This window comes from Pseudopodoces humilis, chromosome 7 (genome assembly GCF_049639895.1).
Source record: "Pseudopodoces humilis isolate 2021_Gansu_Grassland_sample_001 chromosome 7, ASM4963989v1, whole genome shotgun sequence".
Lineage (NCBI taxonomy): Eukaryota > Metazoa > Chordata > Aves > Passeriformes > Paridae > Pseudopodoces > Pseudopodoces humilis.
In genome coordinates, this window is record NC_142206.1 from 52010699 (window position 1) to 52126266 (window position 115568).

Here is a 115568-nt window from a genome sequence, read left to right on the forward strand (position 1 = left end):
TCCAAAAACCAGGACCGTTCCAGCCTTCTTTCAACAACTCCAAGAGACCTTTGACGGTGGAAACATTCTGGTTTTCTCCTGCAGATCCAAAATGCCAGCAGATTATATGCTGTTCCAGGCAAAGCTACAATGACAAAAATCAAAATTTATGTTCAGCAGACTTACTTCATGCCTGCCCTGAAAAGTTATGTCAATGTTCAGAGGTGAGAAGGAAGGCAACATGAGAAGGAAGATAAAATACAGATCACAATCTCTACAAACTGTTCCACCTCTGTAAGCAGAAGACAAAAAATCTGGGGATGTTCTTCTTGCCTCAGTCTACTTAATAGATAGAGACACTGTTATGGACACAGTCCATTTGCCATTTTACACATCTGCTCTACAATAAGTAGAGCAGGTAGGTACAGTCCCTTGACTACATTGCCTTCATATTCTCAGATTATAACAGAATGCTCAAGGACTACTATAATGGCACATTTTTGCATTTCAGATGCCTTTACGTTTAATTAGATAAAGTCCACCCTCTTTCTCTAATCACAGAGGCCAACTGCCCTTGTAGGCCTAAATGAAGAACACTCCTTCAGAAAAGAATAACTACCATCAATGAAAAATGTGGCTGTTTGTCCACGATCTTCAGCAAACACTCAGGGATGTTGGAGACAGAGAACTATTGGTCAAGAACTTGCAAGTTCCTCTGTCCCAAAAGGCAAAAAAATGTATGCAGGTCTAATACTAAAGGGATAGTTCCAACACATCTATAGCTGTTACCTTCCAAACATCTGTCCCACCTCTTTAACAGCAGTATATCTTGGGTATGCCCACAGTCCAGAAGGCCAGCAGCATCCTGGGCTGCACCCAAAGCAGTGTGGCCAGCAGGTCAAGGGAGGTGGTCCTGCTCCTCTACTCTGCTCTCATGAGACCCCACCTGGAGTTCTGCATCCAGCTCTGGGATCTCCAGCACAAGAAAGACATGAACCTGTTGGAGCAAGTCCAGAGGAAGGCCACAAAAATTATTAGAGTGCTGGAGCACCTCTCCTGTGAAGAAAGGCTGAGAGAGTTGAGAAGGGAAGGCTCTGGAAAGACCTCATTGCTGTCTTCCAGTACTTAAAGGGGGCTTATTTAAAAAAATAAGAGGGAGAATGGCATTTTAAATGGCCATATGACAGTAGCAAGGGGGAACAAGTGGTTTAGATGAAAAGAGGAGAGGTTTAGGTTAGATGTTGGAAAAGATATCTTTACTCTGAGGGTGGTGAGACACAGAACAGATTTCCCACAGAAGTTGTAGATGCCCTACAAGTGTTCAGTCCCGTGTTGGATGAGGCCCTGAGCCTTTCTATGATTCTATGATATTCCTTCCCTCTCTGCTTTTTCTGTGGAAAGACATTTTGTCTAATTGTGAATTGGCTGACAAATAACCAGGGCTCAGCCCAGATGTCTCTCACTCCTCAGGGCTAGGAAACTCCATCAAGAGGATGCAGAATATACTTCAGAAATGGGGGGAGGTATCTACTGCGTGGCATCTTCAGACTGCAGAGCCACTCTCCTAGAGCTCTCACACACTGAACAGGGTGCTTTGAAGGTTCCACCCATCTTCTTGTGTACACTTTCATTTGTTTGTAAAACAAAGCAACTTTCACAAACCAATAAAGACAGAAGGCCAGCAGAAAAAAAAAAACAAAAAAACAAAAAAACACAGATTAATGAGATATCCCGTGTATTTACTTTAGACTTCAGTGCTAGTGACGGTCTCTATGTGAATAAAATAAACTAGCACATTGACAAATTATCCAAGTTTGAAGGAATAACAAGAGTTGAATTTATTGCAATTACACAATGTTCACAGAAATGCCAAACTGAAATTCTCTGAGCTGCAAATGAGACCTGAGGGTCAGGTTCTGGCCCAGGAAACACATGAGAAATCTCAACCAAATAAGTGAAGTAGCACTAACAGTAATCCAGTGCAGGACTGTGTGGGCTGCCTCTTCCCTGGGCAAATTTTCCCACTATTTAGGCTCTGAGCATTTGACTTCAGCATTAAAAGTACTGTGTTCTTGTAAGCTCAGTCATTTCTTGCTCCTCTACTATTTACTTTCTTGAAGGAGAAGCTGACCCTCAGCCATGAGAGCACAGCATCCTAGGCAGCCTGACCTGCACCTACTGAACTCCGTGACTTCTCCAGAGACAGGTGCCTAAAACACCAAGGGATGCTCTGCTTTAAATCACCACAGTCCTTCTGAGGCCACTTCAAAGGGATACCCCTCACATATCATTCTGCAGCTTTAGGTCCACAGTTTAAACTCAGTTCTACTTTAACAGCAGACAGAGTAGGGAGGAGGAGAAGCAAAGTAGGATCTCCCTAAATCTAAGTAACACTACATTTGCCCAGCCTAAATGCACAACATATACCTTTAGACATAATTACCCATGGTTTCCACAACTCCCAATGCCATAGGGAGGCTTTTTTGGATAGCCTTCAGTCCAGGATAATCAACAGACACTTCATACATTCCTCTGCCTGCCCAGCCTGTTTGCTACACTTTGACCACTGGACTGTTTTGATTTTACATGCCTTCTGCGCATCACCACCATGACAGAGACAGAGTTGTTTCATCTGCTTCCCATTCCCATCTTATATGAACCTGGTGCAAATTATCACTACTTTAATATGTTATAAGTTGGCAGAGAACTTACCTTGTGATCTTCCAAAAAGGCTTTTATTACTGAGCTTCACATTAGGTGCTAAATTCTGATTCTTTAACACTTTTCATATAACTTACCTTCATTAGTTAAATCAATGCTGATGATACCCCATAGATTTGCAGGGGGTTGCACCTACTTACGCATGACCCTGGAAGCCTTTTTAATGGGATGTTGTGGAGCATATTTTGGCAGGACACTGAAAACAAGTTTGTTTTACTTGCAAGATCACATAATCAGCTCAGCAGTGCTGAAATGTGGCAATGAAATCCTCTCATCGCGTAGAGATGATGATCAGCAATACTACCAATAGATAGGAAAAACTAACCCAGTCGTCCTAGTCAGTGGATCTCACTTGCATTTAAGGCTGACACATACATAGCAATTTGCCTCTGTTCTACAGCAGCTGCAAACTATTAACTATGACAATGAAGTTGATTTTTAAACCAACAAATATGACGGCTATTATGAAAGTTTTACCACTGTCACATGGTGTGCAGTCTTTAAATTCATCCCTTGCTGTGTGGCTGAACTTTTATTGAATTTCTTTAAAAATTAAAAGAAGGTCATGCGAGGACAGAAAACCTCTTTGTCAATCAGACTGTGCAGTGCACAAAACTCTTCCAGAACTCTAATAAAAGCCAAGACCAGCACACTGCACTTAAAGCACAGTGTTGCAGAGATACCACAACTGCATTTGACAGATAAAAAGATACTCCCCCTCATTCCCTATTGATTCTTTCCGCCTCCAAAATGCCATCATCTTTGCTGGGTTCCCAGAAAACATAGCACTGAATGATCTATTTGCCAACTGAGCAAGTTTTCAACATAAGAAGCCTTCAAAATTATACCTGTGGTCCAAAGCACACACCTTTGCACTAATGCACTGAAACACATCAAATGAATACCAGCTTCCCATCCAAGACTTACACAGAGAAGAAAAAGAAGGGTTTTAGCTTAATTTGACTGCATGTGGTGCATTTGGAGAATGCTTACAGTCAGATATCATACAAAATGTGTCTCATCATGTACAAATAAATTGTGGCCAAATAAATTTGTAAAAATCAAGATGTAACCTTTAGATAATTTTCTGATTTTCCCTGTATATGCCCAGTGAAACAGGACAAAAATTTTTGATTTCTAGAAGCACTTATAACTATTCAGCTGAAGAAGTGGTTCCTCCTGGTTTCTATTTCCATTCATCTTCTTTCTCACCTCATCATATGAGCTACCCTTCTCCTTCAAAAGAACTGTGCAGAAACCCACAGGCAGAGCAGGGGGTGAGCCTCACTATTTTACATAACAAAATCATATGCATCAAAACACACACACACACACACACACACACACAACTTCCCAAATGTCTGAGGTTAGTTATCCTTCATGTCCTGACAAGTTACACCCACCTTTCCCAGAGGAACTAACTCACTCCATAACAAATCCCAGATTTTTGTTAAAACAGCAAATAAATTAGGACCACCTACCACCCAATCCTGCAAGCACTTACTGTTAGGCATCCCTGCATGCCTACTGCCATGCACAACCTCAGAGTTTCAGCTGGCCTGCCTATGACACAAAGTGCTGTATCTCCGGCAAATGTTTACAGAGTTATGCTCCATTGCTAGGTCAAAATCAGCTCAATTCTCTAACCCCTGTTTACAGTCAGCCTCCAGCACTGGCTTATGCTGGAATAATTCATAAGAATGAAACACAAGCCTGGACTTCAGGATAAGGCCCCCAGTCAACATGTGAGAGCATTTATGACTCTGTGAGATAGACATTAAAAAATAACTTAAAAACAGGCAGCATTTCCCTATGATTGTCCAGTTTTTCCATGTTCCAGTTTGCTCTTTCAAGAAGACTGGTAGGCTGAGATACTGGTCACTATGTGAAAATGACAACATTCAATTAAAACAATAGCAATTTTCAAGTGACGCTTTTTTTTCAATAGATGTATGACATTCCTAGACATTCTATTAATTAGCAGGCCCCAGGCAACACATTTGGAAAAACAGAACAATCTGGCCTTTGATTTTTATCCAGGCCTTACCCAAGATCACACAGAGGTAGCCAGACTGCTGATAGATCCCCCACACAGAGCACACACCCCCAGCAAACAGCTGTGCTAAGAACTGTGCATAAATCACTTTGAAGAATTCTCAATCTGCAGAGAAAGAAAGAATTATTTATTTGTTAATAAAAAACTGCTGGTGTCAGACTGGGCAATCAGAATTTGCTAAATTGACTCTACTAAAAAGTCCGAATTTTGTTTCTGTAGGGTTTTTTTTCCAGTTACCTGTTTTAACTTCATTTTAAAAGCCATCCTGAATAAAAAACATATCCTGGATATTTTCTATATTTCAGGACCAAGAATTCAAACAAGCCCATTACTTTCAAAGTATGGAGGTTATTAATATCCTGATGAACGTCTGAAATTAGCAGCATCTCATGTTCTACACCTACATGATGGTTATCTAGGAAACTGGCATCTTTGTTACACCTTTTCTGGGTGGCTATAGTTATAATCCATCAGTACACTGGATGAAAAACACCATCTCAACAGATGTAAGATGCCAGCTGAAACACTCTAGCTTTTGATACTCCCACCTGCATTAATAATTTGTGGTTGCATTGGATAAGGATCTGTGAGTTCCTTCACTTTTAGGAATTTATTAAGGTAATCAAAACTTTGGAATCTTTCTCACTGGTTGTATTATTCATTTCATCTGTAGACAATAATGGTCCTCTTACATTAAGGATAATTAGGGCCTTAGATGGGCTTTCCACATTTTTCAGTGATGGAGCCGTAATTAAAACAAAATCCAGAGGGAAAAGGGGAGGAGTATTTGATCTTGAAAGAAGCCAGACTGTCTGGAGGATATGTATTTTGAAGGTTTTATTGGTAGCCCTCAGAGAAAGGCAGCTATAACCTAAGCTTGAAGGCTAGCAAGGGCTATGTGGGTTTGTGTGGGAGGGGGTTAAGTCTAATTTGTAAATGATGAGTTATTAGCCCTGACATTTGAGAATAGACACTGCATTGTGTTGATGATGAGAGCAACCCTAGTTTTCTTGTTAATGGCAGTGATTCATTCTTTCCCACTCAACTATTGTTCCCATTTACCTGGCAAAGAGAATTACTTGTTATGTGTTTCCAATTGCTGATTTCTGAAGAGACTGTTCAGATGAGCAAAAGCACAGGAGAAGAAATGGGCAGAGTTCTGGAAACAGCACCAGTGGATCTCTGAAAAGCTCTGTGGCCTTTCCCCCCTCCTCTACTCCCCTTTGCACCTGAGAAAACCTGAGCTCTTTTCTGCCTTACTCAGATCTTTCAGACTCCTTTCCTTTCAACCCAGGATCATTCCCTTAAATTCATGCTTCCAAAATTATTTAAAATATATGAAGATTTGTAAAATGTTTGGAAGCTTTAAATTACTTTAAACCTATCATTGTAGTCATACATTTGGTAACACAAAGCAACCAGCCTTGCATTTTCCACTACAGCCTTACCCAGCTGCACAAAAGCAGCTATGCCAACAACTGGCCTCCTATACCACATGAAACCACCCAGAAATCCCAAAAGGGATCTCAGCCAATTATCCTCACAGAAGTCCATATATTAAGCTTTTTTTTAATTGTCTGAAAACCATGGAATATCAGGACAACGACCAGGAGTAAGTAAATCAAGGCTGAAGCCTCCAGAGAGAGCTGTCTCTCCAACAGCGTGTTTTGTAACATGCCTGGCTACCGCACTCAGATTCTCTGTTTGTCACTTGGCGAACTGCAAACCCAACACTTCTGAGGCTGCCTCCCCTCCTCCCCAGCAGACCGTGACACTGGTAGATGGGCCTGATCCCTTGCTAAAGTGGAAGAGCTGCATTGACGTCAGTGATGAGACTTCTCTTTCTTGCAACTACCAATCTGGCCCTCCCACTTTTACAAATGACCCTGAGGGGATGATATGAAACACAAAGCTTGGAAAAGTACAGAACTATGACTTGGGAACAGCCCATGGCACAGATTAGGGAACAGTAGCCATAAAGAGTTTGAATCCAGATGTGAAATTCCCCAAAGCCAGGACTATTCAGTCCCTGTCTCATATGTCAGGCAAACAAGCAAAATTAACTATTGGATCTACCTTGCCCATAGGACACAGCTAACTGTGAACAACTCCGCAGGATCTTTGGGAGCCGTTTATTTTTGGGACATGCAAACAACTCCATGTCTGTGAAAAGGCTGAAGCGTATTCCACCCTTGGTGCAGCCAGCCAGGACCACTGCAGCGGGCAGGGCAGGCCAGCTGACTGACACACTGGGGTTTGCTCAGTGCAAAAACCTCTTTTTTTGTGTCCAGGGAGCACAGAAACCACAGTCACAGCTCTGCCAGCGGGATGGAAGGTGTCACGTCCAGAGGCAGCACTGGGCACTCAGCTGACCTCAAGAAAACAGAGCCTAAGTGGAGTGTGGTATCCTCAATTCCATCTTGGGTTTCAAGTGACTAAGCGAAGAGATGCATGAAATTCACATTGTGTCCCCAAGCTACTACATGCATGGAATTACAGCTCTCTCTAAGCTGCCTCGGCCAGCCATAAAGGTAGCTGGGCTTTGGCCATGCAGAATTCCCACAGATTTCAATGGGAATTTCAGTGTTCCAGTCTGGACTCCAAGAATGTGGTGCTGGACCCAGAGCTCTGACGGCTGGAGCCGTATTCAATATCAGTGTCTGGCAACACCCATTTGTAAAACAGTGACTCATTCACAGGCACAACTTTAGAGGGACAGACAGGATGACTTTAATCATTTCCATTTTGTTAACAAAGCTCAGTAAAACCAGATGAGCATCCTGGATGATAATAGTTGGTATTAATCTAATGATTGCAGTGATCCACTGCCACAGTAAAGAATAGTTTTATATCCTACAGAATGCACTGTTTTCATTTGCTTCCAGAACATAGCAACTAATGGACTCCTGAGGCTAAGGACAAAATAATTTTTAAACACTCATGCATTTATTTAGGAACAGGGTTTTTTGTCTGAAAATCAGAGGCATGGAAATAAATTTCAGAAAGTAATTTGAAAGAGAACATCTTCAAAAGTACCTAAGTGGCTCAGGAGCCCGACACATCAGATAAATCAGCTGTCATTAGCACTTTCCATTCATTGTAAACAAGGGAGCAAGTGTTTTGTGTAATGGACTGTATAGGGAGGGACATTTAATTCAGGCAGCTATTACTGCAAGGTGCTCATTTGTGCACAGTCCTTTCAATGGACTTAGAATCTAAACATGGTTTAGATTCAAATATACAGTCTTTAGCACTAGCATACATCAATCCTCAGACCTGACAGAAAGCATCTGAAAACAAATTGCTAAAGCTGGAATTTGGCTCTGGATTTTTACTCAAGATTTATTTTAAAAGAATGTGCTGCCTTTAGGGCACCATTTTTCCAGATCACATCTGGCTAACCGTTCTAACATATTAAGGATGCAATTCCATGGCAGATTTGCAAAAAGATGCAATTCCATCTGCAAATCCTCCAAGATGGCCTGATAGAAGCTGCCTGTGATCCTAAAGTCTTGTAACTGCAACCCTCTAATTCTGATCCCAAATGAAAATACTCTGCTTCTCAGCAGAACTTATTAGTTCAGGCTCAGCCATATACTAATGATGGCCACACAGATTCCCATTCCCAGGCAGCTTTCATCCAGCCAGCTTGGAGCATAGACAGAGTGAGTTCATATCTGCCTGCCAAACCCTGAGTAGACATACCTTCAATGACTCAGGCAGTTAGGAGTAGAAATGCAGGATGAATCTTGAGCAATATTCTCACAGTTCAATAAAGGCTGGCTTTGCTCACTAATTTGGAAAGCCTGCCAGAACATGGTAGTTTCCTTTGTTTTCTGGATTGATATGACTGTTCCTTACTTTGAGTATCAAAACTCTTCCTGGTTTTCCTTTCCCAGCTTCAAAGTCTTGCTCCACTAAGACAGAATGTCTTCCTGCTCAAAAGCATGTGTTCCTTCAGGATTCACCTCCTGAAGAAAACATAAAATCAATATGTGGTCTACCGAACTCCTTTCACTCATTTAATTTCCCATATTCTGTAGGGTGACAGGTCCCTAGGGAATACCAGCACCTCACAAAGTATTACTGAATGGATGAGATAGACATTTAAATTCAGCACTGCAGTCTGAAAACCCTCTGGTTAAGATCATGGCAACTAGGCAACACATGAGATTTGCTACACCAGCACCCATTTTAGAAATGAGATAAACATCAGATGCTTTGATAGAATTGGACTTTTTACAATGCACACAAAGTGTGCATTGCTTTATCTTTCTACAGTAAAATGTGAAAATGATCAATAAAAACTGGATTGCTTCTGAATGTTATCCACTTTCACCTACAGCCCCAGCCTACAGTGAAGCTCCACCATGTCTCTTCCAGCCCTTTCTTGACCCCAGGATAGAGATTTTCACTCACCATTTTTATAGCAAAACACATAACAGTGAGTTTGTCCACCACCTCTACCCAATGTATATCTAGTTTAATGCAATAAATTACGTGGAAACTACATGCTTGGAGATTTCTACCTACCCTTCCAAACATGTTTTCTGCTTTCTACTCAGTTTTCTCCTCCACCATCATAACACAACTTCATCACAGTTACATTCTATGACCATAAACCAAAAAACCCATTTAATATTTTTCAACCACAATTCATCTAATTTTGTTCTTTGATGATCCCAGTATGATTCATTTTCCAAGTAATCTTAAGTAATCATTGGTTTTTAGTGGTATATTTGTCCAGACTCATTACTGTCCACACAAGTATCTGTAGTTCATTTATTATTTATATTTTTAAATCATAGGGATAATTTCTCCAGGCTTATACAACACTTCTACTTGGGCAACACCAACCTGTCAACACCTTCTTTTCCTTTTTGCAGAAATTCTTCCATCATGACTGCAGCATCCATACATATTCCAACTTTTGCATAACCTTGTCCACTGTCTCTAGTATTCACTTAAATTTGAGTTTGTTTTGCTTTTCAATTTGCTTTAAACAAAGTCAATAGCAGTCCATCCAATTCAGCAAAATCTTTCTTTAGCAATGGCGAGACATTGGTATTTTCATGCTTTGCTTAATGCATTTTCTCCTGCATCTCTTGATTTCAGTTAGTTTCTGCTAATACTTTTCTTCCAGCTTGGGCAGCAAGGTAGTGGCAGATCTTATTGCAGCAGCACAAAAATACCACTTATTCAGTCTTGTGTTGTGACAATAAACTAGCAGGTTTGAAAATTAAGGTGTGTGAACTTTTTGAGTACATTTTATACTTACAAATTCTTACAAAGCTGTCCAGGAACCCTAATCTGAAAATGTGCAAAAACTACACTGACAAAACCCCCCCAAACTGTTAATATCCTACAAATATGTGTTTATGGGTTGAATAAAAAAGAAATATCTTCTTCTTTTACTGTCCTATTTAGCTCTTTCCCATCTCTTGCCTCAGTTAATACTAAAAGACCTGTGGAGATGAAAGCATGATGTCTGTGACCCTCTGCTGTATGGCCCAGGTGCAATACACACTGATCTCCAGCATGTAAGCATGTCTTCCTCTACTGCCAGGCTGAGAAACCATCTAGACTATGTTTAGCAACAAAGGAACTTTATTTTTACTCAGCCCCTGGCTTAATAACAACAATGTCACTTAGCATTTGTGAGCACGGTTCGTTGTTTGCAGTGCCTTGTTTATGTGCAGCACTCTAAGGTGGGTAGCACACACTGCCTCATACTTATTTTCATAAGCTGAAACTAATTAATGTTTTGCATGCCAGGGATAAGAGGACAGCTGGAAACCATCAAGGGGAAATGCAAGCAGTACATGAGCTGTTTCTTCAGTCAGCTGTTTCACTGCCCAAGGCACACACAGGCAACTCACAACTTTGTCTCTCAGGTCCAGTCCTGTTTTGCTATGTCACTCAGAAGTCAATACAAGTATTCCAACTTTGCAGTGGTATAACAGAGAACAGACTTGGGCCCAAATATCCTATTGATACTTCAAACATTCTTGTTTTATCAAAACTTGATACTTAAAGCCTTCTGGTAACATGGACAATCAGGATAAATTAGCAATTAATACTACATAATTGCCTTAGACTATGCTCAGAAATCTCTTCCAACTCACAAATAGTTCACATACTCAAGCCACAAGTCTTGGGCTGCATACTCCATCAATAGACATATCTTTGTCTATCTTGACATATCTCCTGCAGGCCAAACATAGGGTTTGCCCTAACCATGAGGAATAAAAGCAGGGAGTTGAGGTTCACTGCAAATGCCATCTTAATGGTCCTCATTACTCAGGCCTGGGAACAGTTATCCAGAATGCTTCTGCTGATCTCAGTTTCTGGTTAGTTCTCCCTCACTTAACCCTGAACCTTTCACATACACATGAAGACAAACACCCAAAGTTCTACATGCTAAGACTTAAGCAAACACATTTTGTGCCAGGTGGCATAGGCCAATAACCTGCAAAGGTCCACACCCACACAGAATTACACAATGGACCACACGTAATTTGGAGAATGCCATTTGCCTATCACCAAGAATTATCAAGCACCAGTCATTTCCAGAAACTGTTTGCTGGTCTCAACAGATCAGTTACACTGCATTTATTTTTTCTCTAAGCAATACTGTCTATCCCTGTCATTCATACCAATTTGGGAGTTCACCCAGATACATCACTAACTCTTTTCCAGGTCCTCAAGCTCAATAACATTTAATTCACCAAGTGGAATTTCTCTGGTTCTTCTCTGCAATCCTAATTTCATTTTTCATCCTGATGAGCTGCCAGAGAGAGTCCACTCCACAGGGATCCCAAATGTTACAGCCCACTGCAGCCCAACACTACATGACTGCAAGTATTTTGAAAGAAAGAAAAGGCTCCATAAAACATCACTGGAGCTCTAACACTTCAAAATGTGAATTCGTGGGTCTGTTGTAACATGTTCAAGCCTCGACACTCGGCCAGTGCACAGACCTCCCCAAGGGCTGAGCATGAGGTACCTCGCTGGTGTTTTGGGTCTCAGTTTTAATCCACTGGATGGAAAATGGGTTGAGTCCAGCAAGGCCAGCACTCCAGGCAAGACAGGCACAAGAACTTTTCTCCCTGTACAGAAAACAACACACCATTTAACTGATAGCCTCAGTGATTCTTTCAGAACAAAATCAAAGAATAGAAGTGAGTTTCCAGGAAGCAGCTCCTGATCTCATCCAGAATATTAAAATGCAAGGTATTTTGTAGATTTTCAGCTGACATTGGAAGGGCCCAGCTAACAATCCAATTAATCTCAAAACAATAACAGTCCTTAATCTAACATATATCAGCAAATTCCTGTTTCTCTCTTTTCTAACAAAAATAACAACACTGTAGTTGCCAGTGCATTAATAAGATCCTATTTCTGCTCCAGAGACTGAATCGAACCTTTGTTCTTCACAGCAAAGGATTAAGAAGGTTGCTATTTTGGTAATGAGATGTGGAGAGGTACTTACTTTGCAGCTGAGATCCAGGCTGGATGCCTGAGAAAGGAATAAACTGTGTTACCTCAGATGAACTTTATTTGTATAACCAGTATATCAAACTCTGTTAGTGTGATGCATATCATTAGCAAAAAAGAGAGACTATTCATGAATAATTACAATTTGATAGAGTGTTTAAGCTCATTTACAAAATATGCCTTATGTTGTAGATAAAGTCATGAATGTAGATTTTAAGATAACAACACACACGCACATAAGAAGTTAGAAATTAGAAAAAAATGAAATTACTTACTTTCTTATTGGTCAGTTGCTTTTTTTTTTTTTTTTTATTCTCACAAAAAGTCTATTTTTTTCCAGATATTTCACCTCTTTTAACAAGCACATCATGGAGAAACACTGTCATAAAATGACACAAGAAGAAAAAAAATAGTGTCAGAAAAAACAGCACATGGACAGGGACAAATAGGAGAACACTGAAAAGAAGATCAAATCATATGACACAGATCCAAGTGCTGAGGCACCAACTCAGTGCCGAAAATGATTGAGAAAACTGTTTGTGAGGCAGGAAAAGGAAGCAGTGACCTGTGAAAATGAAACCAACTTCATGAAAACATTAGTCATATAAAAAATATGTTGTTTATAGTTATCATAACAACATTTTCATTAAACAAACATGTTTGGTATATAAAGTTGTTGCAAGTAAAACATTTCCAAAGGACTAGGGTAGGTAAGGTAGTGTGGTTAGAACCTGGCACCACTTCATAATTACATAGGGATCAACTTCTCGCACTTAGAAATGGAAATGTTTGGGGCTTACATCAGAGGAGGTCTGAATTTCTAAATGAAAAGTATTTTTGTAACAAGAGCCAGGAGCATCTTCAGATACAGCAAATACAAACAGAAGTGAAGGCAAACAGAGTCTCGACATTTCACTTGCATCCTGCCTATTGGCTGTTGACATGACAAAGTACTTTGAAAATATGACAAAAAATTAAATTATTTGCTAACTCTCATTTGCAGTCTATCAGGCCAGTGTATTTCAAACACATTTATCAAAGACCCACCATGATGCAATACAACCTCAGAAAGAGCCAGAATGTATGAAAGAAATTGTTCCATTGGTCATTGCTGATATCCTCTGGGAATGATAATTTGCATCTGATGAAACTTTTTTATCTCTCCTTCTCTAATGGATAGTAAGAATAGAATACCAAAAATCCGCAGAGGTTCAGATATGTCTAACAGCATAGGTGCCAGATCTCTAGGGAAACAAATCTTATGCAGTCAAGCTTTGTCTGCATGAGTGTTTCCATGCATATTACCCCTTCAAAAATCTTTTGGACATGATCACCAATTCCAACTACATCTGATAAAAGCAGACACCTCAGAAACAATCAAGTTCTTAACAACATGCAGAAAAATCACTGGATGGGTGAACAGAATGGTGTTAATAAAGGTTTTAACCCTAATAAATTAAAGGTTTATATCCTATTAGGCTTCAGAAAATCTACCAGTATGGAACTGTTGGGAATTTCCCAGACACTGGAGAGGCTCCATCTAGAGCTTCTGCCATGTTAGAAAACCAGAGAATCCAGTGCCATTGGATACGGCACTTTATTCATTTCAAGCTCAGAGCAAGTTTTTCAAAATCAACATCAGTACAAAAGAAATTGTGTTCACAAGTTTACATTCACAGGTAACACTTTAATCAAACATGGAAGGAATTGGGCTCAGTGCAGATGTGACAGAAGAATATTTTTTGGCCTGTAATATGCAGGCAGTCAGAATGTACAAATAAACAGTCCTCACTCTTTGAGTCTACAGAACATGTTGATTTCCTTTTAAATCCTCCAGCAGATTAACTAAACAAAATATTTATTTACAGCAGAAAAGAGGACAAAGTTCTCCAAGGACTGACATCTGAGTATCAGTGTGAAGTTATGACAGGAGGACCATCCCGTTAAAGTTTTCCACTTCTACGATATCCTGAAACACCAGTATTGAGCATAATTGCAGATTATAAAATAACTCCCTCTTTGAATACTTTAAGAATTCTCAGCATGTTTTCAGTTTCATAACATACCGGAAATGCTTTGTAACTCAAGTGTTAACTTTCAATAAAAAGTGTTAAGGACCTAGACACTGAAGATTGATACACACTAACACAACTCTGCTAGGTCTCAAAGACAGGTATTCTTAAGAGAAAAGAGAAAGGATCCCACCCATGCAAGACTGGACACTCAGATTTAATATGCAGATTTTGCACAGACATGCCTAACATCTAGCTATTCAGCCACCTAATGAAAATTCTTTGGACTCATCGCTAGGAGGAAGAGGCATTGTGGTTGAACAAGATGATTGAACATGAAATTCTGGAACTGGCAGCTTCTTTAGGGGGGAAAAAGCATATTTGAAAATTAAATTTGGCTGTCATATGGCGTGGGGAACTCAAATGGAAAAAAGTGTCTTCCTTGCTTCAGCTGAGTTCTGTGATAGCTGACTGTGCCTGCCCCATGGAGCCTGTGGGGTTGAATGGACACCCCAGGAGGAGGCAGATACACAGTGGGTGACAGCTTTAACAGCTGGCTTCCATTTCTAAATGTACAGTCTGAGTTCTGAGTGGTTGAATGGATACACAGATGCACAGATACATGTACTTACGTTTTTCTTTTACAATGCAAAGATCATCAAAAAATCACCTAAAATGCTTGCTCACTGTGCATAATACAGCTACAAACTCAGTCATTTCTATGGCAATAGCCTTCTTTGTTCAAATTTTGTATTATCTCAGATTTCAAGACTTCACAGAAGTTTAAAAAAATAAACCCTCTGTGTTTAAATGAAATGGTTTAGTGATCAGCAGTCTCTGCAGCAGAGTTAGCAGAACCCTCAAGTTTCTCTTTCCCAAATATATAAGACAATGCCAAAGACAAAATTAAAAATTATGCCTGGTACATCATTCTAGGTAGCAGGGAGAGGCCCAGGGTTCCAGACATCAGTTACAGGTTATACCAATTTAAGAGCAGAGAAAATGCAAGTTATATACAAGTTATATTTACATGTATAAATAGAATAACCATGGCTTTTCTCTGGCTTAGTGGCCCTTTATAGAAGCTGCAAAGGCAATGTGTCAGTGCATCAGGGACACAGAGGGAGAGGGACAGACCTGATACTGGGTACCCTGCACTTGTTTGGAAGTTTGGAAACACTGGCAGGAGGCAGCCTAGGTCCATCTTCACTTGAATCAACAGGTGTTTAAAATTGCCCAGACTTGCTGAAAATGAAGCCATGGTTGTCTCCACTTGGGCAACCACACTTAGAAGCACTTTTTGAAAACGTAGCCTGCAGGAAAACGAGGGTTAGAATGAAGCTGTCCTCGCTCCCAGGCCTCACACAGAGGCAGCTCTTTGACTGTAGGACTCCTTTTTCCCTCACATACCCTAGTCCTTTGCAGTGAGGTGGGGCCAGAGGGAGGCATTTTCAGCCTTCAGAGGACCTTTATACTGTATTAAAAATATGGGTTCTTTAATGTTTCCTTTCTCAAAAGTAGTAATATAAACTAACTGAGTGTGCTCTTAGGAGAGCTTTTGGCAAGGGTATGGGACAACACTGTGCCAAACCTCATCTTTGGCATGAAGAAATAAACAGACTGTGGTTCTGCATAAAGACAAAACTTTTGGAAAGCCTTTAGAATATTTCTCATAATGAAACAGTGGGGGGGTAGTTTTCTTGAAATTCTGAATACTCTCCAGAATACAAACCCAACCTTTAAATGTTTTGGTCTCTTCAATTATGAACTCAGTTTCTTCACTAAAAAAACTGAAACAATTAAATGATGAATGATGGATATGCTCTGATTTTGAACAATCCTCATTAAGGCTATTTCCATACCATTGCATATGTCTGTAGTAAATAGAAATATTGTGTCAGATAATAACAAGAATTAAATTATTCTCATCACTCTATATTACAGAAAGGGAAACTGAGATTGAAAGATCATGTACTCTGACTGTCTAAAGCTACAAATTATCCACTGCCCAGAACAGCAGTGCCAGATTATTTTGCTCCAGACTCTGGCTGTTGAACCCTATGCTTCTTGATGGATGATGTTCCTATTCACAGCAGTACCTGAACAAGAATATTGTCAAAAAAAAAAAAAAAAAAAAAAGGAAAGAGAGGGCCTGGTCTTGAATTTTGTTTCTCATTGCTCCCAATAGTGTTCCATAATAAAATGAATGGCAATGCAGATTGTATAGGGGATCCAGAAGAAAAGCAATCACAAAGTTTCAGAAATGTCTTAGTAAAAGGGTCCTGATAACGAGATTTCTCATTACATCACACACAGCTTCTGTGCTATAGAATAGATCAATCTCTCATATTTAGCAAATGAGGTTTATCACACATATATCTGAAACACACTTAGATGAAGACTGAGTATCCAAAAGGCTACTGTGGTTTGCCAATACACACACAACCCTTCTGGACTACCCAACATATCATGAGTGTTATTAAAAGAAACTAAATACTTTAAGAACAAGTTTAAGAATATTTTAATAGTGTTCCTTTTTGATTTTGGGTGGAAAGGGATGCTGTTCTCTTTCTTTTGAGGATTATTTTTTCTAAGTACATTTCTAAATCCTACTAAGTTCTGTTTAACTCCAGCCTTTGTGTGTTTCTTTTCCTCTCAAGCCTCTTTAAGTGCTTTTGTATCTCTTGTTCCAACAAGGGTTTTGCTATATTTTTCCTTCTTGTTCTCTGAGAAGTCAAGTCTCTTTGCCTACAATTAGAAGAACTTCTGCCTTACACACCCAAGTCTACTCCTGTATTAAACAGAAAACTTTCAGAATTAATAACCTTTGAAAAATGAATGAGGTAATTCTCAACTCATAAAGTTTTAAAGTTCTTTCCTTACTCCAGCAGATATATCTGTAGTGGATTCATTCATGCCAGATCATCAGCTTTTTTCTGAAATAATGGCAATAACACAAAAAATGTTTAAATATAGATACCAAAGTTCTGATGCCACCATGGGACTCTTCAAGCTGGAGCCAGGACCCTGCTGGAGGTCAATCTAGACCTTGACACCAGTCTACCACTTCCAGAAAATTGACATACCTCACCTCCACAGCCCTCCATTACAGCTACATACTTGACATTTTTTCAAGCATATCACTGCAAGAAGCAGTGGTTAAGCCCAAAGCTTCAAGAATTTCACTGAAAAATGTACCAGTATCTGGTTATGCAAAGGCCTTTGGTTAAAGAATACATAAACTCTAAATACCACTGAGGCTTGCGGGTTGGATTTTTGGGGGTTTTGAGTTTAGGAATTTAAGTTGCATCTTACTGTGAGAAAAGAGAAAGCAAAAACAACTGAGAAATGGTACTAGTCCACTAAAAACTCAGAGTCATAGCTGTGATGCCACAATAATAAAGAAAAGGTTCATGTAGGACAGAAAGACAGGCTGTGACCTCATTTCCACTAATTATCACAAAGCTGTTTGCTGCATTTTTATAAATGCTTTCCTGTCTTCACACTTAGTACACTTTGTTTCAGTGTGGCTCCCCTTCATTACTTAGACCTCAGTTTGATAGGTGACCAGTCCAAGCTCTTATGTATGCCCAAGTGCTTCCCACCAGAATTTAGCACTTCTTTTGCAAGAAGGTGAGAAACTTTCCTTAAAAATTTCCTCCTTATTTTCACCATAACTCACTGCAGGGTCTGTAGACATGATGTTAGCATATAGAATAGGGCAATATGGGGGTTTTTAAATTTAAGATGTATATAGAAACATTTTAGGCTGTGATTCAGAGGCATTACTGGAGAGGTATTTCCTGTAAGTAGCACTATAAAATGTGGTTATTTAAAAGGGATTAACAAAACAACAGAGTGGAAGTCTGACCTACTGGGAGGTGTAACATGAGGGTGGCATGAAATCAAGAGTGCAAGACAGCTGCATAGTACCTTGAGAAGCAGGACACTGAGGATCAAGCAGGATTTATACAATAAAACCAAAGAGGTTCAGTTGAGAAGGACATTTCCTGCATGAGTGAGAAAGCTCAAGGCAATATTTTCAATTGAGTAAGCACTAGCTGATGCAGGGGGATTCCAAGGCCTGATCCAAGTTAATGAAAAAGGCTTCACTGACCAGGGTCACCATCAGGTGATAAAGAGCCCAAGCCCTCCAGGGAATTCAGATCCTCACAGCCAGGTACAATATCAGCTGTATAAATCTATTCTAACAATAGAAGTGCCGCTAGTGTTCAACCACAATGCAAATATGAAAATAATATTTCTTTCACAAGTGCTTTTTAGGCAAAGCTTCATGGCTTATCATGCACAGGAACTGAAATACACAGGCAAGTACAGACTTCCATTGGGTAAACATCTTTAAGGCCATGTGCATGCACAGTAGCTCTGAGGAGTACAGCTTGTATTCACTCCACTGACCTCATTCTCATCCATCTATGTTTAATGTAGTCCACCACAGTAAATGAGTTCTTTACTTGCTAAATACACAATATGCATAAATTTTGGCTTTTTCTAAATTGCCAAAGAAGGTAAATTCACAATTTTTTTCAGGATAAAAGCGTGGGTTTTATGCAAACTTATTTTCTTAGCAGACAATTGAAAACACATTTTAAACATATTTGTCTACTATTTAACAAAAAAAATATGAGCAGATGTTTTTTGGATGAGCTACATTGTTTATTATTTTCCTAAGATGTCCAAAACATGATACTTATTTAACCCCTAGAGTAGTGACACAGAAATGACATGATGTGCATCATACATCAAATAATGGTCACTCCTGCTGTTCTTTAGACATTTAGGGCTTAATTTGCAATTATTTGCATTTATAGAGCAAAGCTATACAATAGAAATGGGAACACATCTCCTAAGTTGATACAGAATTGATTTTCAAAGGGTGACATGCACCAAAAAATCCTACTGGGTGATTAGTATAAACATGTAAACAAAAGAATGAGGAACAGCGTTGTCTGCTAATGGATTTTCAGTTATGAATTTCCATTGTTACAACATGTGATTAATTTACATGTTCAAATTAAGTCTCCATTTTTGCATGTTTAATTATGAGGTATTTAAGAGCATGGTTGGGTGTGTTTGATTATAAGCAACATCTAGGAAAAAGTTTGGCGCTTGCAATTTGCTTGTCCTCATTTAAAATGTTCTCATTACATCATGGAATGAACAAGTTAAAAAAAGGAATGTCTCTGTTCCCAGCTAACAATGCACACAAGTCAAGAGCTTTGCTCCTAATATTTCCCATAAGGATCAAAGATATCTTTCTGACAAGCGAGTGACAGAGGGAATCTGTGGAAACAACAGTGTGTCCTTGGAGAGTCCAGTAGTGCACATACTGTGGATGCCATCATTTAATCTCACTTCAGAGTTCCCCCAGTTCCAAAAATTTCAGACCCTAAATTTTATTGGGATTTCCATTTCATGCCTCTGTGCCATGCATGAACAGCTCCAGGGACTAATGCTACAATTTTCCTAGTAAAACAAGGGTACAACTGCAAAGGAGGGCTTAGGGCTGTCAAATAACTGGTTTTTCAGTTCAACTGCCAAGCCAAACAGTTGAAAAAGAATGCTGGTTCAAACTGAACCAAATTCACAATTTTTCCAGGTTTCCACACCAAAACCACTACTATCCCCACCCAGCCCACTGTACTTCGTTTAACATTAAATGTTCCATGTGTCTCAAGAGGAAGCATTTTTGAAAAATGCAAACACTTGGCAAATGTAAACATAAAAGACAAGGAAATACAATACAAGATTTACAAAATTGTTGCAAAGGGATTGTTCTCCTTGCAATTTTATATACAGTTCACTCTGTTATACTAAGACTCCGTCCTACTGTAGTGAAGCCACAGTTTCCAAAGTGAGCACCATTAACATCAAGCTGGAGAATCATTCTTAGTCTATTGCTTTTTCACTCTCAACTATCATTTAAGTAGTTTGCATGAAGTGGCTTATTGGACTGGTTCCATTTTGGAATTATACAAAAAGTAATTGCTGAGATATTCCCATGAGTAGTTAGGAATAAATTCAAAGCCCTGTCTTGATTGTACAGGGCATGGGTTTGAGCAATGATCTGATTTTGCTTGTGTGACTACTTAGTGGATGATTGTGAGGCAGGTTCTCACCCCTTGTATTGAAAATGGTTCATTTTGCATGCAGCACTTAAGTGGCCACCACCAAACTGAACATCTTTAAAGCCAGCTGATTAGCACAAGCCCCTGGCAGAGAGGGCATCAGACCCACAGACAGCTCCTCTGAAGCAAAAAAGTGTAAAGAGGAGCAAATGAGAACACATTGCAGCAGACCTCACTACTGCTAATTGTTCACATCCTGTCCTAAGAGACAGGACAGCAAGATCTAAACTTCCAGAGCACAAAGCAGAATTAAATCACAGCATCCATCATTCCAGATGAACAGCTTAACCACCAAGAGAGGAGGTAGAAGGCCTACCTGCTTCACACTCTGAGAATACTCTGCCCATATTCTCAGATTAAATTTTCTGGTAGATAAGAATCAAATTGTCCTGAATAATTCACTCAATGCTAGAAGTGACCTTTCTTGACACTACATTTTTCTCTTATTTTCCTAGAAGGTATACACACACTTTTGAGAAAGAATAGTCCTTCAAACCTGACAGGAATATCCTGCCTCTAGCAAAGCAAAAAGTTTGGTAAATATAATACCAAACTCTTCAAGATAAGACATGACATATTATGAATTTATTTGCTCACACATATACTCATGATAGTATACATATTTGGAAATGCTTGTGTACCTGAAGCATCAAGGCACTGCATGTGTCTGATTTACAGAAAAGTTCTGGAGAAAATCCAGCCTTCACACCATTCCTACTCATTTCTACAGTCTATGCTCTTTTCTGCATCTTGGCACTATCTCCACAAGGCATGGCTGGACAAGCAGCAAAATGTAGCATCAAATACCTAAATTTATGAAGGCTTTTGAAGAAATGGCCCTTCTATTTGGTAAGTTTTGTATGTCTATAGAGATGCCATAATCACAGAATAGAATGTTGAGGAGTTGGAATGGGCCTTAGACACCATCTAGTCCCAAGCTGCCGCGTGCAGGGACATCTCCCACTAGATCAAGTTGCTCAGAGCTTCCCTGTAGCCCCTCTCAGATACTGGAAGGTTGATGAGTTCCCCACACAACCTTCTCCAAACTGAACAGCCCCAACTTTCTCGATCTTTGTAGGGAAAATGCTCCAGTCTTCTTAAGCAACTTCGAGGTCCCTTCTGGACTTGCTCCAGCAGTTCCATGTCCTCCTTGTACTGGGGACACCAGAACTGTACGCAGTGCCCCAGGTGGGGGTCTCACAAGAGCAGAGGGGAAGAATCACTTCCTTCAACCTGCTGGCCACACTCCTTTTGATTCAGCCCAGGATTCTTGGCAGTGATAGCGATAGAAAAATATATTTTAAATACATTTATCAGAAGCAATGGTTTCTAATATGACAGAGAATCAAAATCAAACATTTTCACACAATACTAGTCACTCACACTTGCTGAATAATGGGATGAATCAAAGCAGACCCTGTCCCAGAAGACAGATCCTAAAAAAAGATGCTGTAACTATATACATGAGCTTGCTGAAATTTAATTCCAAGTATGCTTTTTCCAGGAAGAGACAGTTAAAACCTGTTAAAAGCCAACACCAACCACCATATATTTTGGCAACATTTTCTTTGAATGTACCGAATAACTAGGAGGTGACGCCTTTCTTTCAGCATCAGAGGTTGAAAATACAATGAATAGAAATTTTATGAAGTAGGAAAGTTCACTTCACAAAATGCCTTTTAAGAAATGTGGAGCTGTATTAAACCAAGAAATAACATTTTTACTCAAGTAGTGGGGATGAAAAGAAAATATATTTAAAAGAAAAAAAAACGAAAAAGTGAAAGTAGTGTTATTTTTTTTGTTTGACATTATTAACACATGGAAACATTGCTTTTGAAATTGCATGGAATTAAAATTATTTTGTAAATGTTACTGAATACACTTTAATTTCCTTTTCTCTCTTTTTCATGGAGGCTTAACTTCTAATCTCTAGCAGTTATCATTATAGCTGAATCCTGCTTTTATTGCTCAGGGGCAAAAAGCTATTTGCAGAAAGTTATTAGGTTTATTACTAACCAGTAGCTATGTGGAAAAAACACCATGTCTTTCAAAGAAGACCTGGCATTCAGATAACACTTGTGGACTGAGTAAATTCCACAATACTTCTCTAAGCAATTGCTTTTGCTTTCTGCCATGTTTTTGTGACGTTCTTTTGTCTTTTCACCCCACTTTAGGCATTCAAAGTGTACTGCTTAGCTGCATGACTAACGATGAATTTTAGCTTCCAAATGTTGCACATGCAGCTGCCACAGGAACCCAGCTATGGCTGAGGGCAAAGTGGGAGTGCACAGAACTCCAGCCATTGCCCAAGAGACACAAACATCTTCAATGATGGAGCTGCATTCAGAACACGCTGCATAAAGACAGACAAGATGTTCAGAAACCAGCAACAGCAGTTAGGTGAACTGAAATACCACACTGGCACAGCCAGAATATTTCTTGTTCTGTGCTACCTTGTTCAGCAACATCTGAAGAAACTGCCTCTCACTGAACTGTGGCACACTGACCTCCCCAAAAACCTAAACAGATTATGAGAATGCCTTAAAACACAGCTGGATTGCTCACAGGCAGAGTAATGCATTCAGAAAGCATTGCAAGACGTCTAGCTTACACAGCTTTACTGTGGGAGGGCTTTAGTTGGAACTTTTAAATATTAGCTAAGGAGAAGAGCTGTTTGTATCATTTCAGCACTACTCTTTCAATTAAGATTTTTAATAGTTGCTTTGCTCTTGCTCAGCTAGGGGATCATCAGTAATTTGCAGTATTCTGGACATTTTCAAATATTTCCCATATTTTTGTGTTAGAACTGCAGTGGATCACATGACATGCAGCTGTGTTAACATATTTAGGGTTTGGATACTTACAAACTCCTGCACTCTGGAGTATTATTTTTCAACTTGTTTACATTTGAGAATTACTGGAATTCTTTTGGGTTTTCTAACCACAAGGTTAGAATTTATGGAGAAAAATTAAGCAATAAATAGGTACAGTGTCTTACCTTTGTTTTTCATGTCTTGCCTGCCAGCAGAAGGATTAGAGAGATAAAGCTGGTTTTCTTCTGTGAAACTGCAGCTAGTCCAGTCATAAGCTCACAAACACTCCTTTCCATTTCAGCTATACTTTGACCACACAAGTATGGTTTACAGATTATGGGAGTTACAGAAACATAGCAAAGAGCTCTCAACAGCCTGACATGTATCAGCAGGAAGAGCTTCCAAGGGACCTCTCCATCCCTGCAGTGCTGAAAAACTTCCAGGGAAAATCTTCCTGGATACTGACGATCTCATCTAACTCAGGGAAAATTGTACTCTCAGACAGCTGCTTCATTGTGGGAAAGCACCTGTTCACAAAGAAATTATTCATAAACACAAAACTTCACTGCTAAAACACTTTTACCTGCTAAAATTCTGTTAACAAAAATAAGTCCCAGACATGCCCCATCACTTTGTTTTGTCCAGAGAAGAACAGACACCATAATTCTAAAGGTGCATGATTGCACCATAAATAATCTAAATGTACATTATCTTGTTTGAGATTATTTTTTTATTTCTTAACTCTGTAGCTTTCTGTGTTTGTTTTTTGTTTGTTTGTCTTTTTAATGCCAACAGACTCAATAGTGGAATCTGAGGCATGCCAGATACTGATACTGGATGCTAGTAATACAATTTTTATCACAGATAAACCTACAATTTGACACATAAAGAAGAAACTAACTACACTATCTCTGAGGGAAATATCTGAAACTACATAGACAACACTTCCTAAATAAAAAAATTACAATGGAATTTGTTCATAAGGATTGTTGAAAGGGATTTTATTAAAACACGATGTATCAGTCAGTTGACTACAGATGATTTAGTGACCAATTCTCCAGAATCAGCACTGTAAAGTTTGGAGAAAGAATAGCAAATTCCATGTTTGGAGACCTTGGAAGAGTATGTCACCTGCAGTCTCACAGCAAAAGTGCCCCAGCAGAGACTCAGTAAAGGAATGGATTCTACCTGTCCTTTAGCTGCTGCTACAGGTGTCTCATATTCACCAGTTTATACCTGCCACTCTCAACCTCAGACACACTTCAGCATAAAAAGTTTGCATTCAATTGTCATCCTCTATCCAATTTCAAAGAATAAAATTATAAAATTTTTTTAATGCCCGAACAAAATTTCTTACTACTACCTCAAGCCTTCTCCAAGAGTAAGGGGAATGATACAAATTATTATTCTTAAAATTGTCCTATCTGAGAATAAGAAGTGCACTTCTATTACAGAATGAATGACTCCCATTAGTTGATCTATTGCTCAGCACTTAGAACTAAGTTAGGGATCAACACAATTTAGGGCATAATTCTGATTTGACCTTGCAGATATTTCAGACAATTTGTTTCAGCTTGAGATACCATGGTAAGATTATCATTGTATGCTCATTAACTTGCCTTAGGAAGGGAAAAACTACCAAAGATTTTAAAAATTCAGTCATTTGCCAAGGAAGAGCAAGACTACAGGAGAAGCTGTGAGACTGTTTGCTTAAGTGACTTAATGATATTTTTCTCTTGCACTGGAGGTATTGATCTGGCATAAGGTCTCCATTTTCAGAGAGCACCACTGTTCTGCAACAGCTGATAAAAACTTGCACATTCTGCTCTGTAGAGAGGAACTTCCCACATTTCCAAACAAGATCTCATTCTAAACAGAAGTCAAAACATGGCACCCCCAAGTTTCCTGCAAGAAGGAAATGTCAACAACATTCTGTCTTAGGACAATAAGTGCATTTCATTGTTTAGCAACAAGCTGCTCCAGGGGAATCCCGAGATTGCCCCAAGACCTAGAATTGCTTGAGGAACACCCCTGGAGAGTAGGTTGCACTCACTCAGGGCAGATTTTCGACATACTCAGAAATAGAACTGTTTCAGCTACAAACCCATCTGGTTTCACACACAGCCAGCTTTGATGCACTACACATTCCCAACAGTTCATATATATGAAACAGAATCTGCATTTGGGCTCTATTTTCACCATTGGTACAGTCTTGCTTGCCCTTTTGTTTCCCCTTCGCCACGCTGTCTGCCTGCACAAAGAACTGGATGTTAGCATATATGATCAATAGAATTATTTTTTCTGAGACAATGAAGAGGTTTATCTAGTCTTCCTTTCAGTTTCAGTGACAATTGATGATTTAATTGAAAAAAAAAAAACCAAAACAATCTGGTACATCCACATGAACCTAGACAGAACTGGTTTCTTGCCAAATACAATGTCACTATTAGGGTCAAAGCTTTGCCATCATACACCATCTGTTTCCTTCTACTCCAGGTCAAACCGCTATTTAAATGTTTAAAAACTGTATTTAATTTTTTTTTAAAGCCTATCTAATCCAAGCCATAATGCCTCAAGATCATTTAACAGAAACTTGTAGTGTGACACACATGCACCCTTCTCATCCTGATCCAAGAAGATGCAAGCAAGGCAACACCAAGATAAACCCCTTCATTTCATATTTTCTGATCCTTTACCTAGTACTGTATCCTTATTACTAGTACAGCTACCACTCATCAAGGATCAGTTCTGACGGAATTCCCATTACACTTCAGCTATCCAGTTAGGCTGATTTTGCTTCTGTTTTTGCACTTCTGCTTAATTGCCTGATAAAGGTCCAGATGCCTACTCTGATTCTGGACAGACAAGAACAAAATACCTTATCCTAATACCAGAACCATAATGAAAACTAAAAAAGAGACAAGTTTTGTCACAGGAGCTTGAATCACGAATGGGTGCAAGGAGCCAAGATACACAGGAAGGAAGGAGCACAGGAGCGTGAGCAGGAACAGAATCATGAACTTCTTAAGTTCATCAGTTTGGCCAAATCAATTATAGCATCATCCACCATGACTAGCCCCTGTTCAGAAAGAACAAAACCCTTAGCACAGTAAAGACTGTTGGAAGACACATTAAATATTTCTGCTTCCCCTAGTAGTCCTATCCTGCATTCCCCATTGAACAGGGAAACAATGTAATTGCAAATGGACAACAGGATCACAGATGGGAAGCAATGATGTAAGCAGCTGTGAACAGAAGGGATGTGTCCAACAGGAAGCTTTTCTGTTCAGAAATGGGTCATTCTCTGAAAGTATTTGAAAACCTTGCAGCACACTGAAATGATTTAACCCATCTCAGTAATGTTTAATGGTCTGTACTAAACAGTGTCACATAATATCAGTCCTAACCACTTTGAATGAGGGCAAGTTACAGTGAAAAAAAGCCTGGACAATGCAGATGCCAGAAATATACCATCTGGATTCCAAGTGCCAAAAGAAGTGACAGGTTAAATGTCCAGACTCATCCTTTTCTGTCTTCTATTAAATCTATATTCCGCATTCTTTTCTATACTACTGGAAATAACCCAGTGTTGACATAGGTGAAAATGTTTCTAACAAGGATCTATCTAGAGATTGCGAGAATAACCATGGCTTGCACAGTCAGGGTACAATTTGCTTTGTTTTCAGGAGTACAGCCTACTGGAATCAGTTATCTGAAACAAATTTGTCTGGGTTTTGCAAGCCATTAACTTGGCTGAAGATTAAAAGTGTTTACAATGTACTCAAGTCTGCCAATCAACATGTTGCTCCGTGATTGTCCTTCACAGAATTGCACACTTCTCACCTAGATTTGCCTTCTCCTGGAAAGCAAGGATTAATTTTCACTTGGAAGGTATAGCTATTAGCGTAGCATCCACAGTGAGGGAAAAAAGGCGAGCTAAAAACCATAGAGCACTATCTCATTTTAACAGACATGCTACAGCAGTTCAGAGGCCAAGAACTGAACATTTCTATTGCATTAAACAAATCAAACATTCGCAAGTCACAACAGCTGCGGAGGAAAGCGGCCAACACGCTGGTAAACACACAAGTGGCACTGCGAGCTGTCCCAACACATCAAGCGATAGAGCAGCTCCCTGCCCTCCTGCCTGGAGCCAGTGCCTCTAGGAGGCACTATGGAACTGCAGTGTGGGGCACCTACGGCACTCAGAAAAACAGCCACAACCATAAATCCTCTTTTCACACGTTGTTGTTCATCTGCTCTCTACGAGGAGATGATTTATTTCTGTGGTAGGGAGCTACTCAAAGGGAAGCCTCAAAACATCCTAACAAGGATAAGTGTGACATATGTGTTATGTCAGCCACTACCCATTAGAAGGCCTATTTCCTAGAACTGACATAGATGCAAGTATATTCTGTAAAACAAAGTGCTGACACCCTCTCTGATATTATGGAGGTCAATGTGAACTAGAAAATGCAACTTCTACTGATCTTTTTGTTTAGTCTAATTGTTCAGAACATTCTTCATAAAACACGCCATGTCAGGATGCATCATGTTGTGTATGTGATATACATACCACACGATATCCATCCTCCACCTTGGTATTCTGGGCCAAGCTTTTCTTCACACTCTAGATCCCCATGGATAATAATTTTCTCTCCACAAAGAGTAAGCAGTGCTCATTCTGTATAAATCAGCATTCTGGTCAGGGGCAGAATGAGACCCCTTTGCTTCAGATAGTATGGGTCATAAGGTTCCATCTTTGTTCAGTTGAACTGATCTGGTACAGAACTGGAGTAGCACAGTGATGAGTCAAGCTCACTATGTTTGCCCATGGAGTATTTTATTGTGTTCTTTTTGTCTGTGGTTCATGTGCATAATCAAAAAGGTCACTCTACACTGAAAGCAGTTGTTTTGCCTTTGTTAATGGAAAAAACAATTCCCCATCTCACAATCCATAACAATAAAAATAAGAACAACAAAACTCCACCCACATGAAAGAACCAGCCAGCAAGAACATCTTATTGCACAACATCTCCCCATCTCATAGAGGCCAGCCCACCCCAATTCTCCCTAGATATCTGTTCAAGAAGCTGGGCTATAAAGCTCATCCTGAAGGTGAACAGAGCTTTTGGTCCTTTGCTCGATCCAAGCAATTACTGTGACTCATTGTTCTTATTTCATGACTGACTTTAATTTAAGGTCAATGTGGCAATGAGCTTGTCATGCTTGGACAGTAAATGATACACAGAAAACAGATGTTAACAGGTGTCTGCATATTACTCCCAGCTGCCACTGGACATATATGTTTGCTGCATGTTATGGTACAGACAAAATTGGATTCTGAGCTAATTAATTTATCTTTAAAATTCTTCATAATTGTTTTGTTGGAACTCCACTTTTATTGCAACTTGTGGCAATCCATAAAACTTTATGGCTTTTTTGTACAAAGGTCAAATATGCATAAAGCATGTGATTTAACTGAAAAATAGAAATATCTCAACTGAAAAAACAACATTTCTCGGTAGCTTTTAACAGACATTTAGGTTTGATGGTTCTCTTCTGACTTTTCTTCTATTTTGCTTTGGTTTTCAACCAGAAGTTAATCCACAATCTTTCAAAAGGTAAAACACATCACCTTAAGAGAAGGAATTAAGTAAAAGAAGTCTATTTTTATATAAACTTGGAAACAAAATTTCAGGATGTTTTCACTTCTTTCCCCAAAATTTTCCATTTATGACACTAACAGAGTTGACATACTTCACTAGTAGTAAAAGTTTCAATCTCTTCCTTGAAACACTTCAAGTCTTTATGAAAACACTGTCAAAATCAGCACTGCCTCCTGTGAAGGAGAGTGAGTCCAGGGTAAAGTCCAAACACAGCAAAAAAATGGAGATTACTCTGTACCAGAGGTCTGATTCACTGCTTGGTCACACAGAGGCCCTCCATGGCATGCCTCCCTCTTTCCTCCATCAGGAAATGTTTTGCAATGGCACAAATCAAGCTCCTGAAACTTTCATTGCAAATCAAAAATAAAGACAGCTCAAGGCATATAATTTTGGTTAGGATTTGCAATATTAGTTAAGAGAACAGCCAATTCAGGCAAAGAAAAAAATATCTTGAGCTAAAATAATGAATATAGAGTTTGTTACAGCAACAAGACTAATGGTCTCATCTGTAATGATCTAACAGTGACTGCCTTTATATGGTACCTTGTTTTGATTTTCATATCAATAATTACATTATGTGCCTCAAAACATCTGGCTGGCTGGCTGGCTTGATTCATGTTAAAATCATCCTGTTTGTGGATATGCATTGGCATAAGAGCTATTGCAGAGTCACATAACAGATTGCAGGAGCAGAAATCATTCTTCAAAATTTTGCACTACACCAGGACCGGGGAGCATTCCCCATCCTCCCTTCTGCCCTTAGAAGTTATGACTTGAATACATGAACTGAGCTTCCCAATGCCAAATGAATTCAGTAGCACAAAAATTGCTCTTTGTGCTATTCTCCAACAGCTTCCCCAAGGCACAAAGTCAACACCAGAGCTAGTACACACTGCATGATGTCACCTTGTCACTAATGAAAACTAGAATGAGAATTTCTGCTGCACATTGTCCTGACAAGTGCTGGTTACTTATGGCCATGCTGGGTTATAACTTTCAAACAAATTGCACTTTTATTTTGGCTGTAAGGGTACACATGGCTGCCCATTCACAGGCTTTTGCATTTACTACTTCATGTGTGTCCTTAAGCACCTGTGAGGTAGCCTTCAACTAGGTCATCCAGTCTAAAACACAACTGTGGATTTGTCTGGCTTCTTCACTTCTTGGAATTAAATGGATTCAAACAGTTTGAGTGACTGTTGGATATTTCCCTAATTTGTTTTAAAGTTACTTCATATGCAGAGCTACAGAATCTCATTGTGAGCTAACATACAAATGAATTTAAAGCAATCATTACAAAGCCTGTATTTCCTTCTCCCTTTCCCTGACTTCCTAGACTCTAACCCAAACTCCCAAAACGGCTTTTTCTGTTTGGGGTTTCAGTATTTACCATGTGTTTTATCTGCTAGTTATAGGACCAGTCAAAATCTGCTAGTTATAGGACAGGTTTGTGTAGCATCAACTTTCAAATATCTCCTGACCTAAGGGGAAAAATGTAAATTTGCAAAATGGGGCCAAAAGTAAATCCTTACGTTATTTGCAGTAACTTGCAATAACTGTTTCTTACAACTGTCAAAGTTGCCAGACCACCAGTTCTAATTTTATTTACATTGCAGGGGGAAACTACAAAGTGAGCGGGGAAGAAGAAAAAATGGTCTCTGCCTACTTTACAAGTTGTCTTTTAAGACATTTTTAATATTATCTTTCATATTTAGAACCAAAGTTTTTTCAAGCCACAAAGTGTCTGTTCTGACATGGCCATTAAAACAAATACAAGTAATTACACAGCTCAGCATAGTGTATACAGTAATCTGTATTTGCCCAGAGTGGTTAACACGATGACTAGTGTGAGTTTGGCATTCTACAGCATCTGAGTTTCCTTGTGAGGTCAATGCCTTCAGAGCAGGTCGTGGCTGACAGAATTCCAAGAGCTGCTTCACATGCATGGGCTGCTTCACAGCACATGGTCCAGGAGAACTCTTAAGCTTAAAATTGGTTGAGCAGTGGCTGGTTTTGTTTTGGAACCACAAAGACCTGCAGCACTGAGTTGATATTCTGGGAGAAGAGATCATTTGACTAGAATTTCCTTCATTGCTCTCTAAAGCAAGAGCAGAAGCCAGGGAGGAAAGCAGAACTCAGGATCTCTACTAGGTCCCTGTTCTGGCATCAGTGGTGCCACATAATTGGAGCACAATGCACACACATTAGTTCTAAAGGGAAGGATTCCATTTTTTCCAGGACTTGTCTGGATACACAATTATTGCAGTGGACCAACATTTAGGTATCTTTTAATATAAACTCATTACTTATTCCAAAGTTAAATCTTTGCCTGAGCTCTGTTTTCCACAGTGATTTTACAATACCAAGTTTCAAGAGTCTGTATTTTCTAAAAGGACAGATTGTAGGTCACAGATTAAGAAATCGTTATAATCATCTGAGTCAAGATTCTTTCCACTTGATTTTTTTTTTTTAAGACATACAGCTTTGTGCAAATTCACAAGCTTCTGACAGTCTCTGATCAAAATCTCTACTACAGTACATTTTCCTCTGCCTGTTCCTCACTCCTCCCTGTACCCTAAGGCCAAATTATACAAATGAATGTCTTGGGTTTTATGACATAGACACTCTTGAGAAATATTAACCCAAAGTCATATTAAGTTTTCTTGCTTCTAGTTCCCTGACAAGCTTGACAGACAGAGTAATTTTTAAAAAATCTCACTAAGATACAAGTTATCTTCCAAATAATTGCTAATGCTTAATAAGGCAAAGCCAAAACAATTCTATGATTTTGTACAGAGAATTGTGCAAGTCATGCCTTTTAATGATCATTAAGCTTTTTTTCATTATCTTTAATTCTGAAAGGGTCTGGCTGAGCATGTAGAGGCAATAAACTTTTCATTTAAACTCCCTAATAGATGAAAATTGTCAATTACGATGTATGAAGTCAGGGGTGCCTGATTCACCAGACCTTAATGTTCAAACAAAAAGAAATGTCCTAAATCCAGACAGATTAAAAGCAAAGAAAATCTTAAACCAGCACCCTACTGTGAAACTACAGAAGACCAAAGGGCTTATCAATATTTGTTGGGCTATATATATCCACCTGACTTTGTTGTGCAAATCAGTGATATAAGTTCACAAGCCCTATCAGACATATGCATGAAAATATGTGTTTGCACACACACCTACATATACAGGTATATCTATACATATACAGCTACCTAGGGAAAAATAGCAGGCTAGCAGAGGACCAGGGATTTGGGTAAGAAGTTAGAAAGAAACTAAATGTCATACAACAGTTGTAACTTTGACTAGTTCAGAGATACAGTGCTGCTGAATCGAGTGCTTGCATTATCTACCGTAGCCCTCATATTGCCATGGCTGCAAAATTTGCTTTCTTTTAAAGTTAGTTCGACTTCCTAAAAGGACTTTCCATCCCAGCCCTTACTTGTTGAGTAGCACTACTGAAATCAGTTTGATCTGTATTTGTGAAACTTAGAGCAAGGCAGTGTTTCAGTACTGAAATTAAGACATACCTGCCCAGAGATCCTGATCCTGTTTGCCTCCTGCATGAAAACAGCTTAGTTAGGAACAATGAAACCACTAACACAGTGGAGGCAAGAAGTTCTCACCTGAGAAGGATTAATAGGAAATCACAGGAAAAAAGTTTTGAAAATCCATTCCTAATGCCCAAGGTATGAAACTATTGTATAACGTAATCAAGATCTTTAAGAGTAGCAACCAAAGACATTTGATATGTTCTGATTCAATTGCAGATTACTGGTTGCAATCTGCAGTCTGTTATGTAAGTCAGGGCAAAATGCCATAAAAGTTACCTCTGACCTTAAACATAGTTGAACCCTAGTGACCTATTATGGACATTTGTTTTTCTCTCAATTTCTGTTAGAAAGAGGAAATAAATTTCAGGTTACGTGTATTTCTCCTGAGCAATTTTTTTCAATTCCTACCTGTCTACCTCATCAAAACTGCCTGTGCCTTCCACTCATCAGAACACACAAGGTATCTTCCAGGACACAGAAGGACTGCCACAGGACTGCAGTGAAAACAATACTGAAGTAAATTCAAACTGCATGTGTCACTCCTGACAATCATTATTACTTTAATATTTCATTCTGGAGTTAATATTCTGCCTGATCACTGTCAGCTGGGGATGTATATTCATCATACCAGCAGTGCTGTTAGGGTAAAGAGAAAAGATTTATCATTCTTTCAGGATGAAGGGCATGAGTCTTTGGGTTGGTGCATTTTGTTGTGGGGTTTTAATTTTTTGAGACAAACAAATTTGTCTCATCATATAAAAAAAATAAGTCAATAATAAGTAATAACCATTCTTTCTCCTCATTAGTTCTTCACTAACAACATCACTGTGATGTTTTCTCGGATACTTCACTTGCATTAGAGCAATTTTGTTGTTTTTCCAATTCCAAAGCAGAACAATAATGACAGTAGCATCCAAAAGTGTTTCTTGTAATTGCCTGAATTGTACAACACCTTACCAGGATGTTAGTAAAATAGCCAAAGAATTTCACATTATAAAACTGGGCATATCATCTGATATAGCAATTTTGAGGACATTTTCAGACTAGTCAGAGTTTATAAGCTTTCCCAACTCTAGTTTAGCCAAAAGTCTTTCATGGACCATCTGGTTCTAATGAAACACAACCAGAATATTTGCTGTTTTTTTCACTATGTAATATTAAATTAAAGCTTAAAACATCAGTAAAGCAAAATCCATTCTTTTTATATTATGTTTTTTAAATTAAACATTAAGTATTTTGGCTAAGTAAATGTGTTTATTTTAGTAAAACTGTACAGCATATACTATATGATACAGTCAGCAGAATCCTTAGTTCACTTACTCCTGGTCCATAGCCCACTGAGGCAAAAGGAAGTGTTTCCATTGACATCAATGGGCTCTAAATGAGGTTCCTGCTATGAGTGACACCACATCCTTACTCATCCCAAAACATGAATGAGGTTTCAATATTTCTCCTGAGAAAGGTTCAAATTACGCTTACAGTAGCTCTTCCTAAATTAAGTAATAAAAGGACCCAACTGTGCATCCTATACACATTTGGTAACCTAGCTGAAATTGAGTGAAATCAAAATGATGTCATGAGAGGTTTTACAGCGGAAAGGCATTGTGAACTACATAGTCTTTAGCAATGAAGTTGAACAGCAATGGGGTTTTGAGAATCCCACCCTAAATGTGGCTCATCACTTCTGAGCTCATCCACAACAGGTTACAATTCCCTGCATTTCACCATCAGTCTTAACAGTTTGTTCTGCATGTGGAAACAAAGACCAAGATTTCAGATGTGTAGGAGAAAAGTCCATTTTTAACAACAAAAGTGCCTACCTACTATAGATTCAAAGAGGTCAAATCAAGAAACCAAGGTCAACCAGCCACTGCCTGAAGAAGCTTCCACCTTCCACAACTCAGCTAAAGTCAACCAACATCAAATATAATTTCTTACTTATGAAACCAGTTTGTTTTGCTGTAGCAAGTGGCCATCATCTTTTTTCTGTATTTTGTTCTTTGCAGTTCCTATCACAATAACCCTCATAGCAGAGATTCACCCCTCTTGTAGGAAACCCAATAATAAATATCCCACACATTTCACAGAGGCTGACAAAGATGAAGATACTATCCAAAGGGGATATCACAGCCTGTTCTGCTTTATCCACTCCCTCAAATCCAATTCTGCTGATAAGATAGACTTCATTTTGTTCCTTCCTTCTGCTTTTTTCTCCTTTCTTCTTGGTAGTTTCCATGTTACTATTACAAAACAGTTAGAAGAGATAGTTCCAGCCCTGAATTCCTTACAAAGTCCCCTAAACAGGAGTTTTTCTGCATGAAGAAAGGGCTGAGAGAGGACTGCATGAACTGGCCCATACGGAGTTACATGCTAACTGTTGTTATTGTTCTCAGAGAGTGCATTTAAGGTTTTGGGAACAAACAATAAAACGAACAGCTGAACAATTTTAATCATGGCCCAGTTCCTAGTAACAATTATTTTTAAGCTGTCTCACCATTAGCTAGACTCTGATTTTTTTTTTTCCCAAGGAAAAAATACATTATGTAAAATTTAAAGAAATACTGGCTCTAAATGACAGAAAAAGTAAAAAACAGATTCTGAAATGTAGCATGCTATGACCTGTGCTACTAGCCCAACATTTGTGAATGAGTTACACATGATTTTTAAAATATTCCTTTCTCTATATATCTAATGTACAAGCCAGTCCTCTAGGAAAATATGCTTTCCTAGATAAATTGAAAGAGTGGTCTCTTAACTATAAGAATAGACAGAGAATATCAGATTTTGACCACAGAAATGTCTGAACAAAACTAGAATTCATGATCATATGAAAGGCATATTTCATGCATTCTGTATTTCAAAATGCTACAGCAGGGACACATCAAATCAGAGTAAGATGACAGCTCACACAAGCAAATGGGAACGGGAGAATAAGATGGCACAAAGATGTGAAGACATTTGGAGAGACTACTGACCAAGAATATCCTTTTAAGATCCCCTCTTCATTCATTCAAGGCCTGATTCAATTACTTCCACTGGAGTCAACAGGAAGACTTGTGGTCTTCAGTGTCTGTTATTGTGGCTTATTACTTGTGTTACAGTAGCACACTGAATATTCAATTAAGCTCAAGCACTGTAATACCAGGTGCTACACAAACACCCACAGTGGCATAATCCCTTTTTACAAGTGCTTGCATCAAGCAAGACCTTGAATCATGTATGGGAAAAATAAATACAGCAAAAAAAAAAAAAACAAAAAAACATGGGAAAGAATCCAAAGGGAGCCCAGGGGATTTAAACTGGATTACAAATAGAGTCAGTGGCAAAGCAAGGAAGACTGGTTGCCTGCCCTTCCTATTAACCCATTCTGCCTGTTGATGAATTTTGGGCCAAACCCACACCACACAATATGAATGATAATTGAGTGAATGAAGTAAAAAGCCTACCTGCTAAATAAAGTGAACTGCCACTGCATTTCTACTTCTGGAGATTTCATACGCTGTAATAAAAATACTTTGTGTGCAGAAGGCAGGAATCACAAGTGCTCCATTTGCAATTAGGTTTTTAATAAGAATTCTGCAGGAAAACGTCATTAACAGAAACAGAATCACTTCAGAGGTTACCCATTTCCCCCCACCCCACAGTACAGCAGGCTCAGTTATAACCATGTCATTCCTAACAGCTGTTTGTCTCATCTGTTGATGGATGCTCCAAGATAATAGTAAGCAACCTGTTCCAGCACTTCACCTCCCTGGGCGTTAGAACTGTTTTCTTTACTTCTAATCAGAACCTTTCTTGTTACAGTTGATGTTATTAGCTCTTCCACTATGTTCTCTCTTCAGCCTTCTCTTCTTTGGGTTAATCAACACAAACACATTCAGATCTCTCCTTAAAATTATCCTGTCAACTGACATTCAGCTTCAGGCCCACTGTTACCTTAGTGCTTTTCGACAGCTTCTACTTCGGTTGTCCATTCTGCATTTACATGGTTTATTATTCCTGGCTAGATGCAATAACTTCTACTTGTCTGTCAAACAATCTTTGAATTTAATTTATAAATGTATTTTTGAATTCTAATTATTTTATTTAGTGCATATAGAGTTAGTACCAACTGCAAATTTTATAAGCCTGTTCAATACCATCATAAAGGACACTACTTAAAACCTTGAATACTGGGAGAACTTAATAGATCCTCATTCAATACATTGAAGAACTTCTAAAAAGCACTATTTAGATGAACTTAGTAAGCCTCTTTTGCACCCACTCCACAGCAGGTTAATTGAGAATATTTGCCTTGATTCTCGTAAGAATGCTATATAAAGGAATATCAAAGATCTTACTAAAATCTGCACAGACTTGCTAATTCTTGTGTATCCAGGGTCTGCTTCTCTGTTGTGGATTGGCTTGACACAGACAACTGATGCAATTTTCTACTGACTCTTCTTCATACATTGGGTGCTGTTTTCTGTGTATTCTATGTGTTTAAATTTAGCTTGTTTGCAATTTTTCTAGAATTTGGAGGGAAATTGTATTTATATTAATCAGTATGTTCTTTCTGACTTTTCTTTCCCCTCCTTTCTAAAGCTAGTCACTACCTTTATCCTTTTTCTCACCTATCTTCAGTGAGTTATCAATTACTAATTATTCTGAACCTCACTTTCTTTAAAAATCTCTAAAGGTGTTATATAAATTCCAGACAATCTGAAACCATTAACTTAGTTAAATACCATGCAGTTAAAACCTGTAACTTAGTGGAAGTACACAGAGAAGGTTCATTTTGCAATTTCCTGAGTTTTTTAAGTGTTTGGTTTCAGAATTTTAATTGCCCCTTCAATAAAACCTTTCTCCCCTTTTTAAACAATTGGGGGAAATAGCTGGTTATTTTTAGCAGCATGTGTTACTTATTGCCTAGGAACAAAGCTGGATCATTCACATACAGATTTAGTCTTATGGCTATGAGGAATAAATATTCTGTTTGGATTCTCTGATGACTAAAAAAAAAATTATTTCACATCTTCCCTTCCCAAAAACAATTGCACTATGCAGAAATATCAGTGAAATGCTGCAGCTGAACTAATTAAACTTATTCCACTGAGCTATTTATCCGAGACACAAAATATTATCACATAATCACAGAATCAATTAGGTTGGAAAAGACTTTGGAGTTCATCAAGTCCAACCTATGACCTATCAACACCTTATCAACTACCTCATGGCACTAAGTGCCACATGCAGTCTTTAAGCATCAATGCTTTCAGATGGCAAATAAAAATCTTCAAAGACAGTTCAGAGGGTTTTTTTACACAGTGAGGCATCATTGGCTTCAGCCAGAGCCAGGTCAGAGTCAAAAATTGCAATGTTCCCCATCTACTTCCTTTCTTCTCAAGCAAATACAAAGCCAAGGTTAACCTAAGTATACTCTTAAGCAAATGAAAGTGTTGTTTACACTGTTGCATACAGTCTTGACACCAGCTCACTACTAAATTCCATGACTGTGCAATTATGCCTACCTACCTTGGCAACATAATCCACACATTGATAGTGGAAAAGGAATCAGCAGAAATAGTCATAATCATCATCAACCTCATCTAATACTCAGTTAGCACCCTGTCCATCCTACATTCAATGTGGAGAGAGTAACAAGTCATTTATTTCTCTGTGACTCTATATTTCAAAGAATTTAAAAAACAAAAAATAGTTCATTGTGAAAACTTAAATCATTTTCACACTGCATAATAAGAATACTACATGGGAATATTTAGGTGGAATTGCCTGATTTATTTTATTCTTTTTCAACTGTTGATAAACATGTGTCTAATGTTTCCAACTTCTATGAATCTCCTGCCCATTAACCACAACTTTTCAATGCAAGGTCCAAACTACTTAATATCATCCCTGTAAGTAAAGTTGTTTTCAAAATAAGAGATTATGGAATAAACTCTGGGAAGGAGGACAAACCTATAAACAATTCAGACAATTTATTATACAAAGATTGGTTGGAATATCAAACAAACTGCCAAAAGTTTTGCAGCCAGCAGTTGAAGTGGCTTGTGTACATTAATTCAAGAAAAAGTTGGATTATTCTTTGGAAAAGAAGGAAATACTACAGGGCAGCAGTCACTAGCTTCTTTTTTTTTTCTCCCTGTTTTTTTGTACAGCTGGGATTATGGTTAGACTTTTCCACATAATTAACAAATATACTACAATTAGCAAACTTTCTTTCATTTTCTGTAATCTGCAAGAAAGTTTCCCATGGTTTTACAAGGCTGACCAGTTGGTTCCTTTTGCAAGACTACATATCTCTACTTGCTGAAGTAAACATGTCTCTTTTTTTTGGCTTAAGAATGCCTAGCAGCACTTTAAAAAGAAATTTGAGCCTGAAAAAACAGATGAGAAAGACCAGATAAAGTAAAACATCTTAATGAGTAGATAATTCAATAGATACCTGGAGAACAGAAAAATTGAAACAAAGAACATCTTCATTTGTTACATGTTCTGTCATGTTCCACCATTTTGTGGTCATCAGGACTTATTACACAGCAGGAAAAACAATTAGGTACAGGATAAATAGTTCAGGGGAAAGTAAACAACATGAAAAGTCAAATGCAAATTCATTCTTCATCAGACTTTTATGTCATAATAAAACTGATAAAAATTGTTTTTGTTGGAGAAGTGATTGCAAACTTTTCCAGAAAATTAAAACACTAAGATAGATAATCACCAACCAAGGAAAGCAGAAAAAGAAAAAAGAAAGATTTCATGGAGATTCAAACTTTTCATTGGGAAAGAGAAAAATAAGAAGGCTTGAAGATTCCTGGTAACAGTAAAGTCCCGTCATTCAATCAAGCTGTCCTCCTGGTGCCACAAACAGAAGGAGTAAATACAGAAGAAGTGGTCAGAGTCCTGGAGATTGGGTGACTTGATAGCAGTGACTGTGAGATGGTGGAATTCAGGATCCTGAGGAGACAGAATCAGGCAAGAAGCAGAATCACAACATTAGACTTCAGAAGAGCAGATTTGGCCTGATTAAGAACCAGTTCAGGAAGAATCCTGTGGCAGAGTCCTGGAGTAAAGAGAGGTCTGTGACAGAGGATTAATTTTCAAAGATGATCTCATCTGTGTTCCGAAACTGTCTATCCCCATGTGCAGGAACTCAAGCAAAGGTGGCAGGAAGCCTGAATGAAAAGGGTGCTCATGAAAAAACTCATACAAAAAGAGAAAGTATACAAGATGTAGAAAGAGAGGTAGGTGGACCTAGGAAGAATGCAAAGGCAGTGTTTAATCACACAGAAATTGGATTAGGAAAGCCAAAGCAGCTGAAGGATGGGAAGAGGAACAAGAAAAGCCTCTACAAGTACAGTGGCAGCAGAAGAAAACCAATAAATGTAATTTATTTTGATTTTGGAAGGGCTTTTGACACTACCTTCAATACCATTCTTACAGAAAATTAGTAATTAAAGTTAAATAAGTGGAGAGGAAGGTAGACTGACAACTAACTGAATGGCTCAAAGGGCTGCAGTCAGTGCTAGGAATTCCAGGTGAAGAAAACAGATTCCTTGTTACTACACCCACACTAATTAGTAAATAAGCCAGAATGAGAACAGAACAATGTCTGTCATGTATCTATGATGTGACATCATCAGATGATGTTCTACATGCCGGAGGCAAAATCTATCAGGTTTAAATTAAGATACAGAGTAGATTTACTAGAAAGCTTTTGTTTTCTTGATTTAAGCATTTATCATAATTTTAGACTAACAGCTAAAGTTCATCTTTTGTAATGATAAATTATGGTTGGATGAAACTTGTTTGGGCCTGCCCTTTATTTCATTCTTAGTTGCATTCCCTTAGTCTTTGAGGAACAAGTAGTGAAATTAGGAAGTCCTCTTACAAAATGGTTTACAAGAAAGCAGGGTTATTTCTGCAAACAATGGAAAAGTCCAGTTGTTGAATATCTATTCCCAAGAGGGGAAAATAAAATGAGGTTATTTGGGAAAAAAAAAAAAAAAATCATGTGAAAAGATCTTCACAGTGATGGAGATGTCAGGGATGCTGTGATCTACCTTGGCATGAGGTAAAAAATTACACACTGAAGCTTCAGAGAGTAAAAGATTCACAGTTGCACACTCAGGATGTTACTAGAAACAAAGCTGTAGAGGAAAATAAAGATCAAATACTAAATTATGGACAAAGATCATGGAGAAAGGCAACACTTCTAAAAAAGAAAGCCTGAAATAGTATCTGTAAGCAATGCTAGTGACAAGGAAGAAAAGGAGGAGAATTGCGCCTGTGCATGTTTATTATTGCCAAATAGGCTGGAAAAAAAATCAACATCACTTCTACGGTATTTTCTTTCACTGGACCTAAAGGACAGCAGCAGCAGAATCTGCTGTTTGTGTTAAAGTGTCAGGAGGAGAAAGATCAAAGACATGGAAACATCTGCTTCTAGAAGCCACTTGAAAAATAATTATGCAATAGCCTGTGAAAAACATCTGTTGAAAATGCTGCTGTCCACCCATCAAATAGAAGAAAGACACTTCAAGAAAATATAAGAGAGACCGGAAGAAGATCAGGGCTCATTTTTCTCTTTAAACATCCATTACCTCAAATCTAAACTGAGACCCAAAGGCAAGTTTAGCAAAAGAAAAACACGACAGAAGCATCATGATAGACCACTGCCGAACAGATGGTACAACCTGTTATTACATAATCAATACAAACAGAGCCAGAAATCATGCTTGTACTCTTTCTGAAGACAAACAAATTGCTTCCTGGGAATTTTCAGCCCTCCCATTCACAGAATCTAAAGCCTTGCATTTAGTTATGGAGTTCTCTGTTCCACAAGAGCAAGCCTATTCCAGCTCAGAGCCTCCCTACCAATCACTCAGAGGAACCTGAGTTCACATCACACTCTGTCTCCACTCATTATATGTGATTGATTTAACATCCAAATCTTTCAGGAGGACTACTGAGCCCAATACAGCATTGTGTTGACATGATTCCACCTGGATTGTAAAAAATACTCTCTCCTTACCACTTTGATGTGCTGTACACACTCAACAGCTCATTCAGTACTGGAATACATGTCCTGACACAGGGGAATTTATCTAAACCATTTTAATCAGCAATTAAGATAGACAGTTCATGTGTGCTGTTATCAGGTTCCTGCTGATTAGCAGAAACTGGCTGAACAACAAGGTTTAACACTCTTCTACCCTGTGCCTGCTTTAGCCAAAGTAAAGGAGGAGTTCACATTTTAGTTCTTAAAAAGCCAAAAAAGCAACAACTGACACCTTCCAACTTCTGCATCAAATAATCAGCATAGCTAACTTCACCTACATATCAAATGGCATATTGGTGAGATTCTACATTGCATATGACAGAAAGAGGCTGGGTATGAGACCCTTGGCTCTCTTGAATCCTCAAGTTCGTGCTTAAACTCAGTCGCGTAAGAAATTCTGCCCTTCCTACCAAAAGAAATTCCCCTTGGGCCTCAGAATAGACCCCTCAAATAAACTGATGTGTTGCTGCATTTGCCTCACAAGTGCATCTTTGTCAGTAGGAAGCAAATCACTTACTGCAGATACATTATAGTACCTAGTATGCTTTAAAATCCTCAGGGGTAAGGAGCAAGACACAGTAATGTAAAATATTATTTTTATACCAGTAAAATAATGACTTCAATATATAGCCACCTTGCTGCTTATCTGTCAGAAGAAAATGGAACAAAGGGAGGAGGTGTGGTTTTTAAAATGCCCAAAATAACTTTAAAGCAGATATTTAATCCATAGTAATTCACAGGAATTGTATTCTCAAAACAATGGTTTGTAAGAAGCATCACTGCAATGTTTTCTGTGCTTATTTTCATAAGTAATTTTTATGAAAAGTTTTAGGCTCTGTTACTCCCAGTTCTTTTCTGACCTATCACCAGTGCTTAATGCAGATGGTTTAATGATTATTTTGTTTTCTCTAATTTTTTTTAAAGGAACATTTAGTGAACCCAAAATTCAACCCCAATATTCAGGGTCTGGCAAAAAACATCCATGGTTTTCTGCCTAAAAGCATTTACAGATGAGGAGTAAAATGCTCTGACAGATTTAGGTATTTGTCAAGGAGTGGGAGGGCAGGTGGGAGAAAGCTATGAGTATGTGCTGCTGTCCTCAAGTGTTTCCTTGAAATCCACAGACTCACAGCAGTGTTCAAAAACAAGATCAGTGTCAATCTCTTGCTTATAGAAGACCTCTCTTCTAATTCCCATGGAAGAATACATGTTTTGGAGATCTGGGAAGGAAATTTATGAAAGTAAAGTTGTTCTGTTCCCTAGGTTAACATGACAGAGGATGAGCCCTGCCTATCACTTCACTTTAAATCAACTGGAAAAGAGAAAAGATATTGCCTTTTGAATATTTTGCTCAATTAAGCAATGTAAATTTGGCTCAGTTAAAGCATTTTCAAGTTCCTCTCTCCTGCAGCTGGAATGCAGTGAATTGAAGAGCAACTTAAAAATTTTAAGAGAGCACGATACATTCTGGTTTTGTGCTCCAAAGTACATGGAAATCTATATTATGGAATGAGATTCCAGGATGAGAGGAGGTTTGCCTGTGGCATTTGGGAAGAGTAGCAATTGGCTTCATTCTAGAATTTCCACAGCTAAGCTAACATAGGTCAAGTGTGTCAGACCAATTTCCGTGTCAGTAGACCAGCATATGCACATAATTGCGGTATGGTTGCTCCTTGATTGTAAATGATCTAGTAACAGTTCATTACAATGCTGCCACTGACTTCTAGTGCCAGTTAATTTAACAGTCAGTGTAATTTATTCAAAACCTTGGGTACAATGTAATCTGTATTAAAAGCAGAAATTGCCATCTAGTGACAATTTCAAGTTGCCTAGGATGGCTGGGGGAGCGATAACTATGCTTACTAATACATTTCTGGTTTTTTTTAAGAATAACTAGAAAAGGAAATTCCAGCATCTTGACAGATGTGAAGACTGACCTACACCAAGAAGCTAATTTGGATTACAGTAGAGTATGAATTTAAATGCAAATCTTCCTGATTAACCCCTGAGATAGCAACTTCTGGTATGATTTGTCTTGCACAGACTTGCCTGAGAATTTGTGCAAAAAATTAATCTGAGGCAATTTATCAGAAGGAGCCTCTGTGGAGTAATTTCCTATAACAAAATCCCTGGGACTTCTTGTTCGAATTATGATAGTTTGTGCATTCAAGTCCTTTTCTACACCTGACAGGGCTGTCACCAAGACTGGGTGCTCAGCTCCACTGGACTCTGCTCTCTAGCTCTATTAGCGAAGAAGCAAAAGTGTGATGGAGGCTCCTCTGTGCAGAGGGTCACACTCACATTTTCACCCAGCAGTTCACAGCCAAACTTCATGCACATGGCCTAATACAATTCCTAGAGGACACTCAAGTAAAAGAATAACCACTTTCTCACATATGAATGAGATGTAACCAACACATCAGTGAGACAAACTGTGTAATTCCAAACATATTGGCAGGGATTGCTCCCGTCCAGCAAATGGACTTTGCCCCATGCCATAGACCACCACAAGCAGGGAAAACCCTGGCAAATCTTGGCCTCTTGGGAAGAAACAGATTTAACCTGATCTTCAGATATTTGAGTGAGAAAAATAGAATGTATAAAGCTGCTCACACTTGAACCACTTGTATCATGTTCCGAAAGCAACACCTGATAGTTAAACGTACTTGGAACACATGAAATCAGACAGGTTTGATTTCTGTCATCTGCCTTATGAATCCTCTAATCTTACCACTTGCTCATCTTATGGGTCTCAAAAAAATTATTTTAAGTTAATCAGCCTTCAATTAATATTATGCCCGTTTCCACTTAGAAATCTTGTAGGATTTTCCATCTCATTCAGGTATGCTCCAAACCATCCACTTTACAGCAGAAGGAAATTGCTTATCAGCTAAAGAACAATGATGGCACCAATTTTTCTTACATTTTTCTACCAGCTAACATACAGATTAATTTGGATTTTTTTATTTTTATTACCATAATTCAATCTACAATAAACAAAAATATGTAATTAATTGTCTGGGACACTAAAGATGTGAACATAAAGCTCCACAGCACTTAGAATTTTGTGGAAACTATTACAGGGTGGAATGAAACTCTATATATGAGTGGAGCCTGGCCAAGACAGTTTAGCTCCCCAAGTGGACAGGTAAAATTTAAACTAGCAGCATTTAGAAATCAAAGACAAAACTTGAATTTCAGTGCCATTTTTGAAACAATTTGCTATATTTTTTTAGCTCTATGTACCATTTTAAGGCATCTTACCACTGCTAATGCATAAAAAATGTATGTCCCTAGAAATTTCAGGCAACCTAATTAATGAATTTTAGTTTATTTGTGGGCTCTTGACTATGGGAAGGTAGAAAATGAAAAAAATTACTGTTTTCTTCCATCAAAATTCTCCTTCTATCACTTTTTCATTTTCACTAAGGCTGAAATAGATCTTGCACCAACAAAAGCACAAGCCTCTGCAATTTGAAATAAAGCAGTAACTGCATTCAGATGTAGCAGCACTAAATTCTTGCTCTCTGTGGACAGCACGTGTTCTCTAGCATCTCAGGTCTGTGAGAGCAAAACCATGATAAGTTTGAGCTATGATGAGACTATAAAACTATACAAAACTATGATAACATAAGCTAAGATGAGCCGGTTGTGTCAAGTCTTCTAGACCTCATTAGCTACAGCAGCTCGTTTTTTAATACCTATTGTATTGCCCCCCCTGCAGCCACTGCATCCTCTGTGCTACAGACACAACTCTGTGGAGCACGTGCATCAGAACACTGAGCTCTCAGCAACACAAGAAGCCTCAGCAGTGCAGTCTCTGGGTCTCTGCACAGAGCATTTGAATCGCTGCCTTGGATTTGGGTATCCAGATTCTGCCTAAGTTTTTCTCTATGCACCTAAGTGCTTTTTTGGATCTCACTCTAAATTCTTACATATCATAAAATCTTTTCCAAAAACTCCATTAATTTCTCCAGCAATTATCAAAAGAACAAGATATTATTTCACTAAACAACAAAATAAAGAATGCATTAAATTGTTTTTCTGGTTTGAAATGAACTATGAAAAAAACCCCACATCTGCAAAGTGAACCTAAAACATTGGTTTGTGTGCTTAAAACACTTTATAACAAAATATACATGTAGCAACTTCTGAGACTCTACTGTTGCTAGATCATAAAATCTATTGCTTAACTGCTATCAACAAATGTATAAAGACACCTAATTAACCAGTTATATGCACACACTTTGCTTGTCCACACCAAGAAACACAAACACTGCACAAAACTCTTTGCAATGTCCTCCACACTACTGAGAGATTACTCAGCATCTGCATGAAAATACACTCCTGCAAGGGAACACAGGATTAAATGAATACTGCATGATCTAGAAACAGCAGGACTTCTAGTCCAGGCAAGTATAATGACTTTGCTGTGTTTTCTTGGGAAACAAAAATACTTTATTTTGTCCTTTCAGAACCCCAAGATGGAGATAACCAGCATCATTTCTCAGGGCTGGTGTTATAAAATGAATTAAAATAGTAGGGACGGGTTGCTAATATTAAATAAACCTGTTGGAATGAGAAAGCATCCATACACATAGGGCTTAATAAGGTAATTCTCCCCTTCTCTTTACCATGTAAAATAAGAAAGCTCTAAAGGTTTCCAACTCATCACCCTTACAGGAAGTATCTTTTATTCCTTCTGGCAGAATTTTAGTATTCAAGCTGGAAGATGTGGGTTCTACTTTCATCTTCTTTTGATTTATATAATGATCCTGTTTGTTTTTATGAGCTCAGTATACTGTCAACAACAACAGCACTCTCAGCTGGGCTTTGTGAATGCCGATGCTGAGCTGAAATTGAATTTAAATGGCTCTGAAGTTTGTCTGAACCACAACCTTCAGATTCATGACCAAACTAAGGATGGAATGAGACCCATGTTCTGTCCCAGGGCCATTCTTCTTCTACATGGTTGTTTTATTCCCTTGACACTCCAAGGATAACATCCCCTGAGGAGGGATGGAGACTTTGCTTCTCTCAACTGCAGAAAAGACGTACTATTAGGAGAGACATGCCCCTTGGAGCTGCAAAGGATGGCTATATAGACATTATCAGCACGTTTCTGACCTTTTCAAGAAAGTAACAGAAGTAGGTGAGCATGCCTAACCACAAAATTAAATTTCAGAGTTAGTATTTTGGATCAGTGTTTTAACTAAAAGGATGCATAAAAGGTAAACTTGGAAGAGAAAAAAAAAAAAAAAATCAAGGTAACATACAAGATCTGTAAAAAGTGTCCCCTTAGGGGAAAATATCCATTAAGTCTTTATCTGTCATGGCTCAGTCTCACTTTCCATGAAAATTCCTGTAAATGAAGAAAATATCTGAGGAAAAAAAACCCATAAATCAGGGAAGAGCATGACACAGCTCTTGAAAACACTGAGTATTTGGTACAGACCTCCAGCACCAACTGCTAGCACAGCTAACTGCTGCTTGTACCAAAGATAACAAAAGACTTTCAAAGACCCTGCAGAACATCTATAGTCCCATGAGGAGACTATACCAACATTCTAAATAAATTACTAGTGTAATTTAACCTATTGATAAAGTCATTGCAAACTTCACTAACGTGATATTAACTGCTGTGGCTCCATTTGTTAGAGACAGACTCAAAAATGCCTTTTAATAGCAGGAGCAATATCAACAAAGAGCATTCTGTGCTCCTCAAGGTTGCATCATGTGAATACAAAAAAGTTCTTGTTTTGTTCTGCTAAAGAACATTTCAAGCACAGGTTCAAACTATTTATATCTAAGTCAGGGGTTACCTCCCACTAAATTCAATAGCACCAAGAGATGGACCTTCAAAAACTTCAATAATGAGAGGATGTTCACATCCTTATGAAATCAAAGGTTTTATTTCTATTCCACATCCAGTTCTGCCTTAGCTCTAACATGCTGTAGTTACTCTCAGCTTCTAAAATATATTATTTTTTAAGATGAAGGGTGTGGGGGAAGCAGAGAGACAGGGAAGGGCAGACTAAATTAAGATCACAAAACCACACCACATTTTCAGCAACTAGCTGATCTCCCATGAAACAGGATTTCAAACTATCTTTGGATTCCCTGCTAACAAATCCCAAGAGCTTTCTGTGTATGATGATAGCAAATTTTCCTTTTTTTTTTTTTTTTAAATGATTCTTCAGAAAGGGCACAAACTGATCCTTTGGAGAGATAATGCTTTTTATCTACAGGGACTTTGTAAACAAATTGATCCAGATGTTTTGCTTTAGAACTCTCCAGACATAGTAAATTATTCCTTACTACATCAACACTTCATTTCCTCTATTTGCAACTAACATCTCAAAACAGAACCCTTTTCAAAAGACAAATAATTGAAATGTTGTATCAGCATTAACAGGATCATTTGGACACTTTCTTTTAAAAAATCTGTCTCCTATATATGGATGCATTTGGTTACATATAATCATTTCCAGAAAGGATCAAGATCAAACAGATTAAGAATGTATTTGGATCCTTTTCATAAGCCACTGAAAATTTATCTAAGAAATCCTAAGAATTTTATTTTCCTTTTCTGTGTTACATGATTTGTCACATTTACCTTTAAAAAATACCCTAGACATGTGGAATGGTAATGGTCTCCAAAGTAAAAACTCAGACAACGACTAGTCTGTGCAATTAGAATTAAACTAAAGTGATAAGAAGTACAAAGAGACAGAATAGCTATATGGACTAGATGAAAAGATGGTATATGGACTAGGTAAAAGATATTTAAGAATATTTGACAATATAGGCACATATACATTAAAAAAATAATGGAGAAGAAAGAAACCTGCTCCCTCTGTTTCTTGGTGGCTTACCAAATAGATTGCTTCTCAGAAATGCATATATAGGGGGTTTTTAAATTATTTTTTTTTTAACCAGTAACAAAAAGAGTTAATTTACTTTAAAGATATACGGGGCTTCCAGGAATATGAAGATCAACATACTACCTGCAAAAAACAGCCCTATTAAATATATCCCAGATGAATATACTGTATCAAAACACATTTTGCTAAATGCCTTAACTATCTTTGGATGTTTCTCTCTCATTTTAAGATGTAAATGTGTGTCCATAACATTGAAACAATCTCTCCTATTTACATGCTTTCTGAAGATCTCATGCTGTCAAATACAGCAACCAGGTTTCCATCCTATGCTTCCTGAATTAGAATATTTGCTTTAAAATGAAATCATTGGTAGCTTTCCAGTTACTGTAAGGACAGAGAGATCAACTGAGTGCACAGCAACAGATTATGAAGCAGGTGGCTTGAGGCTAAATCTAAACAGTTTCCTCACATAGCTTTGTAAAGTGGGGTGCAGATAACTCCTAATGAGTGTTAAGGGCTGTCTAGTCACTTAGTTGTATACAAGGTCTTGACAGGTCAAGGTCTAAGGATCAGAGCTTCTAATTACATTCTATTAAATACTCGTTAGTTGTAAAAGACGTCACTAGAAGACCCATCAGAGATATAGTGTCTAATTATTAAATATTAGTGCCCTCATAAGACCCTCAGGACTTGAAAAACTATGATAAGATACTGAAAAAGAAAAAGAGACAGCCAAAAAGGAGGTGAATCTGAGGACACGGCTGAAAATTGAGGTCATTGTTCTATATCACATTCCCCATGTAAAAGAGGAATTTGAAACTCATCATCTATTGAATCAGTCAGTATTTGGCAGCATTGTTTCTAATGTTGAGTTAAACCATTTAGGAGACAGATTTCATAGAGTCTTTCACTGCAAAATGAGCAAATAATGAAATACATTTATTTCATAACCTGTATTTGTTACAAACACAACTCACTGAACTGTTGTTCATTCCCTAAAAGCTAATAAAAAATAGAAATAATTATGACTAAAACCACTACGCTTTCTTACTTCCTTTAAATAAAAGATATTAACTTTCATATGAAATAGCTTTCATATGGAAGCTCCTGTGATTTGGTGATAGTGTGCTGTTGCTGACTAGCGGGACAGGATTTGGCAATGCAGCCCCCCAAAGGCTGCTGCTGTGCTCTTCTTCTCCCAGCACTCACACTAGGACAGTACACCAAGTTGGACAGCTGAAAGGGAAGAGCACCCACTAGGCATTAATTCTGCAATGACATATTCTAAAACACAACAACCCAAGTGAGTAGTAAATAAACAACAGGCCCAGGCTTTGGCTAGGGGGGAAAGGTACCCACAGCCAGAAACACCAGCACTCGACAGGGTCAGAAGCAAAGGTAACTTTACCTGTACCTGTGTCTCAGGTCAGGGAGTGCAGCATGCAGTGCTAGGGACTGATCTTGTCCAGCTGGGTAGATGATCCCAGGAGACAGAAACATGGTCCCAGGGTTAGGAGACAATTTCTTGAGGTGTTCCTGTGTTCCCTTTAAGAGCAGCACAGCACAGCTGGAATAACTCCAAAGTATGTCCTTCCTTCCTTCCTTCCTTCCTTCCTTCCTTCCTTCCTTCCTTCCTTCCTTCCTTCCTTCCTTCCTTCCTTCCTTCCTTCCGCCACTTCCTTCCTTCCGCCACTTCCTTCCTTCCGCCACTTCCTTCCTTCCGCCACTTCCGCCACTTCCTTCCGCCACTTCCTTCTGCCACTTCCTTCCGCCACTTCCTTCCTTCCTTCCTTCCTTCCTTCCTTCCTTCCTCCCTCCCTCCCTCCCTTTCTTTCCTTCCTTCCTCCCTCCCTCCCTCCCTTTCCTTCCTTCCTTCCTTCCGCCACTTGCTTCTGCCACTTCCGCCACTTGCTTCTGCCACTTCCGCCACTTCCGCCACTTCCTTCCGCCACTTCCTTCCGCCACTTCCGCCACTTCCGCCACTTCCGCCCCTTCCGCCCCTTCCGCCACTTCCTTCCGCCACTTCCGCCACTTCCGACACTTCCGCCACTTCCGCCACTTCCTTCTGCCACTTCCTTCCGCCACTTCCTTCCGCCACTTCCTTCCTTCCGCCACTTCCTTCCGCCACTTCCTCCCTTCCTCCCTTCCTCCCTTCCTCCCTTCCTCCCTTCCCAAAAACATGACACTGCTCTGACCTCTTGGACCTATGAAACATTTTGGAAAAAGAGAGACTCCAGGTTTTATCATGACCTCTGGCACTTCTCAGTCTCCTGACAGCCCTCAAATTACCTGGACTGCAGCCTTGCTTGCAATATCTTGGCTCTGCTGTTCCCTTTCTGCCTGGAACCAATTAATGCATTAGCACAGAAGGGAAAAAAAAAATAAAAATTAATCATCCTTTTCTGAACCTCAAAAGATTCAAGTTTTGGACAGACGATTATGGAGGTGGGGCAAGATCTGAATTGAGTTACCCCTTCCTACTTGACAAAAAGTTTTGCTATTTATTTCCCTCCTTACCAACTGCCATCTAAGTTGTGGAACTGCATTTATCAGGCTTGCTTCCCTTCCCTCTGTCCTTTATAGCACCCTGGTAGAAACTAAAAAAGGCTACCACCTTCCACTCATACATTGTCCCCTTTTTTCTCCCAGGATTCAAACTGCCCAGGACAAGGTGGCAAGAACTTCCACTTTGCCATCTTGTCTTTTGGAGTGAATCTTTTTTAGCCTCAAACTGCAATGTACCAATGCCAACAGGAACACACAACCTTTTCTACCTCACTCATAAATGGAATAACTTCCTTCTTCCTTCTGCTGAGGTGAATCTCAGAACCTTATAAACCTCTTCAGTTTGCTGTAATCCTATCTATCCAGAAAAGCACCTTTTAGTACCATTCCCTTCTTCAAACGTAGTGCTTCATCCTCCCTGAGACTCACAACCACTCCTCCTGCCCTGACAACCCTCCACCAACCCCTCCCACAGGCTCAGGGCATCCCTAAGCACATACTAAGGCTGAAAGAGTCCTTAGACTCAAAATCTGAGGATACCCTCACTCCTGACAAGCCTCTGCCTCCTCCTCCTACTCCATTCTATTTCTGGTCCTTGATAAGAAGAAAAGGAGGCTGCAAGGAAAGCCTGTAAGAGCAACTCACATCAGCAGTGCACCAAACACTGCCTTTGCAGTACCAAATCAGTCTCTAGATGCTGCTCAGGGCTGGCACCTTTTAATAAAATCACTCTAAGCCCCCAGCAAGCCGAGAGCAGACAGGCACAGCATGATGGGGTTCAGTCACCCCTCGTGCCAGAAAGACGTAGCTGAACCTCAAGCAGCTTAGCCACTCTGCAGGTCTCCACATCCTGCAATCCCAGAGCTATCAGAAGACCCTGATCTCAGCTACAACTTCTTGTAATTTTTTGTCCCTTCACCAGATATTAATTTCTGTCCCAAAATACTCCTGTACTTCTTTACCCTTAAAAACACAAGAGCTGGTTTTTTAAAATGCCAATTAACCAAGAATAGAGGGGAAATGACACATCAGGAGTAAAATGGAGCACTCAATTCTCTGTCTTGCTAATTAGGATTTATGTACTGGAAAAATCCAATTCCTGGCACCGGTGAGTTAATAAAGAAATGAAAAAATGTCTGGAAAATTGGAAAAACTGGTATAATTGTCTAAAAAACTAGCACATCTGGTCATTTCCCCACACATTGTTATTAGCACCACAATTATTTCAGCAGGAGGCAAGCTGGGAAGAAGTAATACATGACCAATGAAGAAAAGCAGTAGCAAGAAAACCTATCATTCAGGCACTAACTCCTGAGAGAAAACAGACGTGGCCCTAAACAGAAAAGTCTATTTTAACATGCGCCTCTTTAAACACTGATTTATAATGTTTAAACTGGAGATAATTATTTCCACTAGGGGTATCACAACTGCAAAATTACCCTGTTCTTTCTGTGAAGTCATTTATAATGGTACATGAATTAGTAATATTCACTACTTACCTGCTTTTTCTAGGGAAAGGGAGGAAAATATGAGGTGCAAATGAAGATACAACAGATCTCCAGACAGCAATTCATACAGCATGTATGTGTGTGTGAAGAGGATTCACTTACATGCTCCCAAGACTATAATGCTTAGCATAAAGATTTCCCAGACCATACCACTGAATCTGGTAAGTTACTTGTCCTTCTTTCATAATTGTTTTTATGAGGAAAGCAAGAAAAAAAAATCCCAGGAATAATGCCAATAACAGTTGTGCTTTGTTGAATTCTCCTTTGAGCTTTTTGCTTTTATATATTTGCATGGTAATGTTTTGTGATATGATCATTTTGACAGTTCAATGGGGTTCTCTTGCTTATTCTGCAGCATAATCCTTCAGGAATCTTATACAGAAGAAGCCTCATGATAACATATTGATTACTAAGACCTTTTTATTTAAAAAAAATGCATAAAATTATCAGCCATGCTTCAAAAGTAAAGTATGTTAATTTACATTGTAGCTAAATTGGGTAAGATCCAGTAAGGGAGTTAGCCAATTCACTGCTAGGCACTTATAACACCTATCTTTCAGTACCTCAGATCCCACAGGAAAATTCAAAAAAAAATGAGTCTTGGGCTCTCTATTCAATTCAGAGGGTAAAGTCATGACTCAGAATTTAATCCAAAGCAGCCAACATACCACATAAGCAGCTGATGGCAACATATTCAGGAGGCAACCCCCTAGAAGTGGCCTAGCTGAGTGCTATGCTTTAAATCCTGATCATTCACAGCAGCAGTTTAATTTACAAAGTCTCTGGAGCCCAGAAGTCTCGACTCATGTTATATACCATGTTATGAAAAAAAGAAAAGAAATTTAAAAGAAAAAAAAAAAAAGAAAACTGGCAAAAAAATCCCAACAACAAACAAACAAACAAATAAACAAATCCATGGTTAATGCTTTCCTATTAAAAGCAGGTTAGGAAAGCAGGTGGGCTCCTGTCTTCATATAATCACCCAGTAATTGCCCAGGCAGTAAAGGATCTCATTTCTTCTCTTAGCTCAAGGGAGCTCAAAATCACATCTCAAAAGAAATGTTCCTACTTGCAAGTATGCACAATTCCTGAAGCAGAATTCAAGAAGCTCTGGGCCCAAAACAGGCAGCAAAACCCAAAGCACAACAGATCAGTAGCTTTACTTGTGAGGAGGTATCCCTTTTCCTCTTCTACCAGGACTTTTTCTTTACTTTATCAAGCAACAGCTCCATGGAAAACACACAGTATATCCATGGAACAGGGAGAAGAAACGCATCTCTCTGTGTAATGTGAGCCCTTCTTCCCTTGCGTGCTCAAGTGAACAGTGAAACAATGCAGAGTGTGCAGTCAACTACTGCCTACCCAATGGCAAAGATCCATGGAATAAGAAGGAGAATGCTCTGCCACACAAACCACGACTAAATGACAGCCTAGAGGCCAGGTATTACTCATTCAGTGGAAGATGTAGGATTTCATCTTATTAGATAAAAAGGAACTGGAGCATTCTCGCTCATTCTGCACAAGTATTTAAATCTTCAGGCTGGGTGAAACCCCTTGTGGTGACCTCTAGAAATAAGACAGCAGCTGCTACTCTTTTTATTTTCTTCTTTTTTGTGAAATGACTGAATGTCCCAGCATGTGAATACCCCTTACAAATTAAGCCCATCTGAAATTCACAAACCTGCCAGCTTCACCTTTCCCACACTGATATATCATCTACCTCTTCAATTTAAACTTCTTCATACATGTCTTCTGACCTTATTCAAACACAAACTAATTTATTCCAAAATATGTTGCTTCAACATGTTTGGTTTTATCTCTTGAAACTAGCAAAACATTCTTCCCTGTCCCAAAAAAAGTGGTCAACAAAACCCAAGCATATTCATCTCAACCATGTCAAGATTTCTCTGTTAAGCATACCAAAGAGACACAGAGAAAGGGGAGAAAAGCATGAACTTGGACTAATGGGCTTGCTGTGCTTCAGCTTGGAATGAAAAAGAGCATCTCAGCAAGTCCATACAAAACACATTTATTTACTGTTTATAGTTACCAGATATTATGCTCCCATCCACATACAGAACTGATCTACTTTTTTATATTCTATACTAATATGTGAAGACATAAGCAGAGGAATACTCTATTGCTAGATTCCTTCCAGGTTAGTATGTGATTTAGATACTGAGATGCTTTGTCTTGTCAACATTAAGGTGAAGATACAAAAGATAACACTCAGGCTGCTGGGAACGTGTAGACAAGACAGTCAGTGACTGTTGATCCCTGGATGATGGTGTGGTATAGCAGGATGGCAGAAATCCTCTGTTATTACTGCTCATTTCTACCCACCTTGTTTTCAAACCAATGGCTGCCCAGAGTGGCAGAGATGCTCAAATTTTCCATAAAGGAACACCTCAACTGCGGTTATCTACACCTGGAAATTTTTGACCCCTTGCTTCACCAATGACTTTTGGCTCCTCAACAGAAAATACCTATGCACTTTAGCCATTTCTAATGTCCAGATGAACAACAAATTCCATGAGAAAAGTAGAGCACAGGGGTCAGCTGGAATGTCTATAATTTCATCATTCAGTTTAATCCATCTGTGTTCATAAATCAGTGCCCATGAAATGAAGGACATTCCAGTTTCGGATGGCGGTACAAAAGAGTTCAAGATCTCTTTTGACATTTTTAATTAAAATAGATTTGATTTTTTAAATCTTAATAAAGATCATAAAACCATATAGCAGCAGTTGCCTTAATGTCTGCTGTGCTTATAATTAACCTTTGGTCTCAGACATTAGACAGTGAATTCTGGATTCCTGAGGCATTAATTATGTGGTAGTTATCCTGAAATTAGTTTGAAATCAGTCCATTTGAGACACTTGTAGTAAAGACCCATGTCATTAGAGACTATTCATGCAGTTGAATCATCACATTTTATGAGGCTTCATTTTGTTGTTTGGCCTCCACTGGTGACTGTTGCCCCATTCAATGTTTGCAGATTCTCATCAGCTCACACTGAGAAAACAGTATCATCAATAGCCAGAAATGCACTGTTCCCTGCATTACCCCTGCAACCATGCCCACTCTCATCCACAACTGATTATTAGTCAAGATTTCCAAAATCTGATCATTGATATCCTCTTCCCAAGAGGTGCAACTGAAAATGCAATTATTTTATATTCAACCCTTAGATAACCTGCAAGAATCAGATGCTTCAAAGGGACTAGATACAAGGAATCTAATTTTTTTTTCTATTTTAGTTACTACAATCAAACCAGATTATCTAATGAACATCATTTTAAATCATCAGATTTGTTTTTTTCCCATTAATATATGTAATACATTATAAATAATAACTTGTTTACCATGTATACTTCAAGTGCCAACAAGGATTAATAGTGTGTGTCACACAAAATCAGAATCAAATACCACTTCTCCAACATAAAGGAAGAATAATTTGTGAAGAATTTTACATCTTTGTATCACGGCGCACTTTAACAAAAAATAGCACAAGTGTTCTCAGCTGTCCTTCACCTAACAAGGAACTAAAGTGCAAAAGGGTCACCAGGTGTGTTCCATGCAGAGCTGGAAGCACAAAGAACAGCTCCTCTAAATATTAGCCCTCTGCATATGTTTGTCTTTCCCCTTATGTTTCTCCCTTTATATTAGAAATTCTGCTGTCAGTGACTCTCATGATTGACCACATCATTTTACAAACTCAAGGGAGTGAAAACTAAACAACTGCCGAAAAGAAATTATTAGTTTCAAAAGTGAGACTATTCTGAAGTCTTTGTTTCTACTTCTTGTTTTAAATTACTTTTTATTTTTTCAGCAACTAACACAGGCTTTGATTATGATTTTCTTTGTTAAAGAATCCACATTTTCACTCCTGCTGTTCTTTTGAGAAAGAAATGAATACCTATCCTCTGAGATATGCAGGAAATCACCGGGAAAACCATAACAGAGCAGATTTGGCATTTCTTAAATTTCTAAGTAAAAATCAAACAGCAAAAAAAATCAACACGCTTTATAGAACATAAAGCAGCAAAGAAGACTTATGCCAAAGCTTAAAATAAATTCTTTCAAATCTTCCTAAAAGAAAGGGGGGTTAGGAGAAGCATCATTAAGCTGGATTCCATGGAAAGAGAGTTGTTGTACTGTGGGGTTTTTCTGGTTTGGACTATTTTTTTAAGAGCTAAAAGAAATTCCAAGGCTTACACTTGCCTTGGAGCCTCAATGCCAATTTTTGTGGTTTTAACAACCACAGTTTCGTATTTTTCTTTGTTTTTTCTTTTCTTTCCTTTTTTTTTTTTTTTGAGAAAGAGAGAGGGAGGAGTTGTTTGTTTGTTTTTCTAAAGTATTTCTCTCTTTCCCATTGTCATGTATGATACCCACACACTAAACAAGGGAAACTAACACCAAAGGGCACACAGAGAAATTGCCTGCTTAAACCAAATGGCATTTTCCCTTCATCACCAAATTCTAAAGGCTCTAACCAGCAGGATTGTTAAAGTGGGAATGACATTTAACCTCTCTTCCCAAGCTGTTACTGAAGTCCTACAGGACGTCACCTCCTCCACCAGTTTCTTTCCTAGCGTTTTACAGAGGCGTGTTTTCCAAGATGGAATTCTACCCAAAATGCATATGAATGTACAAGACAAACAGGATGAGGGTACAAAATAGACCACTTTTTTATTCCTCCTTTCCTTTCACTTACAATTAGGTTACTGTTACAGGCACTATGTCTACTATGAAGGAGAATGTGTAAACTATCATTGTCATATTATAAGTACTTTGCCCACTATTGGTTGGCACCAAATAAAACGAAATAATCTTCTGCACGCACAAGTCTTCTCTGCATACAGCTTAAAAAGATTTATGGGGGTAGTCAAGGGAAAACCAGGCTCTGAGAGTGACACTGTGAGCTCCTTCATCCACTGTCCTTGGTAGCTTCAATATTTATGCATTTTATCTTAAAAACCTCTGTGAAAAAAGAGCAAAGGTTTGGGTCTTTCTGATTGCTGCAGGCTTCTGCTAATTTTTCATACTGTGGTTTATGTTATGGTAGGGGAAAGAGAACATCCTTTGGTGACTATGATGCTCATGATTTTGCAATCTTGTTTGAAGTTTTAAATAAATAACAGCTTCTTAACAGTAGCTTGAAATAAACAGTGACATTGTCCCTGGCCTGTGTACGGTATTTCTTGGTTTAGGTGGTGGGTTTTGGCAAGGGGAGGGAGATGAGAGCAAGATGTTTCCCTCTGACATTTTTCTTCCTGTACACTGCTAGAAAATCTAGTCTTACCTGTCCACATCCCCAAGGTTCCAGAGATTGCTCCCTTGTATTCCTAGATTATCTCAATGAACCCGTGAAGTTCTCCCCAAATAAAAGGGGAGCCAAAAAACAAAGCTTTAGCAGCACCCTGCTTCAGTCATGGGGCCTACCCAGACTCATTGACTGCAATATCTTTGGAAACAAAAGGCCTTTAAGGCATCCATCCTTCCCAAAGGCCAGTATAGGGACAGTCAACTCCATATCATGTTGTGTGGATTGCCGGTGATTCAGATTTGCTTGAGACAGTCTGCACTGTTCTCACAAGCAGCGTACCACAAGGCAAAAGCTGAGTTGTTGATGGTTCCTAGTGACTACGTTTTGACAACATTAATAAAGCATTTTACAATTTCTTGAAGTTTCTTTCCAAAGAACTCAACTATTTTCTGTTTAAATTATAACACCACCATGGAAGTCATTCAAGCAAATTCAACTGATGTTAACTACATCACAAACTGATAATCAAGAGGGGTGTTAGTTTCCCTCTGCATCCAAAAGACTGCTCACACTTTTCAAAGCTAAGTCAAGGCAGGACTCTCAGAAACACAGTTTAGAAAGAATTAGTTGGTTTAAGACTTGTTGTTTACTTCTTAAGGCCATGAAAATTTATTGCTCTAATAAAAACTGAGTAAAAATAAATAAAAGAAGCATTAAATTAAAGGAAATTAAGTTGACAAGTGTGACTAACCTGATCTTTTCTATGAAAAGGTGACCCACTTGTAGATGAGGGAAGGCTGTGGATGTTGTGTACCCAGATTTTAGTAAAGCCTTAGACATCGTTTTCCACAGGATTGTCCTGGAGAAACTGCCCACTTATGGCTTGGACTGGTATGCTCTTTAGTGGGTAATGAACTGACTGTATGGCTGAGCCCCTTTACATCCAGTGCAGCCAGTCACCGGTGGTGTTCCCCAGGGATCACTGATGGTGCCAGTACTCTTTAATATCTTAATCAATGAGGAGACCAAGGACACCCTCAGCTTGCAGATGCCACCAAGCAGGAGTGTGATCTGATGGAGGGCAGCAGGATTCCACAGAGGGATCTAGACAGGCTGAACTGATCATCCAAGGTCAATTTTATGAGGGTCAACAAGGCCAAGTTCTGGGTCCTGCACTGGGGTCACAACAGCCCTGTGCAGTGCTGCAGGCTGGGGACAGAGTGGCTGAAAAATGGCCCAGCAGAAAAGGACCTGGAGGTCCTGGTTTACAGAAGCTGAACATGAGCCAGTGTGTGCCCAGGTGGCCAAGAAGGCAAATGACATCTAGGCCTGCGTCAGCAATAGTGTGGCCAGCAGGACCAGGGCAGTAACAATATCCCCCACACCCATCACTGGTGAGGCCACATCTCAAATTCCATGCTGTTTTGGATCCCTCATTGCAAGAAAGACTTTGAGGAGCTGGAGCATGTCCAGAAAAGGGCAATGGAGAAGGAGAAGGAGCACAAGTCTAATGAGGAGAAGCTGAGGGATGTGAGGCTGTTCAGTGTGGAGAAAAGGAGGTTCAGGAGGGACCTTTTTGCTGTCTACACCTACCTGACAGGCGGATGTAGCCAGGTGCAGGATTGGTCTCTTCTCTCAGGTTACAGGAGATAGGACAAGAGGAAATAGCCTCAAGTTATACCAGTGGGGGTTGAGATTGGATATTAGGAAAAATCTCTTCACAGAAATGGTTGTCAAGCACTGATACAGGCAGCCCAGTGAAGTAGTAGAGTCACCATCCCTGGAGGTATTTAAAAGACATGTAGGTGTGCTAGTTAGGGACAACCAGCTGGCAGTGCTGGGTTAACAGCTGGGCTCAATGATCTTAAACTTTTTTTCCAACCTAAACAACTTTATGATTCTATTATAAACCAGAACAAATGCAAAGCCATTGCAAGTCCTGAGGAAAGTGGTTTTCTTTTGCATTCTACAGTATTTTTAAAGTTTCTTGAATATAAGCAATGTGTTTTACTCTGCAACATCATACCCTTTGTTCCACTGTTTGAAAAAACAAATTCTCCTTTTAGCCATTGCTTTTTTCTAGACCACGGGAAAATACCAACAGATTCATGTTCCTGAAGAAGTATACATGTTGTTATGATCTCCAGTATGCTACTGCTTGAGAGCTTGATTACACACTTTATGTCTGTTTGTGGAAACAGTGACATTTTCCTATAAAGATGAGGATTTATTATGAGTGAAAGGGGATGACTTGCAGTAGCTTACCCAAAACAGAAGTTCATTATCATGGCTATTGAAAGGCTAGAAATAGACATTTTGGAAAAGAAAAATAAGCACCATACTCTTCCCATTTCTCTCTCCCATTATCACGCATTCCCATCTTCTGTAACATCTTACCATCTGTATTCAAGTTCCTGTTTAGCCCCCTTTTTTCAGAAAACCAACTTCTCAACTTATCAGGGCTTCTGACTTCTATCTTTTCTTTCTTCCTCTCAGCATCCTTTGCCCATTGCTTCTCTTCTCAGTATCTCGCCTCCTCATTTCTTTGGTATTGCCTTTGGTTTTCAGGCTCCTGAATTTGTTTGGTTTTAGTATTAGAGAGATTTTATCCCCAGGTGAGCATTTGTCTGGGTAGCAAAAAACCACTAAACCTGGCATACAAGCATCTATTATTTATAAAAACACAAAGTTCATCTGCAGGTAACATTCCAATTGTAAAGACCTAGCATTCAGATCCACAGCAAGGAATGAGAAAACATGAAGTGAAATTTGTCATCTCTTATCTTTGAAATGGGGATACTTTTCTGAGTTCCCTGCAGCATAGTCTAATCTTGGTTAGCTTTGTTATTTTTAGAGCACATATTTTTCATCAGCTGAACACCAGTGATCCCAAACCAAGCTAAGAATTATCTAATCCTAATTTTATTCCACTTTTATTTTGAATGTGTACCTATATTTTTGCAGGATTTCGCCTCCTGAAGTTGCAAATAATCCACTAGCATTCTTTCCCCGATGTTCAGATGCCTGTCTCTCAGAGAACCCACAACTCTATTATCAGGGATTTTGTCAGTGTGCTTCCACAGTCCTTTTGAACTTCTTTTTATATTTGACCTAAAGCCCTAGTGCTGAAGATAGCCAATATAATACAAGTGCTCTGTGACATACTTATCTACCGTCCCTCCAACAGAAGCTGAGGCAGCAGATGCTCACTGGAGTTTTCTCCAGGCTGATGTCTCCTGCAGGACACATGCCCAGAATCAGTGAGGACTGGCACTTTGAAAGTTCCTAAAATGCTGTGGCTTCTCTAACCTTGCATCATGATTAGTAACGCTATTTAGGGATGAAGATTGCTTTGTGCTGGGCTCTGTGGTAACATAAGCAAAACATACGTACTTTGTCACAATGAAATTACATTATTGGCATAGAACAGTTGAGAAGCAAATACCAAAGGCAACAACTCAGCACTGGGTACTCCAACCTGTACAGAACAACTACTACATACCTAATTTTTGCCAAGGTTTCCTTTAGCCATCCGAAAAACTAAAAAGAAAAGTTTTACAGCATAAAGACTACATATTTGTTTAGTGGCTGATTACAGGAAATTCTTTTCAAGCATTAGGAGCAGTAAAAAGAAAAGCACAAAGGTAACTGCATGAAATAAAAAACTAGAAATGAAGGTTGGCATCAATTGTAAAATGGAAGGCCAGTTTGGAGATAACATCTGAAGGTGAAGCTGAAAATACAAGAAACCACAAAACCGAAGCAGAATAGCTCACATTTGTTAGGAGACATCTGGATGATTGCAGATAAAGGAGAATAGCTGATCTTAGATAATTCAATAAAGAAAGGCATGAAGATCTGAAAGTGATGGTTTAGAAGAAAGCTTCTGTTGGATATGACTTTCCAGGTCAAAAGCCTGAACAGTAGGAAAGATGGTGATTAAGTAAGGATGTAAAAGAAAAAGGCTTGGGTTAAAAATTAAAAAGCCCAAGTTTGGCCCTGGTGGACTTGTGCTGGTGGCAAATACACTCAGGAATTTCTAGATGCAGGATAATTCTAGTTTGTTATCAGCTCTAGTAGAGGAAAATAAGTATGTTAATTGTCTGGGAAAAAAAGTCAGAAGTTAAATTCACTGCTGTATAAGGAATAGGTCCTTCTAATTTCAGTCTGTTAGTTTATAAGATTATTTTTCCTGAATTTAAAGTATGCAACATCTTTTCTATGACTCTCACCATTGCTACATTCAATTCATGACAATACCAAACAGAAATAAAAAAAGATGGCATCTGCTGGAAAGGATCATCAGTAGATTCAGTAAGACAGATTTTGCAGATGAGAAGCATGGCATATATTGGTAGAGATCCATTGATTCTAAGGGAAACCTGCCAATCTGTGTCCAAGCATAAGCCTCTTCCTGTTTCCAAATAAATGAAGTATTTCTGACCCACAGGTTAACTCTGATATTTGCAGTATTCATAAAAATGCTTGATATCCTGGCTTTCTCTATATCTAGATATGTATTGCAAGTCAGAAATATCTAAGAGATGATAAATGGACAGACAGAGGGTATCTGAAAAAACTGGACAGCTGCAAAGGCTTTCAGTTGTTCTGTTGTTGTTCTCTCTTCAAAATACCTGTCAAGATGTATGGTATAAAACAGAAGATGCTCCTGGTAATGGGTAAAAATAACAAATCATCTGGAAAAATCTGGCTTGGCTTTTTTTTTCCTCTTTAACATGTACAGATTTAGAGATCAAAAAGTGCTCCACATAAACAGAAGAGAATCATTTATAGTATATATGATTCTGATGTTGTACCTCTCCAAACAGTTGCAGTTTTTCTTGCAGTATTGGCATTTTGAAGATATTGCCTTATGAATGATCAATAGAACAATGGGGAACAAAATTGAGATATTCTTTTTTAGCCATGGTATATTGAACAGAGAATATGTTTCCCTTCAATTTAAATAATAAGGTCCCCCTATTAAAATAATCCAACTAAAAAATGGAACATTAAATTTCATTTATCTCTCAAAATTAATGGCCTAATCACAAGTATATCCAATGGTGGCTTGGAAGAAACAGAGTTGAACCATGTGTTTTGAACCAAACATGAAAACTGTCAAAAGTATCTACCTAGTCAAAAGCATCTACTAAATGATAAGTGTTATAACAGGGTACTTTGCAAGACTTTATGCACCACATGAATCTGCTACTCCACAATCCTGAATGTTTTACAGCTGTCTACATCTGAGCAAAAAGATTGCAAAATGTACAGATAAGATCACTTTGCACTGATGCCAATTTACTATGCAATATGTAAAGCAGCAAAAAATCGAGCCTCATGTCTCCCAGCCACCCAACGTGGATAAGCAGTGATGTTTACTCTGTTACTGTTCTCCCTAAAACTTTAATATATTTGTAAGACTGCTATATGAAAAACACATTCCCCAATGGCATAATACTTTAAAAGATTCAACAAATAAATTCATTTAGCATGTTATGAAAGAATTAAACAATACGAACACATATTTTTACTGTTCCCTTGAGAACTACTATTTTCTTATAGTCCTGCTCTTTGCCTCTTGCCAAAAGTCAAGATGGCCCCAGAGAAAGCCAGGATAAACCTGCTAGTCATTTACGTGAATGGCAATTGCCATTTCTGAGCTTACATCTGATAGAGGTCACCTTCCTAAAAAGGACAAGACAGCTTGACATTTCTTCTGTCACCAAGTCCTCTGGGAGTCAACTACAAACACATTTACACCCTGTTTTAATACTGCTTTAACAAGCAGAAGAAAAGTATTAATATTTTTTAATATATACTTCCTTAATAAGATTAAAATTCTTCCATGATTTTTCTGGCATTTAAAATAATAATAGAAAAAAAACATTTTAAATGATTTAATGATATTTTAAATAAAATTTTTAAAGGGTTTTTTTCCACAGAATCATGCAAGATAATAAAATGTGACTGTACTACTAAACCAGTGTGGTGATGTGTCAGTTAAAAGAATTGGCATATTTAGCGATAAATTCTTAAATACTTAATCAGAATAAGATAAACCAGATAAGATGATTCATCTTCTTACTGGCATTTTCAGAAATGCCTGTTGGTTTCTATGGTCCAGAAAGGAAGTTTTTAATGAGCTGCTCTTGGCCCTTTGCAAAATCCCTCATCCCAGGTCCCAGGTCACAGTGCTACTGCAGAAGAGACCCATTTGCACATAATGCTCTGAGAAAACAGATCTTTGGACATACTGAAATAATTTTTACAAATTCTGAAGCCATCAGAGTCAATAGTAAAACCATCATTGACCTTAACAGAGCCTAGGTTTGTCTCTATAGTCTCTTCACTACACAGCAACTTTGCTGGCTGACCAGAGGTGACTTCTGTGAGATGGCCACCTTGATTACCATGGTCAGAATGGCCAACACACTGGGCAGTTCACTCACAGTCAAATGAAATTCTAACATTTTTAATTGTATGCATTGCTTGAAACAGAGGTAATTATACTTAAAACAGGCAGAAATTAGCTGGATTTGGATTTTGCAACATGTGAGGAAAGGGCCATGAGTCCATGAGGGAAGTATGCTACAACATGCTTCGTCCTCCCTTACCTACCAGCATGTATACATCAACCAAGTGGCACAGTGGCATCCCATTAGTACACAGTGAAATGTGAATTTTCTCATGGAAACACTGCTTGCAAGCACATTTGTACTTTGTTCTCTAATTCACTTCAGTTTGCATGTTGTGTTGTTGAGAAGATAGCCTTGACAGAATAGTTAAACTTTTACTCAGTGTGATTCTGGCAGATAAAAGGTCTGATACATTTTCCTATTTTTTCTTAACTGAAGACAATGTTAAAGCTACATTTGTAATACACTTTAGTACAAACTAATCACACAACCACAGGAAATGTACTGTTCATTGCTCATGGCATCCTGAAACTATGAATACTACATTTTCTTACTTTGATTAGAGACAACAGCTGTTTTTGTAGCCCAATACACAATGGTAGGAGGGAGGTAGGAAATGAAAGCATACTGAAAACATATTACTAATATACTTTGATTTGATACACATGTCCTGTAGCTGTTGTGAACAGCTTGGTAACAAATTTTAATGTGACTAATGTCTTTCTAAAGGGATTTTGGCCTTCCATTGACTGAATATACATCAGATCAGAACTAAGTGCATGAATAGGAAGAATACCATCACAGAAAGACATGAAAACCTACAATTTTTTTACAATACACTACGAGACTATGTCAGCAACAGCAGTATGTGTATTTCCTATGCCAGAAGATGTATATGATGCAGTTAGAAGCAAAACAAGAATATTTACATTTAGAACAAAAATTAAGTACTTAATCACTGAAAGACTTTTCTTTGCAAAGGTAACTCCTACCTTCACAAAAAAAAAAAAAAAAAGAAAAATTAAAACCAGCTTATTAGCTCATCTGAGCTTTTATGTTTGACTTTTTAGATCTTGCCTTTTGACTTTGCACAGATGTAAAACCTCAGGTATTATTTATAGCACTAGAGAACTCATGGAAAAAATCAGTAATCCATATATATATATATATATTTGCAAATATTAAAGAACACAGAAATGCAGGATATTTACACCAAATGGGCACAGGATAAAAAACCGAATATATTAAATACATCCGAGTGCCACTGCCTCTCCCATTACTTCACTACAGGAACACTAACAGAAGAATAGAAAAAGTGCTCTGAGTGCAGTTGGAGAAAAGGCAGAAAATTGATTATGTTTCAAAGACATGAACATTTTTCAGTGGACACAATATAATTTATGCATGCCATGTTCCTGAATGTTCACTTTTGAGGCACTGCAGGTTATTTCTTCCTCAAAGGAAGTAGAAATCATAATCAATCCAACAGTACAGTAATCCATAAATTAGTAACATCTGAGCACGAACAACTTGATAAACACAGAGCTTGTCTTGCAGAGCTAGTAAAAACTGTGCATGTGACAAAACCGTGTAAGACATGATGCTGCCCTTTAAAATAACTTGGGAAAGCTTTTCTAAACTATGTGATAGACAAAAGCTCTAATAATTTCTTAGAAAATAATCTTCTGACTGTTTTGTAGTCAGAAGCACTAGCAGCTATAAATGTGACCAGATACACAAATGCCTACCTTATGAGACTACATTCTCTACTGTTCTTTACTGTTGCAAAAATATTTCAAAGCATAGCACAAATCTCTCTGAGATAATTTTTAATAAATTTTAATAATATGAGCAATTACTTATATCTGAATATTTGGGAAATCAGGACAGCTTTGGCATTTCTGAACCACAAAAAAATAATTTCCTTTGCACCAGCCTAATCAGACAGACTTTAAGTAAGCAAAATCTAAACTGATAAAATCACAAATTAAAAAAACAAGGACATTATGGTGTTGAATTTAGTGACCTGGGCAAGTAAATCCCCATTAAAAGAAAATTTGTCACTAGATTTGACAAGATGGGGGTTACTAAGCACAGAATAAAATATTTTAGGCATTCATTGGAAGACTTCAACAGTGGCTCCATTTTTGTTATTAATTCAACAATCCAACCTCAGAAAAAGTAAACAATTTAAAGTATTCTTTTGAAAGAAGGCATCAGAGAAGAAAAATGTACTAATTACTGAACGTTTCTGCCTCATCCATATCTGTGGCTGCATGATTGAATCCAGCCCAACATAAGGAAAAATAAAGAGCGCAAATTAAATACACACAGGAGAGCTGGGCTTGGCTTCATGCCCACCGTCATCATAGTTAAACTCCATTTCCAAGATCCACCATAACACTTTCCTCTTAAGCTTCTTCTGGGTCACAATGACCTTTGTTAAACGTTGTAACAAGTGATAAAATGAAGACTGGGAGTACATTTGTTGCACAGTTAAAATTGAAAGGGGGATCTGAACCAGATTGCAGATAAATATAATATATTGCTCAGCTATATTCCTCCTTGTTCCAGATGTGTGATTTGTTACTAGCTATAACAGAATGTAAGCTGTATTTTGTGAAGACTAAAACCAACACATTACAGAATGCAGAAGTACCATCTATCAATTTTCTAAAAGGAAATTGCACCTGCCTGCAATCTTGTCCTCATTTGACTGAGCCCTCTGAGACACACAATGATTTAATGCAACAGCTCCTCACTTTTGAAGGGTGTGGTTCTGCTCTGGCTTTGCAGAAATGAGTGTAAGAGTCTAAATTTAGCAGATAGTAAAAGTTTATCCATTAAAAAAAAAAAACATGGAGAAAAACTCTCTTCACATAACCATAAACATCAGTGTTATTCACAGATTGTGCCCTGCCCCTTCCTTGGGACTGACCTACATCAGCTGTATTTTCAGTCTTGCAGTTCTCTCAGGCAAAGTGGGCAGCATACCTGCTTTGCAGCAATGCCATCCTTCTCACACTTTCAAAAACACTGACCCCTAAATTCTCAGTTAAAACTATGGGAGTTTAGCCATATAGCTATAGCCCTGACAACTGGCCATGATCAATGTAAAAGTAAGCAGTTATTTAAAGTTATTCTGTTAAAATAATTCTGTCCCAGTTTATGTTCAAGCAAAAATGTGAGGCAAAGTTTCGTTTTTATTTGCTCTTTCCAAACGACAAAGATAAAGGATGTAGTAAAAATAATCATACTGCAAGAGGAAACAAGGCCTGCCATTCACAACATCTCAATTTCGAGAAAAGGGAGACAGGTGACAGGGAAAAACTTGTTTCACTTGTTATTTCTATGGACACTGTTACGATTTTCATTCTTGTCTAGTCTCAGCTCCTGATATTTTTTGATGATTTAACACAGTCCTTACAAAAGCAAAATTTTCATGGGGTTCAGTAACATTCTTGTGAGAGCAAAAATTAAAACAAGGAAGAGCTGTGCCTGCAGATGATGATGGTCGGGCAGCAGGGTTACACTCGGAGCCATCTGCTGCTATGAATGGGGCTATTTTTGCCCCAAGAAACTATTCAAAAACCTGTGTTGGCACATTACCCTGCATCCCCAAGCAAACTTCAAACGTACACATGCTGTCTCCAAAACACAGCAGGAACTACCCACAACACCAATACAGCTTGGTTCCTATCCATCACAACTGCCCTCCTGTTCTGTGCAGGGCTCACACCAGGACAGGACCCTCTATTTTGTGTCCCAGCATGTTGCCACTCTGCAGGGAGAAGTGCTGCATGCCAAATACTTGCAGGGACTCAGCAGGAGTCACTGCCTCACGCAGAGTCAAGAGACTGGCTAACAGTGGGGCTCATGGAGGAGGGGCTTCCCAAGCTCTTTGCAGCAACCCACCTGTCCCATTCTGCAGATGCAGAGAAGCAGACTGATTCACAAGGAAATATGGAGCCAGACTTTGAATTCCCATTATTCTTCAGACACTGTCATTTTTCAAATGATTTTCTGTGGAAAGAAACACACAGCTGATCACATATTAGGGTAAGCAAGCATTGTGCTGGAAGTCTTATGCAGAGCTGCTTACTGGGGAGGCTGCAAAGAGACCTGCCAGAGGAAGAGACATGGGATTGCTTTCATCCTACATGAGGCAGATCCTTGATCAGGAGCTAGAGAATGAGACAGTAACTCCAAGAGAATGCGGAAGTCAACTGCAAGAGATCAGGTGACTGGTGGCATCATGTATTGGTATGAGGCAAAGGCAGCCAGCTCTCACCAAAAATCTCAGCAGGAACACACAGGCAGGAAACCCTACACTGAAGAACAAGACACCATATCCCATTAAGGAAGCACATGAGTAGAAGTTGCTGCATTATATAATGATGAGCTTGGCTCCTACCTCTCTGCATGGTAGGGACTCTCAGCTCCCAAGGCGTTCACAACTTGGAGGAGCTGTGAGATGTTGCCTCTGGCCGTGGGTGTGGCTTTAGCACTACCATAATTTCCTGGCTCTTCTGTCTCTGTTGTCCATGTCAAGCGTTTTGAAGTGGCACTGTTACTTATTTCTAAGTGCAGTTGCCACTGATGCTGAACAGTGATCCATTGTTCCTATTGTTGCTTCCTCACTCAGTGGTTCATAAAAACAATGCTTGAGATGCAACTTCAGCACAGGGAGTCCCAAAACGGCCGAGTGTCAGAAGCTGGAAGAATCACTCTGTACTTGTCCTGCTTCTTATGTTTCTCCCCAAGCACCTTCTGCTGCCTGCAATCAAGAAAAATGTGCTGAGACCTTTGGTCCAAGCATGTACTGCTCCTCTTATACTCTCCCACTGACATTTCCCCCATCAACACTAATAGCTAAGGTGCAGTTATTTTGACTGACAATGATAATGCTCTTCATCCTGTTGTTTAAAAACTGCTTTTGAAATGTAACACCTTGATTTTCCATGTCAATGTCCTTCCCAGATTGCACTGCATTGACTGAAGTAACTGCACCATGGGAGTGAAGCAATTCTGCTTCACAAAGAAAAGCCTGAAATAAATATTAGAACATATTGATACACTCTGGTTTGGACATAACCACCTAAAAAAATCAAACACATCCCACCCATGAATAAAAAAAAAAAAAAGAAAAAGAAAATCCAGTCTGCATTCTGTCAACTGGTCTTCATGAGGATTTACAAATTCAACAAGAGGGATTTTTGAGGAAGGGGAAAATTAGCAAAGATAAATTCTACCAGCATTTTCCAGCTTTTGATAAAATGTTAAATAGGTGTTTATTTATTTTTTTCCCCATTTTGAAATCCTAATTTCACCAGCTGTTTTCTTTCTCCCCATGGGAAAATGAGATAAATATTTCAAAAACATAAGCAAGTGGCATTATTTTCTACCAACAGAATTCCCCATTCCATTAAGAAATTCTGAATCAGAGGGTTTCTGGTTTTTTAAAAATAAAAATTTTAAAAAACCCAGAAATTTTGTATGTAAGAAACAAGTATACAAGCACTTTTCTTTGCTCATAAAAAAAGAGCATGATGTACTATAAGTGGAATAGAAAAACTAATGATCAGAGCTGCACAGCAACTCTGAATTTTAAAGATACGGCAGAAGAGTACACAGATTCCAAAGCAAAATAAAGCTTACTGAAAGGACTGGATAATTTTGAAGGCAGAGACCTAAGATAAACAAAATCAGTGCTCACAGGACCCAAACATGCACACCAGAAAATGTGAGGACTCTGGGGAAAATTCTGTATGGTTTCTGAAGGGAACCTTCCTTTAAGTTACTTAGTAAAACAATTGTTCAATAAATGCTTGCCTTTCTCTTGAGAAAGAGTTGCTCCCGAAGGAAACAAAGTTCAATATGATTCAAAATATTTGTAAACTTATACATTTTGTACAAACAGAAATGTATTTACTAAGGAATGGGTAGTTTATTTATAAGGAACGACCAATGAAATATGCTGTATCATTTGTTATCACAATAAATGTCAATACTTGAATATAAAGCATATTCAAATGCTTTGTCACAGTATTTTTAACAATGTAACTGTAAACTGCATATGCCACACCAAACTGAGTGAATAAGAAAGATACCCGTGTTATTCCTGAACTAGAAAACAAAGCTAGCTTTTAAAAATATATTAAATTAATGACAAATTAAATCTTAAATTTAAAAAAGGAATTAATAAATATTCCATATCCATTTAAGATTTTTTTAAACAGTAAGATTTGTAAGAAAGATACTTGCAAACAGATATTAAATTTGAGATTATATTAACCAAAGCTATCTCTGCATATTTAAATGCTTGCAGAGGTTTGTTTTTGGCTAACAATTCAAATCATACGTCATACCACAGTTTTGGATAAACAATGATCAAAACAGACTAGAAGAGCAATCATGAAAGGACTAAACAACAGAGAGAAACGATAATGATGAAATGTTGATTTGCCCCTGTGTGGCAGATTAAGGAACCTGTACAGAGCGGATGCCACATCTTTTTAGCAATGCATGTACCCAAATTTGCTTTTGGCAAACATTACTTAACTGCTGCTGTTTTTCATGAAGTCAGTGAAGACTGGGTTAGATAATGAGCTGGCAGGCACTTTTGAAATGTTTACTGTGTTCCTTAAAGTAGGGGGAACATGCTGGTTCTTAAACTAATTTGTTTTTTGTTGTTGGCTTCCCTCATCTCTCCCCTAGTATTCTGTTCTCCCTCCCCTAGTAATCTGTTCTCCCTGTCTTTGGAATAAACAGAAAACGACTGAATCTTTTATACTTTTTTTTTTTCCCTCTTACAATTATACAACCAAAAAATTGGTAGTTTCCAAATGACAAACAACTAAGCCATGTCAAGAGCCATGTTAATCTCATGTGTTCACTCCATTGTTAACAGTGAAGAAAGGGGGATGGGAAGGACAAAATAAAATCTGTCTATTCTGGCCTAAATGCAGGACATGAACCAGGAGACATTCCACAAACAATGCAGTCTTTTTCTTCTGGCAGGGGGAGGTGACAGGGAAGATGATGGTAGCCGGACTTTTGTGGAAGGAGAAGCTGTACCCATCTTGACAGTCAATACAGCATTCAGAAAGCCTACATGGTGGGAAGAATTTCCCACCCATTGTTAACTAGGAACCTGATCTGAAAATGCAGTTTTTAATTAAAATTGGCACTTCCAAGCTTCATGCTGGCATCCACCATCTTGCTAAACACTGAGCTCATTTGTGGTTCCAGCAGTTTGCAAACGCAGTCTTGGAGGTGACATACCATTTCCCATCCCGCCACCCTTACTCAATCCTTCATCCCCATCTTACCACGAGTACATGGGACATTTAGTCCAGTAAGACAAAGCAAGTCCTGTAGGATGTGGCCTCATTTGGCTAGAATCCACAGATCCCAGTCTTTATTACTTTTAAGGCATTATTAATGGAACAGAATTCTTCAGAAATGTTTGGAGAAAAACAGGGTCTGTTATTTTTGATGCTTCTACATGCTTCACTTCACTCAGATATCCACAAGCTTCATTATGGATAGAGATTCTATCTGCTTAGCTCACATTTCATTACCTTCCCACCCATGCTTCCAGACAGTAGAATCCAAAGACAGAAATTCCAGACTATAGCCACCAACAACAAAAATTTCTGGGTAGATAAGATGCAGAATTTATCTATCTCTTTCACATGGATGGACAAAATAGCTCATTTATTTCGCCAATTTAATGAATAGATTAGCATATGTAACGCATTCTGACTCAAGGGACCTCAAATAAAAATTACATTGACAGGACTGCTAAAGAAACTAGCAAAATATCATTATATCTTCATTAGGATATCTCATATCACCTTATATCTAGGACCTTTTTCCAAATAGTCGTCTGAGAGAAAAATATTTTTTAAAAAAAAAACACTATTTTTTATAGCTGTGCATATTTTGAGATGTTGAAGAACAGACTGGGAGGGTGATTTTTCTGGTTTTTAAATTTTATTTGGATTGATATCTTTACAATGTCTAACATTGTTAGGTTCGCTACAAAGGATTTCACTTCATCTTACAGTAAAAAAAAAATATTATGCAAATTGCATAAAGGACTTCACAAGACTATCCAGTTCATGTGAATACTAGCTAGCAAAGCAAGCTGTTGTTGGCTTTTGAAAAATCTGTCAACAATTAAGCTCATCAAAAGGAAATTCATAAGCCGATTTAGCAGAAATGTCTCACAAAGCCTGAGCCCTGTAAGGTACATTCATGTATTTACTTCAGTTAAAGTTCTATTCAAGAATTAAAGTAATTACCAAAGATTCATATATTTGTACTAAAAGCTTGCAGAATGTACAAATCCAAATATAGAAAGAACCTCAAGATTTCTAAATTACTGCAATTTGGAGTCATTTGCAGAATGATTTTCCAACAGGAATAAATCAGTGTTCCAAGCCTTCTCACATTATTCTAAGAAATATCACCTTTCAAAAAGTAGTACAAAAAAATGAAAGATATCTAACACCTATACTCAGTGTCCATTTACCAACATACATCTTATGTTCTTCTGTAAAACAAAACCGAGGTCCTCATTACTGCATTTAGAACATTCTATAGTCTTTATTTAAGACAGAGGACAAGGTTTTAAGAGGGTTCCACAGAATATGAGAGTTCCTCAATCCTGAAACCAAAGAAAGTAATCCAACAAAAGAATATTTTTGTACTGTAAACTGTCTCTCCATCTCCCAAAATCCCGTTATAGAGCACACAGAGCCTTGCAAAAAAACAGGAGTTCTTTTGTCTTGTGACTTGTCCAAACCATGCTTAGCAATCTAGAGAAGTCTCTTCAGGAAACTACAGGCTTCATTATGGAAATTCTCTCTTCACTGCATGTTAATTTGATTATTTTTATTCAGAATTTTGCACGTATACACCACTTGACCAGATCTGACTCATCACACTTGCCCTGTGTTTAAGATTTTATTCTAGCTTCTTCCAGTAATGAATTTGTGTTGATTTTGTAAGATCCTGTTCATGACCTTAAAGCTGGTTCATAGGGTCAGACCTTTCATTTTTCTGTGTTCAGCTATTACTTTCTGCCACTGCTCTTCCATTATTCAACCTCCAGTCTTACAGGAATAGGACTTGGCTGATGCTTATTTTTGCGAAATTCTTTGCCTTCTGATTTCAGGAATTTTGTAACTCTGTGCTTCAGAGTGTCTGATTAAATCTGCATTAGGATTCTGTCCTTAATCTAGAGTTCAGCAAATGTTTTAGCTTTGGTCTCAGGCAACTTGTAAGAACAAAGCTAAGAATATTTATGTTTTACTGGGAGAAATCTATTGGGGAGCAACCGCTACGCTCTCTTGCCACATTTGTAGATGACACTTATTAGTTACTGTTTGTTTCCTTTTACATATAAGCACAGTGCATATAATGCCAGAAAAAAAAATCAATGTTGAAGTGAATTCAAGGTTGCATGACTGTACTAGAAGTTTGAAAACTCACTAGTAATTGTGCCATTTCTCCCCAAATAAACAGTCCAATACTTAACTTTATTTGACTGAGTCCAAATATTAAGATAGAAATCATATAGGTGTGAAACAAGCAATTTCCATCCCATCCTGTAAAAATACTACACATGAGCTGTACAGCTATGATTAATCACAATACTGTTCATCGTTCCAAATCAGACTCAGTGATTTTTATAGACATCTGTTTTCTTTCAATTTACCACATACATGGATGTAGTGTCACTATTACAGAGATTTGACTCATCGAAAAACATCACAAGTCAACCACTAAATCAGTGAGGAATATGCACCCCATCAGAAGCCATGAATAATATAAGATCCATATGGGCTTGGATAAAATTACTGAATTTGCCAGGCCATCAGGCTTTTTGCATGCTGCCTTGCTGGAGATGAGGTGGTGCTCAGCAAGCAAGCTCTCTGAGCAGCCAGCAGCCACGAAGCTCATGGTAGCTGGTGGACATAACTATCTTCTTCTCAAGTCTAAATGAGGGAGCAAGAAAATACTCCTTTTGTTTAGCAATAAATATAACAATAGAAGCTACAGGCTAAAACACGAATCAGCATGACAAGGTTGGAGAAGGAACTGGGCGGTGCAGCCTGAGGGATCTCCTCCAGAGTCAAACGCAGAAGCAGGAGTTGGACTTTGCTTGTTATAACTACTTCTTGTCAGAAGAAAATAACATGCAGGAGAATAAGAAGACAGTCTAGAGAGGGGTTTGCAGAGGCTAATGAACACAGTAGTACAACCCTCAAAGAAAAGCAGAAAGCTTCTGGGGGAAAGTGATAGCTGCTGAAGGACTGATCACAGCTGGGGCCAGGGACAGCACAACCATGGTGCTGCTCACAACAGGGACATGCTGTGTTAGAGCCAGCACTACTATAGCCAGTGGAGCCACTGCTCCTGCTCCACAGTGCCAACCTCTTCTGCCATCACAGAGGGCCTGGGCTGCAAAGGTGGGACACCAAAGACCCAGGTAATTCACACCTGTTTCTGCCACACTTCTCCTCCCGTGACACCACCCTGTATTATACAAGAGGATGGAGGCAGGCTCTGCTTAGTGGTGGCAAGAAATAGGACAAGAGGCAATGAGCAGAAACTAGAGCACAAGGAGTTCCACCCAAACATAAGGTAGAACTTCTTTACTCTGTTGGACAGATTAACCAGAGAGGGTGTGGAATTTCCTTCTCTGGGGATATTCAAAAGCTGTCTGGACACAACCCCGAATAATGCGCTGCAGGGCACCCTTCTTGAGCAGAGAGGTAGGACTAGATGACCTCCAGTGCTCCTTTCCCACCTTACTGATTCTGTGTTAAATTTCTTGGCTCGAAAACATTCTCACACCAGGAGAAGAAGCTGGCACCAAGCATGTGCTTCCACTGGAACTGCTCATCTGGGTTCAAATCTGAATTCAAAGTGGGAATTCCACCCTTAGAGTACTCTGCTCTCAAGAGAAACAGCATGGTTATTACCAGCTCCAAGGCAACCAGCTGGCACATAGCAGCAGGGGATAACTGTGCACATCCTATTTTGGGGCACCATATCCCCCATGTCCCTCCATGGATCTAGCTGTTATTTCACAATTTGTGCTTGAAGCAATTGAAAGACTCTCACTGACTTCACTAGGTTTAAATCAGATATTTAATAGAAATTCATGATGGAGAATGGCTAAAGGCTGCAAGATTTAGCAAGTATTTTTATGAGGAAATGCACAATTGCTACTTGCTGCATACCAAAATGCATACCTGAGAAGCATAAAAGTAACAAAATAACTTCAGGCTCCAAACCCCTATTTTAACTCTGAATTCAGGTATTTTAACTGAAGAGACCAAAAACAAGCTAGAATTTCTTTTCTCTAGCTTTTCCTACTGACTTTTCTCTGAATTTTTCTACTATGCATCCTACATTGTGGTTCATCTCTCTGCCCTCAGTCAGAGTATACTGTTGGATGCCTAATTTTACGTTGTTACCTTTGTGATTCTTTACTGCCATAATTTTCTTTCCTAATTAGGTTAATGTTAGGTTAATTATTGTAGTACAACAGTATTCCATTTTTACAAAACACCTATTTGATAGTTAAGCTGTGTGCAACTTTTGGCACACATAGCAGAGAGGCCAGATTTGCAGAAAAACTGTCTCCTCCTGCAGATCTTCTAAGAACTATCTCATATTGAGCATATTAAAAAAAGTATTGAACATCTTCTGAAAGCTAAGCATTTTATGAAGGAAAGGAAAAACAGATTGGAGTAACTAAAGAACACAGAACACAGAAAAGGCAAGTAATTTGTGCTAAGGCAGTCAGGAAATCTCAAGCCTAGAAAGACCATGCAGAAAACTGTCTGTATTTTGCCAGTGCTACTGAACAATACCCTACTGCCTGGCTTTTTAAATAGTTTTTAGCATTTAGCCCTTTTTAAATGTGTAATTGTGTTATGGATACTAATTTCCTCAGAACTAAGTATAATTATTCTTCTAAATATTTGGTCCATCTCTATTGTAAGCTCTTCTTAAGACAGCTACAAAATATTGCTAATATTTTTGAGTTAATAGTGCATTTAGAAGGTCGTGTCAGGTTATTGCTGGGAGGATTAAAAGATTTTCTTTCCACCAAAGCCCTTTGTTATAAGAAACCAAGGAAATTTAAAACAGGATTTATTCCTTAGAACCACGACAAACCAACAGAGTACCGTGGCAAGAGCATGAAGTAAGAGCACTCTGGGCCAGGAAATTTACAAAGAGAGCTTTCTTCAAACTCAAAAGTTGAGTTGAAATTTTAAAGCTCTTAATGGTTCTACATTAAGGGCAGCAAAAGACAACTGGTTTCACAGTCATTCCCACTTACAAATTCTCCTTCAAAAGACTCTGGTACAATAACTGGTAAGCTAGTGGCTGTCACTTACACAGGCAGACATTCCTGGCGCATATAAGCTTCATTTGGTACTTGTCAAGGCAAGCCCTGCTGACTGCTCCCACTGCCACCGGCAGGAAGAAAGGACAGTGATGAGCATCATTTCAGTGGAGAAACAGGAAAGATAGGCAGGAAGGAAGAAAATAAAAATGAGAACCCTGGAAAGTTTGGTCTTAGATGTCAAAACAAATCCACTGACAGATATAATGGAATTTCCCAACAGATGTTACTTAGAAACAAACAAGTCTCTCAAGCCTTAGGATCATGCCTGTAGGAAGTTTTAAGTCAGGTCTGCATCTTTGTAGGAGTGCTGTCATTATATTAGTCAACTGCTAAGAGAGAGTAATGACAATATCAGGGTGACTGGTAGGTCAGTTGAAGTGGACATGCCCTCTGATTTAGTTTCAGACTGGAATGCACCAGCCCTATGAAGTGATTGTGCATGTCCCAGAATCCATTGCTCAAAAGTAATTTATTTGGAGCATGTCAAAAGCCAGCAAATCCTACTATTACCAAGTCATTAGGTATTGTGGTTGTTTCTTAATCTTTTAGAATGATCTCTCAAATAGACACAGCTTAGACATTGCTTTCCATGTGTACCTTATTCTGAAAAAAATCTACTTAGATATATTTTTCTCTGTCATTAAAGTTAACTTAGCATGACATTCACTTCTAACATTGCATCAAATTTTTGAGCAACTGAAAGTAAGAGCATTGGTCACATGCTCATGTTCTACTGGAACTGGGCCTATAAATATTCTGACCATTTCCAAATGAATGTGTCATGCCATAATGGATATCCTGAAAAAGATCTGATGCAACAGCACCAACAGAAATATTTATATACCATTTTTAAAGATTTTGTCAACAGGTGGCTTTCATCTACTACACAGTATTCCTAGCTTAGCTACTGCAACACTGTGAGCAGATGTTTTTAGGTATCATCAATAGGATTACTCTAGAATTTGCTCATCATAAGTCAGCACACTGCAATGTCCTTTGTGGTGGGCAGTTAATATATCCTGCTTCCATCGGTTCATCTATATGATAGTTCACGGGAGGATGAATGAGCTCACTTCTATTTGAGATGACAGCTTGATGCAGCATTTCAAGGCTTAGCCTAACATGCCCTTACTTGAGGTCAGCCAGCAACCAGTCCCAGAAAACATGTTTGTTAGATGTAACTGAAAACAGTTTAGCACTTGCATTAAAGTAATAATTAAACATGAACAGTGTCCCTTGATGTTGTTTAAATGAATGACACATTCCATGCCCAGAGCAGTTTTCAACCCAGTTTTGTGACAGACAAAACACAATAACTGATCCAAGAAAGAATTAATGAAAAGAGTACCAAGAGGTTAAGCAGCTATCATTCTGACTGCACCATACATTCTGGTGTCTCTCGTATAATGTACCTCAACAAAGAAGGTGGAGCTCAGTCACATCCAGCGTGCCTCCACTAAAACAGCTGGCACAAACTAACATATGGGCTTGTTTGCAGCTTCCTCTTGAGAGCTGTTACATAAGCATGGAGACCATACCCAAGAGAAAGGGAGAGAGATGGAAAATAACTAGATAAAATTTTCAAAGAAAAACATTATTTATATGCATCTACCTTTGTAATTCTAACCTGAACAGAAAAAGGAAAAATAAGTTTTTTCCTCAACTGTGTAAACTCTAATTTAAAATAGCTTTTCATAGAGATTTGTTTACACAGTTTCTATCAGCTAGACATTTCCCAGAAACCCAGAGCAATTGATACTACTGACATCTCTACCCAGAAGTTTCTCTTCTGTCTATAAATCACAATGCTAAGATGAGAACCCTAAGCCAGTTAACTCTAGACACACTGCAAAAAGCTACTAGGCAGTAAGTGAGCACTTAGAGAAATTAACTTTTATTGGGTAACTAAGAGGAACTTTGCTCTTTTCTATATGAGCTGGAGGCAGCTGCAAAAATGGGGCAGGAACAAACAGGTTGGGATGCCCCATTACTTGGCTTGAGTCATTAGGAATGCTCTGTACTGTAAAAGAGTATATTTCTCCACTTAGACTTATGAAAAGAATCTAAAAAACCAGTCCAGAAGCAAAGACATAATTAAGTAACTGAATCCCAGTCCCTGATGTCTTCCTTTCCAAGTGACATTCCTGAGGTGCCCGTTTCCAGGTATACTTCCGAACTGGCTTTCCCAGTTCTAACAATGCTTCCCAGTTTAGCATCTGCAAATGAGGCTCCTCATTATACACAGAGTTTAGGCACTTTAATTCAGATGAGCTATATTAGAACAGCTGCCTTCAGCACTATAACATTTATTTATTGTGTATCTAAGCTATATCCAAAAGGGCACCTGGGCCACAGAACTGCTTTGTACCTGGTCTGTGCCATGTGAGGGGACACTGGCTCACATGAAGAAGAAGAGATGGCTCAGCCTCAGACAGCTGGTGAGGTTACTGTGCTCAAGTGTCCCCTTCACTCCTCCTGAGCTGATATTTGAGCTCTTCACAAACCAGCTGCTGAACCACTGGAGTTATTTAGCTCTTTAAGGGCGGGGTAAACAGCTAGAGGTGATAACCACATTAGCTGTCTCAAACTGGCAGCAACACATAAATCAATCAGAGGCCTCTAGGCACATTGAAATGGAATACACAGACACCAGCAAACTAAGCAGGAAGCTAATTAAACCAACCATTAGGAAACACAAAGACAAGTGCAGTATAAGATTGTGCACACACACTCACACACAGACACACACTCACAAATGGCTCCATCTCAGCCTTGGTTTTCTGTTCTTCCTCTGCTGAGAGACTTTTAACCTATATCTGCCAGCAGAAAGTCAGCCACCAAGATGCCAGAGCAAGTTCCCACTGTCCTGCTCACCATCCACACACACACACACACTTTTTATTTCCTTCCTTTTTAAAAAATACTATTTCACTTTCTAGATGCCTATTAGTCTTAATGAATAGATCTACCTCTCCTTTCTCTGTAGTAAATATTCTAAGACAGATTTTCTATAAATCATTTTTTTTCTTACCCCTCCAGAAACTGCATAGGGAAAATTCAGCAGGAATATATGTAGCAGGGCATCAAGTAGCCCTGGACAGTGTTACATAATTGAAAAGATGGTGAAAATATGTTTTAATTCACCAAAACATGCAAAAAATCTCAATATCTACGGATTGAAAGGTAAGACCCCTAAGGAATGCTTGATTCAACACCACAAAACAGGCCTTTTTCTGATGAAATTATACATATTGTCAACACACTTTTTTTTCTGTAACCACAAGCAAGACAGAAGAGAAAGAGGATGAGAACACATTTCCCTCAGCTTTAAGATGTGGGCTGAACCCCACAGGGATTGATGTGGTCAGGACACAGCCAGGTGGCACAAACTCAGAAACAGACTGATAGGTTCTATGGGTATTTCACTAGCAAAAACTAGCCCAGAAAAGATTGGCATAGAGGGAGAAAAAGTAGGTGGAAAGGCAGGTAAATGCCAGTGACACCTAAAGATATCCTAAGCTAAAGAGACATTTAAATATAATTCCTTACATTAATAAATATAATTCCTCACATTAATCTAGCCCACTATTTCTGGTGATTCAGTTGTCTGCACAAAGAATTGTTCTATTCTGCCAAAAAGCTGCATATCTATGGCAACATGTGGAGAATTTCAGCCATCGCCTTATCTGCACCGATCATTTATTTTCTTTGGATAAAAGCAGAAGCTGCAATGGCAAGAAAGTAAAAATATTATGCTTCTTCATACATTCTTTTCGTACAGTTTGGAGAGCACTTCCCCTCTTCTTTATGCTCAGCACTGGCAGATAACGTGACTTCCCTTCTAGAACCACACACACTGTGTGTACGGGTTGTGTCCAACACCAACCTACAGAACCGTTCTAAGTAAAAACACATAAAAGAGAAGTGTACTTAAAAATAGAGTCACAATCATGTACTGTACTCAGCGTGCTTAAACAGTGCACGTAATACAGTTCAGTGTAATAACCACTCGCTACTCAGGTTTCTAACATGAAGGAAAATACAGAATGGAACCATAGTTCAGCCTGGAACTAATTCTGGAGTACAGCCAGACTCATGCAATCCATAAAAATTCCAGTGTCAAAATGATGTGTCCCATTGTCTTGATGCCTTGATCAAGGTTTCTAAGTTTCTCATTTTTCTGACATCTTCCACACTAACAAACTTAGAGTGAACATATGTTAAACTAACTGCACCACCACTGAAGTTCTGCTAAAGAATCTACTCCTTTCAAATTTTTTTAATCAGCATATGTAGCAATGAATGCTGTCCTTGTGTAGCTAGTTCTCTTCTGTACGAAGTAAAGAATCCCTTGAAAGTGTAATGAAAATGCAAACATTATTGCAAAAATTCCCTTTACCTGCAACACCTTACCAAATAACATTCTTTACTTATCAGCCGCTGATGAACAAGAAAAAACAGTAACACTTAGCCGTCCTGTCAAAAATCCTAAATCACAGAGCTCCCAATAATCACAGATGTCTTCAGAAAATAAATCAGCATCCCTTTGTTATATAATTAATATTTCCACATTTTTACTCAGGTTTCTCATCAGAACAAAAATTAGGAAATCAATTTTATTAAAAGGACTTTTTTAAAGTTTATTTTTCCATTTCCTTCAGTTATTTGCATGGGAGAATCAGAATGCCAATTTACCAGACCATATGGAATAGAGGTAGAATGCACAAGTACTCTGTATTTTCATAAAGACTCTCCTGATCTCCTGAAAATCCACTGAAAGAATAAGAAAAAGCAATTCATATTATAACACTGCAAGCTTTCTTAAGATTGTTAAGCAACCTCTGCACTCCTGGTGGGATATGGGTTCCTCTTTCCCCCAGCTGTAAGCTCCAGCCAGCAGATCACAGATGCTCCCAACCAAAGCAGCCACATGCACCTGGCAAGGGAGGAGTCTTGCCAGGGGATGTGAGCAATGCCACACCTGCCTCCCCCAGTGGTGCACCAGCCAGTGGGGGATTGGATCCAACAAGACAGGAATGCATGGTTAGAGACCTCCAGTTCTCAGAGACTGAATACATATGAAGGCTATGATTTTTTTAAGCCAAATTCTTATTAAAAACAATAGAAATTCGGGTGTACAAATCCCTTAGTCTCTGTCCAGCCAAAGCAATTCCTCTCCCCCCAGCCTCTAGCTGCTACCCATTGGTTAGCACTGCTGGTACCATTTTTTAGAAGGATTTGTTGCACAAAGAGAGAGACTTATTAAAAACAGAAAATAATGTGTTGTGCCTCTGTAGCCAGAATCATAGTTTAAAAATCTGTGTGCCGTATTTTCCTGAATGCTCAAAAGATACAAAAGAGTTATAAACCCATAGGAACCACCTAAGCTCAATTATATGGCTGGTTTTCATCTCCAGTTATTCAAAGGAGGTATGTTTACTACTGCACCTGGCACAGCACATTTCCAGAAGAAACACTAAAAAATCATGTTTTCATTAGTAACGTTTTTTTCTTTTTTAAAACTTCTCTCCACTATTTATTGATTCAGATTGGTGGTTCGTTTTAGGGTAACAGTCTAAAACGAAAATATTTTCATCTTACTTTATGATTATTCTCTTTTGCTATAAAAAACCACTGAGCTATCAGGTCAACACTCTTTAGATTCCTCTTTTGTCTTTCCACTTCACTCTGTAGCTGGATTGACTAAAACACAAGAAGGATAGTTACCTATTTTGAGCTAACAAGTTGTAATTGTTTTCTGTGTTCAAGGTGAAATTCACCCAGGAGAACTAGCAGCTTAGTGCATATTTGTCAGCAGACCCTGTACTACTTGTACAACCATCTCTTCTATTAGTTTCCATTTAAGTAATGTGAGTTCAGTCAGATATTTGTGATTTTGCCAGGAATGAAGGGGAGGAAATAAAACAACCCTTTAAAAACTCTCAAAGCCACTGGAGGGCAAGTCAGCTGATGAGTATGTTTATTGCTCTTAAATAATTTGGGAAGAAAAGAGGAACCATTTCAGTGTTGAGAAACCTGTTAGTGAATAGACCAGACTCTAGGTAAAGTGCTATGTTTTCTTTTTATTTTTTTTCTGCTCTGGAGATGACTATCACAGCAAGATTATTTTTTTTTCTGTTACAATTATTTCTGAGATGAACAGAGACGTCCATTGTCAAAGCAGTGTCCCTGGGTGTCAGCTGCCTGCATGCATGCCAGAAGCCCAAATCTGTGATATTACAGACATACTGCCAAGTTTCAGCCAGTGATCCAGCCATTGCCCAATGCTGTTCATGAGCACTAATAAAACTGTCAGGTGTGACTCAGACCAGACCAACCAGAAGTGACTACTGGCTCTAGGGAAGGGCTGTGGAAACAGGGACGCAGGAAGTATTCTGGACAACCTTCCTAATGGAGATGAAAAATAAATCAACTCAGACCATTCTATTTTTTTCCATATTTATGGCCCACAGATTAAGGAAAAAAAAGAAAATAGGATCTCAAGTTCAGAAAGATTGTGACATAAACTGAACATGCCCTCAGCATTTTCATCAGGAAACCAGTAAAAGAAAGTTCTTTAAAATACATTACCATAAGATTCCTGGATGAAAACTGTATTATTTTCACTTTGTTTTGAAGATTGACTAAAGCCCAGCTAGAAACAGAATGGTGGAATATTAAGATACACTTCAAATTTGCAGAGCATCTGGCTGTGAAAAGCAGAAAAACCTTCCCAGGACAGGTTGAAAGAGTTGTCAATTAACCATTGGCTGTGAAACTGATGGGATTAAGTAAAAAAGACAAGTTCTGCACTTCAGCACGAAAATCAAATGAACAACCACAAAGAAGAAAAAAGCAAGTTAGCTGCAGAGCTGTAGATTAATCTTTAATACAACCATGTGAAAGTATGTTGGAAGTATAATTCTCTTGCAGAGATGGTGTTCTATGAGAGGTAACTAATCCACACCTTTTGGCACTTCTGGTACCTCAAATCAAAAATAAATTTATGCAGACCTAGTCGAGAGAAGAAGAAGAACAAAAAAAAAAAAGTTTGGAATAATCAATCTAGGAAGAAAAGCTGCAAGATTTGGGTTTGTTTAGTCTAGAAAAGAGACTGAGGAAAGACATAAGTCTTCAAATATGCAAGATGCTGTAATAAATATGACAGTGATCAACTGTTCTTCAGGTTCAGCAAGGTTAGAAGAATAGTTCCGCTTACCATGTGGTAAAAGAAGATTTGTTGGCTATTAGGACAAAATAACTAACAAAAACAGCCATACACTGGAACAGCTCACTAAGGCTGGTCATGGAATCCTCATCACTGGAGTCCATTATGGAAAAGTTAGACACATCACTGTCAAAAATAGTCCTTGGCTCAGCCACAAAACAGAGAGATGGACTGGTTGCCTGAGCTCCCTCCCATTCCTACACTTCTATGATTTACTAGGGAATATGCCGTTTCTTGCACAAGCCACTCTTTTTAGGGGTTTAGTAAGTCACATTGACTGATATATTGCATGCAAAAACCTCTATCCTGATGCCAAGTATTTCAAATTCTATTTAAAACTTTACCACTGTAAAAACTGTTATGTTCTAGCAGGAAAATCCAGGAAGTAGTACTCTGCAATATTATCGTACCAAGGGAGAAGCCAAGTAATTTCAAAAGACCTTTCAAAGTCTCATGTGTGACAACAAGGCAAGGTCAGAAAAGGCCAATGACATTTGTCTCAGAAGGTTAGAAAACCCCAACACAGTTGGGGTTGTCACACAAAAGCTAACACACAGCAGTGGCTGAAGGCTACATGGAAATTGATTCAACACACTGCTACAGCAGGATCTCTCTGGTGCCCAGGATATCTTGAGCATAAAAACTGACATCTAACTAGCTGACACATTTCAGAAGCTTTCATCCTAAAGGTACCTGGGGATAAACCTGGTGAATTTATTAAGTATGTCAGACACTTAATAAGGAACCCCTGAATATTTAGAGCATTGCATTAGAAAAGGTAATAGCATTCTCTGCATCAAACTATAATCAGTTCTTTGCAGAGGGGCATAGAAAGCACTTGCAGATTGTAAGACCCAGCAATGAGTCCATTACAGACCCACTGACAAGGGCATTGCTTCATACATGTGTGACACATCTACTACAAAGAACCAAATTCCTGTCTCAGACCTTACATGCCACTGAGTAAAACCAAGAAAAAGAAAAGGAAGTCTACTCCTTTGCCAAGAATGAAAAGAAATGTTAAAGACAGCCATACTACTGGTTCTGGCAGGAGATACTCTTGGAAGAAGTGTGGTGACTCCACTTTAACAACTAATAAAAACATTAGCAAAGGCCAATGAAGGCACAATAGCATACTGTTGAATTCTAGGACAAAAATCAATTAAAGCTAAAATCTTCAACACTTGAGAGATGTTATCAGCTCCACAAAATGTCCACTGGAATATCCATAATGATTTGGCAAGGCATAATTCAGAAAAGTACTTCTGAAATCTCACAAACTTCAGTGGTATCCAGGAAATTGGTGTATGCTGTCTTGGTCAGAAAGAGTCTCCTGAATTGTTTTCCTTCAGAAGCATTTCACAAAAGTATCTGATGACAGCACTGAAGAATGCAAGCTACCTGCAAGGATAATTCATAAAAACAATAGCCAAGGGCTTGAAGGAGCCCAGTTTTCTTGCTAACATGTTTCAGGCAAGCTTCTGCAAAACATCTTTCTGTTTTAGAACATTTCTACCATTTCTCTTCTGTTTTTCAGAGATCCCATTCCTGCATTCCTTGCAAACCCAAAAACACCCACTGACATCATTGGGCAATGCATTGGGCATTGCATCAGGAATACAGGATTAAGCCAACAGAGATTGTGGGTAGCCAAAACTGCGCTGGAAACAGTTCATCCTGGTTTGGTCAAACCAACTTTTGAAATCACAGCTGGTTCAAAGATTGTGACCTTCCTAGGGTCCTAGCAGACCCCACTCCCTGCCACGCTCAACACAGATGACAACACTGCTCACCTCCTCAACCCTCACAAGCTTGAACCCAGAAATCCCTTTTCCTACACTTAGGGAAGCAGTTATTCCTGATTCCCCAGCCCAGCCCCATTCCCTTAGTCCCTGGCCCCACTCCCGGAACCAATTCATATGCAATGGGCTATGCATCCTGCTGGTGAAGAAGGGCTAAGAGAGACTGTCTCAAAAAAGATTTAAAATCTTATTAATGAATACAATATGAACTTCAAAGTCCTACTGGGGAGCACTATTTGTGTAATGGCAAGAAAGAAAAACAAATGTATCTTGAATCCTGACACTACTAAAGGCAGTTGAGAGAAACACCCAGGGAACCAAGATTTCAATCAACAATTGATTTGAGACTTATTCTTGTAGTGGATGGAAGGAATCTGCCTGAGAGAAGCATAGAAAAGGAAACTGGATGGAAAGAAAACAGAGATCACAAAGGCAAAGTGCAAGGGTTGAGAAAAAGCTAGAGTGAATTACAACAAAAGCAGCTAAAACAAACAAAACCATGTTAGTTAAAATGGGGAAAAAAGCTTTGTTGGTATTAACTCAATAGGCTTCCTGTAAAGAGTCAATGAGTCCTTAATTTTCTGTTATTAGTACTGTGCTTAAAGAACTTTAATCATCTTTTTACAACCCAGACATACAACCACCATATAACCCCAGGCACATAAAGAGCAGGGATGCTGCAGATTCAGACTTACTCTGCTATCAAACTGGCAAGCTACTTTTGGCCACTAGCTTGCAGGGGAGGGAGCAAATCCAGCCCTCAGCAGGAAGATGTCTTATTCACATATCAGTTGCTCCCATGCAGCTGCCAAAATCTTGGGATGGTTAACCACCTCTCTTGTCCTGAGCATGTTATGATCGACTACGTTTACGAAAAAAAACCCAGTTCTTGGATTTAACAAGTCTCATCCAGCTATTTACTGCTGAAGGTTGTTAATGTGTGACCCCTGTCCCAAACCCTGAGGAAAACATAGAACCTCAAACACAACTCTGCTGAGAAAATTTCTTTCATGTAGGGGGATCGCTCTAAAGCAAAAATCCTTTTTTCTATATTAGAAATATTTTTTATATTAGAAAAGAGCTGGCAAATCAATATTATATTGTACACTTGGTTTCTCCCTACCCTGCACAGCACTGCACCAGTCTTTCAACTATAACTCCTACCCAGTGAAGCAGGAAGATAAAAACATGATTATTGTTTTCTTTACTTTTCAGGCAATGATAGTATACAGAGAGAAAAGAAGTCAGGACAATGTCAGTATGACTAAGACATTTAAATAGATTGGTTACAGTTCTGAGTATTCCTTCTGCAAAACTGCCACCAAAATACAAGGACCAATTTTCGGTAATACTTCTTGTTTTCCCAGACAGCCTATCACTGGTACAAACTCTCTCAGACTTCCTGCCAGTCTCCTTAGATTTTGGATGATGTTCAGAGATTGAACCCTCTGGATTACAAATATCCACAGGAAGAAATCCCATTTTGCAGTTTTCCTCCTATTTACCTTCTCTGCAGTTAAACATCTTCTGCTACTTAGTCTCTTCTCTACCTCCAGCAGAACATTAGTTTCCCTGCTTCAGTAGAGCCAGTGTTCAGGTGTTCCAAAGAAAGAAGAGCTCTAAAATCTCTCCAAGTTTCTCTATTGTACTTTTTGACAGACAAGGAAAACAACTTTTGACACTTAGGGTGTTTTTAATTATGATGGGGAGAAAGGACCTGAAACTACATTTCCCAACAGGCATGACAAATTGATTTTTTATGATGCAGAAGACTGTCATTAGCTGGCCACTACATTATTGTACTCACGCCATAATAATCATTATAACAAGTGGATCAAAGGTAAATCACCTGAAAACTAAATAAATAAATAACATTCACACCTCAAAAGCCAAATCAAAATTAGCACAAGTATACCTATATTTCAGCAGCCTTGCTTTCTATGAATACATTTCATGCTTAATATTCCATTTCCAGAATTATTTTTCACTTAGTTGCTATATTCACTTGCAACTGAAGAATGGGAAAGCCTTCTTTCAAACCTTCTTAAAGTCTAAATCCTTTTGTGCAGCTTTGCTTTTATATTTGGCTTTGAAGGAAAAAAAAAAATTTAAATTCCACAGTGTTTTCTTCAATCTTTTCATTAATTTCACAGAATTTCTAAAAACATGCAAGCCACATATCAAAACTTTAAACTACAAAGTTCCATCTTGGGATCTGAAAGATTTTGCAGTTAATATTCACTGCAATTAGAATTCTTTATTGGGCAGTGGAATCTGCGTTCAATGGCATCTGAACATTGTTCAGTTATAAAGCACTTTTACAAAGACTGAGGCAAAATTTTCATGAAGTATTTGATAGTCAAAGGAAAACGTTTTTTGAATTAAGCAACACATATAAAATTTCACAACCTTCTTTGACAGCAGATGAAATTCACCTTGTACATCCTTGTCCAAATCTGAAGGAAATTGGTTGATACCAGTGGAATGAAACTGTTGTCAAAACACTTAGGGCAGTCCTAACTCTCCTGGAATTAGTTGTAAAACTCTCAATGACTTCAGATCCCATACATGTAGCTCACAGGCACAGTGCTGCTCCTGGCTGGCCTACTAACCTTTGTGACTTTACACATGCTACACTTCCCCTTCCAGTCTCTGAGGAAAACCCTCTGTGCTGTTGAAGGTTCCTGGCCTAAGGTATCTTTTTCTTTGTTTACTGTCTGGCTGCATAGATGTCTGGCACAGATTTCAAAGTACAGTAGCTCAAAAAAATGCTCTGTGCATATGTGCATAAACCCTGTAGTGGATTGCATCACACATCCTGCATCTGAAACTAAAAACCTTTACCTGGTTCTCTTTGCTATTTGTGGTTTATGAAGCAGGAAATAAAATGCAGCTGTATCAGTAACACACCTCAGTAGTTTAACATCATTGATTAAAGTGGATTTACTCCAGAATGACCTCAAGTAAATGAGTTCATTATATTTTTCTTTATGTGTGGAAGAAAAAAATCCAAAATACTCTGAGTTCAGCACTGTTCACCTAATCCAGTTTCCATCTGTGCCAACATTCACAGTACATACAAGAAATTCTATACTGTACAGTTACTGAATTACATTTCTTATAGTTTTGCAAGGCTTGGCACAGTCAAATGCTCCAGATAAATTCAAAAGCACATCAAAAAGTACCAACTTAGTATCAAGAAAACAAGTCCCTCAGATCAATAAGAAAACTGTTCTATGAGCTTCCAAGGAGGTTGCTTAATGTATTGGAGTGGATTGCACTGAACTTGCCGAGGTCAAGCATTTAAGCAATACCTAGTTTACATAACCTAGTGATACAGAATCAGAATTGAACTGCCCAAATGAATGAAGGCAGAAATAGGAAAACAGCAAGTTAGATTCCAGCCCACCCTTTATATATATGACATAAATATATAATTTTTTTATCTATGTCCTGCTTCAGTGAAACACTGTAACCACTCCTGCCACTACTGTCCTGGATTCAGCTGGGATAGAGTTAATTTTCTTCCTGGTAGCTGGTGCAGTGCTGTTTAGGTCCAGTATGAGAGTTATGTTGGTAACACAGATGTTTAAGCTGTTGCTGAGCAATGTCCACCTCAAGTCAAGGACTTTTCAGTTTCCCATGCTCTGCCAGTGAGGAGGTGCACAAGAAGCTGGTAGGGGCATAGCCAGGACAGATGAAGCAAACTGGTCAAAGGGATATTCCACAGCATACTATGCCCTGTATATAAACCAGGAGAGCTGGCCAGGAAGGGCTGGGCACTGCTTCAGGATGGGCTGGGCATGGGTCAACAGGGGGTGAGCAACTGCATTATAACTGTGAAATCCAATTCTTTTGGATTTTATTCCCCCCTCACATTTTTATTTTTAATTATTATTCTTATATTTTACTTATTTTTTTTCAGTTATTAAAGTGTTCTTTTCTAAACCCATGGCTTTTACCTTTATCCAATTTCTCCATCCCACCAGAGTGAGGGGGAAGTTAACAAGGGGAAATAAGTGAGGGGAAGGTCAGGTCCATGATACTTAGTTGCCAGATGGGATTAAACCACAACAACCACAAAAAGGGGTTTTTTTCCCTTTTCATATTTAATAGTTGATTTTGTACTCCAGTCTACCATTGCTTACCTACCAGCCTTTCTAGAAAGGCTGGTGCAGCCATGGCACAACATCAGTACTGGAGTCACAGTGAATCCTAAGTTGTGATAGATTCTTGGTACAGGTGTCTCTTCTCAGACCTTGAATTTCTCACACATCATGGATCTTGTCAATTTAGACACAGTGAGAGGTGAGTTCTAGCCTTTTTATTCCAGGAAAAACAGGACAAATAGAGAATGTACAAGGTCCTGAAGGATTAATCAACTCCTCCTTTACTCTGGACAGTATGTGCTGGCCTAACAGGAAAAATCTGACCAACAAGACTGAAATCTGGCTTTTGCCCACTCCTAGTGAAAGCAAAACTAATATGCAGTCTAAATAGATGAATAAATTTCTTTCAAATTAATGTTAAGATCCTTGATCTTAAAGCATTGCCACATCATAGGTTATTATTACTGTTATTCAAAGAAAGGCAAAAATATTCTTACAGAATATTTGGGGTTGGGAGGGACCTCTAGAGATCATCTAGTCCATTCCCCTGCTAAAGCACCTATGGTAGGTTGCACAGAACTATGTCCAGGCAAATTTTCAATAACTCCAAAGAAAGAGATTCCACAACCACTCTGGGAAGCCTGTTTCAGTGGTGTGTCACCCACACAGCAAAGAAGCTTTCCTCATATTCAGATGGAATTCCCTGGGTTTCAGTTTTTGCCAATAGTCTCTTGTCCTGCCACTGGGCACCAGTAAAAAGTCTGGCCCCATCCTCTTGGCATCCACACTTAAGATATCTGCACTAAGATCCCCTCTTCTCTTCTCTTCTCAAGCCTGAACAAGCCCAGCTCCCTCAGCCTTTCCTCACAGAGATGCTCCAGAGTCCCCTCATCTTTATTGTCCCCTGTTGGACCCATGCCAGTAATTCCTTTTCTTTCTTGAACAGAGGAGCCCAGAACTGAACACAGAACTCACCTGGACCAAGCAGAGGGCAGGATCACCTCCCTTGACCTGCTTACAATGCTCTCCCTAATGCACCCCAGGATACCATCAGCCTTCTTGTCCCCCAGGGCACACTGCTGGCTCATGGACACATTGTTGTCCACCAGGACCCCCAGGTCCTTCTCCTTAGAGCTGCTTCCCAGCAGGTCAGTCCCCAGCATGTGCTGGTACAGCAGTTTATTCCTCTCCAGCTGCAAACCCTGCATTTGCCTTTGTTGAACTTCACCTGGTTCCCCTCCACACAACTCTCCAGCCTGTCCAGGTTTTGCTGGATGGCAGCACAGCTCTCTGGGGTACCAGGCACTCCCCCCAGCTTTGTAGTACAGCAAACTTGCTGTGGCTGCACTCTGGCCCTTCACCCAGGGCACTGATGAATAAGAGGAACGAGACAGGACTCGGTGCTGACCCCTGGGTGACACCACAGGCTACAGGCCTCCAACTGGACTCTGCTGCTGATCACAAACCTCTGAGCTCTGACACACATTCAGTTCTCAGTCTACCCAACTGCCCACTCATTCAACCCATACTTCCTGAGCTTGTCCATGAAGATGTCAGGCAAAACAGTTTTAAAAGCTTTGCTGAAGTCAAGGCACACAATATCTACCACTTTCCTCTGATCTACCCAGCCAGTTAGTCCATCCTAGAAGCCTGTCAGATTGGTCAAGCATGATTTCCCCTTGGTGAATTCATGCTGACTGAACCTGGTAACTTTCTTTACTCACACATGCTTAGAGATAACATCTAGAATGAGTTGTTCTATCATCTCTCCAGACAGAGGTGAGGGTGACTGGCCTTTAGTTTCCTGAATCCTTTCTTGCCATTTTTGAAGACTGGAGTGAAATTTGCTTTCTTCCAATCCTCACATGTTTCTCCTGTGCTCCATGACCTTTGAGAGTGGCCTGATCTCAGGCACCTCTATTCTCCATCACCATGGAGAGTATCTTAGCAATAACCTCTGCAGTTCCCTCAGCACTGGTGGGTGCATCCCATTGGGATCCCTGCGTTTGCAGGTGTCACGTTTGCCCGATCTCTAACCCAATCCTGCTCAACCAAGGAAAAGCACTCCTTGCTCCAGACTTTCTCTCCTGCCTCCATGGTCTGGGATTCCTGAGAGCTGGCCTCAGCAGCAAAGACTGAAGCAAACAAGGCATTCAGTAACTCCACACGCTCTATTCTTCATCACCACAGCACCCACCCCATTCAGCAGCAGGCTCACAATTCCCCTAGAGCTCCTTTTGTTACTGATGTACTTGAAGAAACCCTACTTGTTGTCCTTGACATCTCTTGCCACATTTGATTCCAAATGGACCTTACCATAATTTCTACTACACATCTGAAGCGGAACACAGATCTGGACATCTGGACAGAAACAGTACAAGTTTGTGAGTGGACAAGCATGGATTTGTACAGGTAAAAGGGTTAAGTATGTTCAGTTTCCCATATTTCTTGATCAGCTGATCCTAGAGAGGAGCTCTAAAGCCTGCAGTCCAATTCTGGCTTCAAAACATTGCCAGTTTGCCCTCGCTGCTTGGCAAGAAACAGCAAAATTGTGTTAACAGTTTCTTTCAAGAATACATGTTAGTAAGTGCCAAATGACAGTTGTAATGACCCTGATGCATTTCTCTCCTTAGGGCTTTTTTGTTTAGAAGCTGGTTGCCGCCCACGAAGAAAAAGATCATTCTTTGTCATGAACTCTCCCACCACCCTGAGCTTTCTCCACTGCCACCAGCACTACACCTAGTAAGAGTAAAGTAAGAAACCACCTCCTGTTTTACAAAGAGCTACTCCTACCTGGGATTATAAACACCAGAGCATGCATTAAAGGCTTGCTAAAATGCAAGGAGTCTTTCCATCAATTTTAACAGGCTCTTGGTCAGGTCTTTTTTTATGTGTCTATTTTTATGAAATCACTCATTTCTTCCCCTGTTGATGTCAAGAACCCTTTTAAATCCATGAAGAAAGACTCTATTTGGACTTCTGTCAGGGCAATGGTTTAATCATAAGTTAAATTAAGAAGTGTCACTGCAGCCAAAAGAAGCTAAGTCTGACACGGCACCTGTGCGCTGCTTCTCTGGCTCAGCATTGACCTTGGTTGACAGGAACATGTGCCTGAAAAATGCACCCAAGGGGAAACTCATCACAACATGAACAATCACAGTAGAATGATAAACACCCACACTGCACAAGAAAGCTGCCAAACCCTCACAGCAGCCAGGACTCAAGTGCATCTGGAAGGAAGTGTACCAAAAGAACATGTGTGTATGCACAAGTATGTACATATGTGTTTGCACACACTCTCTTGCCCCACTTTGTGCCTAGAGCACCATGTTTCATTATGTAATAAAATACATGTATAAAAATACTTTTCTGCTCGCTTATGACAGAGACAACTCAAATTATCAGGTTCCCTACATTCAATCATTATGGGAGGTTATGATGTCTTGCAGTGATTTAATCCTACTGATCCATTCACATACATTTTTCTCCTTAACAAGATAACTGATGTGTTTAGCGTTGAGCAGCTTAGCTTTCCTTTTAATAATTTATGATTACATGCTCCCACAAGATCATCAAAGCTGTGAGAAGGCCATAAAAACACATTCAGTAAGAAATTAGTCTGTGTTTCCTCTTAACTAATGGAAGAAACAATGGGTTTTAAATGTTGCATGGATGATTTTCTTGCACATGTGGTCTTATGCAAGATTCATGCTGTAAAAGTCTAAGGTTGGCAAACATCTTCAAGGATGAACTGAAGAGCCAAAACAGTCTTTATGGGCTCAGATTTGTTCACCAATACAGGTACTTGCACAAGCAGAACTCAATGTATTCATGCAAAGATCACTTGAACCATGAAAGATCAGGTGCATTCAGTGTTCAGAATTGTCAGAATAAGCCTTTCTGAAAGTGAAATGCAGAAATGACCTGCTGTGCCAATAAAGACTGAAAACAATTCCTGCTTTTTCCTATCATCTTTCATCTAAAATATTTGCTGTCTCCTGCCACATCCAGCTATCCACAGACCAAGAGTAATGAGGGCAATAAAAGAAGTTGAAGATGCTTAGTTCTTCAGCATGAGAAGTATATTTGTAGCAACACAAGCAAGATTGCACGAAATCCATTTTTTCTGTACCTGCATGTCAATCACAGGAGATCTGTATCACTCTTGTAAGAAGGAGACTTGGAAAAGAGTTTCAACTCTGGTGAAATGTATGGATATTCAGGGCTTAAGCAAAGGTGTAATTGCAATCTGCCTGTAAGAATGTCTGATAAACTTCAATTTGGAATGCCAAATCTGACACCTTTTAGGTAGCTTTCACATTGCAAGTGCCAACTCTGCTTAAGATGTGTGAAATCCTTGATGTGGCTAGAAAAAGCTGTGGATCAGCTCAAACAGCTGATCCTGCAGGGTGCTGAGCCGCTCAAGTCCCTTCACAATCACTGGTGGAGTGCATTCTTCCTGTTCTTGCCCACATGTGTGCATTGCAGCGTTTAGTCATGTAAATATGGGAAGAAACAGTGCATGGTTTTGTTTTTGTTTCAAAGACGGTCTGTGCCTGCAGCCTTGCCAGAGCCAGATGCTGTAACTCTGCATAGTGCTATTCTGCAAGATGGGCCAGAATCTTCCAGTCGCTGGGTGTGGTGGGTGCGAGGTCGCCTCATTAGCATTGTTTGAAGCTGCGTGGGTAGTTTCCATTGTGGTCTAGCAGCCATACAGGACACACCCAAAGAAGCTGGGTAAACTGCATGCAGGAATTAGCCCACGCTAAATTCCACACTTCCACAGCAGGATTGCTACCCCTACTCCAGCAAGTCAGCTGAAAGCCGGGTAGGTAGATCCCCAGAGAGAAGAGAGATGGGTGAAATACTCAAACAGGTGGCCCTTCCTTCTGCATCCAACAGCACAGGACATCACCTTGGTGCTGAAGAAAAAGGTATGAAGTGGCTCACTTGAAATAAAGGTGAAATTAGTAGGTGAAATAAAGGTGAAACTCTGCTCAAGAGAGTGTCCCAAAGAGAGAAAACACCAAGCTTTCATGGCTTCAGCCACCTAAGCTGGAAATTCTGGAAACCCTGAGCGTAAAAGGAGTAACTTCCTACTAAGGGTACAGAAAACATGGAAATCCCAGTATTTTCCAGATTTTCTGATTGCTGAACAGTAAAAACAGATTGCCAGCTGGGAGCTTGGAAGCCCTACAACAGACTTCCAGTCAGCCCACAAAGCAGGGCTGCCAGAGCACCACTGATAGCATGTAGCTCTGCAACAGCTCTGCAGAGCTGATAGTCAGAGTCACCTGTCAAATGCCATTTTAAATGAGAAGCTGCAGGAACCAGAGAGCACATTTATTTAAGAAATAAAATGTTTGTTGTTTCCAGCAGGAAATTATCACAAAAAATTCTGGTTGGCAGAAAAATTTCTTTTCATTTCCCAGATCAATTTTGACCAAAAACCTCTCCCTTCGACCCCCCAAAAAATTAAGAAAACAAGATTTCTCATGAACCAGAATTTCTCTTCTTCAGCCAATTTAAATCAGTGAGAAGTGAAAGGGAAAAAAGGAGGGAGGAGTACTGTTAACCAGTATAAAACCTCTCAAGACCCTTTATATTGCCAGACTAGTTTTCCTGTAGTCATAGATGTTGATACCAGAAGCAGCAACAGCAATTTCTTATCTCCACCTTTACATGAGCCAAACTTACCGAGGCTTAACAAGTTACCACATGTCAGCTGAATCAAGCAGTCTTTCTACATCCATAGCCCTTAAGCAGCACAAGACAATGTGGTTTAACACAGACATTTTTGTTACTGGCTAAACCAAGTTTCATTGCCTTAAATATGCCTCAGTCTAAATGTATAAACACTTCTGTTTTACCTATATTCTATTTTACTTATAGAATATCTCAAATTGGAAGGGACTGACCTCTCATTAACCGAGTTAATTAACTAATAATTAATTAATTACTGGTTCTATTTACCCAACTGTTTCAGATCAAACTTACGTCTGAGTCTTATGAGAAATCCCTCCCAGTCACAAAATGTGCTACAGATCACTATTTGAGTACATCACTCTTTTTTGTATAAGGATGTGCTGCTATGCCCAGTTTACAGATTCTAAGGGGAACCACATTAAGTAATCTAAGAGTCATGCAGGAAATCTGCGGTGCAGCAAAGCCTCAAACTCAACATCTACATTCTACATCACTTTTAAACACTGGTATCTCCTCAATGATTTCTCCTTTGAGACTACAGTCTGTCTCAGTTTCCCAGGTTAGTTGTCAGGAGTGCTATATTATGATCGTTGAAAATAATGAGATTTCTCCTATTGCTAGCAACTGGAACTTTGCAACTAATTTTAACAGGAACAGGCTCACTGAATTCAAAAATCTAAAAATACTACAATGCTTCTCTTATATTGCAAATAGAGCAGTATATTAGTTAACAGTTAGAGTGACTATGTATATATGTATGAAATAATAGAAATATGGTCATTTAGAATATGCATGCTGTTGTGACAACAGACTTAAGTTTTACTTCTGTAACCAGAAGCAACCTGCATACCCATGAAACATCCCACATCTGACTTCTGCCTTGTTTACTTTCTCAAGGCCCCTGTTAACTTATCTCTCAGTCCCTAAGATTCCAAGTCTGATAGAGATTTCAAACAGCTACCATTTAAAGGTAACTGCAACAACTGAAAAGGAAAAATAGCCTTCATCTATGGGAAGTATTCCATTATTTTACCTTAAAATAGAGATGGGGGAAAAGGCATGTTTCAACGCTGAGGTCAATATACAAGAGTATTAGCTGACCCTCCAACAGGACTGTCAAATGTAAGGATCAAATATCCCATGGTTTGCTGTGATTAAGGACATACTCACTTCCCAGCATTTGCTGCAGTTCTGGCAAGTCGTGAGACAGCAGACTTTAAATCTGTAACATGACTGATAGAAGTGTTGTTTTTAAAGGTTGAAAATGTTTTAGCACTAAATATTAAGTCACTCAGAGATTAGAATATGTATGGGATCAATTTTTCACCACATTTCATCAGACTTCTATGCTGTGAAAAACAGTGGGGTTACTCTGGCATAAAACCAACGCAATGGAATGGAGACTCATACCTGTGGTCACTAACATGGCCCAGTTGTATATACAAAAGGATACGGGGAAAAAATATTAAGAAAGGGTGTCAAAGTCCAAACATGTTCTAAAATGACTTTCCAGTGTGATATTAAGTTGACACTGTTTTTTGATAAATACTTTAGTAGCATTTTTTGGAGATAGTCTGTGAGTCTCACTTTTCACTCATCATTGGGACTACAGAATTTATGTCCATATCAATTACATAAAGTTTCACCATCTTGCCACCAAGATGCAGGTGAGCCTTTGCAGTAGGACAAACTGAGTGACACAAAAGTCACATGCCATGCAAAGTCACAGATGGAAGCAGATTCCAGCAAAAAGCCTGACATCATTCTAGCTGTTGGGCTGTGCTGTCTCCATTTCAATTCTTTCTCAGACAGTTGGGCTGTGCTCTCTTTAATTCTCTCTCAGACAGTTTCTTACTGAATCCAAGACTACCTTTTGAGTTTTGCCCTTGGTTTATGTTCTCATAATAATTACACTCATTTAATGTCAGAGGAGATTCATGAAGGCCACGAGAAGATAGGCCAAGCAGTATGGAAGAAATTTCTATGTTAGACAAAGCTGTGAGACACAAATCATGGAAGATGGTACTCTGGAGAAAAATGGCTTGGCAGGTTGAAATGAAGGCCATAAAGTCATACAATTATAGAATCATTTGGGTTGGAAGGACCTTAAAGCTCATAGCATTCAGTTAGAAAATTCATTTAAATCAACCAAAAATGAGAAGGTCCACATTGCTCTTTGCTCTTTTGGGTTTGTTTTCTTCAGTTTAGATCAGCTCTGCCTTTGAGCTCCTTCTGCCAAACTCTTGACAAGTTTAATTTTGAAAACTGACAACAACAAGGAAGCTTTTAACTGTTTTTATATTAATCTACTTCAACTCATTTTTATCTAGCTAGAGGCAGGGTTTAATCAATTACAGGTTCTTTTTCTAAAGAAGGCCTCAGCTCAACTTAACCACAGTTTACACTGTGGCCTACATTACTAAATTCCAACGGCATTTAACTTTTCAAGGTCTTTCTTTACAGTGGTAACACTGAGTTTTACATGATACACAGACAAGGGTTTAGGAAATGCCAGATGGTTACTCCTGAAAGGATTTACTGATGGACTACGCCACCACTAATGGAAAACTGAAGAGCACACTTAGCCAGAACATTGTCAGACATTAGGATTTCTCACTACTCATCACACACACACAAACAGAAAAAAAAAATCCTCTTTCATGCTTACTGGGAAGCTCCTGGAAGAGCCCAAATCTGCATTCCCTGCAAACCCCCAAATTCCCTTGGATTTCGCTAACAATTTTGAGTTGCACAAGCATAATTCCCTCTCCAACTAGTAACTACTGCCAGAGCCACAAAAGGCATGACTCTCCTACAACTGTTAGCCAGAAGATTTAGCCTTTTTGAGTTCAAGTTGTCAAGCTATTCTCTAGCTCTGGTAGTTCCAGGTTCAATTCCTGGTAATGATTAGGAGAACATTTACTTCACAGGGAACACAGAATCCATCTCTAAGTACTTAAAAAATTCTTAATATAGAGGAGCACCTTTAGTTTTATTTTAGTAGGCATAAATGTATACCCACATGCTCTCTCAATATATGATTGGGGGGAAAAAAGCATTGAAAACTGATTTGTAAGAGGAGATGCAGATTAATAATAAATGGTTATATAACACAAAATGGCACATAATATTAGGAATCATTAAATGCAATAAAAACCAGATGTCGCTGTGTCTGTAACAACCCCAAAAAATTCTGTCTGTTACCTCTGGGGTTTTTCTTTTACATATACACTTACATGTTAAAACTTGCAATTTCCATGGCAAAGACAAGGCAGGGAGCTTTTATGTCTGAGCTTATGAGGTTTGATAATTTTCTAAATTTGCCTGGCATAAAACACATAACAACTTCAAGCAGATGACTCAAAAAATCACATAATATTATCTGTGTATGTATTTACAGCTTATGTTTAGGAGGAAAAATGCATTCAGTGAGAGAATGACATCTTTTCAGGGATTTAAACAAAACACACCAAAAAAATCAGAGTGGAATTAAGGCTTACAAGCAGGAAGATATACAGCAATAATTGCATAACAACCTCCCTGATTTTTTTGCATTGGCTCAAGGAGGCTCACTGTATGAGCACACACTCTTTGGTACACTGCAGCTAAACACAGAAACTGCTTAAAATCCCAACTCTGGAAAAACTTCTGAAAAAACTTAATTTGAAATTCTGCTGCAGTCAGTGGGACATGCTTATCCATATTTATATGCTTGGCAGCTGAGGACCCAAAAGATCTACAGCAGGTTCCTCTTTCCCCTTGCACATTGAGGTGCTTTCAAATTCTACCAACCATTTACAGAGCTCCAGCTCTCAGCTGAATAAAAGCTTACAATAATCTGGAGAGCACAGTCTAGACAACCCTCATCCTGAGAACATATTTGCTACCACAGGGCACCAAAAGTCTTCAAAAAATTGTAAAGTAGACAATTTCCTTCCCTTTGGAAAGAGTGAAGTCCGCTGAATGTGTTAACTTGGACTCACCATAACAATTGCTTTTTTCTCCACAAAATGTATTAACGGCCTAATATCATACTCCATTCCTACAGTGATCAAATTCTACAAACACATAAATTATCAAATATCAGCATGTAAACTGTTACAATCCTTGTTGTCAGGAGCAGTAAAAGTATATGTTTACATGTTTAATCAAAATGAAAATTATTGTCTAAAGCAATAAGATGACTTGGCATCTGTCTTCACAGAGAACAAAGTGCAAGCTCTTTTTCTCTTTGCAGAAAAAATAACATTTGTTGATGATATACAAATGTTAAGAAAGAAAAGTATGAACAAACAAAAGCTATTTCATCAAATTCTCTAAGAGGGACACAAAAGGGAAATGCCAAGATGCCTTACATTAATAAGATGCAGTTTATGACAGGTAGTTAACCCTTTCAAAATCATAGAATCATAGAACGGGTTAGGTTGGAAAGAACCATAAAGAATATACAGTTCCAACCCCCCTGCCATGGGTAGGGACACCTACCACTACACCAGGGTGCTCAGGACCCTATCCAGCCTGGCCTTGAACACTTCCAGGGATGAGGCACCCACAGCTCCCTTGAGCAACCAGTGTGTCACTACCCTCATGGTGAAGAAATTGTTCCCAATATCTAATCTAAACCTGTGCTCTATAAGTTTGAAGCAATTACCCCTTGTTCTATCACTCCATGCCCTTGTAAAAAGTCCCTCTCCAGGTCCCTTTTCAGCCCCTTTAGGTACTGAAGGTATCTAAAAGTCCTCCCAGATCCTTCTTTTTTCAAGGCATGAGTGATGCTGAAAACCATGAGACTGACTTACCTCATTTCCCTGCATAGTACAATCAGTTTGTTCTACAATGGGAAAATCCCCCTTTTTTTTTTTTTTAGTAAACTTCAAAGTTTATTTTGGTGCAAGATTCCCCTCAGATACAGTGATGTGACCACCTAATCCAAGCTGGAGTGTGGTAACACACATCCATACTGCCCATCCTCCTGTAGCATCTTTTGCAATGTGTGCTGTTCACACGCCAAACACTCGTTCACCGATAAACTCTTTATTGGGAAATTAGGTAAACTGGCCAACTATGTGTACCAATAATGGTAAAACTGATAAAAACTGGCTAGAGGAACACACAAGCAGGAGTTTATAATAAGAGAGAGGAAGCCTGCTGGAGAGGAAAGAGCTGGCAAAAAGATAAAAATGGTCTCTGAAAATTCAAACCTTTTATTTTGTGTTTGTATATAACATGTATTTACATTTCACCATAATAATAACAGGATCCACCAAGAAACAGTATCATAGTATGAGGAAAGGCCCCAGTAGTTTTGTACAAGACTCTGCTGGGAAAACTTGTTCAGGAAAGGTCTTCCCCAAGACTCCTACCAGAACCTGCAAGCAGTTTGTAACCTGCTCCCTGGCAGAGCTCAGACACTCACAAATTGAGATGACAGCTGGGCATGGTTTTATGGAGCCTAGCAAGGCCCACACAGCACAGTTGGGTGCCTGCATCCCTTTGCAGACCTATCTGCTAGAATTTTACTCAAGTTTACGCAGGCCATCTGTGTAACAGCCCAAGTGACAATGCCGGTGCACCGCCACCCCCCGCACCAGTGACTGAGCAGCAACGCCGTCTCGCTCTTTTCAACCACCTTCTGCCACAGATCACTCCACTATGAGCCACTGATTTGGAAACAAAAATCCATGCAGGGCCATTTCTCATGGAAAGCAGGGTTAAACACCCTGAGCACCAATCTGTAAGGCAGTGGGAGTCTGAGAGGCAGATGCCCCAGCAGGGACAGATCTGGTACTGGTTAGAGAGCCACAGCCTCGAGAACATTTTGAAAAGCTTACATATTGCACAGTTCCTTAGCTACTCCACACTGTGCTTCTGTACACTGCACTATAAAATCTCCCAGTGCAGTAGGTGGGCTGGCTATTTTTAAAGTGCTTTGGATGAGTTTAGGCTGATTATTATGCCTCTTTAATTCTCCTCCTTTTTGCAAAAGAGACTGAGTTTTGACTCAGAAATAAATACGTCTGGCAAAAGAAAACAACGTCAGGCTTTATGTAAAATTTACGCTGAACATAAAACTATGTCTAAATACAAGGCAAAACATCTTGATAAGTGGTTAATAAGCTAATAAAGATACTATTCATCAACCCACTGGAGTTGAACATTACAGTGATTTATAGTTCTCTGGAATGTTTTTTACCGGTGTATTTATAACTGCTTGCACCACATGGTCCTCACATGGCTAACCAGCTCTGCAGGATCTGTTTGTTATTTAAGAAAAGCATATTAATGAAATCTTAACATAAAGTGAGTGACCAGAAAATATAGTGACAGATATTATATTTTATAATCCATACATGAACTAAAAAATTTACCAGACCATTCTTTAAATAACTGTTAACATATTGAGCCAGCAGCAGTAATTCATACATATTAAATAAACAAGAAAGTAAAGGTTATAATGGAAAACTGTTCTGTTGCTGTAAAAGTGAAACTTAGTGAGCTCCAAAGCTCACAAGATTCTGCTGAATCCATTCTCAGGTTAATGAGTTTGAAGCTCAGCCTCAGGATGTGTTTTAACTCAAATTTAATTTAATAACAAAGTGTCTCACTAATTCTTCCTGGCAGGTTAGAGGAGGATGTTGAATGCACTATCTGTGTCTTTGTCATGCAGCTGGCAGCAATGCTGGAGTTTCCTAGAGCTCTGCAGGAGTAGCTAAAGAAGACCTCACCAATTCTCATTACATGAGCCGGCACTCAGTGTTCAGACTGCACTCCCAGTTGCTGCAACAGAAGGGTTATGAACTCTTGCACTTCCACAAGTCCATTTCAAACAGACTTTCAGTGCCAGTAGTTTTGCACAAAAGCATGTTTACAGATTTGGAAAATGAACAGAAAAATAATGCAGTTGCTCTCATGTCAAAATTTAACTGGACTTTAAATATTTTAGGATCCAAGGTCCTAGAATTCGCATCCAAATATAGACATAGACACATAAGGAATAAGATAATTTTAATACAAAGATAATTCCTAGAACATTGTTTGAGCTTTATTGACTAGTTAGAAAGACAAACTAAACAGCTAGCTTATCCTGGAAAGCATGAGACCCTTTTTCACAAATAACTGTGATCTACTTATTGGGACACAAGACTGGACTCAGCATATCTAAACTGACTGCATGCACCCTCTGGGTCTGAACTTTGGTTACCTTCCTCCTTGTCTCTATTCTTTTGAGATCTAGCATGAGCTGTATTAACACTTTTCCCTAGTTTTATCTAGGTGGCTTGACTTTGAACTGGAACAGAGCAGAGACTTGCTTGCACAGCAACCCCCAACTTTCAACCATACAGCAACAATTAACAGCAACTTCTGTCACCACCTCTTTGCACTGAATAGATACCTCTGGGCAAACAGACCCTTGCACAGTAGCCCCAGGAGCCTGAGAGGCTGCAGAATCATCAGTAAGAAAACCCACAGTCCAGAGCCTGACATGTGCTGCATAGACTAACACAAAGTTACATTACAAGCCCAAATGAAGTTTGAACAAAGTGCAGCTACAGGCAACCCCTCTGTTCTGTTTCCAGATCAAATAGTTTGTGTGTTTGAACACTTCTGTTTGTTTGTTTGTTTTGCATCTCTTTCTGAGACCCTCTTTGTCTGACCTGAGTGTACTCCCAAGAGCTCTATCTGGACCAGTATATTTCTCACTGTAAGTGCTACATCAGCAGCTTAGCACATTGGAAAGCTTCTTTCTAAATTCAAAATTGCCCTTGTACTTGGAGGCATACAGCATGTACTTGAGAGCATCACAGGCATATCAGTTTTTCTCTCTGTGTATCCAAGGATGATGTTGCAGGGTACCATCTAAATCATCCCTCTTGCAATTGTAAATAGTCCAGCACTACTTTGCCCTCTATGCACAGTCAGTACATCCCTAAGACATGCAGTCACTGCAAACCTTTCTGCTGGTAAAGATGAAATGCTGACCCACAGTCCTACGGCTGTATGGGATCATGCCCCATCAAAACCTGGTATTTCTGCTGCACAAATATATCCTGTGTGCTTATACGGTGATTGGAGCATTTTGATACAGTTCTGCATCATTTTGAAAAGTTGTAAAGTCATCCAGGACCACATAAAACCTCTGGAGAAATGGGGGGGGAAAGGCAGGAATGGGAGGTAGAAAAATTAAGACATTACTAGAAGTAGTCTGTGAACTTTATGAACCATTTACAGAAACCCCAGATGCAAAATACAGTATAGAGCTAAATTCCAGCACCCATTACTCACACTACTTTTGCAACATGAGTAAGTCATGTGTGGAATAAGATACTGCTCTGCATGAGACATCCATGGTTCAGTATAACCTGGACCACACTGCATGTGGGATTTTCTGTCCCAAAGCAAAAAAGCAAATTGAATGAAGAAAGTAGAAAAATATGACAGTGTGCAAGTTCCAGGTAAACAATATCAGAAGGACAAAGTGTGAGTTGCAGTTACATTTATATACACCCTGAACTCTGATTTCAGAGTAGATACACATAGCATGCTGTTATCAGGCATTTGCCATGGGGTAGATGATTTTGTTGGACCTTCTGGAGGGAGCAGGGAGAAGGAATGGTCAGATATTTTTTATCATCTTTAAAATGACTGGAATTTATTTCCAACTTTGTTCCAGCTGCAGTTTAGTTTGTTTTTTTTCCAAGATTCTAAGCATACCCTACCCGATGTGTGGGCTAGGCAGGCTTTAGAAATGGAAAAGAAACAAATTAGGAAATTGCGTCTTGCTTTTTCATTCTGCCTTTACTTTCTCAATCTTTCACCATTTCACACAGATTATAAGCTGTATCCCCACTGAGAAATGCAGGGCATGTTAAACAAGGAGCATTTTGATCAAATAACAAACTCTGAACACAGCTGTCTCCACAGTCAGTGATCCAGACTCCTGCCTGTCCTGTCCCATCACTAGTCACTCCAATGGAAGCTCCACATTTCCTATCTTCTGTGCCCTCCAAACACCTGCTTCTTTCCCTTTTCCACTTCCACTTGCTTCTTTTCCACCTGTATACATAAGGACCTACCTCCACACTGCCATACTCAATCTCTCAATTAAAAAGGTGACATTTTATATCAAAAACAAAAAACTAAGCAATTGTGATTAATGATGAAGGAGGTAGGACTTCAAGAACAATGCACCAAGGAGGCAAAAATGTCTGTACTGGGCTAGTGAAATCTCTCTGTCGTGGCCTAATGACAAAAAGAAGCCAAACTGAAAACCCTGTTTGGAGCCTAACCTGGTAAGTTCTCAAAATTTCCATCAATTAGTGGTTTGGGGGTTTCCTGTGTGGCAGCCGGCATCCCGATTACCATGTTTCATATCCATACATAAATTTCTCCAATTAATTTTTCATTGCCCTCTCATTTTGTATTTGTGAGAAACTAATTAACTGTCGTTTGAATCTTTTTACAGAACTAATACACAGTGCTTCTATTAGTACCCTGTATCACTGCTGACATACCACATCCAATCCATACAGCCATAAAGTTTTGTCTCACATCCAGTCAGTAGTCACAAGCTAGTATTATCTTCCACAGTAAAGCCAAAACAACTATCATTATATCACATCTATTTTCTAGCTTCAAGCAAGTGTATAAGGCAGCTTTGGAAAATATTCTCAACATACGTCTTCCAATTCATTACTCTGTAGTGCCAATGGTCATGTAGTGCAAATTAAGTTGTACAATTTTGGATGTAAGCCTGAGAGTGAATGCCAACCACTGATTTTCCACAGCCCAGACTACACACATTCACAAATCATTGCAATACATATAATAATGCTTTGTGAAATTGTAAGTCTTAAAAGAGAGTTAATGTTGCCTTAAGAAAATCAGATGAACAAGTCACTGTAGCAGTTTTAGCCTACTTTCCAAGTGTTACTGGACAACATGTGATGTATCTATATGCAGAACAGTGCTTGTATTTGGAAACATGATTTTCAAGAAATTTCAAGTTTTGTTGACAATTTTTCAAGAATTTGTGTAATTTCTGCAGCTGCATATCATAGGGTTTTCAAAATGGGTTGACTCAGACACACCCAAGTATTCTTGAAGGGCTCTGTTATTTACAAGCCACTCTGTTTAAATGGCAGTTATGATTTGGCTATACTCATTACTTTGTTTTCATTGTCTTCACATACTTTCACATGTCTTTGTCTTGATACCATTAGGCTTCCTAGCAATATGGAGAAACTTTAGATTTACTCCTTCAAAGAATTAATGGCCTCAACCCAGAGTCCCACTGACCACAGTGCATTTTGGTTAAGGTAAAACAGGCAGAACACCGTCAAGAGCAACCACAAAATCTAAATCTGAATTAGAGGGATAATATGGTCTATCTTTGTACTTTTCTGCAATAACAAAACCTTCACAGTGACTGAAATTCTGACCTCAGTAACACTAACCAACTTTCTCTAAAAGATTTCGCTAATACAGTTCCACTGGTACAGGCACCTTACAAGTTAATTCACTTCAGCTGTTATTTGTAATTTGAGAACCAGATGCATAGAAAATTATCAGAATGTTTACTCCTTAAAAATCAGTATTAAAGACAGATAGGAGGGATGGAGAATCCTGAATATATAAACTCAAAAGCTGAAGCAGTCAGTTCCAATTTTTCATATATCTGATAAAATTTTCTTAATGGTTGCATCATAATTTACTAACGGGACATTTGTCTTCTTCATTTATTTTCTTTCCCTTTTTTTCCCTTTAAAATCACAGCTGAAAATCAATGCAAACTCATTCAGTGATTACCCAGGAGAAAACTTCTATTTTGTAAAGTGAACACTGTGCTTTTGGGACCTCTCTGAAAACTCTTAACAATGTTACACCCTTGGGCCTTTCTGTCTTTCAATTCCTAGCTTGAAAGCTTGCATTCTCACTAGCTGTCCCTTTTAAAGTATGCTTTTGTAAAACTGCACTGAAGTGAAAAATGTTCATGAAGAACTTTGGTTTATTATTTTAAACAGCAAAGGTAGCTCTCCTGCCTCAATTTTGGCATCTTACAGATTATTTTTTTTTATTTTTTTTTTTTACATTTTGGCCAAAAATATCAATAAAATAAAGTAATTCCCAATGTTACAGCCAACAAAGTGATTACATTATTACTGGATAACATCACCTCTCTGGAATTAGGCTGCTAGCTGAGGTTTTATTATAGTGGTGAATTCACACTGCCATGGTTAGCATGGTTAGCAATGTCAGTATTTCAATTATAATAGTTTCTTCCTCCTCCTCCTCCTCCTCCGCCTATCTTTTCTCGAAGGACTGAAATTTGGACTTAAAAATGAACTTAAGGGTGAAGGACTGACAGCATAATCCATGTCACTAAATCCATGGCTTATCATTTGAGCACATTTCTGACAAGCAGCTTTAGAGTATTTTTAAGTATAGGCCCGACTTCATGCCTTCATCCTATATCCAAAACTTAAGTGTGTATGCAGGGCATGTATCACTCATTACCATTACCTTTGTGGCTGGAGCTTCTTAATAAATAAATAATCTCTTCATATCAGGGAGACACTGCTTTTAAAACTGTGCATCCAGACTGAAAGATGTGTATTGCTACAGCTTCGCCTCAAAATTGTGTTTCAAAACAGGGATGTCACGCACGAAGCATGTTTCTCAAAAGCACTGCTGGTGCTGAGCTACGCAGTGTAAAGGATCTGAAAACACTCCACCTGGGAGCTCTGAGAAAAAGTGGGAGACCCGATGCAGGCTCGCCGTTAAGACGTCCGCCATACGTTTTTGCTGGGACGTGCCAGGAGGGCTCCATGGAAACCGCAGGCAGCTAAAACCCCGCCGCGCGTCCGCCGATCAGGGCAGAGCACAACGGTGATGACACCGACGCTGCCCTTCTCTCGGGCTCCGAGTCCCTGTCCCGGTCTGTGCCCCGCGTCCCCTCCCCGCCACGCGTTAAGGTTCTGTGTTTGCCCTTGTCCTTGGGCGGGCGGGCGGCTGTCCTGTCCCCTAGGCACACGCCGGACGGCGCGGGGCACATGGCCGGGGCTGCGCTCGGGGCCACGGCCGGGGGTCGCCCCGGCCCCGGCCCGCCCGCCCGCTCCAGCCCTGGCCTCGGAGCGCAGCCCCGCCGGGCAAGGGGCGCGAGGGACGCCCCCCCCCTCCCGGCCCCGACGGTCACTTACGTTGGGGGCGGGTGCCGCCGGGGGCGCTGCCGGCCGCGGGGACGGACCCCGGCCCGCCTCCGACAGGGGAGCCGGCCGGGAGGGGGGGGCGGCCTCCCGTTCGGTGACGGAAGGGTGAATATTGGCCGGAAACCCGGGCGTTTATTCCACTTGGCAGAAGGGGAGGGGGGGGGGGAGGGGGCAGGGGTGCGACGGGGGGCCCGGGGTGCCCGGGGAGGGGGGCGAAGAGCGGGCCCGCGATGTGCCCGCTCGCCGCTCGATCCGCTGTCGGATCCGCTGCCCGGCGGCTGCCGCGGGCCGCCGTGAGCCACCCCCGGCCGCGGCAGCGTCAGCCTCGCCGCGGCGTTGGCAGCCAGACGAGCCGCGGCGCGGAGCCGCCGCTGTCCTCGGATGAACCCGGCGGGGCTGCCAGCGCCAGCCGAGTGCGCGCAAGGCGAGAGCCGAGGCTGTGCCGGCGCGGCGGCGTGCGACACCCCTGCGGCGGGGATGGCGGAGACGGGGCGGGGGGCGGGAGCGGGGGGGGGCAGCCCCTCGGCGGCCGGGCCGGAAAGGTAAGCGTGGGACAGGGAAGGTGCGGCGGGGGCACGGTCACGCAAAGGGCACGGTGCGGGGGGAGGCTCTGCCCCCAGGGCCGCGCGTCCCTGAGGACGTGGCTGTGGCGGCCCAGGGCGCTGGGCGGAGATGGAGGGGATCGTGGGGGGCGAAAGCCCCTCCGCTCCAGGCACGGGGCAGATGGCTTCCGACAGAGGGGATGCTCGTCGGAGCGAACGGCAAACCCCACCCGGGCCCTGTCCTGTTTAAATAAGAAAAAGACAGCATCCTCTGCCCCGCGGCGCAAAGATCCGGCTCCTCTTGGGCGAAAGGTGCCTCGTTGCCCAACAGCATTACCTCCCTTCTCCTGGCCGCGGGGAGCGGCAGGAAATCGGGGCAGCTGCCGGCAGCTGCTGGCGATGTCTCGAAAGCCGCAAGGAGGGTCACGGCCGCTGCCGCGCTCCCACCGCCGTGTCCCCGAGGTGGCGTAACCCGGGGGAGGGGGTTCATGGGCTTATCCACAGCCTCTTCCCTTGCTCCCACCTGTCATCTTTAGTTTTTCTTTATTTCTTTGCTGTCCGCCCACCCCATTCCCTACAGCTGAAGCGATCGAGTCGCTAAGGACAGGGCAGGTTGCCCACGCGAAAGCACGGAGAGTTTGATCCCCGGGAGGACATCTGCTGCCCTCTGGCCCTGACCCGGGTGTTCCCAGGGCCGCGCTTCCCGCGGGGCTTTCTACGAGCCCTGGGCACACCGGGCTGGGCTCCGCCGGGGGCGGTGGGGCGCCGCGCTACCCCCGAGGAGCCGCGCTGGGAGGTGGGATGCGCCGGGAAAGAGCTCTGCGTAAGGGAGATGAGACCCGGGAAAAGGGCTTTTAAGGAGATTCTCCTTCGGTGATGTGAGGTGGGGTGGGAGGGACGGAGGCCCTCTTTGCTCCGGGAAGGTGAGACCTATCCGCACACGCAGATCAGGTCGTCGCAGTGCAGCAGGTGCTTCCGAACCCCTTCGCTTCTTCCCAGCTCCGTCTCTGAGAACAGCGCCCGAGGGAGACCACAGACACCACCTTAATACCCGTAATAATTAAAAACAACAACAACAAAAAAAAACCCTTCTGCCTGGCCTTAATGATCCTTTACACACATTCCCCAGCCGCTCCCTCCCCCGTCTCCCCAGTGAAGGGCACTGATTATTAGCACTCCTCTGTTTGCCGAGAGCGCAGCCTGATGAAAGGACTTTATCCTCGAGTGACTCCATCGCTTGCTCCTCCTCCTCTCCCCAGCCTCGCTTCGCTCTCAGCCCTAATTGGGCTCTTGCTAATATGATTAAAGCCCAGTTAAATGTTTCTTGATAAATCTTGTCAAGAGAGGATCCCCCTCCGTCCCCTCCCCTCTCTGTCGGTTGTCAGAAGCCCGGTTATAGACAGGACATGCCCGGCTCCTGCTGTTCATACTCTGGTGGGAAGTTGGCATTTCACAATTGTTCCTTTAACAGGGTTGTTTTGGAGCCGGTCCTGGGGATTGTTCCTCTTCAGGCCGGGCTTGCTGATAAGAACCGCCCGTGGCTTTTATGTAACACGTTAGGATTTGGTCCTGGTCCCAAAATCGCACTGTTTCTTTAGTCTTTTATTTCATACCCACCCTCCCCCTCCTGCTCTCGCTGCTCTTAGTAGCCTGTTCCCGGAAAGGCTCTTGATCGATGCGAGCCGGCCAGGCGCGATCGCCCGTGTAAGAGCAGCGCGGGTCTCAGCGGAGCTGCGCGGGGGCGGAAGGTGCGCACCGGGGGCTGGTCCCGCACAGCCCGCCGCTCCCGCCCCCGTCTTCCGGGAAAAGCCCGTTTTCTTCGGTTCCTCTCTCCACGCTCGGAGCCTTCGAGAGAGGGCTTTACTGTCCCTCCTTTACTGTGCTGTGCGAGCCGCCCCGATCCTTCGCAAGTTTTGCGGCAGCAACACGGCAGCGAGCGCGCTCTGCCCTTCACCTGCGTCTGTTTCCTTGTAGTTTCACTGCAGTTGAACTCGGGAGTTAAACCCCATCCCGCCCCCATTATCCCTGGGGGAATGTGGTTGAATTCGTAGGAATTAGGAACCAACAGTCGGCGTTGGAGGGTGAGGGTGGTCCCCCGGGCGCCGGGCCCCCTGCGGCCAGCCACGGGCCGGCAGCGCTGCGGCTGTGCCGGCGGCACGGACCGGCTCGCCCCCCGTCTCGGGGGGGCTCCTTGGTGGGCGTGTTGTCTCGCTCGCACTTTGGTGTTCAGTTTTCTTTGGGGTTTCAGAGGTCCGGCAGGGTCTGTTCGAATGTGTTTGGTTGCTGCTTCAGCCTTACTGGGCTTGCAGGCTGAGGGGGCTGTAGTTGTCGGGAGGGGATGGGGACGGGCTGTTTGCTGCCCTGTCGAGCCGTGTAGCCGTGGCTTGGGAGTCCTTCGATCCGCGGCTGGAGGTGGTATTTCCCGATGGCACACCTGGCCCTGGCTCCAGCCCGTGCCCCGCGTGCCGGCAGCGAGCTGCTGCCCCACCGCATTTCCACGGGGGGCACGCACTGCCTTCACCAGTGGGAAGCAGGGACAGGGGTCGCCGAGGGACACGGACCGCTGCCTCTCTCCCACAGCCCGGCGAAGTGCTCCCCAATCCCTCCCGCTCGCCACCGTTTCAGCCCCACAGGCTGCTTCTCTTCTTGCCCGAGGCTCTCCCGGGGACAGGCGGCAGCGCTGCCCCGTCCGCCCTCGGGACCGCCGCTGCGGGGACGGGCCTGCGGGAGGCAGCGGAGGAGAAAGGTCAAAACGAAAAATCATCCCCAGCCCCGGGGAGCGCAGCTCCAGCAAAAGCGCTTGTTCCCTGGGCAGGGGAAAACCCGAGCCAAGGGGCAAAACAGCGATCTCCCTCCCCGCCGAGCCCCGCTGCCTCCTGCGGGCGGCGGAGCCCGGGGCGGCGGGGCTGAGCCCGGCGGGGCGGGCGGGGGGCGCGGGGCCGGACCCGGGCGGGGACCTGCGTCCCGCTGAGGTTTCTCTGCCTTAGTTCGAGCTAGCGGAGCGTCGGCCCTCCTCAGGCGAAGTTTGAGCCGCGGTTTGAGGATGGTTCTCTCTCCCTACTCGTTCCTTCCCCTCTCCCCTGTGTGTTCCCCCTCCGGGGGGGGGTCTGGGCTAGTGCGAGACCACAAGAGCTGCGGCCCCTTTGGCCCGGGACTGTCGATTTACCCGAGAAGAGTCCTAAATAAGCAGCTGTTTGTGCTCTAGCTGGAACGCTGGAGGCTTTCTAAGAATGGCGCTTTTCTTACACGAAGTTTGGGGTTTTTTTAATTTAATTTTATTTTTATTGGTACATCGAACCAGCCTACAGCATTGCTGGCGTCTTTCCACCAGGTGTCTGGGGCTCAGAGAAAAATTCAAATGAATCTGAAAATTGTGAGACAGTTTCCCTCCCCTTCTCCAAAATAAAATATGAGAAAGAATTGGTACAAACTGTCCCGGAAGGGATTCAAGATGGAAAAAGAAAAGCAGCTTCACTCTACCAGAGCGGTGAGAACCCAGAAAGGCCTTCTGCAGTCAGGAAGGAATCAAAGCACCTGGAAGATGGAATTTGACTGGTTTGAGAACCAGCTTCTGAGATGTGGTTACCACCCACAGCGAGGAACTTGACCCCAGGATCCAAAAAATCCCTTCTAGTACTCTTCCTAAAAAATAATATTTTGCTTTTCTATACAACAAAAAAAAATTTAAGCACATTGTACACATTAAACTACTCTGCTTCACAGCACTCTTGTAGGTATGAGTCCCTGTTCCTGTTCTACAGAGAGGTGAACTGGTTTGCTCCAGGGGTCACGCTTGGAGCTGGGGGCACTTGCTCAGTCCTGAGACCCAGAGCTCCCACCACCACCCAGCACTGCTCTGCTCACTGAAGTCCTCTGAGACACTGATGCTGTTAGGGATTGAGAGAGGGCTATCTGCAAACACAAGGGGCTGCTTTGCAAGATCCAGGAAATACCAATTCTGATCCAAGTATACAGTATGAGGAAACATACATGCAACTGGGGGGTTTAGGTTTTAAACTCTCAGTGTTTGACTATTATAATTATTTACTTAAATGCCACTTAGTCTTGATAAGTAGTCCTTGTTACTTTTAGAATAACCCAGCTGAACTTACTGAAAGATTTTCTACTCACCTGACTTAAAAAACAAACATTTTCTGTCTGAATAAATAGAGAGGACTGACTGATGCTCATGCTTTCGATGTAGACAGCAAAAGCTAGACTCAAATCTACTTGCTTTTCTTATGCAAATCTTCTCACAGGATTAGAAGAGAAAGTAAACAGCAGTCCAACCTTAAGATCTTTTTTCTTTTTAGAGGCAGCCTGTTGTATAAATCTGAAATAGAAACTGTTTTCATTTGAAGATCAAATAGAAGTTATCTAGTGAAGATGACAAACAGGGCAGTATAATCTGTTTGCATATTTGGGAAAAGGATAGCTCTGGTTTTGTTTCAAGGCAAGGAACTTTTAAATAATATTTAACGAAATAATTGACCTTGATGTTTAAACTACAACTTCCTTCATGTCATTAAGCTCATTGTTTTTTTAAAAAAATGTTTAGTATCTGAACTCTGGCGTTCATTCTGCTAATCTCATAATAACATTGGTTTCATGTGGAATTTTGTTTGATGAACTCATTGGTGAAAAAGAAGAGAAAGAGTTCAGAACAACTCAAGCTTTATAGCTCATTTATATTTTTTATCCCTGAAAAAATACCAAAAACACCCTTATGCAGAATGACTTTTCAGGAACAATTTTTCAGATGGATGGATCAAGAAGAAACTTTCTACAGCTGAACCATAAGCCTTGGGACAAACTGTTCTTTTAACATGCATTCTGACTTTTAAAAAATATTGCAGTCCTTGACTACAAAAAAGTGATTTTGTGGAGTTTGTCCTCATGATAACTAGGCTCTGAGTCTGCTTTTGAAATGTGAGAGAAATGGAACTAACTCCATAAAGTGTGTCTGTCACATAAAGCTTTTAGGACAGCCTGATTCACACTATATCCTGCTCTTTGTTCAACTGACATTTCCAACTGCAGAATGAGGCACATATCTGGGGACTGCTATTATCTAAGCTAAATATGTACATTTTGGATCAGTTCTATTTTATTTGAACACTCACAATTTCTGTTTGGGGATCTTAAGCATGAAAGGATTGCAGTGATGTGCATTTTATTAACTATCCATCATTCTTTATACATGCACAAAGGTGCATAAACATACACATTTACTAGTCTCTCTGCTCTGCAAGAGTTCAGAAAATTCCATGCAAATTTTTTTCAAATAAAAGCAAATAAGGAACCAAACTACATACACATTACCATACAAGAAAATAGGAAAACAAACAAGGAGAAATAAAAGCAATAAATGAACAAAGTTTAACTTAATTTTTATTTGTAAATGAAAAATACCACGGCAGAAGTGGATTTTTTTTTTCAGTCATGTGATCCTTGAATTGCAAAACACTGATATCTACCAAAACACTGTTTTGTACCCTGCACGTTGTGTACTCACTCATAGATGAAAGCTCTTCCTTTTTCCCTGCTGGCACACATTTTTTCTCTCCAATGAGCTCCTACTTTCAATACGCAGATGTCTGAGAAATCAGGTTGCTTCCCAACAAAGGACACACAGTTAACATTTCTGCTGATAAACAATATTTGAATTCCCACCACAGGGTACAAACAGTCAGCTCAATAATGTTTAAAGACCTGGGATCTAGAGAGCATGATGGTGTTGCACAACTGGAGATGTGACGTTATCTGGCAATCTGAGCAGGGTCACACTGGTCATAGGAAAATACAAATTCTGTGTCAGGAATCACATTGATGCAGGTTTTCTCAACTTCACACAAGTGTTACGCAGTACAAAAAAGAATAAATTGTCAGAGCCATCTCCCACCTCATCACTATCCTCCATCCCTTCCTCCCCTATGCCATAATGGGCATGGGACATCCCTCAGAGCATGCCATTGCAGTCCCTCAAGTTCCTGTCCCCAGGTGACTAACTGGTGACAAGCTGTGTGTGACACAGGGCAGCACCCACGTCACACCAATGTGTTTGTAGGAGGCACAGCCAAGGGACACTTTCTTTTACCCCTTTAATACAATCCTCAGTCCTGTTGGTGTGACTCAACACCAGCAAGTGAAGGGAGGTGGCAGCCGCAGTCCAGTGGGGTTATTGTGCAGTTCCCCTCCATAGGTTGTGTCCCTGCCTGCCAAGTTATATTTCTACCACTTACGCAGCTGCTCTTCACTTTTACATGGAATGAGAACATGGTACCTGGGCATGGCAGTTCCTGACCTCAGATACTACAGATGCTGCAAGAGTAGCAGCTATTGTTCAGCTGTGGTTACTTGCCGAAGCTACTGGCTCTACTTTTTTTTTTTTTTTTTTTAATATTATGAGCTTCAAGAAAAATAGTACAGTAACTCTTACCAGTGAATTAGGTGCTGTGCCTGCTACAAGCCACATCAGACCAATAGCCTGTGTGTTTTGGGCTATGCAGCCAGCACCTAAGCTGATACATCTTTTCCCGACAACCAAAAATAGCTTGCAACACACAGGCAGAGACAGAAGATGGCATTTCTGTCATACAGGGCATACGTGCTCATTACATCTTCTGTTTCTGTGATGGTGATTTGTGAGGAACCAACCTGGCATATTGCCTCAGCCTGGGGAGCAAACTTCATTTCCTCAGCACAGGTGTTAAGCAGGCAGCTGTGCAAAACCAGACTTCTTTCTGAGATTGAATGCACTGTTCTTCCATATTCTCCTGAGGATGATTTACCTTGAGATTGTGCTAGACCGTGGGAATTCTCTCACCCCGATATTTACATCAACACCCATCACTCTTGTTTAGGGAACCAGAAAGAGTAACTGTGTTCTTTCATCAGTCTCTGGTTATGTTGCTTTAGAATCTTCTATCCTAAAAATCTCTTCTTGTCAGGCATGGTTATTCTTTGTATCCTCTGCTGAACTGGTATAGAGAATTTCTGCACACTGCAAAACAGGCAATGAATATTTCCGCCTGTGCCAAATTCAGTGGTCCTTATGGATATCATGTCAGTCAACTTGCAAAGAGCTTCAGGGTCTGTAGGTAACATGAGCTTAAACAATACCTGCCTGGATACATCTCCTTGCCTTTTTCTCCAAACATACCTGTGGGTCTGTCAAGAGAAGGTGCTAAGGGCATGAATCCAGAGAGGATTAGGACTGCTAGCCACTGCAGCATGTCCCTGCTGCCTGTGCCTTACTAAAGCACAAAAGTCTTGTGATTGGCATGTCCTCCACTTCACTGGGTTACATGACACATGCCAGAAAATGTGTCAACCCACTCCCCATCTCTTCAGCATTATTAGCCTGGGGAGGGAAACACAGCCAAAGAACACGCACACAGCTTTGACAGGTTCTGCCTAATCCACCCACATAAT

General features: G+C 40.0%; 1 long non-coding RNA gene across 1 annotated transcript; it reads right to left on the reverse strand.

Annotated features, from left to right (window-relative positions):
* Positions 1-11772: 11772 nt before the first annotated feature.
* Positions 11773-95513, reverse strand: LOC148184031 (uncharacterized). The gene is made up of 6 exons (XR_015772958.1): positions 95378-95513; positions 68520-68882; positions 68021-68128; positions 12529-12632; positions 12249-12275; positions 11773-11865 (listed from the first exon to the last, which is right to left on the reverse strand). It is a non-coding gene; the product is annotated as an uncharacterized LOC148184031 (long non-coding RNA).
* Between the last annotated feature and the right edge of the window lie 20055 nt (positions 95514-115568).